This window comes from Tachypleus tridentatus, chromosome 2, assembly GCF_004210375.1.
Source record: "Tachypleus tridentatus isolate NWPU-2018 chromosome 2, ASM421037v1, whole genome shotgun sequence".
Lineage (NCBI taxonomy): Eukaryota > Metazoa > Arthropoda > Merostomata > Xiphosura > Limulidae > Tachypleus > Tachypleus tridentatus.
The window spans coordinates 144,150,355-144,294,533 of NC_134826.1; the positions used below are offsets into that span (position 1 = coordinate 144,150,355).

The 144,179-nt window shown below is 35.2% G+C and overlaps 1 pseudogene across 2 annotated transcripts; it reads left to right on the plus strand.

Moving 5' to 3' along the window:
* Nucleotides 1–14,635: 14,635 nt before the first annotated feature.
* On the plus strand, nt 14,636–120,046 carry LOC143245286 (FMRFamide receptor pseudogene; annotated as a pseudogene). 2 transcript variants are annotated; one of them, XR_013025555.1, is made up of 2 exons: nt 14,636–14,750; nt 118,605–120,046. The product of XR_013025555.1 is annotated as an FMRFamide receptor pseudogene, transcript variant X1 (transcript). The 2 variants fall into 2 exon arrangements; XR_013025556.1 differs by lacking the exon at nt 14,636–14,750 and adding an exon at nt 34,748–34,963.
* Nucleotides 120,047–144,179: the final 24,133 nt, after the last annotated feature.

Below are 144,179 nucleotides of genomic sequence, written 5' to 3' on the forward strand. Positions count from 1 at the left end.
TATATTGGTATAATTTATTAGTACTCTAGAAAGAGTGAAACTTAAACAACTGTATTAGTGTGATTTATTAGTACTCTAGAAAGAGTGAAACTTAAACAACTGTATTCGTGTGATTTATTATTACTCTAGAAAGAGTGAAACTTAAACAACTGTATTAGTGTGATTTATTAGCACTCTAGAAAGAGTGAAACTTAAACAACTGTATTAGTGTGATTTATTAGTACTCTAGAAAGAGTGAAACTTAAACAACTATATTGGTATCTTTTATTAGTACTCTAGAAAGAGTGAAACTTAAACAACTGTATTAGTGTGATTTATTAGTACTCTAGAAAGAGTGAAACTTAAACAACTGTATTAGTGTGATTTATTAGTACTCTAGAAAGAGTGAAACTTAAACAACTATATTAGTATAATTTATTAATAGCCTATACAGAGTAAAATTAAACAATATATTAGAGTGATTTAAAGGCAAATAAAATATTATTGATGCGTTTGGTAATCACCCATTCTTTATTTCTTTAGTTAAAAAGATGATTTCAAAGTCATAACGTCCCCAAGTTACCACACATTAAAAATAACTTTAATTACTTTAATTTACAACGCTTCTAAAATCTTACATCATATGTTTGTATTGAATTCTTAGAATATATGTCTGAAGGTTGTCTGACCACAAAACAGAAACTACATTAACGTGAATGTCAGTGTCTCCTCAAGTCACACTTTCATTCGGTTACCAGTAAAGGTGAACTACATGTTGTATTTCAAAATTTGTAGTGAACACTGGAGGGATTTACACATCTTGGTAAAAGTAAAAAAAAAAAAAACCTTTGAACTCTAGATAAATATAAATATTGTTTTTATTTAAAGCAACGTTTCGCCTTTGCGGCTTCACAATATGTATCACGTATATTGACATATTGACACATATTAACCCTGAAGAAACCGTAAGGGCGGAACGTTAGTTTAAATAAAATTATATTCTTTCATATTTATCTAAAGTACAAAGGTCGTATTTTTTTTCTATACTTCTATGAGAATGAATAAAAGCGAACGTTTCAAACATTCTTGCATCTCAATAGTTTTATAGAACGTCTTCCAAAACAGACCACAAGAGACCAATCAGATAGATTCCAAGAAAGACTCTCCTTGCTGAAATAAAACACTTAGTTTAAACTATTTAAAAAATCTTTAAAAAGAACTGTCAAGAACAGAGATACTTGTACCCGCATGATGACGTCACACTACTGGTTCTGATTCTAATAATAAATAACAGCAGATAACACTATTTGTAATTAATGGGAATTTTGACTGCTTCCAACACACTGAATTTGATGTGCGTATTACACAAATTTGTGAGTTCTGTAGAATTTATTTCTAAATTAAAGGCACAATTACACCCAATAAGGCAACGCAGTAATTACCCTCAAGAAAGTTCAGTGGGATGTATTACAGGCAATTTGTAACGAACAGAGTTATTGCAACTATTGGCGTTCCGTTTAGAGTGATCGTAAATTACTGTGTAACAAACGCAACATTTCGTCATAACGAAAATAACAGTTAAGCAATTATAAACGAAATAACCCATGCTCCAATACACCAGAAGTTGAAATTCAACCAAGGTCCTCTACAGCATGCTATGAATAGGAATATAACATATATATATATAATTACTATATGATCATAAGGTCAGGCCATAAATAGAGTGTAAAATCTTAGCGTAGATGACAAAACAGGTGATATGGAAATCCAATAAAAGCTTCTTGTTGTTATGAGAATAATAGTTTGAAGAGAAAAACAACAACAAACAGACATACTAGAATGCCATATATAGAGAAAAACTTACAAAGGAAACCGTTCACATTTCGCGAGTGTTATTACTTGGACATTGATATATTCCGAACAACGGAACATAATTCTACAGTTCAAAGGTTAATTACGTTAGGGAATAAATTACCTTCAGAACAGTAGAACAATGTTTGTCTGTTTATAGGTAAGCACATAGCAACACAATGGGATATCTGTGCTCCACCTACCACCGGTGTGATTTTTTGTGTGTTTGCTTTGGAATTTCGCGCAAAGCTACACGAGGGCTATCTGCGCTAGCCGTCCCTAATTTAGCAACGTAAGACAAGAAGGAAGGCAGCCAGTCATCATCATCCATCGCCAACTCTTGGGCTACACTTTTACCAACGAATAGTGGGATTGACCGTCACATTATAACTCCCCCACGGCTGAAAGAGCAAGCATGTATGGTATGACGGGGATTCGAACCCGCGACCTTCGGATTACGAATCTAGTGCCTTAACACGCTTGGCCATGCTGGGCCTTATTTCAGAGATTTAACATCAAACTTACTGTGGTTTTAATATATTGTTTTAAAGAAACACACCCACTGTCATTTAGAATCAAAATGTCGGATAATATTTCATATGTTTTTTATTATTATTAATGCTCTAAGTAACACGAGACCATAAGGACGAAAACGAAAGCCGGTTTACTTAAACATCCTTTATAATTCGTTTCATTAAAACTGTGAACACCTTTTCCTAATGTGTAACGAAGTTTTTTTTAATCATTTAGGAAAGCCATTAACTTACATATATATGTATATATAACGTTTGTTGTCTAGCTGAACACATGTGATGGGAAAAATATCACACAACAGAAAATATATTAACGTGTGATAATAACACATGAAGGATAACACTTTACAGTTTCATGATAAAAAACAACAACTCCTAAAACAGAACTGGAAAAGATAAGCGTCGGTTAACCCTTGATTTTTTTACGAAAACAATAAAAATTCAGAATGTTTTGTCACATGAACATGTTGTCAAACATGCTCACCATTATCATTTTATCCTTATTATAGTGTGGTGAAGTTAAATGAACGTTTGAGCAAGATATTTAGTTACAGTAACATAGAGTTAAATATAACATCATTAACTATGCCTGTTTTCTTTGCAGGACTCAAACCCACAATTCTTGTCTAGAGTGTAGGTGTTCTAAATATCCTTAATATTTATATGGTTAAATACTTAATTTAACATAAAAAACAGACCAGTGGGACTCGTACTTATAAAACTCGTTTAACGGTTAGTTGTTTCAGTTTCTCTTAATATCTCCATAGTTAACAGTTAATTCTACGGTTAAAAACTGACTAGCACAGTTTGAGCATGTTACCAAATTCCTTCTTTGTTTGTTTTTGAATTTCGCGCAAAGCTACACGGGGACTATCTGCGTTAGCCGTCCCTAATTTAGCAGTGTAAGACTAAAGGAAAGGCAGCTAGTCATCATCATCCACCGCCAACTCTTGGGCTACTCTTTTGCCAACTAATAGTGTGATTGACCGTAACATTATAACGTCTCCATGGCTGAAAGGGCGACGGGGATTCGAACCAGCTCCCCTCGGATTACGAATCGAGTTCCTCAACCACCTGGCCATGCCGGGCCACTTCATTAGTTAAAGTATCTACTAACCAAGAGAAGTCGTGGTTTTGAAACCCACTCAACATCATGGCTCAAAATCAAATTTTAGTAGATTAATGGAATGAAAACATTTTAACATATTATCTTCTTAACGATATTTTAAAATATTCGAATGTTTGTGTCTCTTACTACTTGTATATTTCACAAAAATATATCGTTACATTTTACTTAAAGAACAGAGAAAATGGGTGAAGAAGGCCATATTTAGGTCATATTTGTTTTGCCTGTTGATGTACCCGGTGCAAAGAACTGAACAAATATGTTTACTGAAGTGCTAATTTCTTATGTAAACTAAATAGGAAACTATGACAGTAATTAAAAGTTTTAACTGCAGCACTGAGAGCATTTTTATTTATTTATTTTTGTCGTTCTTATGTGTTATTCGAGATTTTACTAATAAAGTCAGGGAATCACGAGCTATTTGGTGTATAAATACTCTAAGGTTAGAAGTTTCTTCGTAATATTACCTACAAAGACATTTAAATTATGGACACAAGTCATTACGATACATGTAAGTCAGGGGCTTAAAACTTTTCAGAATTAAAGGTTCAAATTTAATACTAAATAAACCACCAGTACTCTTGAACCCGTATATTATTGACATGGCTCTAATTTTAACATTACATGAAATATTCCTTCTTAGCGCGTATACGTATTGCTGATACAGATAAAATACAAAATAAAAAAATACAGATAAAGACACAAAACAAATGCGAAAAGCTATGTTTAACTCAAAATACAAAGAACTGAATGACTTGCAAAAACAAAATATGGACCTCGACCATCAACTGACCTTCTGTATTCAACCAGACATTTGTGGACCCATACAACGTAACATCAATCAACCCAATAGTAAGAATGACAAGGAACAAGAAACTAGACAAAGTGCCAACAACAAAATAGACGCCAGCATGACGAACCATCAACCAGCCTCATAATTAACAGATCCAACCGACAAATAAGCAGTGAAGTGATACATCTGCTGAACAAAGGTCACAGCTTCACAGTAACACGAAGAAATATCTCATTCATCGAAATGAAAACCTATTTGGAAGACATAGCCAAAAGACTGCTAATCCATTCTACACAAACTAAAAACACCAACAACATAACGGAAACAACCACCAAAAAGAAGACAACTTCGACAGCAATTCCATTAAGGACCAACAACCTATCTTTCCAGGTAAAACTGAAATCATCTCCGAAATATCCCAAAACAGTGTTTTAAATAATTCTCACACAAAACCATCAACAGAAAAGAAAACAAGAAACAAACAAGCAAAAACAACCTTACACAGAAAGATATTAATTCTATAAATAACCTAAAACAAGACAACAACATCAAAATTCTAAAAGCAGATAAAGGCAATGTTATAGTTATAATGAACACAAATGAATAACATCTCATCAGACACAAACAAATTTAAGTCAATACACACAAATAAAAAAACATGAAACCAACTAGATAAAATGTCACTAGAAATAAAAAAAAAGCCAACATATTGTTGGAAAACCTTCATTTCTATCTACGAAAGACTGGCTCACACACGCCACAACTAAACGGCACCCCCAAACCTCACAAACCCGAGTGTCCACTACGATCCGTGATGTCAACCTATGAGTCATTTAACTAAAACCTCGGTTGTGGGAATTGTCTAAATATGTAACATCAGCCGGCTCCTTTTTCAAAGACTATTTTAATTTTAAATATATTCTTAATCATAAAGCCTTAATGGCCAGTTTTGATGTTATATCTCTCTTTACAGAAGTCCCAACAAATGAAGCCTGCAAGATAGCTTTAGAACTTTATATCCAAGACCTTAACCCATTGATACACATCCCAAGCAACCAACCTGTAACCCTTATAGAATTCACTACCACCAAAACTAACTTTATGTTCAATGACCAAACTTACCTACAAATAAATGTCTTAAGTATGAAGAATCGCGTGTTACCAGTTCTAGCCGACATTTTCATGACACAGATTGAATTCTCAAGCAATCATTTCAGTCTCACACTCACCTCTACACTGATACAGATACGTTGACGACACATTTGTTGTATTCACATCTACAGAAGACACACTTAGTTCTTTTTAAACACATTAACTCAATACACTCCAACTTTAAGTTTATATGTGAACAGGAGAAAACTAACCAACTAACATTTCTCAACCTCAAAATCACAAGAACCGATACACAATTCAAAACAGAAATCCACTAGAAAAATCACCCATACTGGATTACACATTCCCTGAGACTCAGCACATGAAACAAAACAAAACTCAACATATTAATAAACCAAATAAACACAGCCACAACACTATGTTCACCTGATAAAATTAACGATGAAATCAACAAAATAAAACAACACTTCATCAACATTAACAAATTTCGTCAAAAAACTGTGGAAAAAATTATACTCACACACTTAGACCAACAACAACACAATCAACAACAAACAACCAATAATATATTCATAAAAATAACAAACTATAAAACTACATTGTTGAATAAGATATATTCCTGATATTAGCGAAAATATAACCAACATTTGGAAAAAAGCTTTAACAAAACGTAACGTTGCAATAAATACTATATTTATTCAAAAACCAGACACAAAACTAAAGTCCACACTATGTAAAAACTACACTGACAAACACCACACCAACGTTATTTATAAAATACAATGTGATAACTGCCACGATTTCTATATTGGAGAAACAAGTAGAAAAATGGAAACCAGATTCAAAGAACATAAAAAGTCACCTTCACACGTTTTTGAACACTGCAAGTCAAATAAACACAACATAACCATAGAAAACACTCAAATACTAAATAAAGAAACAAACATAAACAAACGTAATTTCAAAGAAACCCTACTTATACAGAATTGAAAGCAAAATTAAGCCAATATAAAGGAACACCTTTATACCTATACTGATTAATAACCTGATATCTAATTGCAATGTCCCCTACAATTCATACCCTTCAACACTCTTGTATCTAAAACATATACCCAGCAACGGTTACTTGCAAACTGTCTTTGTTAACTTAAGATGACCTAAGAAGGTTGAAACGTTGCTCTGTACTTTATTTTAATTAAAGTTTTAATACCAATATCAACAGCCTGTAGCATACACTGATACATCTCCGTATCTCCGCACGAGTATTATTGAGACATTTTCAACATTATATCAGAAACCAACATCACATTTCATACAGTTTATTACTAATCCAGCACCAGAACTGACATTAACTGAAAACGTTTCACTTCTTAGCACGTACAATATTCAGACAGCTCCAGTTTTAACATTACACAAAAACAACGTTTCTGAACTCTTGTGTTATTGGTATAGCTCTAGTCTTAACATTACATAAAACAACAATGTTTCTCAGCTCTTATGTTATTGGTATAGCTCCAGTCTTAACATTACATAAAACAACAATGTTTCTCAGCTCTTATGTTATTGGTAGAGCTCCAGTCTTAACATTACATAAAACAACGTTTCTCAGCTCTTATGTTATTGGTAGAGCTCCAGTCTTAACATTACATAAAACAACAATGTTTCTCAGCTCTTATGTTATTGGTATAGCTCCAGTCTTAACATTACATAAAACAACAATGTTTCTCAGCTCTTATGTTATTGGTAGAGCTCCAGTCTTAACATTACATAAAACAACAATGTTTCTCAGCTCTTATGTTATTAGTATAGCTCCAGTCTTAACATTACATAAAACAACAATGTTTATCAGCTCTTATGTTATTGGTACATCTCCAGTCTTAACAATATATAAAACAACGTTTCTCAGCTCTTATGTTATTAGTACAGCTCCAGTCTTAACAATATATAAAACAACAATGTTTCTAAGCTCTTATGTTATTGGTACAGCTCCAGTCTTACCATTACATAAGACAACAATGTTTTTTCAGCTTGTATATTTTGGAAAGAGCTGCAACATATGTCCTACGTTGAGTCCATAACATAATACCTGAAGCTGATGACTGGTGTTTATGGGTTCTGTGTGTAAAGTATACACTATTATACCTATAAGTTTAGTTATAGGAACAGTAGTGTTTTTCGTATTGTTTTTATTATAATAGTTTTATTACCGAGAATATCTTGTATTATCAACTGATTAAATGTATTCAGAACCAATTTATATCTTCTCGGGAGATATTATTGGATTTACTCTAAAAATGTTAACATTTAACACAAATGATGAAACAGTACCTCCTAATAGTTATAGGTAATCGTAAGAAACATATTTAATGAACTATATTCATAACTAGGTTGATTTTAATTTTTACCTTTGACCTACGCAAGTCGTTTTCTCCGATCTGAAGGTAATATTAATTACTAAATAACAATTGTTAACGTATAGTACTGTCAGAAATGTAATGTTTACAGAACAACCGTTATGAATTATAGAGTCAAACTTTATATAACTACCATTATAACGTATTGAGGCCAGTGACAGTATATATTAGTTCTAGCTGTGTTGTTCCAAACGATCATGACATCTGATATAAATTTTTATGTCGCTGTTTATTAGTTACGTCAAGTAGGAGGACATCAGCGATAGCATAGCCTATAATTTATGTTTGTGAAAATACAAAGTAACAGAATGCATGAATAATTGAATCGTGCAGCAATTAGCTACAATACGGATTTTGTAACGGAAATACAACAATGTTAAATGCAGCATGAATAGGGCAATATTTCAAACACGCGAGGAAGTGTGTCTGACCTAACAGTACCCACTTTATTAGCTTTCACTTAACAAAACACAGGAAGCAATAAATAGAAGCTAACATTTCTGTATTCTCAAGACGGCTGGTAAGGGTATTAGAACGCTAATGAAAATAAAGTTCTGTACTTTATTTTAATAAAAGTGTTAATACCCATACCAATCGTCTCGAGAATAGATTTTTACTTCAAGTGGGTTTCTCGTTATCACGAGTTGACCTTTCTGTAACAACCAAAAGTTAAAAGTAATAACATTTGGTAAATATTTATAACAGTAATAAAACTTCGAAAAGTAAGCGAAAAATATCGTTAATATTTGTAATAACTAGTGTAACTTTACTAATGACGTAAATTTACACTTCCCATTGAACTGTTATATAGTTTATCTGGGCTACGACTAATAAGAATATTAAAACTTATGGTGTTAGTTACACCATAGAGGTTCAGTATTGCTGTTAAGACGTTTTATTCTTTGGCTGCCAGTGTAATTCATCTCCTTACATTTGGCGGGCAATTAGCTGTAAGTTTAACGCAGATTTGCCAATAATTGACTAGAAACGCCCTGAACAGTTAATTACTAAATACGTCAATAAAATTATAGGTAACTGTAGTCAAGAAGGATACTTGAAAGGAATCTTTATGGTGGAACTCTCAGAGTTACAGAAAAAATCTATAAACCATAAACTAAAGATATTCTCCAGTTAAAAACTACGAGCGTGTTATGAGTAATAAAGAAGTTGTTGGGTCTTCGGATTTCTTATCATACTGCCCGGAAATCTGAGGGTTACGGGTTCGAATCTCCGTCACATCAAACACACTGGCTCTTTCAACGGTGGAGGTGTTATAACGTAACAGTAAATCCCACTATTCGTTGGTAAAAGAGAAGCTCAAGAGTTGGCGGTGGGTGGTGATAACTAGTTGCCCTCCCTCTAGTCTTACACTGCTAAATTAAGGACGGCTAGCGCAGATAGCCCTCGTGCAGCTTTGTGCGAAATTCAAAGCAAACAAACAAAATCTTACAAAATAGAATGACATCACTACCGCCAGTAAAACAATTATTTGCTTATTTTCATTAATTAAATGAATTACATTATAGCTTTATGAAATGAACTTAGGTTTACTTTTAAAGCACTTAAGCCTTCAAGTGAAAAGGTGAATAAGCACGTTAAAACTGATATGGAAAATATTACACTGAAAGATATTACAATTTTATCAGACCTCCAAGAGCATTGTATTAAATATTACAAACTAATATCTTTAATATCTTGGGTTCCCAAAATTCCATAAAATTACAGGTATGTTTCTGGCCCGAAAATGGTTATGGCTAAATATTTCTTAGTTGTGAAAATGAATTAAACAGGCTCTATGATATTATTGAAGATGTTGATTGAGTAATTATCACCCATAATTCCACTGAACGTAAATAGAAAATTAAACATTTCTTTATTTTAGTAGACCTTGGCCATCTTTTACAAGAAATAAACCTGTTTTTAGTTTCAGTACCCTTTAGGAATTATAATTATCATAAGCTAACCCTTTGTAATGGTAAACAGATACGTTTTATGAGAACGCCACTAAGAACAACAAATATTTATTTATGTTAAGAAAAATCTTAGGAGTTTTTCTTATTTCTTTACTTTTCTATACGTTTTTGTAGTTCGACCAAAAATGTCTTTCACCTCAAACAAGGAATTCCAATGGTTGGCAGCTTTAGCTCACAAATTCCAGAATTATATTCGTATACTTATATATGTAACATATACAAGTTGCAAAATTATATGTGCGTATAAAAGATACAGTACAAATAAAGATATGTTAAAGATTTGCACAATAGTTGCACTTATACTGATGACACTTATCTACTTATTCAGGTTTTTTGTTGATACACCAAATCAAATCTATCCACAAATACTTACCGTCGAAACGGGTTCTTTCACGAAAAATAAAGAACACATCCTGGATCAAGAAATCAAAATCTCCAATCAACCAAGACCAGTTTGTTTCAATAAGACATTCGAATATTTAAGATAAGGTTTGTTTACTACTCACATTTTGTCAAATACAGCAGAATGAATCCCATGTCTTCACACCTTTCACAAACGAAGTTTGTCCTAACGCATTTCCAATTACAAGCTAATTACATTTTGCGGGGAAGTTCAACAGTATTTTTGATATAATTAAAGTTTAAATGTTCTATAAAATATCCTAATAATTTCCAGTCTGCTATTTAGTTTATCAAGGTAATAGTTTTAAGTGTACTACTAATCTGCTTTAGTGTATAATACATACGAAACATTTTCAAGTGTGGCACATAATATTATGTCATTTACTATTGAAGCCTAACTCTATTCTGTTCATTAACAGTACCTGTTAGAATGTTAAACTTATTTCAATATTTCTTCTTATTATATTTATTTACAGAGTTTACTTTGATTTATTATGAATTTACAACTGACCTAAAGTTTCAAAGTTGGCAGAACTTAGATACTATGGGGTTTACGTCCGAAATAATCATTAAATGCGAGAATAACTAACAAAATATTATAATATTTTTATATTAATTATCTACGTTCATTACTGAATTTTCATTAGTTTGTTTTTGAATTTCGCATATAGCTACTCGAGAGCTATATGCCCTAGCCGTCCCTAATTTAGCAGTGTAAGACTGGAGGGAAGGCAGCTAGTCATCACCACCCACCGCCAACTCTTGGGCTACTCTTTTACCAACGAATAGTGGGATTGACCGTCACATTATAACGCCCCCCCGACTGAAAGGGCGAGCATGTTTGGTGTGATGGGGATTCGAACCCACGACCCTCGGAATACGAGTGGTACGCCTTAACACTCTTGGCCATGCCGGGCCAGTTTTCATTAGTATTTCTGATCTAATTACTTAACTCGCTAAGAGGGGAAACTGACATTAATTGCATTTTAGGTTATATATTGATACAATTTCTGTTTTCGCATCGCATGAAACAACATAAATATTCAGCTTATATTATAGTTCATTTTGTTTAATAACTTGTTATTTGTGTGTTAGGAGAAGTTTAATATTTACTTCAAATTAAAAGAACATACCGTATACTTCTACGTTCAAGAAACGTCAGTGGTTAATTTATAGTAACTTCGCAAATTTTCACTTCTTTTTTGCTTTTAAAATCTCGCAAACGATCCAACAGTTCTAACCTTTTCAATTTTCAACTGATGGTAAAGAGAGCCCACACAGTCATCAACTCTGAGGTCACTGTAATGGATTAGATGTTCTTGCACCTCTGGGGTGTCACTGCATAGATTTACTTGTTTCGTTGTTTTGTAATTAAACACAAACGTACACAATGGACTGACTATCTGTGCTCTGTCGAACACGGGTATCGAAACCCGGCTTCTAACAGTGCGTGTCGGCAAACATACTGCTATTCTTTGATACGTTACTTTTCACAGTAGAAATATTAAACAGAATTACATGAACTTATAACAAATTCGTTAAACAGTATCGTTTGTGCCTTTACACAAACTTAATTTCACACAAAAACATTTTCAGAAAAGAAAGGAATTTGTTCCCAAGTCTTCATATTTTCTTTTCAGACTCTTGCAGAAGCCAAGCTTGACCACTTTCCTACGAAGTATTGTTTGTTTCTTTCTTTTTTGAATTTCGCGCAAAGCTACTCCAGAGCTATCTGCGCTAGCCGTCCCCAATTTAGCAGTGTAAGACTAGAGGGAAGGCAGCTAGTCATCATCACCCACCGCTAACTCTTGGGCAACTCTTTTACCAACGAATAGTGGGACTGACCACCACATTATAACGCCCCCCACGGCTGGAAGGGCGAGCATGTTTGGTGCGACCGGGATTCGAACCCGCGACCTTCGGATTACGAGTCGAATGCTTTAGCACGCTTTGTTATCGTTATGCAATCCATTAGTTTTAATAACTGGGCTTCCTACTAAGTAAACTAATGTTTTTAAAAAAATGGTTACCACAATGTTAATCCGTAAATAGACATAATAACACAAACCAGTGTTTTTAATAAGGTAATACCATAATTTTAATACATAAATAGCTATCTTGATGTAAACCAGTGTTTATAATAAGTGCTTACTGTAATGTTAACCACTTATTGTTTTTTATAAGTGGTTACCATATTGTAAACCAGCGTTTTTAATAAATAGTTATCATAACGTTAACCATTGTTTATTTAAGTGGTTACCATATTGTAAACCAGCGTTTTTAATAAATAGTTACCATAATGTTGGTCTGTAAGTGATTGTCGTAATACAAACCAGGTTTTATTTAGTGCTTAACATGAGGTTAACCATAATTTCTATAAAAATTACCATTATGTTTTGTTTTTTTAATTTCACGCAAAGCTTTGCGAGAGCTATCTGCGATAGCCTTTCTTAATTTGGAAATGTAAGACTAGAGGGAAGGCAGCTAGTCATCACCGCCCACCGCCAACTGTTGAGCTGCTCTTTTAGCAAAGAATACTGAGTGTGGATTGACTGTCACACTATGACGCCCCCATGGCTGAAAGGGCGAGCATATATGGTGTGATGGGGATTCGAACCTGCGACCCTCGGATTAGAAATCGAGCGCCCAAACCACTTGGTCATCTCGGGCTTATCATTATACAATCCATTAGTTTTAATAAATACTAAGTTGACATGAGTAAAGCCATTGTTTTTATATGGTTTAGAATGAGAAAGTTACACGAACTTTGCACATCATGTCTTTTCTCATTTCAGTAAAAAATAGAAGTGAAATTATTAGTTCTATTCTACCATAAGTGTGACGCTTAGCAGGCCTTTAGTTCTATTCTAACATAAGTATGACGTTTAACAGGCCTTTAGTTCTATTCTTCCATAAGTATGACGTTTAGCAGGCCTATAGTTCTATTCTACCATAAGTATGACGTTTAACAGGCCTTTAGTTCTATTCTACCATAAGTATGACGTTTAGCAGGCCTTTAGTTCTATTCTACCATAAGTATGACGTTTAGCAGGCCTTTAGTTCTATTCTAACATAAGTATGACGTTTAGCAGGCCTTTAGTTCTATTCTACCATAAGTATGACGTTTAGCAGGCCTTTAGTTCTATTCTAACATAAGTATGACGTTTAGCAGGCCTTTAGTTCTATTCTACCATAAGTATGACGTTTAGCAGGCCTTTAGTTCTATTCTACCATAAGTATGACGTTTAGCAAGCCTTTAGTTCTATTCTAACATAAGTATGACGTTTAGCAGGCCTTTAGTTCTATTCTAACATAAGTATGACGTTTAGCAGGCCTTTAGTTCTATTCTAACATAAGTATGACGTTTAGCAGGCCTTTAGTTCTATTCTACCATAAGTATGACGTTTAGCAGGCCTTTAGTTCTATTCTACCATAAGTATGACGTTTAGCAGGCCTTTAGTTCTATTCTAACATAAGTATGACGTTTAGCAGGCTTTTAGTTCTATTCTACCATAAGTATGACGTTTAGCAGGCCTTTAGTTCTATTCTAACATAAGTATGACGTTTAGCAGGCCTTTAGTTCTATTCTAACATACGTATGACGTTTAGCAGGCCTTTAGTTCTATTCTACCATAAGTATGACGTTTAGCAGGCCTTTAGTTCTATTCTACCATAAGTATGACGTTTAGCAGGCCTTTAGTTCTATTCTAACATAAGTATGACGTTTAGCAGGCTTTTAGTTCTATTCTACCATAAGTATGACGTTTAGCAGGCTTTTAGTTCTATTCTACCATAAGTATGACGTTTAGCAGGCCTTTAGTTCTATTCTACCATAAGTATGACGTTTAGCAGGCCTTTAGTTCTATTCTACCATAAGTATGACGTTTAGCAGGCCTTTAGTTCTATTCTAACATAAGTATGACGTTTAGCAGGCCTTTAGTTCTATTCTAACATAAGTATGACGTTTAGCAGGCCTTTAGTTCTATTCTACCATAAGTATGACGTTTAGCAGGCCTTTAGTTCTATTCTTCCATAAGTATGACGTTTAGCAGGCCTTTAGTTCTATTCTACCATAAGTATGACGTTTAACAGGCCTTTAGTTCTATTCTACCATAAGTATGACGTTTAGCAGGCCTTTAGTTCTATTCTACCATAAGTATGACGTTTAGCAGGCCTTTAGTTCTATTCTACCATAAGTATGACGTTTAGCAGGCCTTTAGTTCTATTCTACCATAAGTATGACGTTTAACAGGCCTTTAATTCTATTTTAACATAAATATGACGTTTAGCAGGCCTTAAACAACAAGCAAATATCGCAATTTAACTTAATAATAGCAGACCTACCAATAACATGTTGGAAACCTAATGACATCATGATGACGTAAAGTGACATGTGCTTGTTGCGCCGAATGAGAGAGGTGAGTACACAACCAGGCACTTTTCTTTCAACCATATTAACAAGCAAGAAGTCAGGCAAGACAACACCCTTGTTACTGTTAACTGATCCGTGTCACAGAACCACCAGATTCGTGTCTGACCCTCGAGATAAGAAATCATTATATACAGGTAAGGGAATAAATATTTTATTTGGAAATATGCAGAAATGTTTACTATGCCCCTCACGAACAGAAGCCATAAATATTAATTAAAACAGCCTCTCACGAGTCTCATGTTGTCGTTGATACAAGACCACAAAGCCTTCCATTATCTGTAACAAATTTATGAAAAACATTCCGTAAAAATTATCCATTTTATGAGCTATTAATGTATTGCTTTCAGAATACTTCAACGGTGACTCTCGTAACAATTCCCAGATCATATGTTTCTCCAAAGTTAAAACACGATCGCTTTTGCCAGTTATATAAAAGTCAGTAATGCTGCGGTAACGTTTGCTTTAATTCTATATTCTGGGTGTGCACGTGTTTTCTTATAGCAAAGCCATAGTGATCTGTTTTCTTTGACCACCGAGGGGAATCAAACCTGTAATTGTAGTGCCGTAAATTCGCAGACAAACAGTTATGCCACTGGAAGCGCGTACTATGGGTTTCTTTATCACGAAAACAATTCTGCGTTTTTTTACCTTTTCTGTCAAGTAAAATTCTCAGTGTTATCATTGTCTTATGATATTCCATAACAATCTATTTCTTAGTGCGTTTCTTCATCTATCCAATAGATGTCGTACAGCCACGTACAAACATTTTAAAATCTTAAATATATTGCCCTGGAAAATAATTTTTTTTTTTTGGTTCGAGACTTAAGTTGACAACAGCATTTGGAGTGTTGTTTCTATTTATTAATAATTATTGCGCAAATAAACCAATCCTACTTTTACACGCACATAAATATTTATGATCATATGTTATTTGCTAACCTCTCTTTGAAAAGGCATGGCATGGCCAAGTAGTTAAGGCACTCGACTCGTAATTCGCGGGTTTGAATCCCCGCCATACCAAACATACCCTCCGGTCAGCCGTAAGGGCGTGATAATGCTACGGTCAATCCCACTATTCGTGGATTATAGCTAGACATATGAAAAACGAGGCTGAAAGGGCGAGCATGTTTGGTTTGGTGCGACCGGATTCGAACCCGTGACTCTCGTATTACGAGTCGAATGCCTTAACACACTTGGCCGTGTCGAGCCACGTTTTACTTATGTCTAGCTATAATGTTTTCGCGTCAATTGCCAGTTTCTTCCTGCGCGTTTCGTTATGACAGATCCTCTGTTTCACATACATCTAATTACAACGTTTCATTATGCTAGATTTTCCGTTAGTTTTCTATAATTCTTTCGATTTTCGTTTTTTAAACCTATTTTATCCCAAAAAATTTCATCTGGTGGCCTGGTGGTTAGGAAGCTCGACTCCCAGTCTGAAGGTCGCGGGTTCATATCCCCGTCCTACCAAAGATGCTCACTCTTTCAGTCGTTGGGTGTTATATAGTGACGATAAATTCTATTATTCGTTGGTAAAAAAGTAACCCAAGAGTTAGCGGTGTCTTCTCTCTTGTCTCACACTGCTAAAGTAGCGACGCCTAGCGAAAATAATCCTCACGAAATTCAGCAAAAAAACTCAATAGGCTGCAAAGCTTGCAGAAATACGACCCCCCAGTGGCACAGTGGTATGTCTGCGGACTTACTCGCTAAAAACCGGGTTTCGATACCCGTGGTGGGCAGAGCATAGATAGCCCTTTGTGAAGCTTTGTGCTTAATTTATAAACAAACAAACAGAAAGACGTTATTTCTGTTTTCCTACTGAACCAGTCAACAGTAAATGGCTCAGAAAACAACAACAACAACAACACACGAAAATCTGTCTCCAAGCTCGAGATAAGTGCAACAACAACAGATAAAATAAGTTTTACTTTTTATCTTACCTAATACTAGGCTTAGTCTGTTGTATGATTTTGTCTATTCTAGGCCTTAGAAAATAGCTGCGTTTTATCTGTACTGTTTCTGTTTGGAGTAAAAAATGAGTAATGTATTTAAAATATCATTTAGTTTTATCACTATGTCTTTGATTTCATTGCTTACAAGTGTGTGTGTTCATTGCACGTGTGTGTGTGTGTGTAAACTTCGCCATAAGTAGGCAGGACAAGCAGGTTACGAAATGTCGTTTCCGGAGTTCAACTCTTGACCATCTTTGATTAACATTAAGCAACGTTATCAGGTCAATATAAAAGGAAAGCTGGAGCAAACGTTCAGAATGTCGACTGAGATACGAATAAAGTTACACCTTCTCAAAGTTAGGAACAAATGAGGTTTTTATATTATCGGGATGTCGATTTTGCTGTGACACCTTTAGTTATCTGTACGTTGTACTAAAATAATAGGACGACAATCTTGCTAAATTAGAAATTAATTGCTCGAAATAAAACAGTTTATTTTGTTGTGTAAAGATGAACTTGACTTTCGTTAAAGATCTAACTTCAGAAGACGTGTTCACTCTACCACCTACGATATTTAGTAGTTAGCAAAAATGTATATATTTAACGTTTATTACAGAAGAAGTGATAGAAAGACAAAGAAACGGCCCGGCATGGCCTAGCGCGTAAGGCGTGCGACTCGTAATCTGAGGGTCGCGGGTTCGCGCCCGCGTCGCGCTAAACATGCTCGCCCTCCCAGCCGTGGGGGCGTTATAATGTGACGGTCAATCCCACTTTTCGTTGGTAAAAGAGTAGCCCAAGAGTTGGCGGTGGGTGGTGATGACTAGCTGCCTTCCCTCTAGTCTTACACTGCTAAATTAGGGACGGTTAGCACAGATAGCCCTCGAGTAGCTTTGTGCGAAATTCCCAAACAAACAAACAAGACAAAGAAACTAGATCAGTACAGTGCTATGGCATTACACGTGTCTTTCTCTTTTTTTTTTTACATATGTTGAACTGTTTTAAGTTGTTTAAATCTGAACCCCTCCACTGTTTCTTCACTGAGACTTCTCACCAACAAATCTGTTAAGTTTCATTGTTTAACCAAACAACTTGAACCTTAGAAAACTATTGAACTCTAGCCTGAAAACATTTCGTCTCTAAACTCTCTTTACTGTAATGTATCAAAGAGAGAATTTCATAACAACATAATTTTAACATTTTAAATATTTGTCTTCATAGGAAAATAATATACGGCTCCTGAGCCAAATATGCCTTTGTATTGCGAAGATTGTTTCATTAAAACTACTTTTTTATAAAAACTTGCTCAAATAAAATTATGTTATGATGTTTATATGAGCAAGAAACTTGTCAATTATTAGGCTTAGTTTCAGTTGTTTAAGCCTAAAAAGACTATAACTGACAACATGTCTTCTCTTACTGACTGGTTAAATTAACATCAGCGGTATAGATCAAAAACTGTTTTACCAGATAACATGTCTACTTACTCTATAAAATAATACATTTGATAACAAAAATTCTCTGGCATTTAACTTGTTTGATGTGGAACATTCTTATCTGATAGCATGTACTCTCTTGTAGAAACTCAAACTTCAAAGAATCAGTTTGAATAATAAATACACTTCTTTAAAAATGCCAACTTCTTCGTGTACGTTTCGTTATTTATTATGGCGAACTTATTGTTTTCCATACATCCGCTTACAAAGTTTCATCACTTTCATGAAGATATTGTATTACAACGCTCGAAGTTGCGTCAGTTTTTCTCTCATTCTTACCTTGTCTTTTAAAACGAAATGTAACCGGTATTTCGGTTGTCTTCCTGAAACATCCGATAGTAAATGTCTCAGGAGAAAAGAAAAGATGTTCACTTCCGGGTTAATATATTTAAGATTTAATCAGAAGGAAAGTTTTGATTTTCTACTGTTACACCAACTCAGACATGGGCTAGTGATTCTCCGAATCAAATACTTTTTTCCAGTTCTTAAAGAGTTTGGTTTCAAACTTTTGTTCCTCACATCTGAACCTACACATATAAGCTTCATTTACTTCAAACGACTTAGAATTACAACCTTATTGAGACCCGGCATGGCCAAGCGTGTTAAGGCGTGCGACTCGTAATCTGAGGGTTGCGGGTTCGCATTCCGGTCGCGCCAAACATGCTCGCCCTCTCAGCCGTGGGGGCGTTATAATGTGATGATCAATCCCACTATTCGTTGGTAAAGGAGTAGCCCAAGAGTTGGCGGTGGGTGATGATGACTAGCTGCATTCCCTCTAGTCTTACACTGCTAAATTAGGGACGGCTAGCACAGATAGCCCTCGAGTAGCTTTGTGCGAAATTCAAACAAACAAAACCTTATTGTTATCTAAATGAGCAGGCGCAGATAGCCCTCGTGTAGCTTTGCGCGAAATTCAAACCAAACTAAATGAGCAGAAGGGTATTTGGTAACGTTAAAAATAAAGATGATTTTATTATAGGTTATGACATTAAAGCTAAATTTTAACAACATAACTTACTTAATAAAAAAACAGCAAAATTGGAGATTTTGTTTTCCTCCTCAGTATAGGTAACATGACTTACAAGTATATAATTAGTGTAAGTTTTTATAAACGTTAATGTTAAGGTCTTCCATTATCAACATCCATGAAGGAGGACGTTCCCTTCTGCCGCACTTAATTGACTTATTGAGTATTTAGGTCGCACGTGGAAGAGTTGCTCATCAACTTATCATTATTTATGTTGTATTCACTTTCTCTAAAACTGCGGCTTTTTGTTGTTGTTGTTTTTTTGCCGGACAAGTAATGAATATGTAATTGTAGGAGTTCCCATGGCTGCTCTTCTTAGCTGTATTTTATCAGATAATAATCGACCCAGCATGGCCAAATGGGTTAAGGCGTGCGACTCGTAATACGAGGGTCGCGTGTTCGCATCCCCATCGCACCAAACATGCTCGCCCTTTCAGCGGTGAGGGCATTAGAATGTGACGGTCATTCCACAATACGTTGGTGAAAGAGTAGCCCAAGAGTTGGCGGTGGGTGATGATGACTAGATGCCTTCCTTCTAGTCTTACACCGCTAAATTAGGGACGGATAGCGCAAATAGTTCTCGAGTAGCTTTGTGCGAAATTAATACAAACCAAACAAACTTACACTGCTAAATTAAGGACGACTAGCGCAGATAGCCCTCGTGCAGCTTTGCGCAAAATTTAAAACAAAACATTTAATCATTATTGTTTTGTCCCCCGCTGGGACAGTGGTAAGTTCGGGATTTACAACACTAAAATCAAGGGTTTGATTCCCCTCGGTGGATACAACGGATACTCTGATGTGGCTTTGCTATATGACAGACAGACATTCTTGTTTTTAATTTTTGTTCAATATATTCGTTTTTTTAATGTGAATAAATTAGTCATACTCTTGCTAAGCAATATTTACTTCAGATTTGTAAATTGTACTATAAGAAGGCCACCATTAAGAAATAACTGTAAAAAAAGGCCAGAAAAATCTGTTTTTGGAATTTCGCACAAAGCTACTTGAGGGCTATCTGTGATAGCTGTCCCTAATTTTGCAGTGTAAGACTAGAGGGAAGGCAGCTAGTCATCACCACCCACCGCCAACTCTTGGGCTACTCTTTTTACCAACAAATAGTGGGATTGATCGTCACATTATAACGCCCCCACGGCTGAGAGGGCGAGCATGTTTGGCGCGACTCGGGCGCGAACCCGCGACCCTCAGATTACGAAGCGCACGTCTTAACGCGCTAGGCCATCCAGAAAAATCACGTTTGTGATTTTGTTCTAGATTGGGAATTATTCCATATTATGATTAAGTGTTGAATTGCATATCCCTTTGTTAACCTGAAGTATTTAGAGACCTTTTATGTTCCTTCTTTGGAGCTGTCTGCAAAAATTGTTTTTTCTTTCATTTGTATCTTCTCATCTGTTGCCTTTTTGTATTCCCTCTTTGCTGAGGTATTTAGTAATTTCTACTCTTGAAATTCGATAAATTTACAATACACTATTGATCTTCTAAGAATTACTTTTGTAATTGTCTTTTGTCCATAAAAGAGTATTTGAGCCCAGATTCTGAACGTGTATTTAGTTATATTTAGTTATTGTCTTGTTTTGTCAAAGCTGCACAAAGAATTTCAACGTCATGATTTTGTTTTGGAATTTCGCACAGAGCAACTTGAGGGCTATCTGTGTTAGCCGTCCCTAATTTAGCGGTGTAAGACTGGAGGAAAGGGAGCTAGTCATTATCACCCACCGCCAAATCTTAGGATACTTTTTTACCAACGATTGATCGTCACATTATAATGCCCTCGCGGCTGAAAGAGCGAGCATGTTTGGTGCGACGGGGATTCGAACCCGCGACCCTAAGATTACGACTCGAACGCCTTAACCCACCGGGCCATGCGGGGCCTACAGCAAATTACTTGTATATAGATATAGATATGAAGAAATCAAGAAACCTAATAAAGATACAGTTATAAAATAGCCATTATCAGCACAATAGCAGTTAAATTAAATTATCACATTGTACTGGCCCAACATGGCGATTCGTATATGCCATTTCGCCGTGGAGACGTTATAATGTAACGGTCAATCCTACTCTTCCTAAGAGTTGGTGGCGAATGGTGATGACTAGCTCTTCTTTCCTCTAGTCTTACACTGCTAAATTAGGGAAGGCTGGCGTAGTTAGCCCTCGTGCAGCTTTGCGCGAAATTCCAAAGCAAACATACAAAAAATCACACTCTGTAACAGCTTCTTAGCATTACCTTGTTTTTCTCTTAAAATAAGTTATATTAAATTTACTAAAATAAAAAGTCAGAGGCATTCTGGGAGATCCGTGATTAAATATATAACACAAAGGAAAATAAGAATAATATTTTATTTACCAACGTTATAGTAATGTATACCAAAAATTATATATGAATACTCCAGACATATTGAGGTTTATCGAACTTTATAAAATCTATGTTACACGTTCTTACCCGCATTTTACCAATGTCTTTCATTGATTTCACTCATTCTGATGGCCATGATATTACATTATTTCTTGACACCACGATTTTTACTTGTATCGAGCTTACACAAAGCATGGCACAGTCAATGTCAGCCTACACAACTTTCCATATACTTTATACTGCACGTGGAAGTCTGTTTTTACGTAGGCTTGGTTTGAATTGATATCAATTTTACGGGGAGCTTCACAAGGGGGCTGTTTGCGCGAGTCGTTCCAACTTTAGCATTGATGGCCTAGTAATAAATCAGCTAGTCAATACTAATCACCGCCAACATATGAGCTACGCTTTTATCATGGAATAGTGGGAGTGACCATCACATTACAACGCCTACACGATTGAAAGGTTAGCAGTATCTGGTTGAAAGAGTAACAGATATTGTTGTTTCTTCAGACACCATTTTTACAAAGACAGTCCTTGATTTCCAGTTGACTTTTAAACCTTTGTTGTCGACGTCAAATTCTTGTTATTATCTTGTTAGCAGTACCGTTTCAGTGGCATTTCGGATCAATATTTCTGTTTCAAAACCTCACTGACGGTGAGGACTTCACTGTGAATAGATTAAGGACGTGGTTTCGGAGACCTTTGATATCCTTAAAGCTTTACTATGAGAGTTTTCCGCTTCCACGGAAGCTGGGTGTGGCCCAGTGTTTACTGTATCGGGCGCTAATTGAAGGATCCAGTGTTCGAAACATGGCATTTCGGATCACACTTTTCACATTCAGTTGTAGATGCGTTATAAATGTGAATGTTAATTCTTCGGTTCAGTTTAAAAAGCTGGACAACACCTTCTTGATCACGTAAAATCCAATTGATGTATAAATACATCTGAGAACGGCTGGTGTGGGTGTTAACACTTTTACTGATATATAGAGAACAAAGTTTTGACCTTCTAAGGTCATCTTCAGGTTAAGATGATTTAGGAAGGTCCAAACGTTGTTCTCTCCTTACCAGTAGGTGTGTTAATATCCATACCAGCCGTTCTCAGATATATGGACACCTTTTTAGCGACTTTGTATCAATGGAGTTTTAGATAAAGTCGTTGCTGTTTTTTGTAGGTGAACATTAGGGATATCCAATTCTTACCTCAGAAGACATTATTGTAACACATGTTCCAATAACGTGTCGTTCAAGCTAAACCTTCCACTTTTGCTTCCAGGGGGCACAATTGAAAACTTTCTAAGCAAAGAGAATTGTCTTTCAGTGTACTTGTTATAGTACATTATAAAGTAAATTAATATCTCGAAATCAATAAAAAATTCAAATATATAAATATGAAACATAACTCATAAAAGTGTGACTTAGAATTATTAATAATGACTTCAAATCAAGGCAAAAAAATTACTTAGATTAAAACTTAAAATCAGCCCTGTGATAAGTAGGTTAATTAATTAAACTAAGTAAGTAAGCTATTCTCATGTTGTTAATGTTTTTGGTTTTTTTGTGGTACAAAGTTCCACAAAATTGCGTATCTGCATTCTTTTCACCGCGGGTAATCTAACCCGAATTTTGGTTCTCAAACATTCTGCTGACTTAGTAAGAGACATATTCTTACTTAAAAAGATTACAATATATTATTTTTTCAGATGGTTAGTTTTGCTATCAAATATTTTTTCTGCCGTAAAAAAGAGAGAATCCTTAATAAAAAAAATACCATTTGATGTGCAGAAAGTTTGGCACTGTGAACTAATAAACCACAATCACAGATCACGTGGTGATATCACTGCATCAGGTTTTGGTTTAACTCAGTGATTTACTGGACTTTGTTGCCAAAAGAAAAATATATTTTCTGAAACACAACATTCCTGTCACGCATGAAGGTCAATATATATGTTTACTATCTTGTGTGTAATGTTTATTTTAGGATTCTTCGGTCCGACATCGGAGTAGAACATTGTGATTGTAGGCGTATATTAAACATATCCAAAGTTTACCAAAGCAAGAGGTTTAGAATATTAGATTGGGAAGTACTTGAGAGTTACAAATGATTGATTTGAAATTATAGTTCGTGTTTCTGAGTTGCTTCGTGGTATAAATAAACATAGTTAAGTCAGGAATAAGAAACTGTTTTGTGTTATGCACACAGAATACCAAACGTATCTACAAATACGTACAGCTTAAATTGAAACTATTTGAAGAATAGACTAAGCAGTGGAGTTCGTTCAATATTATTTATTAACACTTCTGTCGTTTTTTGTTGTTTAAGATTCGTTGAATTTGAAGGATGTGTGTTCGAAATTGCTTCAAGGTATTCGTGTATTTATTCATTATTTATGTATATTACAACAGAATACCCAAACGCTACCAACAAAAGTGAATACTAGAAAAATAATAAAAATTGGCATTCAGCCAACCAATCCTTTGTGATGGATTGTTATAAATCACGTCTACGTAAAATCTCACGTGAGCTACCACTCTAATATTTTTAATACAGTCTCACCTAAGAGTAAAAGTGCATTATTTTTACGGTTTTTACGACATTTTGATTACAGACGATTTATTTCGAGTAGCAAAATTGTAAGGCGAAAACACGTGTAGATACGTAAATATTGGTAAGGCCAAAGAAGGTAGACCAGCAGTTTCTGGTTCAAGTTTCGAAAAGAATTATATTGGTGGACAGTTATTATTACCCATTACCAGCTTTTCATTACAAAGTTACTAAATGCCATTAAATTATCATAATTTAATATCCATTCACGTCACGTGATATCAGCTTAAGCAATACACATAAATAATGATGCTTGACATGGCTGTATCGATTGCACTGAGGTGATGACAAGAAACGGTTAATCCAAATTCCATGTTATTAGTATAAAGGGGATTCTTAAACAATGTTTTAAAGAGGAGAACTGTCATCACATATTCTAAAGAATTGGGTTCGTTCTGTAAAGTATAGATCTCTTCCGAATATTAGGGATGCGATTATAAGGCGAATGTGGATAATACTGTCGAGTATGATTTTCTTGTAGTGGTTGATTAATGTGTATTGATAAACATTCGTGATATCTAATAAAAAATTAAATGTGAAAAATATATGTAGCTACAAAGGAATGGAACGTGCGATTTCAATGAAATAAAAATTGGCGGCTTCACTGACAGCTACATTTATAACATTGGTAAGAACTTTACAGCCAAAATGTATTCATGAGTTAGTCAGGCTGCATTTCGGGGCATGACGGTGGGTGTAGGTACCAGATTAACCACTAATTTTGATTTCAGTCGCTCATTCGATTCTCTTTTAACCTCCCATTTTATTCACATCTAAAGTGTTTTCGTTAAATATAAACACGATTAAACACTGTATAGAGTGCATGAACTACAAAATATATTCCATACTTTTCTTAGTATTAAAAACAAAATTCGAACGAATACACCAGAAACTACAGCCATTTGTTTATTATTTGTTGTTTTCCATTTCCGGTGTTTTCTATTGCACAATGCGAGTACCGTAAATGTTCTGTGTTATTAAGCATAGTGTCCACGGAGTTTCGCAATGCATTCATTTATTGTTTGAGTGAAGTTTCTGTTTTATTTGTTCAATTAAGGTTTCTAAATATGTATTTTACATCACGTACAGAATAAAATTGCATTTGGTACGTTTTTTTCAAAACGATTCGAATTCGTTATTTCCAGGTTTCTCAGTTTGGATCCGATATTATAACTAATGTATAAACCTGTGAGATGGAATACTCTTCCATTAAGCAAGTAAGATTGGCCCGATCTCTCAAATGAATTGTTCGGTGTAGATATCTTAAACAACGCACACTGGGCTATTTGCTGTGTTTAGCGAGAAGAGCACCGTATTTTATAATTATACGTCTGCAGAATTACTGCTGTCTCTTTGTGTAAACTAACCGAAAGTTAAGTAAACGATAGAGAAGGACTGCTTTGTTTTCTTGAATTCATCTTATTGAAGTTATAAAGGCATATCGAATTCTTAGGTAATCTTAATTTTAAAAGTTTGATTTCAATGTATATTTCAAGTTTCATAAAAGAAATCGCAGTTTTTAATGGATTTCTATTTATGAAATATGTTTCACCGATGTTATGCTATAATAAGTGATCTTTTTTATTTTATTTTCACTTCGCTGAAAGCAATAACCCCTAAATTATTACTCAAGTACATGCGTGGTTCGAGAAGGTAGAAAACCATGAGTGGTTTCAATGTATGAGTTACAGGCTATATAAACTCATAAAGTTTTTTCTCTTACCATTTCGTCCCAAGAGTTGCCTGGTGATTCATAAGATACAGCATAGCTAACAAGATATTTTAAAACCTCATATTTTTTTATATATCTGTAAAATCATGGTTAATACAAGATCCTTGCTTGTGTAAGACTACAGAATGGTTTGGAACTACGTTCTTATAAACTAAATAATTTGTTTCATTTACAATGAGTCCAATGCCGGAAGCCTACTATGATCGATTGAAATAGTTCGAGATCCCTCCGCGGCAGAAAATACTCCATCACATTTGCATTCCCTGATTGGAAGACCTGATAGCTTCCATTTCAACCTTAAACCAGCTCTGTTGTGTTGATTTAAGGTTCAGCCGAGCGTAATTAATGTAACGTGCCATGCTACAGATCGGAAAGATTGAGGCTAGAGACGCTTATTAACATTCACCTCACTTTTAGCTGTGGGGCGTTATAACTGTGACAGTCATTTTCTCTATTCACCTGAATATAGCCAGATAATAAACGATGGTTTCTGCCAAGTGGTCAATAGTTAGGATGACTGTGTGTGTGTTTGTGAGCCTTTGATTTGGCAGTTTATCCCAGATATCCCATAATACACCACTCATGTTGTAATCCACTGATTTACCTTTATATTAAATACTCTGACAGACAGAGCAGATAAACTCACCAGGTTTCTTAAATGCTCCTGAAAGAATAAAAAACTAAGAAATAAAACAAAAATACAAAATATTTAAATCAATAGATAACAAAATTATTATCTTGCATTTTTGTTTTTCGAACATTCAGTCGAAAATGCAGTTTCGTGATTTAAAGTTACCATAAATAACAGCATACTTCCTTTATAAAATTTGTAACTAATGACATGTCGTGCAAAACATTTTAAACGTATATTCAAAATCACTTTACAAACGTTGCATTACTTTGTTACAGTTCATATTAAGAGTTTTTTGTCCTTGTGGATCTACTATTAATTTTAAGGCTAAAAATCAGGGTTAGATACCTGCGGTTATAGTCACTAAATAGTTTTGTGGTTAACAAGGAACAAAAAAAGATTGAATTAATACTGGTAGTATGATTAAAAATCATAGGTTATCATTATACTTTATCAGACACACTTGAAACTGACAGAATACCATGTATTGATTATTTCTACTTTATGTTAACAGCAGATAGTTGTACAATGTTTTATCCTTGTATTCGTAAAACAGGTTCCTTTAAGTTTTGTTTCTTAATATCCAGTTGATAATGTGAAATTATAGTTCGTGTGTCTGAGTTGCTTAAAGTCAAGAAAACCGTAAAAATAGTGCACTTTTACTCTGAGATGAGACTGTATTAAAAATATTAGAGCGGTAGCTCACGTGAGATTTTACGTAGACGTGATTTATAACAATCCATCACAAAGGATTGGTTGGCTGAATGCCAATTTTTATTATTTTTCTAGTATTCACTTTTGTTGGTAGCGTTTGGGTATTCTGTTGTAATATACATAAATAATGAATAAATACACGAATACCTTAAAGCAATTTCGAACACACATCCTTCAAATTCAACGAAACTTAAACAAAAAACGACAGAAGTGTTAATAAATAATATTGAACGAACTCCACTACTTAGTCTATTCTTCAAATAGTTTCAATTTAAGCTGTACGTATTTGTAGATACGTTTGGTATTCTGTGTGCATAACACAAAACAGTTTCTTATTCCTGACTTAACTATGTTTATTTATACCACGAAGCAACTCAGAAACACGAACTATAATTTCAGATCAATCACTTGTCACCCACAAGTACTTCCCAGTCTAATATTCTAAACCTCTTGCTTTGGTAAACTTTGGATATCTTTAATATACGCCTACAATCACAATGTTCTACTCCGATGTCGCACCGAAGAATCCTAAAATAAACATTACACACAAGATAGTAAACATATATATTGACCTTCATGCGTGACAGGAATGTTGTGTTTCAGAAAATATATTTTTCTCTTGGCAACAAAGCCCAGTAAATCACTGAGTGAAACCAAAACCTGATGCAGTGATATCACCACGTGATCTGTTATTGTGGTTTATTAAAACAAAGCCCAGAAAATCACTGAGTGAAACCAAAACCTGATGCAGTGATATCACCACGTGATCTGTTATTGTGGTTTATTAAAACAAAGCCCAGAAAATCACTGAGTTAAACCAAAACCTGATGCAGTGATATCACCACGTGATCTGTTATTGTGGTTTATTAGTTCACAGTGCCAATCTTTCTGCACATCAAATGGTATTTTTTTATTAAGGATTCTCTCTTTTTTACGGCAGAAAAAATATTTGATAGCAAAACTAACCAACTGATAAAATAATATATTGTAATCTTTATAAGTAAGAATATGTATCTTACTAAGTCAGCGTAATGTTTGAGAACTAAAATTAGGGTTAGATTACCCGCGGTGATAAGAATGCAGATAGGCAATTTTGTGGAACTTTGTACCACAAAAAAACCAAAAACATTAACAACATGAGAATAGCTTACTTACTTAGTTTAATTAATTAACCTACTTATCACAGGGCTGATTTTAAGTTTTAATCTAAGTAATTTTTTTGCCTTGATTTGAAGTCATTATTAATAATTCTAAGTCACACTTTTATGAGTTATGTTTCATATTTATATATTTGAATTTTTTATTGATTTTGAGATATTATTTTACTTTATAATGTACTATAACAAGTACATTGAAAGACAATTCTCTTTGCTTAGAGAGTTTTCAATTGTGCCCCCTGGAAGCAAAAGTGGAAGGTTTAGCTTGAACGACACGTTATTGGAACATGTGTTACAATAATGTCTTCTAAGTTTAAGAATTGGATATCCCTAATGTTCACCAACAAAAAGCAGCAACGACTTTATCTAAAACTCCATTGATACAAAGTCGCTAAAAAGGTGTTGTCCATATATCTGAGAACGGCTGGTATGGATATTAACACACCTACTGGTAAGGAGAGAACAACGTTTGGACCTTCCTAAATCATCTTAACCTGAAGATGACCTTAGAAGGTCAAAACTTTGTTCTCTATATATCAGTAAAAGTGTTAACACCCACACCAGCCGTTCTCAGATGTATTTATATATCAATTGGATTTTGCGTGATCAAGAATGTGTTGTCCAGCTTTTTAAACTGAACCGAAGAATTAACATTCACATTTATAACGCATCTACAACTGAATGTGAAAAGTGTGATCCGAAATGCCATGTTTCGAACACTGGATCCTTCAATTAGCGCCCGATACAGTAAACACTGGGCCACACCCAGCTTCCGTGGAAGCGGAAAACTCTCAGAGTAAAGCTTTAAGGATATCAAAGGTCTCCGAAACCACGTCCTTAATCTATTCACAGTGAAGTCCTCACCGTCAGTGAGGTTTTGAAACAGAAATATTGATCCGAAATGCCACTGAAACGGAACTATGTGTAGCTGTTTGTACTGCTAACAAGATAATAACAAGAATTTGACGTCGACAACAAAGGTTTAAAAGTCAACTGGAAATCAAGGACTGTCTTTGTAAAAATGGTGTCTGAAGAAACAACAATATCTCTTTCAACCAGATACTGCTAACCTTTCAATCGTGTAGGCGTTGTAATGTGATGGTCACTCCCACTATTCCATGATAAAAGCGTAGCTCATATGTTGGCGGTGATTAGTATTGACTAGCTGATTTATTACTAGGCCATCAATGCTAAAGTAGGAACGACTCGCGCAAACAGCCCCCTTGTGAAGCTCCCCGTAAAATTGATATCAATTCAAACCAAGCCTACGTAAAAACAGACTTCCACGTGCAGTATAAAGTATATGGAAAGTTGTGTAGGCTGACATTGACTGTGCCATGCTTTGTGTAAGCTCGATACAAGTAAAAATCGTGGTGTCAAGAAATAATGTAATATCATGGCCATCAGAATGAGTGAAATCAATGAAAGAGATTGGTAAAATGCGGGTAAGAACGTGTAACATAGATTTTATAAAGTTCGATAAACCTCAATATGTCTGGAGTATTCGAATATAATTTTTGGTATACATTACTATAACGTTGGTAAATAAAATATTATTCTTATTTTCCTTTGTGTTATATATATAATCACGGATCTCCCAGAATGTCTCTGACTTTTTATTTTAGTAAATTTAATATAACTTATTTTAAGAGAAAAACAAGGTAATGTTAAGAAGCTGTTACAGAGTGTGATTTTTTGTATGTTTGCTTTGGAATTTCGCGCAAAGCTGCACGAGGGCTAACTACGCTAGCCTTCCCTAATTTAGCAGTGTAAGACTAGAGGAAAGAAGAGCTAGTCATCACCATTCACCACCAACTCTTAGGAACAGTAGGATTGACCGTTACATTATAACGTCTCCACGGCGGAATGACATATTACGAATCGCCATGTTGGGCCAGTACAATGTGATAATTTAATTTAACTGCTATTGTGCTGATAATGGCTATTTTATAACTGTATCTTTATTAGGTTTCTTGATTTCTTCATATCTGTATCTATATACAAGTAATTTGCTCTAGGCCCCGCATGGCCCGGTGGGTTAAGGCGTTCGAGTCGTAATCTTAGGGTCGCGGGTTCGAATCCCCGTCGCACCAAACATGCTCGCCCTTTCAGCCGCGAGGGCATTATAATGTGACGATCAATCGTTGGTAAAAAAGTATCCTAAGATTTAGCGGTGGGTGATAATGACTAGCTCCCTTCCCTCTAGTCTTACACTGCTAAATTAGGGACGGCTAACACAGATAGCCCTCGAGTAGCTTTGTGCGAAATTCAAAACAAAATCATGACGTTGAAATTCTTTGTGCAGCTTTGACAAAACAAGACAATAACTAAATTTACCTAAATACACGTTCAGAATCTGGTCTCAAATACAAAGCTACTCGAGAACTATTTGCGCTAGCCGTCCCTAATTTAGCGGTGTAAGACTAGAAGGAAGGCAGCTAGTCATCACCACCCACCGCCAGCTCTTGGGCTACTCTTTCACCAACGAATTGTGGAATGACCGCGACATTCTAATGCCCCCACCGCTGAAAGGGCGAGCATGTTTGGTGCGACGGGGATGCTAACACGCGACCCTCAGATTACGAGTCGCACGCCTTAAACCACTTGGCCATGCTGGGTCGATTATTATCTGATAAAATACAGCTAAGAAGAGCAGCCATGGGAACTCCTACAATTACATATTCATTACTTGTCCGGCAAAAAAACAACAACAACAAAAAGCCGCAGTTTTAGAGAAAGTGAATACAACATAAATAATGATAAGTTGATGAGCAACTCTTCCACGTGCGACCTAAATACTCAATAAGTCAATTAAGTGCGGCGGAAGGGAACGTCCTCCTTCATGGATGTTGATAATGGAAGACCTTAACATTAACGTTTATAAAAATTTACACTAATTATATAGGAGGAAAACTGAGGAGGAAAACAAAATCTCCAATTTTGCTGTTTTTTTATTAAGTAAGTTATGTTGTTAAAATTTAGCTTTAATGTCATAACCTATAATAAAATCATCTTTATTTTTAACGTTACCAAATACCCTTCTGTTCATTTAGTTTGGTTTGAATTTCGCGCAAAGCTACACGAGGGCTATCTGCACCTGCTCATTTAGATAACAATAAGGTTTTGTTTGTTTGAATTTCGCACAAAGCTACACGAGGGCTATCTGTGCTAGCCGTCCCTAATTTAGCAGTGTGAGACTAGAGGGAATGCAGCTAGTCATCACCACCCACCGCCAACTCTTGGGCTACTCTTTTACCAACGAATAGTGGGATTGACCGTCACATTATAACGCCCCAACGGCTGGGAGGGCGAGCATGTTTGGCGCGACTTGGGCGCGAACCCGCGACCCTCAGATTACGAAGCGCTTCCATTTTGTACGCAGTATCAACTACGTAGTTCTAGATCAGTTTCATTCCAAATATTTACGACATAAATTTAGATCAGTGTTTGTCCTTAATAGTTGAAAAAATTACCGCCTCACGCTTAAAATACATAAGTTTAGAAACGTTATTCGCAGTTAACGGACTGAACTTAACATAAATTATCAACTTTATTCAACTTTTGTACCAAGATAACGGAAAGATGGTTGATTACATTATACTATCTTTAGCTTAGGGATCGTCTCTGTTACCCTTGTAACTTAGAATTTCGGATCATTTGCGGTGTTTGCAGGTATTACTAACTTTTCACATGTAAACTTTCACAAGAATTGTAAACTTAGGCATTTCCATAACCTTACGCACCCTTATTAAAAGTACTTTATAAAGATTCTAATCCTTACAATAGCAACGGTTCTACCAGTGCTCGATTCATCACCAAGTAGAAATGACTTAAAGCATCTTATTTCCTTAATTGGCCCCGGCATGGCCAGGTGGTTATGGCGTTCGACTCGTAATCTGAATTGGGGGGGGGGTTAGAATTTCCGTGACACCAAACGTGCTTGTCCTTTTAGCCTTGGGGGTGTATATTGTGGAGTTTAATCCCACTTTTCGTTGGTAAAAGCGTAGCCCATGAGTTGGCGGTGGGTGGTGATGACTAGCTGCCTTCCTTCTAATCTCACACTGTTAAATTAGGGACGGCCAGAGCAGATACTCCTCGTGTAGCTTTGCGCGAAATTAAAAAAAAACAACAACGAACAAAGTCGGCATCAATCCTTTCTAACCCATGAGAATCTCATATAATAACTGATCCTGGTTTTAACTCTGAATAACTTCGAATTTAATAACGAACATTAACTCCAGTTTAACGGTGTTTGCAATCGGTACAAAAATGGCTTCCAGTTATGTCAACATTTTGATGGCTCATATTGAAAAGCCAACTTTTACAACTTAGTCCTCATACACGTTACCTAGGCGACATATTTCTCATTTGGACAGCAGGTCACTTAAGGACTTTATCACACATGCAAGTTACTTTCAGAAGACAATGAACTTCATCTTTGTTTATCCAGATTAACTTTCTTTATTTTAAAGACGGAATTTTACTCAGTGACTTGTACAAAAAACCTAACGACAGACACAGTATTATAAAAGCTTTCATCTCTCACACACACAAAATGAAAGAATAAACATATTATCAGATGAAACAGTTTGTTTGTTTGTTTTTCGAAGTACGCACAAAGCTACTCGAGGGCTATCCGTCCCTAATTTAGTAGTGTCAGACCAGAGGGAAGGCAGCTAGTAATCATCACCCACCGCCAACTCTTAGGCTATGCTTTTACCAACAAATAGAGGGATTGACCGTCACATTATAACGGCCCCACGGCTGAAATGGGGAGCATTTTTGGCGCGACGGGGATGCGAACCCGCGACCCTCAGATTACGAGTCGCACGCCTTAACACGCTTGGCCATGCCGGGCCCAGATGAAATAGATTGAAAATATACTACAAGGGTTTAAAACAAATCATGTTACAAAGAGGATATAAAGATAGCGAAATCAACAGACAAACTGAAAAAGCTAACAAGACTCAGTGGAAAAACATCCTGAATCAGGGTGATACTAAACTTTCAAATATAGTTCCCCCTATTATTACCTATCAGTTTAAACTAAGAATTCTGAGAAAAACACTTTCACATTCTAGAGCCCAGCGATCGTCTTAAATAGGTAGTTTTCTCCGTCTCCTTCCGACAAAAGCAGAACTCTAAGAGATATCTTTGTTCACACAAAAATAAATTACATCCCGCCCAACACTGGTTGTTGTCCATACAGTGAAGCCACTTGTTAAACTTGGAAGTTCATAAAAACCAGAGAATCATTTTCTGACAAATACATTTAAAGAAACTTTAAAATACCCAAAGAAATCACTTGTGAAATAAAAAAACACCATTTATCTTGCATCACGTATAGAAATTGAGTCGCCAATATGTAGAACACATATAAACAACTGTTGGAGAGCGTTTGGTTTGAATTTTGTGCATAGGTACACCAGGGCTATCTGCGCTTGCCGTCCCTAATTCTGTAGGTGTAACACTAGAGGGAAGGCAGCTAGTCATCACCATCTACCGCCAACTCTTAGGCTACTCTTTTACCAAAGAATAGTGGGATTGACCGTAACATTATAACGTCCCCACGGCTGAAAGGGCTAACATATTAGGGGTAACAGGGATTAAAACCCGCGACCCTCAGATTACGAGTCGAGTGCCTTAACCACCTCTCCATGTCGAGCCTGGAGAACGTTTCAACCACCATAAATCTTTCATTAACAAGGAAAATATCTCTCTGTTGGTCAACACTAACCAACCAAGTCATTTCGTTGATAATGTTACTGTCATTGTTATTGAAACAGGATTCAAATCTAAAGCAGACAGATAAATAACCGAAGCTTATTGGATTACTAATCCAAACACTGTTCAACATTCCGGAATTAATCTAGATCCAAAAATTGGTGATATCCGTTTATCGGTTTCATATCTGTTAGAAAGATAATTTTGAACATTTGCATGTTTTTTCACATAATATGAAAACTGAATTTCGTAAAACTTGCTATTTGTTTTAAACAATTTTTAATACCTGGTCTTATAAATTGATTTGTATATGATATATTTTAATCAGTCACCAGGTGTCACCTTTATTCTACTTAAACACTTAAGTATAGTTTTACTTTTACCATTTCGAAAGTCATCTATCCCTAAAGTCTTTTCACACAAACTTTCGCCATCGGATACATTGTACCGGAAATGTGTGTGTCTTCTCACAGCAAAGCCACATCGGACTATCTGCTGAACCCACCGATGTGAATCGAACCGCTGATTTTAACGTTGTAAATCCGCAGACTTACCGCTGTACTATTGGTGGGCTGTACCGAAAATAAGAGGCCTACAACAGTGTATAGAAAAAAAGACATTTCCTGGATAACCGGATGACCTTCATGATGTTAATAAGCTCCCTACATATAACACCCATTGAATTACACCATCAATTTCACTTTGCTCCTGAAAAAAGACAGCTCAAATGATGTGAAATTTTGTCCAATTCGGTAATAAAAAACAAGAAATATAGATTTCTTAGGGATACAAAAACAAGTTTTTTTGGTACCAAGAACTAAAGCTGTACCACGTTGAAGCATTTCCATTTTACTCTGAGCTTTGAAGTACTTTACCCTCGTAACCTTCATTGTAGCACTCACTTCATTTAGATAGACAAATACGTCCGAAAGGTAAGCCACTTTCTGTATCCAGCATTTGTCCCTTAGTTTGTATGCAAGTTCAAAATGACATTCAGATAAAAAGAAACCTATCTCCACACGCAGTTTGTAAAACCGAACAAACCATTGGACTTCAGTATAAAGCAGCAAATGTTTATATAAGCTTCCCATATCTTCACCGAGTAAACTGAAGATCCCACATTAAGTGGTCTTGATTTTATAAAATTAACTATTTTTATGACATCACCAATACCTCTTCTGGTATTCGTTTCATTACAAGTGCATGACGATGAAGACAGCAGCGGATACTCTCAATGTCCGGGTTTTTATGCGTGCCACTGCGCCTGAAAATTTTCCAATCATAGATGCAGCCCCATCAGTGCAAATACTTAAGCAAAGCTGCCATTGGGTAACACGTTCCTCCGTAAACAAATCGATCAGTTTAAATATTTCTTTGCCTGTTGTTTGAGTCGTCAAAAGTTTGCATATTATTATGTCTTCTTTAAAACTAGTTTCGTGAATATAACAAACAATCATAAACAGCCTGTGACATCTGTTGATTCATCCATCTGAAGCGAAAAAGTTGGACTCGCTTTATTAACTTCGTTAAGCAATTTTCTGACATATCCTTGATTCTTCGAGGCACAGAATCAATGTTTTTTTAAAAAACACTTTTCATCAATCGTGCTCTCTACCTAATCTTTTGCGCATGATTTTATCAAAACTTCTGCAATTGTATGAGCTTCACGTGGTTTTTCAATACGGTAACTAACACGATATGTAGCAATTAGAGCACCTTTGTTGTCCTCATGGACAAACAAACGAAATGTAGCTTTACTTGTATTTAATTGCAAACACTTTCTTTGGAAATATTTGGAAGTTGGATTTTTAATTGGGAGTGTTTGGTTTCTAGATGTTTTAACTCTGCTGGATTCAAACTGCTGTTACTCAGTACTGTTCCATATTCAACACACAACCCACCAGGTCCATCTTCATTACCTGTCCATGTAAAACCATATTAAATAAAACTTTCATCACACTTTCTTTCATTTTTTGTTTCACTACTTCTTGCGTCATCCTGTGTTGAAGTTCTGCACACGACGATAACGCCTTTGAATTCGTTTTAGGCCTAAGAATATTTTTACTCGTATCAGATTTATTACTGATGTTCAGCCACTTATCCATTATAAGGGTGACAACTAATTATTAATTTGTCTGAAAATGTATTATTATATCTTTAGCACTTCAAGAGTATTTTCACGGATACAAAATAGGTTCTTAATGAAAACTCGTACAGGCACTTTAGTTTTATTATCATACAATGTCATGCTGACCTAAGATCAGTGTTGTGTTAACGAAAACAGAAATAAGGATTTGTGGAAGAAAGGCTAGGGCACTAGAATGATATATGTTTATAAAGGAAGGGTGGTAACCTATTATTTTTACAACTTTTTAAAACAGAAACTTAAACCTAAATGTGTGTCTAAATCTCGAACGAAATGGAAAAAAAAAAAACATGACGTCATACGGGCAGATGATGTCATAGAGCCCATTGGTAACAGGTTTGTCTTATTAAACTCGGCCCGGCATCGCAAGATGGGTTAAGGCGTTCGACTCGTAATCTCAGGGTCGCGGGTTCGAATCCCCGTCACACAAAACATGCTCACCTTTTCAGCCGTGAGAGCGTTATAATGTGACGTTCAATCTCTTTATTCGTTGGTAAAAGAGTAGCTCAAGAGTTGGCGATGGGTGGTGATGACTAGTTGTCTCCCCTCTAGTTTTACTCTGCTAAACTAGGGACGGCTAGCGCAGATAGCCCTCGTGTAGCTTTGCAAGAAATTTAAAACAAACAAAGAAACATAATTAAACTACAACGAATTTAATCCAACCTCACAATTATTAATTATATTTCATATAAATATATTTTGAACTTGAAACAATTGATACGGCATTTAGTTACATCACAATGTTTCAAATTTGGACGAGTTTTAGCTATGACGTCATGTTTCATTTCTTTCGAGATTTAGCCGCTAATCCAGATCTGGCTATTAAAAGACAGTTGGTTGACTGATGTTTCATATGAAAATTACAAAGCTATCTTGCATCTCCAATGACGCATGCGATCTTGAGATGGTGCCATATCTACTTGTGGCCAGTGGTGCCATTGTAGAAGTCAATTGAGATTGTTTGTTTTGAATTTCGCGCAACGCTACTCGAGGGTTATCTGCGCTAGACGTCCCTAATTTAGCGGTGTAAGACTAGAGGGAAGGCAGCTAGTCATCACTACCTACCGCCAACTCTTGGACTACTCTTTCACCAACTAATAGTGGGATTGACCGTCACATTATAACGCCCCCATGGCTGAAAGGGCGAGCATGTTTGGTGCGACGGGGATTCGAACCCGCGACCCTCAGATTATTACTCGATTGCCTTAACCACCTGGCCATGCCGGGCCTAACTGAGACTGTATTAATACTTTTACCACGAGAACTTCCCCTAAGCTAAATAAACTCGTCTGGCGTTAGGCACAATACGTTATGAACGTGTTATATTAAAGATGTATCCTACTTTTTTGTACAGCGTAATCTGATTCAGTTTTATAGCTTTAGGAAAAAATATTAACAATCTAAAATTTCCTCGCTGAGCCCCAGATAACTATGGGGGAACCCAAGGGCTCCGGCGGAGCATGGTTTTTCAAACCATGCATTAGGACATATAATTATTAGATTGTAAGAGGTTCATGTAATTTTTTTAAGGAAATTTGGTTGTACTTTGTAGGAAATTAGTGAAATTCCTTGGGGTTTTTGTTATTATTATATTGAGATTTTCAGGCTTTGTTATTTTATCATTATTTCAATATAAAGTCAAGTAGTCTGTTAATATTCTGTTCATTACTTTAGAAGGAGTTAAGATATTCCGAAACTTTCCTAAATGAATAACAAACTAGTAATTTGTTGTGGAAATACAAGCAATAATTAATTATACATATAAGACATTTTTAAAAATACATAAAACAGGGCATAAAACGAGAATACGTCAATTGATGACTTTGCAAAAACAGTGGATTTTTTGCACTTTGTTATTTGCCCTCGTGAAACATCATATCATTTTATGCTCTTCTGTGGTTCAGCGCTAAATATCTGCGCGTAAAGCTTGGGTTTCGATATCCATGCCGAAAATAGCACAGACAGACAAAACAGAACAAAAAAGCCGATTTAATTTTGTACATTAGGAACCTTCCAAATAGTATTAATCTGAAGCCTTGTTTCACTAAACTGTAAAGGGCTTATAAGCACATGCACATGCACATGCACCAGCTCTGATGGGCAACTCAGGAATTTAATATCCGAAGGGACACGAGCCGAAACGTGGACTAATAAAGTATAAGAGATTGGAAAATTACAGAAGTCGCTTAACTAATAATAATAAATGAGGATACTTGGGAAATGATTGTGTGAATAACCTTGAACGATTAGATATTCAGATATTAGAGTAATGGTAATATGATCACGAAATTTTGTCGGGGAAAATGAAACAGAGAGCAGGGCTTTAAGAGTCTCAGTATGTGTTTTAGAAGACGCTTCAGAAGAAGCCGAAGAGGGAAACTTTGAGTGTCTGATTAAATAAAAACAGTATTTTAATATTATAAGATCGTTTACTTCTAGTATTAACATGTCTTATACATACTAATATGTGTCACAAGAATCAGATAACGAACGCCATAAAAATCACGTGGAATGAACGAACATGATCGAAAGGGTACAAATAAAGGGAAACTGCACATTTGTGGTTTTACATTTTGTGTTTTGCAGTTTTTGTTGGGACTTTTTCTTTTATAACTTCCGTCCACGGGTTTGTTTGTTTTTTGTTTTTCTTTAATTTCGTGCAAATCTACACTAGGGCTATCTGTGCTGGTCGTCTCTAGTTTAGCAGTGATAGAGTGGAGAGAAGGCAGCTAGTCATCACAACTTTCCGCCAACTCTTGGAGTACTCTTTTACCAATAAATAGTGAATCTTTTGCTAACGAGTAGTGAGATTGACCGTTACATTATAACGTCAACACTGCTGAAAGGACGAACATGTTCGATGACGGAGATTCGAACTCGCGACCCTCAGATTGTGGGTCAAGCGATTCGTAACCATCTGGCCTTGCAGAAAAGAAGAGAAAACATTCCGAGTGTTATGTAGTATTGGCATTAGTCCCTTCAACTAAAGTTTTAATACAGTGATTTAATTAAAACTTTCCTTTGTGAAAACAGCAATGGCATGCTGTAATATTAAGAATTTCGTGCCAGAGTTTCGAAACTAGAAAAGCACGACAGGAAACTTCGATGGATAATGTGTTATTTATAAATAACGTTCCAGTTCATTAACCTGTTTGTAATTTCTGTAGAGATGATAAAACGCACGAGTCGAATGTCACGCTGTTTAGCCTAGCAGGTAATATTTTCAGTTCACGAAAACATTGTTATATGATACACCGCCTAAAGAGCCCTTGGTCATAAATAACTTGCAGGTCACGTGAAGGAAATTATTGAGCAGAAAGTTTAATAGCACATCTGTGTTGGAGAATACGACACATGCGTCACAAGCAGTCTTAGCCAGTTGTGTAAACTAAAATATTCCTATTTACCACCAAAACCTTGATCTGAAGAGATCTTTCGAAGCACCTGCTAGTTGGCGATTGAAGTGTCTAACCTGAAACTGAGCTATTAACCATCACTATAACTATTTTACATACAGCTTACTGGAAAGTATATGTTAAACATAAGCACATAATTATATTTCACTGGATAAATAAAAAGTAGTTTTTATTTACACGAATCCGATGAAACGTTCAGTTAGTTGGTAAAATAATGCAATATTACAATGGTTTCTAGATTTACTGCGAACCGGTATAGTTTCTATTGTGTTTTTAATATTTTTGTGAACCTGTTTTCTGTTTACCCTGTGAAACATTGGTTATTCTTTTTCACGAACTTCTTTGTTTGTTTGTTTTGGAATTTCGCGCAAATCTACAGGAGGGTTATCTGCGCTTGCCGTCCCTAATTTAGCAGTGTAAGATTAGAGGGAAGGCAGCTAGTCATCACAACCCACCGCCAACTCTTGGAGTACTCTTTTACCAACGAATAGTGGGATTCACCGTCACATTATAACGCCCCCACGGCTGAAAGGGCAAGCACGTTTGGTGCGACGCGGATTCGAACCCGCCACCCTCAGATTACGAGTCGAACATCTTAACCCACGTGGCCATGCCAGGTCATCACGAACTTAGATGAACGTTAATAGTATTTTAACTCTATCTTTATGAACTTAACGAAAAATTGTATCGTGTTTGATTATTTTACTCTACAATTTTTCTTTCATCATGATAATTACTTTATCGGTTTTGAGAAAGTTATTTATTTAAAACACATTTTTATAAACAGACTTTCCCCAGAAATATGTTGTTTTTAAATTAAGCACAAAACTACTCAATGAGCTATCTATGTTCTGCTCAACACGGGTATTGAACCCAGATTCTAGAGTTGTAAATCTGTAGACATACCGCTGTGCGACTGGGGGCTCGAGAAATATAACAAAAATAAATTAAAAAGCGCACAGAATTGAGAGAAAAAAACACCAATTAAAATTGTGCCATTCGTGTTACTTCATTTATTAACGACCATAGTTTCTCTTATACATATATATACTGTTTAATAAATGATGTTGTTGAGAAACGTACAGTGTCTTTGTTTGTTTGTTTTTTTCTCAATTAAGAATTATGGAGTTTCGCCAGATATCAATTATATAGAAAACAATTTATATAGAAAAGCTACAATGTGACTACAATATCAATGACATTGGAGGTTACTATTTTTGTGTATAGGATGATATTGCGGATACAGCAATCAAAAGAAAAGTCACCAATCTATAAGTATTCAGCTGTATGTTCTAAAAACACTTAGGCCCAGAAAGTTATGATAAAAATGAGATAGAAACCCTATAACCCGAGTGCTTTCGAAAAGTGCACCATTTCACTTCAGGGATAAAGTGGGCGTATAAATAGTTTCGAAAAACGTAACGTAATAATAGGAAGCGTTTATTTGACGTTTCGGAATCATAAAAACTCCGTCATAAATAATGCTTAAAAATTGGAAGGAAGGCAACAAACCCTCCAAGCCCCACTATTTATCAGCTCAATAGAGAAACAAGATATCCGATTTATCTACCTTCAAAATTCTCCCAGCAGTCAAACATGGCACTGAACTTCTTATAAAATAAACATTATACATAAAAACTCGTATTTCGTCCTTAAATAAAACACAGTCTTCTCTACATTTAAATCTAGTTAAATATAAATATTTGAACTGTGTCACGTGTGTTTGTTCTCTCGTCTTATGTTCAAATTGTTGACTTCTTATATTTACCATAATTCTGTTGTAATTACAAATATTGTTTGTTTTGTAACTATATATTACTGGTGATGGAATTTTGAAGATTCCATAACCTTTAATACACGCTTTCTATATAACCTTCGTATTTTGTTTTATCATTTAGAAAAATGTTTCGAAAAGTCAACTTTAGGCTTAACTCACAAAACATTCGACTACCGATTAGAGTCAACTGCTCTACCAAAGATTTCTTCCGGAAAGCTAGCAGTTTCTCAAACTTATAGACTCGAGAGAGAAATAAAGTTGAGAAATCATTAGTTTTGTACCCGGAGGGGATTATTACAATCGACTTTGTGTGTCTTTCCGCGAGCTTACCTCGTAAACTAACAAAACGATGAACTCGAAAATTTTACACAAGATGGAAAGTCGGTATGGAGCTTCCTCTTCACTCTGGATCCAAACAATGATCCAGATTCTAGATTACTTTGAAGCATATTTTATACGAGGAGATCGGACACTTTAAAGGTTTATAGTTAATAACTCTGTAAAGTGTGATTGGATTTGTACCAAATTACAGGGGAACATTAAGACTCCTCATCAGAGTACCAAAAATGATCCGGATCACTGATCATTCTGGATCTTCCAAGGTGAAATTTGACATTATTCAATATAAACGCATGCAACCGCGAAAAGAATCAGCGGGATGAGAGCATGGAATCTTTCTGATTGCTTTTGTTTAGTGTTTTCAAAGCAAGACTTTAAATACCTTAGAATGAAGATATGGCTCTGAAAATAGCCACAACATTGTTGGTGAGTTAGGTGTTCCTTATAAAGTCACAGATTCTTATAAACACATTATAAAGTCACAGATTATTACAAAACACAAATACAGAATGAAGAACAGGAAGATCTCTATATATAATTTTTGTACTTTTACTTATTTTAAGGTGAAGCATTTGGCCCCAATTAACACGAAGTGTTGGATGTCACGATATCACTGGATATATGTTTTATTATTGAAAAGCCTCTTCAGAGACATTTTAGAACCATTCGTTGTGAAATTACTTAAGTTACGTCACTACTAATAGATATCTGATCAAAGCAAATTACTTAGATAGTTGCAAGCTAGAAATCAACTCAGTAAGGAATATATCAAACTTATCAGTCTCACCTCCATTTAAATTCGTACACTTATTGTATATACTACACATGTAACACATTCAGTTAGCGAAACCATTAACTATAAAAATCTCATGTTCTGTTGATGTTTTCACTAGGCCTGGCATGGCCAAGCGTGTAAGGCGTGCGACTCGTAATCTGAGGGTCGCGGGTTCGCGCCCGCGTCGCGCTAAACATGCTCGCCCTCCCAGCCGTGGGGGCGTTATAATGTGACGGTCAATCCCACTTTTCGTTGGTAAAAGAGTAGCCCAAGAGTTGGCGGTGGGTGGCGATGACTAGCTGCCTTCCCTCTAGTCTTACAGTGCTAAATTAGGGACGGCTAGCACAGATAGCCCTCGAGTAGCTTTGTGCGAAATTCCAAACATGTTTTTACTAGTCACAAAACACTGGGCAACACTTCAGGAGAGATGACTAGCTTAAAGAAACAAGTCCTAGTGCAAAATTCAGCAGTTTTTAAAAGTTCTTTCATACGAAATTAACTTACAAATAACTACACGAAAACGTGAGGGTTATATACACTTGTATGTTTCTTCCAGCGTGACGACAAAATTACAATCTTAAGCCTCTCACACATATGTATAATATACATACTGAAAAATTTGACAGACATGTTGTCGAGCGAAGGTGCTGTGATTCTGCTTGCTTTGGTCATTAGCTTTTACGAAAACAACTGTTAATTTCGAAGTGAAGCTAGAAGTTTGTGAGCATGTTTGTTAGCCCCGTATTACTATTTACGTTATTCCCTTTGGTTACCAGGAAATGCGTCCAATTTCATTACAATGTCTCTTTGGGTCGGAGGGTTCTCTTTCGTAAAAAATTATATTGTGTTTAATTTAATACAATCGGTGTATAATAATTCAGTACTCCGCACATCTAGCAAAAAACTAATTAATAAATTAACTGATATTGTTTATTAATTTAAATACTTCAAAAAGATTCAGTGGGAAAACAAAACAGGAATCATCTAACAGAATGTCTAGACGACTCTATAAACGATGTATTCGAAATATGAAACATATTTGTGTTTTATACGATACATTACTTTTTGACCTTTGTAATTCGAGTCATATTACAACAGCTCTGATCAGCCAGATCTGATCGATGATTGGAAACGTTTTTAAAATCACTCATATTTTGTCGATACACCCTCACAGCGACAGTGTTGTTGAGTCGATTTAACTTTACCATCAGACATAGCACTCAGAGATTACTTTAGAAATATGAATCAAACCTGAGTACTAAATACGTATGAACAAAACCCAAGTTTTAGGTATAGATGTAACGTTAGATACCTTCAGACTCTCTTTGAGTTATGAAACACTATAAAAGTGTGTTAAAAATATCAAAATCTTTGTTTGCAAATAAAGGTTTTTCTGTATAAACCCTATAAATAATTATTAAGAAAACCAAATAATTACATATACATCTTAATTAGACAGACATATTATATTATTTCATTTTTTATATCAACTAAATAGTGTTCACTCATTTTTTTTTATATATGTACGCTAGGTAATGTAAAGTGTTGGGTTTGGGTTGTTTTGAATTTCGCGAAAAACTACAAGAGGGCTATCTGCACTAGCCATCCCTAATTTAGCAATATAACACTAGAGCAGTGGTTCCCAAAAAGATTGGGAACCACTGGGCTAGAGGGAAGGCAGCTAGTCATCACCACCCACCGCCAACTCTTTAACTACTCTTTTACCAACGAATAGTGGGATTGAACATAACATTATAATGCCCCTACGGCTGATAGGGCAAGCATGCTTGGTGTGACAGGTATTCGAACCCGTGACTCTCAGTTTACGAGCACCTTAATCACCTGGCCATGCCGGGCCATTTCTGCAAGACAGAAAAAGGAACGAGTTATAAGTGGTTATATTATATTATATTACATCCCTGAGCAGAAAATGTGTTTTATTTTCCATTTAACTAATTGAAAAATTCTTTAAAGTTTACGCCGATTGGGTTCATTTGGCTCTTCTATTGTTAACCAGAGATCCATTCTACATTACAAATGAGATAACAAAGAAAAATAAACTTATATTACCAAGTGTTTTTGCTTTCATATCCTGAGCTCAACACATTAAATATGCATTACAAGTGACCCTATCTATATAGGTTTGTCAAGCTTCCAAGAAAGAAAGGATATATCACATAGATACAACAATATCACTGTATGGACGAAACTATAGATCCTATAATGTTAAATAGATTTTTATGTGACGAAGCAGCTGTCGAAAAGCCGTTCTATAATATCTTAATACGTTTTCGTACGAAAATAAAACACCTATCTCAGATAGATTTCTATCATAGTATGTGCAATCTTGCACGTTTTATTATCAACAAGTTCTTATAATGCTTGATTGACAGAACTGAACCATTTTTTTTAACCAGATAGCTCACTGAAGTGCATTCTTTCATAGGAACCATTTTATCTATAACACGCTGACCTGCACCATGCAGTAATGGCTGCTTATTCTGTAAGGCATGTAATGAAGACCGGTACTATCTAACATAGACTGATTGAAGGTTTTTATTGACAAAACTTACTGCACCTCAGGAGTATAACAAACGCTTCTTTCAGCCTTCGTTTGCAAAATGGTTATCAGCTTTTTAAGGTTATGGTCAATACAGTCTTAGCACATGGAGAATTTACCCTTCATTCATCTTTTAAGGTTATGGTCAATACAGTCTTAGCACATGGAGAATTTACCCTTCATTCATCTGTTCGTATAGTACCTAAAATGTTAATAATAAATGTGTTTCTTTGTTTTTAAATTTCGCGCAAATCTCAACACACGAAAATACAGGTACGAGGCTGGTCAATTTGACGCAGTTTAAATTCGCAGTAATTAAGTTTTTTACATAAAACAGTTTATGAGTCTTGATATAGAATCTCTTTAGATCTGTATTGTTAATTATTGGCTGATAATTCATATTTAACCCGTACTTAAGTCCCTAACTTAGCAGTGTAAGACTAGAGGGAAGGCAGCTAGTCATCACCACCCACCGCCAACTCTTAAGTTACTCTTTTACCAACGAATACTGGGATAGATTGTACATTATAGCGCCCCCACGGCTGAAGAGGCGAACATGTTTGGTATGACGGGGATTCGATTATTATTATTAAACAAGCAGATGTTACTTGCTGGTTACTGTGAATCGCAGTAAGTGTTGTGTAATTATATTCTTTAATATTCTGTTATTTTTCTCAGACATCAACTTATTCATATAAATTATATAAAGTCCCCCGTTGAGACAGTGGTCAGTATTCGGATTTACAATGCTAAAATCAGGGATCCGATTCCCTAGGTGGATACAGCAGATGTCCTGATGTGGCTTTACTATAAGAAAATACAAACAATAAATTATATAAACGGTCCAAAGAATTTCTGCTGAACCACTAGAGAGCAAGTTAATATTAAAAGTGGTAATAGTATTATAAATAATGCACTAGCACAGATGAGAGTCGTAACAACATCAACTAGAAACAGTTATCATGTTTTGTAACTTAAGGCTACGACACGTAAATTATAAACAAGGAAGAAATTGAAGTACTTAAAAGAGAAACAAAAAGAGAATTCTGAATTCACCTAAAACTCAAACTAATTTCAAAATACTCAGATCAGTCAAAAGTACTTAAATCTGAGGTTATTTGTAGTAATAAGTATTGGTAAATATTAATTAGGTTTGAATTAGGTACTCAGAACAGTTTTGAATGTATTATTTCATTATAATTAAAATCAGCATGAGATACAGGTACACAAAGTTTCAGAATGAAAGGATTTAAAACTCATGATGAATAGACCAAGTTATTTTATAGTTAGATAGTCTCGCTTGAAAGACCTTTTCGGCCGTAATCCCAATAATACTCTATATGGTCTGGTTTCTTAAGCCTCAACCAACAAAGTAGGTACAGATAGATTATGCTCTAAGAAGACTGTCGATAATTCAAAGCACTCAGGAAATTTAAATATATTTACACCGACTTAAAGTTAACAACTTAACTAAAATTATAAATTGATAACCACTATCAAGCCCTTTCCTTAACTATGGCAACACTCGAGGAACATGAAAAATTCTAAGTAATCTAGACTTTCAGTCTAACATCGATTTCTCCATCAAGCGTAATCGCTAAAGCGAAGCACGAAGCTCACAATTCGCGAAGATGAATGTACAAAAAAATTTCTATGCATATAAAATGCGATATGAATATTTCCAAGACAAAAAATGGTATGAAATATGATACCTCAAGTCAAAATTATCCAATCCAGCCAATATGAAAGAAAGCCAATTTTGAAAGAAGCAAAATTAAATCAATTTTAAAGAAATAAGAACTACAGAAACGATGTTTAACAGAAGAAACTACGAGGAGAAAGAACCTTTCTGTCAATGAAAGAACCTTTCTGTCAATCAAAGAACCTTTCTCTTAATGAATGAACCTTTCTGTCAATGAAAGAACCTTTCTTTCAATGCCCTTATCGGATCTCCTTACTCTGTGGTTCTAGAAATGATGTCATCAGGATATAGATACAAACTGCAACATGTGTTGTGAGGTGAACATGAGTGATAATTCACTCTCTATTTTAACTTCTTGTTGTTGAAGATGTATAAATCGGAGTTTAATGAAATGGTTGACTTCGTTAAAAGCAATATACATAATAACTTCAGAACTCTTATTCATGGCAGTAACAATCCACGAAAGGCAAAGTGTAAATAAATAAAACTGTTATTCTATCACTTCACAGGCTTCTCCTTTCAGTAGTGGAGGCGTTATAATGTGATGGCCAATCCCACTTTATGATAATTATAGGTAGACGGTGTTGACTAGGTGGCTTCCTTTTAGTATATTACTTCTAGTTAATGACAGGTACTCCAGATGTCTCTAGTAGATTTACCTGAACATGAGAAAACCATACAAACGTTTCCACAAAAAACTGCTTGGAATATTCAAGTGGTTAAGGTGTTCGACTCGTAATCCGAGGGTCGTAATTTCGAACTTCCGTTACACCAAACATGCTCGCCGTGAGGACGTTATAATATGACGGTCAATCCCACTATTCATTGGCAAAAGAGTAGCCCACGAATTTGCGGTGGGTGATGACGAATAGCTGCCTTCCATATAGTTTTACACTGCTAAATTAGAAGATGGCTTGCGCAGATAGCCCCCGTATAGCTTTGCGCGAAATTCAAAATAAACCAAACCAAAACCAAAGCAGTTCAATTTCATTAGAACCAAAGCATTTCAACAAACTCAGACTGCCCGGAATGGCCAGGTAGTTAAGACACTCGACTCATAATGCGAGGGTCGCGGGTTCGAACTCCCGTCACACTAAACATGCTCGCCCTTTCAGTTGTGAGGGCGTTATAATGTGATGGTCAATCCCTCTATTCGATGGTAAAAAAGTACCTTAAGAGTTGGCGGTGGGTGATGATGACTAGCTGTCTTCCCTCTAGTCTTACACTGCAAAATTAGAGATGGCTAGCGTAGATAGTCCTCGTGTAGCTTTGCGCGAAATGCAATCCTCCACAATAATGTCACGAGACTATCTGTCAAAGAAGCAGTCACTATCTGACCTACACACTTGTAACGTTGAGTTTAATTTTGCAGTATAGTGGAGAGACGTAAACATTTCCTTTTCTAATTCTTCATTCTGAAATAGTCAAAATACCTTAGACTTGAAAACAGTCGGGTAATAAACTGGTTCCGGTTTTTATCAGTAGTTTTTTAACCTACTTGTGAAGTTGATCCGTTACATAACCTGTTACTTTTCAAGTGAAAGCAAAATTTTCATGTTACAGAACATGTTTCGAAAACAAAAATTAAATAAGCACATGAAAAATTAAGAAACTTTAACGTGTGTTAAGATATTTGACAAAAATTGCTACTATATCAGTAGCCAACTGGTAGAGGTTTGGAAACCCATTTTAATTTTTTTTTTTGAAAGAGTTAACGAAAACGATTTTATTGGGATAACTTGTCCACAGGCTTATTGACAAATAGTTACATATATCACAATGTCACACGTTTTGAAAACAATCTTTCACCATTTTTAATCCAGTAATAATATAACCTTTAATCCATTATCAGAACAGCCTTTAAACCAATATCCGTATAACCTTTAATTGAGTAACAGTATAACCTTTAATGCAACATCCGTATAGTTGTTAATCCAATATTCATATAACCTTCAACTCATGGCATTCGCATAATTTCGCAAAACAAGAAATTGAAATCATAGAGTTAGAAGTCACAGTAACTAACAGTAGATAGAAAATTATTAAATCACTATCATTCATTAACCTGTAATTAAAATACAATTATAACTTGACCTAATAACAAACGACTACAGTATTATTTATTTATATGCAAAAACGGCTCGTTTAGGTTGAGAAAATATTTTACATAGAAGAGCGAACAAGGTTTCAGGTTCACAAACCTGACGATGACCGAAGAAGGTCGAAACGTTGTTCGCTCTTCTATGTAAAATATTTTCTCAACCCAAACGAGTCGTTTTTGCATTTATATTTCTATACAAGTGGGTTTCTCTACATCACTGAGTGTTATTTATGGCCCGTCTACTCTGTGGGGTGGATACAGGCCGATAAATAAAAACGACTGTTGGGAACGTTTGAAATGTCTAGTTTTTAATGAATTACAACGATTAGATATAGGGGAATACCTACTATTGAAAAGATAGTAGAAGATGTAAATATAACTGCTGGGCATATTAGAACACAGAAGATGTGCTATTTATTTTGCGTATATGATTAGGCCTGAGGAAAGGCAGGCGGAGATTTTGATGGCAAAATCGAAGGAAAAAGAAAAAAAAAACACACTAGAGGAAGACAGAGATTTATTTGGGTCGATCAAATTAGCAAAATAGTTATAAGTATAAAAAAAACTTGAACAAGTGCGGGCGACAAGCAGTAAAAGACAATGGAGAGTCATTATGTTTGACCCTTTAGGGTGAGGAATTCATTGGTTAAAAAGAACAACGATAAATCACACAGAGCCAGAATTACTGTCAAATAGACGTACTTTTGAAAATTAATCAGTATCTCGAGATTGGTCGAAAAGGCGTCTAAATGTATTCTGTTATTTTTAATGTTGCACCAAGACCAACTTGAAAAAACTGAACTATATTCAAATATGGATAGTTTTATATATTTATCAGGTCTAAACAGACTATTTAGCAACGTCCAGGTGTTTAGGGTGCTCGCGTCGTAATATGAAGGTCGAAGGTTCGAATCCCTGTCACACCAAACACGCTCGTCCTTCCAGCCATGGGAGCTTTATATGTTATGGTCAATCCTATTATTTGTTGGTAAAAGAATGACCTAGGAGTTGGCAGTAGGTGTTGACGACTATCTGCTTTCCCTCTGGTCTTACACTGCTAAATTAGTGATGGCTAAGCGCAGATAGCCCTCGTGTAGCTTTGCGCGAAATTCTAAACAAATAAACTATTTACGATGACTCCCAAATTGTGTTATGTAAAAAAACAAACAAACTGTAATTACACAATTCTGCGAATTTAAACTTCCTAAAAAATGTTTTGGTTTGAATAACGGATTTTTCATAATTCAGCCACGTGGAATTCGAAAATAATATTCATTTTTTTTCACCTAAGGATTTTTTACAAATCAAGAAAAAACCATCCTCTTATTTAGATCAAATTATCATCTCGTTTAGACCAATGAACATATTTTATATTGATGATCGACAAGACTCTAGCGTCGCGATTGATCTAGAGAAATCTACAGTCAGGGGTTGTCAACATTTTGAGCACAAAAAATGTGATCCGATTTCAATTAAAATGATTTATTTAAATCAAAGTACCATGACGTTTTATGAAAAAAAATGATACGTGATAGAGAAATATGGATATAATTTTCGGATCCAGTGTACAGTAATTACTGTAGAATATAAAAAAATCAAGACAATAAAAAACACCATTGCAAGCCTATGTTATTTATGCACATATAACACAACGTTTCATCACTTGTGGATATAGTATAATGGACGTACCTACTTAGTATAAGCAAATGTTAGAAAAAAGCTAAGCTATAGCCGTATCCATCTTAGAACTGTTGACCGGAGGTCAAGCGACCAACTACAACCTTCTACTGAGCGTATGAGTATAAACCGAATAATGAGATTGAAAGTCACTTTACAAAACGTTCACACCTGAATAAGCGGAGTATGTTCAGCGGCATCACATCTCGAATTTTGGTTCTTTCGATCCATAGCCCGGCAAGTTAACCAGTACGGAAGAAAGTCCTCTTTTCCGAGCAAATCAAAGTGTGAAAATAAATGATTTATAATAATAATAATAAAACTATAGTTGACCACATGATATGTTTCTCGCAATGGGTTTATCTTACCTGAAGCTTTAAACAGCTTGTACTTTTACCAGTGACAAATGAGTTGAGTTTTATAAAAGAAGTCCTGACCGCCGAGTATGTAATAACCTGAAAGTAAAGTCTTTTTTTACATACCAATATTAGTCGATAGTTTACATTATCGATTATTCAATCACGGCCCGCATTAGCAGATGGTTAGGGCACTCGACTCGTAATCTAAGAGTCGCGAGTTCGAATCCCCTTCACACCAAACATGCTCGCCCTTTCAGCCTTGGGGGCGTTATCATGGTACGATCAATCCCACTATTCGTTGGTAAAAAGAGTAGCCCAAGAGTTGGCGGTGGGTGGTGATGACTAGCTGCCTTCCCTCTCGTCTTACACTGCAAAATTAGGGACAGTTGGTACAGATAGCCCTAGTGTAGCTTTGCGGGAAATGCAACACAAACAAATTCAAGGCAAACCAAACCACTCATGACAACTCACGCGTGCCCTGTTAAACAGCTGTGGTTGAATTATTAATTCTGTGAAGAAACGAGCAAAACGTCTCTCTTCCTTCTATATTTCCCAAAGGTTTATATAGCCAGGGATGCAACTTTTATTTACATTTCTTACTGTTTCCATCAGATTTATGAGCAGACGCTTAACGGTCTTTTGATGCTATATGTGGTTATATTAACTTTCCCGAGGAAGAACGTTCGTTCTCTATTACTCATTCAAAATGGAGAAGAACAAACAAATGCCAGATAATCACGTCTTTCTCCTGGTTGTCCTAAAGCACCACTGGTTTCTGTAAATGAAGAAAGCAAGAGTAATCTTTTAACTAAAAATCAGTGCATTTGCGCAGACGCGCACGTGCACGCAAACATACACGATTGTTTTAAACGATGACAGATTTCTTCTCAAGATATTTGAGGAAGGGTAAAGAAAACTTTCCTGGCAGAAAATTAAAACTTATCAAACAATGTTCATAAGTAATCACACATTAAGAAATATGTGCATATATATACATATACATAATTTAGATCAGAAAATACGGTCTCCCAAAGGGTTACCGATAAATTTAAAGACTTATAAAGGTAAGATCCAAGGTCAGTTTCCAGGCGGTGGTGAACAGGGCACAGATAGCCTATCAAGATACTATACGAATCACTAACTTCATCAATTAACAATCCCGACAAGTGAGAAACGATATGACGTTCAAGGAAAAGTTTAACAATAAGTGTCGTTTCGTTGTGAGTTTTGTCTATTTCTAATAAAAAGAGTTTGAAATTTGCTAGTCACCACACCCAAGATATGGTTAGATTGTTTATTTTTGAATTTCGCGCAAAGCTATACAAGGGCTATCTGCGCTAGCCGTCCCTAATTTAGCAGTGTAAGACTAGAGGGAAGGCAGCTAGTCATCACAATCTACCGTCAACTCTTGGACTACTCTTTTACCAACGAATAGTGGAATTGACCGTCACGTTATAACGCCCTCAAGACCGAAAGGGTGAGCATGTTTGGTGCGACAGGGATTCTAACTCACAACCCTGGATTTTAAGGATGTTAATCTCTCCTCATATGAAAAGAATATTACAAAATTTAAAATGAAATTTAATAACTAAATAAACGTTCATTTAGACCACTTTCAGATGGCAGATCACTTAAAATGAAAATCAGTTTTTAACCCAGAGGTTGGTAATTCCTTAGGTGTAGTTTCCTTTTAATTATCTCTATCCAGTCTTGGCATGGTTAAATGGTAAGGGCAATCGACTTGTAACCTCTGGGTTCGAATTCCATTACCGAACATGCTCGCCCTTTTAGCCTTGAGGGACATTAGTATATGTAGGCCAATCCCACTATTCATTGGTAAATAGTAGCCAAAGAATTGGCGGTGGGTGATATTGACTAGCTGCCTTCTCTAACACGAAATTCAACAAACAAACGAACTCAAGCTACAAGAAAATTCATGTATACTTTTAAGCCCCACCTCTCATGTAAAATAAACACCATTGTGAGGCTTTGTGTAAAATAAGCACCATTGTGAGGCTTTGTGTGAAATAAACACCACTGTGAGGCTTTGCGCTTGATAATAAATAAAACTAAGTTTCAAAGCAGTATATTCGATAATTAATCATTTATGCTGTTATTTCAGTAGTATGTATATACATATTCAAACTTTAAGTAATTCTTCCACACGTGCTTCCTCGCCCTATCTACGCTAATATTCATCACGTTCTCCGTGACACATAGATTGATCTTTCTGTCAGCGCTCCAGCTGATACACCTTTTGTTAGAATGAACAATAAAATAATTATCGGAGCTTTGTTCATTCATATTCATATATAAGTAAATGACTTTCGATACATCCCAAGAATTAGGATTGTATTTGACTAATCCAGTGTAAAAGACAGATTATTCCATCATCTGTTTTAGGACATTTCTCTGTGTGACTCTCTATACTTGGATTACTTTTCTTTCAGAAGTATTTCTTTCTAAAGCTAAACAGCAGACGTTTCCTTACACAGCTTGTTAGAGCCTCGCTGACTCCACTTGTTTGGACTTTATTAAATCAGCTGACGTTAAACGAACTGCGGTCGTCTTGTTATATTACCTAGGTACATTTTTACTTCTTACAATTGGAGTGAGACTTATATTTAGTACAAAAAGTATTGCCGTGCTAATAAACATTACGAATAAATGTTGTATTTTCCGTTTCCCAAATTAAAATTGGATAACACGCTGGACTGTGGATCAGAGAGAATGCCAAATGTACAAATAAAAATCGTCATAAGTTGAAACTTCTTAAAATGGACGGCAACTGCCTTTTGTGGAGACACAAGTGTAGAGGACGACGTTTCGAAAGTCTTCCAATAAGACTTGAAGACTTTCGAAACGTCGTGTATCTCCACAATAGGTAGTTGTCGTCCATTATACGAAGTTTCATCATGAATATTCTGTCTAAACAATCTATCAAAGAATCGTCATAAGTTCTTTGGTCCCATCGATACTTTATAAAATTAGAGGTCTGTCAAGACTAATCGAAGAGTTGGTGGTAGACAGTATTGCCTACCTGCTTTACTTCCATTCTGTCTCTCAAAATTAGAGATGGTCAGCGCATATCCTGCACGTGAAATCTTGCGTAAAATTTAACAGAAGAAACTTCTGTATTTCTGTCTTTTATTTTTAAGTTTTTGTCCTCGAAAATATGAAAACTGTACTTCCATGATTTGGTCATTGTTGGTTCTGACAAATGATTGGATAGATTTGTTTACAAGTTTATATATCGTCAATAACTTTGTACTTATAATTTTTGTTTGTTTGAAGTACGAAACTACACAATGGGTTATCTGTACTCTGCCCCCGAGTTTCGAAACTCGATTTCTAGAGTTGTAAATCCACTGACGTACCGCTGTGTCACTAGGGGAGGATTTGTTAAACGAGTGAAGTAGTTAGGTAAGTGACAAAATATATTACTCGAATACGCTTTAAAATGTTATATGAGTTGTAATAATTACTTATTATTTATTATTTTCGCTGATAAAAATTAAATTAAACGTTTAATTTTACCCTATTGATCCTAATCGTTCGTACTAGACATTTTGGAAAATGTTATCAATTTGTTAAAAAAAATAAAAAATGATTTAACAAGTCAAGTGCCACCGTTGTCACAAGTAACTTTCAGATCATAACAGCAGAATCTCTTTTTTACACATAAACCAGCCCATTAACATGGGCTGTATATTTAATCAGAGTCTGGCATTGGCCAATTGGTTAAAGCACTCGACTTTAACACGAATCGCGGGTTCGAATCCCCGTCACACCAAACAGGCTCGTCCTTTCAGCAGTGGGGGCGTTATAAAGTTACGGTCAATCTCACTATTCATTGGTAAAAGAGTAGCCCAAGAGTTGGAGGTAGGTGGTGATGACTAGCTGCCTTCCATCTAGTCTTACACTGCTAAATTAGGGACGGCTAGCACAGATAGCCCTCGTGTAGCTTTGCGTGAAATTCAAAACAAAACCAAACCATATTTAATCAACGCAGCGCCGCCTGTTAGCATTAACATGAATTATGATTAGTTTCAGCTTCCTGTTAAATTGTTCATTTTTAATTTTCGTCCTTTATATTTTCTACTTTTCATAAAGGAACTGGTTATGTTGTATCATAAAGGAACTAGCTATGTTGTATCATAAAGGAACTGGTTATGTTGTATCATAAAGGAACTGGCTATGTTGTATTATAAAGGAACTAGTTATGTTGTATCATAAAGGAACTGGCTATGTTGTATCATAAAGGAACTGGTTACGTTGTATCATAAAGGAACTGGTTATGTTGTATCATAAAGGAACTGGTTATGTTGTATCATAAAGGAACTGGTTACGTTGTATCATAAAGGAACTGGCTATGTTGTATCATAAAGGAACTAGTTATGTTGTACCATAAAGGAACTGGCTATGTTGTATCATAAAGGAACTGATTACGTTGTATCATAAAGGAACTGGTTATGTTGTATCATAAAGGAACTGGTTATGTTGTATCATAAAGGAACTGGTTACGTTGTATCATAAAGGAACTGGTTATGTTGTATCATAAAGGAACTGGTTACGTTGTATCATAAAGGAACTAGTTATGTTGTATCATAAAGGAACTGGTTACGTTGTATCATAAAAGAACTAGTTATGTTGTATCATAAAGGAACTGGTTACGTTGTATCATAAAGGAACTGGTTATGTTGTAAGTTTGAAAGATTTGAATTCCCATTTAAAAGAAACTTAATTTTAAATTTTGCTTTCTGGTTGAGAAGCACAGAGCTACATAACTGGTTATTTGTGTCTGACCACCATCAGTGGTATCGAAACAGAGTTTACAGCGTCTTATGTTGCTCAGTCACTGGTGGTGGTGGTGGTGGGATTCTAATTCTTGTTAGAGTGACACAGCGGCATGGTTACAATCCCCGAACGGTGGACTCAGCAGATGTTGCTCTGTTGTAAGAAAACACACACAAACACACAACTTCCGAATCCAGGGTTTCGATACCCATGGTGGGCAGAACACATATATCCAATTGTGTAGCTTTGTGCTTAACTTGAAGAAATAAACTTGTTATTAGCATTGATTTTTAGGAGTATTTTTCAAAATATTAATTTTCTTAAAGTTTCAATACTGAAAAATTACCAAATAAAACTTAAGTTTTGTGAACTCTATTCTGGTAATAAATCTTTAATTGAACCAAGTGGAATAACTGTAAACACTGTTCACGTTGTTTACGCAAATATCTTTCCATTTTTAGAAGTGACTTTCATCTGAATTTTTTTTTAAGTTTCAAAGTAAAAATATTCAAGTAACAGAATTCAGCGTTTGTGATAACAAGAAATTCATTTGAAGTAAAGGTGTATTCTCAAGATGACTGGTATGGATATTAAAACTTTAATTAAAATAAAGTACAGAACAACGTTTCGACCTTCTTAGGTCATCTTCAGGTTACTTTAATTAAAGTGTTCATACCAACACCAGCCCTCTTGAGAATACAGAATTCAGCTTTGCTTTATTCTTTCGCTTGAAACCAGAGCAAAATAATATCTTTGTGAAGTAGTGCTCGACGTCTGAATGACTGAATCTCTGAACACTCTCATTCTACAATGAACAACTCGCACGTGTACCACCATGACATAAGAGTCTAGAACGCTGCGTTTCGAACAAGTGATCTCGCTATTCTCCATAGATCAGCGGCTGAGAATGAGATTCAAACAAAAAAAAGGACCTCAAATTTTTTATCAGGAAACCTACAACCAAAAACAAACTTTGGTAATATCGACGTGCGAATTTAGTTTTCATGACCTATTAGGCATAAAGGAAATTCTGCTTTGAGGGTGAATATGACAGACAACAATGTTCAGGCACGCTCTGAATGCTATTTTCCTTCTAACAGTCAAAACTAAATACCTGTCACATAAACGTTCCCCACACTATTATACCACCTACAGAAATATAAACTGATAAAACAATACAAGCTAAGACAAATTCATCGTGCGTTTTTTGTCAAATTTCTAATCTGGCGTTAGAGAACAGAAAGGAATGAAACAAAACCGAACATGCTTCCAATCATTCACTGTTTGTTTGCGGAACAAGCAACTTTAGATTGTACTTCGTTATTTGCATATCACCTACGCAGTTCTATGAATGGCTGTTGACAAAAGTTAATCAGATCGGACATTTGGTGTATAATCTTAGCCGTAGTTTCCTTAAGCTGGTCCTTATCATTATTTGGATTAGGTTTGATAACATACATGATACAGACCAATTTTAATATACATAAAATGATTGTAGACAACCTAAATACAATCAGTCTTAACCTTTTATGAGATATCGCTCGAGATAAACGTCAGCCTCGTATGAACGTGAATATAATTTATTTTTAGGTTTATTAGAGTACATGAATAAAAATACGATATACGGAATACTTTGGAAACCCTAATATTATTACTTAAGCCTAACCGTACGTATGTTTGAGGGCATATATATGACTCTGTATAATTTTCAAATGAATAAAACCAGTGAATTATTTCTAGGCACCACGAGTAATAATGCACAGCATTCTGTTACATTTTTACCAAATTAAAAGATACATTCCTGATTTTCAGTAATAGATTCCTAAGGGTTATTTTTTTAGTTCTATTTCCTCGTTTTTCTTAGATTTTCCTACATAATTAATTCAATGTAATCTTACTCCTTCTAAAGATAATCTTAATTTAATAAAATGAAAGCTAAGTAGCGTGTTTGTTTTAAGGTTTTGTCTTTATTTCATACCAGATCAACAGAATAATTTATAAGCCTACGAATATAAAACTGCACCTCTTTTCCTTATACACGGCTAATAAAACAAAGCAGCGACTTCCACTATCTAAGTTTCGTAAGTATCTTATGTATGTTACAATGCAATCCCACACATTAAGTTATTCTATACGAGAAAACCGTTGTTGTTCTCGTGCAATACTTTCTCAACTGAGTTCGATTCACTTATGGTGCCAGTAGTAATATGCAGGTATCTCGTTCATATACTTGATATTTAATCAATTTTAGTTTAAACCTTTGAATAAATTGAATGGACTACTAGGAGCCACTAGCATGGTGCAAACGCTTCGTGATCTGTCTTGATATTTGCCAGGCGATATTTTAGCCAATTGGTTTCGTGTAACCGACTTAGGCTGGTGGACAAGGATGTATGTTGATAAACAACGTTAGAGTACTTTAAAGGTGGCGTATCAAGTCTTATAAACTGAAAAATAAATAATTTAATCTATATTCAGGTTTAAAATCCATCACAACTGGAAGTGAAGCAATTCCCTTCCGCATTTCTTGGCCAACTTACTGTGATAATAAACAGCTGTTTTGGAAGGTCAAATTTCAATGGCTAAGGGGTGTTCTGTTTGTTACGAAAGTCGAAAATAATATAATTTAAAAAGGTAGCAAGAAGTTACTTCTCTGATTATACTGATAAAAATACATGTGTGTTTCTTAAATTAAGTTATCTTTAAATATTGCAGGCTAAATGGGCTCTTAGCAACATAAATGGTTTGCAATGTTTTTGGAACGTAAAGGTTTAAGACAAAATTGGAAACTCTTAGTTTGGACTAACGTATCAAAAATCATCAATACTTTATTACAGAAAATAAGTAATGTTGACTGTCATGAATCTAAAACATACAGAAAGGATTCTTCACAGAAAGTAAATATTGTAATGTTGACTGTTATGAATCTGAAAAATACAGAAAATATTCTTCACAGAAAGTAAATATTGTAATGTTGACTGTCATGAATCTAAAACATACAGAAAGGATTCTTCAGAGAAAGTAAATATTGTAATGTTGACTGTCATGAATCTAAAACATACAGAAAGGATTCTTCACAGAAAGTAAATATTGTAATTTTGACTGTCATGAATCTAAAACATATCGTAAGGAATCTTCACAGGAAATATATAGTGTAATGTTGACTGTCATAAATCTAATACATATAGTAAGGATTCTTAACAGAAAATAAATAGTGTAACGTTGACTGTCATGAAATCCAAACATATAGTAAGGATTCCTAACAGAAAATAAATAATCTAATGTTGACTGTCATGAATCTCAGACATATCGTAAGGAATCTTCACAGAAAATAAATAGTGTAATGCTGACTGTCATGAAACTAAAGTCTATAGAAATGATTCTTCACAGAAAACAAATAGTATAATTCTGACTGTCATGAATCTAAAACATATAGAAAGGATTCTTCACATAAAATAAATACTTTCATGAAACTACTGTATATAAAAAGGATTCTTCTCTTGCAAGTATTTTAGGGACTATCAAAATTCTTCTTATTTTCAGTTATAATAATCAGCATTTTTGAGACAACGCATTTTTCAATACAACATCCAGAAACCGTGTTTCGATGTCCATGGTTGGCACTTATTGTGGTGTAGCTTTGAGCTTAACTTGAAACAAACAAATATTAAGACACGTGGGAGTGTGTCGTACGATCTGCAGGACACAGTGTATTATTAATAGGAGTGATGGCTTACTAAGTTTATGAATTCTATAGCATGGAGTATGGTAATGCAAGCCATCAGATATTTTCAATTTATGTGCTTTACTGGTTTGTTTTGAATTTCGCGCAAAGCTACACGAGAGCTATCTGTGCTAGCCACCCATAATTTAGCAGTGACAGACTAGATGGAAGGCAGCTAGTCATCACCATCCACCGCCAACTCTTGGGCTACTCTTTTACCAACGAATAGTGGGACTGACCCTCACATTATAACGCCCTCACGACTGAAAGGGTGAGCATGTTTGGTGTAACCCTCGGATCACGAGTCGAGTGCCCTGTCGGCCATGCCGGCGTCCTCTACTGGATTATTACTTCACAAACCAATCTCTCATTATTATATTATTTTTAAATCTTTGCAGCATGAAAACCCCACTTTAATATATTCTTAGAAACATATATTAAATGGGTGGATCATTCCTTTCAGTTTTCTTTGCCTCTTTCAAAATCAACACAAAAAATTAATCCAACATAAATCATATAAAACTTTGAAATACTTTCAGTCCATTCTATATACTATTTTTGATAACATATCGAAGTCCATTTAGACCGAAATTAGTTTTACGCACTCTTAATGCTACAATTAAATGAAATCCACGTGACTCTCGTGCTTTCTAGAATGATGAAATTGATCCAATTTCACAAGGCTTACAAACAAGCCTCGATATATTGAAACTATTGTTTTATATTCTTTCCTCGAAAACAATCATATTCAGTGATAACACCTCAGTCTCATTAAACTGATGTTTGGCAAACATTCACTTGGATACTTTCTCTTATTACAAAACTTGAAACTTTATAAACCATTACGTTTGTGAATAACAATCTAAGTAATGTCAGAACTATCATATTCATACTTTAATACAGTTCAGAAATGTTGGCTTGAGATTTAAGGTCAAGGGTAACTGATCCACATTATTCGAGTCGCGGATCCGAAATCCTGAAATTCCTATCATCGAATATACGAGTTAGGAGCGTTATAGTGTACGGCTAATTCCTTTATTAGTTTGTAAAATAATAATCCAAGAGTTTGAGGTTGTTGGTGATAACTAGCTGCCTTCCCTCTTGTCTTACACCGCTAAATTCGGGATAGTTAGCACAGATAGTCCTTGTGTAGCTTTGCGCGAAATTTAAAAACAAACGTAGTTACGTTATTTACGAAAGCAATCTGTGACAACAGTACATTACCATAAGTAAACGTCCTCCGCTGGGACAGCAGCAAATCTTCGGATTTACAACGCTAAGCCCAGGGGTTCAATTCCTCTCTCGATAGATAGCCTGATGCAGCCTAGTTAAAAGTAATATACATACACACACAAACCATCATTAAATAACCGTTTAATTCAGAAAACTGTGAAAGCTCGACATTCCTTAAAAACTGATAAAAAGTAACTGTCCATGTGTATTCATCGAATATATCACACTACTGGTGTGTCGTATTGGAATCACAGTTAGGACATCTGCAAGAGCATACGCTAAAAACCCTCTGGTTCAAAGAAAAGAAACACTTTAAATTGAATCTCGTGGTATAAGAGAAGTGTTTACATTTGGTGTAACCTAATTAAAGAAAAGTTGCATTGTTATATCTTTAGTTAATAACTAGATGTATTTCAGACACGAAAGGTTAACATTCTAAATGATATTAATAAAGTCCAACGTTGGACTGATAAACATCCGTTGCTAGACTAATAAAGGTCCACTGCTGGACTAATAAATATATAACGATAAACAGGCAAACAACCAATGATGGACTAATAAATATCCACTACTGAACAAATACGGGAGTAATAGAGTTAAAACGATGAAATTGTAAGCAACCAATGATGGACTAATATGCATCGACTGCTGGACTAAAAACATACAATATTGGACTAATAAACATCCAATGCTGGAAGAATAAACATATCACGTTGGTTATTCCAATGTAAACATAACAAATGTCTCGACTTGTGTTTCAACACTTAATCATCTTATCGTTGATGGGACTTAGCTGTTAGCCTGCAAAGATGTTGACCCAGGTTCGAACCTGTGATATGTCGTTGAACACAGTTCCTACTTTTAGCGTGTTGTAAAAATAATAGTAATTTTCTCTATCAGTTTATGAGTAACCGAACACACGGCCAACGATATTGAATGGTATTCGTCCATTTGATTAGTAATTCTGAATTGAAGATATCTTTGTGTGAAACTTGGGATCTCTGACCTGACCGTTTAGTCCAGGGTCACATTACGTATGGTTCATGTTGAAAGTGTTAAGAACCAAACATAATTATACGGCTTGATTTTATTTTTAATAATGCTAACCTAATTGTTTTCCTAATAAATGTAGATTTAGCTAACATGACATTTTTCTACAATATATTTGTTACGTGTCCTATATCAATTCAGTCTGTAGCTTTCTATGTTTGTTATGTTCAACTAACTAACTCTACAGACTTAGAGCTAGAAGAACCAAACTTGGTAAACGGACTGAAGATGGTCCGGAGAGTAGCCCACGTAGGAAACCAGAATTATCCCGAAAAATCACCCAGGGGTGATAAGATACTCTCAGAGTAGGTTTTCAGGATAGCTGAAACCTGTCTGTGAATTTGTATTTTCACTCCCTTCGGTATCTCGTTAATATAAGAACAAAAGGGCCAAATGTTGCTGGTAAATAGTATTCATCATACTAGGAAGTATCCTAGTATCCTTCCTAGTATCTTAGCGGTAAATCGAAGGCTTATAACTCCAAAAACTGGGTTTCGATATCCGTGGTGGGTACATGACAGATAACCCATTTTGTAGGTTTGTGCTTAACTACAAACAAGCACACATTTACACAAATAAGGTGGTGAATGTTTTTTTTTAAATAATTCAATCACGACAACAGAAATAATGTAGTAATTTTTTAAATAATACAATAAATACTAGAGAAATAATGTTGTAAAACGTTTTTTGAAAATAATCCAATCACGATAAGAGAAAGAGGGGTGTGAATAACACACGAGAGGTAAATAGGCCTAAATTTTGTTTCTATGACACGTTAAAACATTTAAGATAATTATGTAGCTTATAACGTCTTTCAAATTTAATATCTAAGGTATTAATAAATTACCATGTCTAATACGAGTTAATAATAATAATGATATATGTTAAGTTTCCAGTTATCTAAAGCTGTAAAAAATTACCCTGAAATTTATTTTCTTATTTCTTAAAGTCTAAATTAAAGCCAATTATTCTTGATTTACAAAAATAACCAATAAATATTTATGTCGAACAATAAGCAAACGATGTGATTTAGAAAGGACTACGTTTGTCTTTCGATCTTATAAAGAAAAAAGCTTCTGAAGTCTCTGTGCTCTGAAACCAGCTCAAGAAGTACTCCATATAGCACATTAAACAGCTCAGTTATTCTGTAAAACTCAGTACAATAATTGCTATGGAATATTCTAATAATACCACACAATAATTATATTACATTTTGAGCGAAAATATTTGCATAATATTATTGCATATTTGAAACAAGCAAGTCAGTGAGAAAAACTCGCTGCACAATGGTCTCTCAGGACGTACGAGATCACGCAATTAAATGTCTTTTGATATAAAGTGGAATAAATAATTGTTGGATTTATTTAAGAAATTTAGAAGCAATCCTAGGATAACGCATATTTCAATTAATGTTTCATTATATTTTTACGTTAAAAATAATTAAAAACATTTATACGTTCATTTAATTTATTCACGCATAAATTAACCCAATACTTTCACATTTTCATTTAAATTAACACAAGAACAATGCTGATTATAAAGTTGGCATTTAGCTAAAATATTTCATTTCAACACGTAACAACAGGATTGTATCATGGCCAAGTGGTTTGTTTGTTTTTGAAATTCGCGCAAAGTTACACGAGAGCTATCTGCGCTAGCCTTTACTAATTCAGCAGTTTAAAACTAGAGGGAAGACAGCTAGTCATCACCACCCACCGCCAACTCTTATGTTACGTCTTTACCAACAAATAGTGGGATTGACCATACTTTATAACGCTCCCACCATTCACCGCCAACCCTTGTGCTAATCTTTTACCAATGAATAGTGGGATTAATCGTCATGTTGGAACGACCCAACGACTGAAAGGGCAAAGATATTTGATGTGACGGGAACTTGAACCAGCGAACCTCAGATTACAAGTCTAGTACCTTAACTACCGGGTGGCCATGTGATTAGAGCGCTCTAATCTGAGAGTCGTAGGTTCGAATCCCCATTATATCAAACATGTTCGCCCTTTCAGTCGTGGGGGCGTCACAACATGACTTTGCGCGAAATTTAAAATCAACAAACAGGATCTGATTTTACTCAAGTTACAGAATAATAATAACAAAATGAAATCTTACTAATAATTTTATATCAATACCTTTGATAATTTCTTTACGTGTCTTACGTTTTAGAATTTATAATATAACGTTACATCGAACTGACAATGTCTCTTGCTTCATTTTAAATTTTTCTAACAAATCATGTGCGCGTATAAAAACAAATCCGTATTGATTTGTAATTAAGAAATTTCTCAAATTTTATCTTTTTCTGGGTTTGGTTTTCATTTAAACAAAACGGCTTCGTTTAAAAAAATAGTTTGTCCAATTGAGCACGTCGTACGGACGCCCTATAATTAACGGATTAGTGCAAGTAAAACACGTTAAACCAAAGTAAATCATACACTTTTAACTCTAATTGAATTGAGCGTAAAAGAAAAATTGTATTACGTGAAGTCATCAGTGGTCAGACTCAGAAAAGAAAGCTAATTGGTTATTCAAGAGTTCTATGGAGTCTCATTAAACATTCTTTAAAGCATTACCTCGTGTTTCAATTAACTTAAAGAAAAAAGTAATAGTTTAAAGTAAATATCTGGATTTTTTCTGTTAATTTTCACTTAACTACATTTCATTGGATTGTTTGGGGTACTCTTTTAATAACAAATCGTGGGATTGACCATAACTTATAACGCCCACACGCCTGAAAGAGCGAGGATGTTTAGTGTTACGGAGATTCGAACCTGCGACCTTTGAATTAGGAGTCGAGTGCCTTCACCACCTGGCCAGGCCAGACCCCGTTTCATGTAATGTAAAAATATTTATCCATGATATTCACGACAGTCTTATCTGTTTCCGATTTCAAATTGTATCATATCGCTATTGATAAATACGTGTGTTAAAGTATCTAGTTAACTCTCATTTAATGGTTAAACATTTGTTGGAAAATTAATTGAACATTAACTAGTCCAAGTGACAATGATGTATGAAACTGTTAAAAAGACACGTATAATACTAGCAATTGTTGAGTTTTCACTCAGCTGAGAAGGAAAACGTCTCACGAGATTATTGTGCTGTGCTGCGTCACAGATATTTGTCAAGAGAGTTATGTTAGTTAAAATCCAGCGAGGAAATAAAACCATTATAAAGTGTGACTTGCTAAAGACTGCTATCTTCTAAATCTGAAAGTTAGGCTGAATTTAAGTTGCGTGAGAAATAGATAGATTAAACACATTTCATAGCTAGTGACAAATGTCATTATCCCACACATTATAGAAAAAAACAAAACAGCTTGCACCTTCCAAGACGAATCACAATATAACCAGTCGTGATAAAAGTAATTAAAACTCCTCGAAACTAAGACTCTTTGCTGATATAGGAAAGCTCGGTTTCTTTGTCTTGCGTTTGCGTCATCAAGTAACGAGTCATTCTCTCACAGCTGAAACATATCAACTTCATTTACTCGGCCAGTGAAAAGATGCTGCAGCATTTTACTAGGCAAAGTGATACATACTTAGAATAAGAGAGAGAAACAAAGAAGGTAACGGAAAGTAACACTATTACTGAGGAATTTCAACGGTTTTATGGACCAGTTGTTTTAAGTCAAAAGATTGGTTTGGTGTGTTTGTTTCGAATTTCGCGCAAAGCTACACGAGGGCTATCTGCGCTAGCCGTCCCTAATTTTTGCAGTGTAAGACAAGAGGGAAGGCAGCTAGTAATTACCATCCACCGCCAAATCTTGGGCTACTCGTTTTCCACGGCTGAAAGGGCATGTTTGATGTGACGGGGACTCGAACCCGGGATCCTCAGATTACGAGTCGAGTGCCTTAACCACCTAGCTATGTCAAAGAAACATAGCTATATAATACACAAAGAATTCGAAATGTTCTGTCACTAAAGATGTTAGAAAAATACGAGATATACAGCACTCTCACACTTAATATAGGTTTTTCATACATATTTTATGCAATTCATTTGGTGTAGGTGTTAGTGTTTTTTCATAGCAAAGCCACATCAGGCTATCTGCCGAGTCCACCGAGCGGAATCGAACCCTGAATTCATTTGGTAGTTCACGCTTTACTTATATTCTATACCTTATTTGTAGAGGCCTGGCATGGCCTAGCGCGTTAAGGCGCGCGCTTCGTAATCTGAGGGTCGCGGGTTCGCGCCCGAGTCGCGCCAAACATGCTCGCTCTCCCAGCCGTGGGGGGCGTTATAATGTGACGGTTAATCCCACTTTTCGTTGGTAAAAGAGTAGCCCAAGAGTTGGCGGTGGGTGGTGATGACTAGCTGCCTTCCCTCTAGTCTTACACTGCTAAATTAGGGACGGCTAGCACAGATAGCCCTCGAGTAGCTTTGTGCGAAATTCCAAAACAAACAAACAAAACCTTATTTGTTATACATATTTGATTTAGTTTTTTTTAAACTTTATTAAATATTTCGTGTATTATTTATATTCCATATTTTATTTTTCTGTCCAAACTTTATCCAATCATTTCTTACTTTATTAGATATAAAGACACAAACATTTGGTTTTCTGTTTATAAAATCTTACACAACTTAAACGTCTCTATTCACGTTCACAAATATGCGTGTATGCGACCAATTTTCAAATGTTTAAGAGTGTCTCCCTGAAATGTTGATGGTAAAACAACATCAACTCTCATGTTTTGTTGTCACACTGAAGACGTGAATTTAGGTAATAACTTCAGTATAAACAAGGTTTTCATCCAAGTCCGTTTGCTTTTGGAAATGCTTAGTGAAGAGATTTAAAATGTATCAGACTTTCGTTTTACTTCCATTTCCGGTACGTTTAGTTGTGTCTGAAGTTCTCGCAAAGATACACAAAGGCTATCTGCGCTAGCCGTCCGTAATTTAGCAATGTAAGACTAGAGGGAAGATAGCTAGTCATTACCATCCACCGCCAAATCTTGGGCAACTCTTTTACCAACGAATAGTGGGATTGACCGTCACTTATAACGGCCCCACGGCTTAAATGGCAAGGATGTATGGTATGGCGTAGATTCGAACTCGCGATCCTGGAATTACGAGTCGAGCGCCACAATGTGGTTGTTGTTGTTGTTTTTAAAAAGGAAAAGGTTGATCTGATAGTTTTCCTGTTATTAAGTTTTTAGGCTTAGCGAGTGATCCTTTTGCTAATTGTAGAAAAACAAAACTTTAGCTTACAAAATCATCTAAATATAATGGCCCGGCCCCTAATCTGGGGGTCGCGGGTTCAAATCCCTGTCGCACCAAACATACTCGCCATTTCAGCCGTGGGGGCGTTATATGGTTACGATCAATCCGCTATTCGTTGGTAAAAGAGTAGCCCAAAAGCTGGCGGGCGTGGTGGTGATTAGCTGCCTTCCCTCTAGTCTTACACTGCTAAATTTATCACTAAACAATCTACCACAATTAATTTCGCACTGTTGAAGTCCATTTCAGACGTTCTTGAGTAGTTTTATTTCTATGGTTGTACTGGCCTTTAGTGAAAAACCACTTCTATTACACGAGTCTCAATATTTTTATTCTTCCACGAAAAGCCTTGTTATTATTCTGGTTACATGATCACAGGTATTAGTGTGAAAACAATATGCTGCGACATACTTTATTATATCGCCCTTTTTATATGATAGGTACTATCCTTATTTCATTGTCTGGCGGGAATTATTTATTGATATCACGGGGGTTGAAAACGACATCATTTTAACTTAAAAATTTGTTGTTAAAAATGCAAATAATTCACGTTAAATGGATAGGTGATTACTAAAACCATTAGAAAACCCTTTGGATTTTTTTTTTTTGGGGGGGGTATGTGTGACACAAAGTGTTAATATTTAACCTAGAGTTAGCAAGAAAATTCCAGGACTTTAATTTAGCGAGACGTTACTGTTACGTTAACGTGCACTTTTTGTCAGTAACCTACTTTTCATCTTGAAATCATGGAATATCGTAAACACAAACAGGAATTTAAATTAAAAGCTTTGAATACCAATGGACAGGATTCTAAATACAGAAGCGTTTCTGGAAGTATCAGTAACTCGTGTTCTGAACTTCTTAATCAATATGGTTGTAGAGTTCATTTGTTTAACCTGCTGAGAAGAATAAAATCTGCTCCTAAAATTAGACGAAATCGACTAAAACTGCTATAATTATGGGAATAAAATTAATGGTAGTTCTTAGAAAAAATGAATTTGATTTTGATTAAAGTATATTTAAAGTGTTTAAATGCATGGTTTGAATTTCTCGCAAAGCTACACGAGGGCTATCTGCGCTAGCCGTCCCTAATTTATCAGTGTAAGACTAGAGGGGCAGCTAACCATCAGCACCTACCGACAACTCTTGGGTTACTCTTTTACCAACGAATAGTGGGATTGACCGTCACATTACAACGTCCGCACGGCTGAAAGGACGAGTATATTTGGTGTGACGAGGATCCGAACCAGCGGATTACGAATCGAGTGCCTTAACCAACTGTTCATAACGGGCCATATTTAAAGTGACAAGGTTCATTGATAACGAAAACTTAATATATCGTCCTGAACCCCCGATTTCTGTTTTTGTCTAAACTTGTGTTCCTACATATCATGGTAGGTATTCATGATGAGCAATGAACTAAGTGCATCTTAGATGTTAATAATGTTACTTCAGTTCGCCTTTCTAAGGTGGTCATAAAGTTAGGTGTAAGGAAAAGAGTTGTGGTTGATACAGGAGAGAAACTGACCGGATTTTGGCCAGTATCTGACAAAGTATGAAATTCGGAACGTTAAGCCTTTAGAAAATGGTTGGATTTGAGTGCCAGTCTTTCTAAGTTCAGGACCACAGAGACAACAAGAACCCCAACAGTTGTAACAGTTATCATCAGTTATACAAGAAAGAAGAGCAAGATAAAGAAGAAAAGGATTATAAATAGAATTAAACGAAAATAATAATAAAAAAAAGATCAGATGTGTGAGAGAGAATAAATGATTCGAAAGAGGCGAAGAAAGTAATATTCTCCCAGTAAAAAATAACCCTAGATCTAAATTTAAATGTTTGTGACTACAGAAATAAATTGTTATGATTGTATAACTATGAGTGTTGGCCTGGCATGGCCGGGCTATTAAGGCACTCAACTCGATATCTGAGGGTCACGGGTTCGAATCACCATCACATCAAACATGCTCGCCCATTCAACGTTATAAGTTTCGGTCAATCCCAATATTAGTTGGTAAAAGAGTAGCCCAAGAATTGTCGGTGGGTGGTGATGACTAGCTGCCTTTCCTCTACTCTTACACTGCTGAATTAGGGATGGCTAGTGCAGATAGTCCTCGTGTAGCTTTGCGCGAAATTCACAAACAAACGAACAAACTATAAGTGATTGTCATGTACAGTATTACTACTTAGAAACCAAACATCAGTGTGTAACAACTACTTATACATCAAGTACATACGATGAGAAATATGAAACTTTCATTTATCGTGCAAAGTGCAATTCTATGAATGTATTTCATAGTCATAGAGTTGATTTTCCAACTACAGGTACAGAGAAAGGAAGGATTTAATAAGACAAAAAGTAAATGTGAGATAGTGGTCTACAAAAATGGACACTGGTTCTTAGGATACACACGTATTGATAATTAATAAAGGCAGCTAATCCTTAAGATACACACGTATAGGTAATTAGAAAAGGATGCTAATTCTTAGGATACACACGTATTGGTAATTAGTAAAGAACACTGGTTCTTAAGATACGCACGTATTGGTGATTAGTAAAGAACATTGGTTCTTAGGATACACACGTACAGCTAATTAGTAAAGGCAGATAGTTCTTAAGATACACTCGTACTGGTATTTAGTAAAGAATGCTAATTCTTAGGATACTCACGTACAGCTAATTAGTAAAGGATGCTAGTTCTTCGGATACTCACGTACAGCTAATTAGTAAAGGATGCTAGTTCTCCGGATACTCACGTACAGCTAATTAGTAAAGGCAGCTAGTTCCTAGGATACTCACATACAGCTAATTAGTAAAGGCAGCTAGTTCTTACGATACACACGTAGTGGTAATTATTAAAGGATGATAATTCTCAGGATACACACGTATTGATAATTAGTAAAGGATGCTAATTCTTAGGATACACACGTATTGATAATTAGTAAAGGATGCTAATTCTTAGGATACACACGTATTGATAATTAGTAAAGGATGCTAGTTCTTAGGATACACACGTATTGATAATTAGTAAAGGATGCTAATTCTTAGGATACATACGTATTGATAATTAGTAAAGGATGCTAATTCTTAAGATACATACGTATTAATAATTAGTAAAAGATGCTTGTTCTTAGAATACACACGTATTGTGGAGACTTTAGACTAATGACGTGAAACAAATAACTTCTATAAAAATTGCTTGCTTTGTGTCACAAAAACATGACACTTGACATCAAAATGTTTTTCGAATTTTAGTTTGGCTGGTTCATGTTAAGCAGAAATCTGCTATTAATCACTGAAGTGTAAAATGAAGAAGATATTTTACTTTACTTATAAACTAGCCTTCAAGTGTAAGCTAACAATATCTATATTTTATGGAGTTTTTGTTCAAATTGAAACGTCTAATGTAATAAAAAAACGTAAAATAATGTCGTCACTCACACTTTCTTCGTGCTAACGAGTGTCGTCAGACGCTTTATCTTAAAACAATACTTCATACATCACCGGCATGAACCAAACTTGAAACTTTATAAAAGAAATCTGTACTCGAAAATAAATTAACTACATTATTTTAAATCGAGAAAAAAGCAAAAAAAAAAATGTAGAACCAGTATAGATTATCAAAGTGTGTGTGTAATACTTAAAAAGTGAACGTGGATTATCGTCTGCGAGTACAGCTTACGTTATTAGCAGGAGGCAGTATATTCTGAACCGCCCCTAGTGGCACAACGGTATGTCTTCGGGAATGACACCGTTAGAAACTGGGTTTCGATACCCGTGGTGGGCAGAATACAGGTAGCCCACTGTATAACTTTATACTTAATTATAAACAAACAATATTCTGAACCCTAAAGAATAATCATTAGCGAATTGTAACAGCTCTGGAACTTGTGTTATACTATAATAATTTTATTATAGCTATACATTTTTTGTGCTTTATAAATATTCCTGAAAACGTTTTACTTCTTAAAAACCTAATACTGTGAATCTCATTACATCATTTCAAATATTACATAGATTATCGTGTATTATACGAACACAGTCAGCGAACATCAATTACTAGTTAGGGCTACACTTCAGACAGTGCGCGCTGATTCGCTGGTGCCATAAAGCGGTACCAAAAAGCATGTGGCTAGTATACATATTTCTATGAAGTGGCACCAGAGAGCACTGGTGCGTTAGAAGAAGGATGACATTATAGTTCCCTGACGAAGCACCAGGAGACGCATTGATATGATAAGCGTGAAGATAGTTCATGATTGAATCACCAGATGGCAATGTAGATTAATGTGTATTAATTTTATAGTAACAAAGAAAGTCTTGTTGATAATTTAATCTAACTTGCATCACTTAGTATTTTCAATTATTAATACAGAAAGTTTTTCATCTCAATTACAGTTTTACTTTATAAGTAAAACACTAATTAAATCTGCTATTTAAATATTTTCAACTTTATAGTTTTTGCTCATATAATGCATTTGTTTCACCAAGACAGATGGCGTTACAAAGCAGATAGTTCATTAGGATTATGAGCTTATCATAAGGTGTGTCAAAATGACATCGATGCCTATATTTTATAAGTAAAACTTATTTTTTATTGTTTATATATATCTATTCTATATTGGTACGTGAGTTCTTGATAAAATATTACATATGACAGTGTTACTATGATGGTACTAAAGACAATGGAGAATGGTTTTGGTTTTCACAAATATCTGTCCTCAAAAATAAGGATGTTTTAAGATCAAATCTTTAAAACATGCAACAATTTAACACACAATCTTACTGTTTCATTTGATACACGTTTCACTAGTTAGATTTTATGGATTATAAATATTCTTAAGATATTTCTGTACCCATATAAATACACTTTTTATTGTAAAACGTTTCATTTTACACAAGTTCACAGTTACTTTATAGATTTCATTTACACATATTTTGTGGACAGTACTTCAATGGGTGGACATTGTTATTATGACAAGGTATTAATACGATTCTATAGGCAGATGGTCTTATTAGGCTTAGTGTGTGTGTGTGTTTTACAAAGGCAGATAGTGTTACTATGCTACAGTAAGAACTCACCTTATGTTTACTATTTTAATTTATACATTTGATTACATTCACGTGCTTTACAAAAGTGGATGGTGTTTCTATAGGCGGATAGTGTTATTGTACTTCCATAGGATTACATACAGCTTTAATATAATCTCAACTTACGTTTATAGTTTCCATTTCCAACTTTCACAAAGATGAGAAGTATTACTGTGTGGATTGTGTCTACTGATGTCATTTACTGTGTGGATTGTGTCTACTGATGTCATTAGGGAATGAGTAAAGTTAACACTGATATGACAGTTCAACATAGAGTGGCTCAACATGTCAAAACTGTAGCCTAATTTAATTATATATCCTAAAAAGCTTCAAGTAAAACCATTATTTAAATATGACAACTGTTATAACACTGTTACTCATGTTAGTTTTATGACACATTTTACATTATTATGTGAACGAGGCAAAAGTTGTAGTTAACAGTTGACTTTACTTATTTTTACAATTGTCTGCCTTGTAATAAGGACTTTATTGTATGTGTTGTTTTGCTAAATGTTGAATGAGACGGTAAATACAACCAGTTTAGTACACATTTAACGTAGTTAATATATATTTAAATTCCATGGAATACTTTTTTGCATATCCTTATGTTTCATATATAAAAAATATTGCTATTGCTTTCTCTAATGAATATATTTTATACCATCTATTTAGCCTTAAAGGATGCTTATTTAAATCTCAAATTGACATACATTAATTTCATGTTTAGCTTTATAAGTTGATTTGTTCTACTAGAGTTTAGGCCTGGCATCGCCAGGTGGGTAAGGCACTCGATTCGTAATCTGAGGGTCGCAGGCTCGAATCCCCGTCACACCAAACATGCTCGCTCTTTCAGCGGTTGGGGCGCTATAATGTGCGATCAATCCCACTATTCTTTGGTGAAAGAGCAGCCCAAGATTTGACGGTGGGTCATGATGACTAGCTGCCTTCTCTCTAGTCTTACACTGCTAAATTAAGGACGGCTAGCACAGATAGCCCTCGAGTAGCTTTGTGCGAAATTCAAAAACAAACAAAACTTACGTTAGGTTAGTATTCCTAAGATGTTTCTTTGTGTTATAAGAATGATATTTGTGTTTCCAAGGTATGTAAACTTACTGTCATGGTTAATAGACTATATGACCACTTTAGTCTACTTAGCAATTAGTATATAACATTTTTATTATCATGGTGTGAACATCTTTTGCGAGCTAGCGATGCTTGGTTATAACTAATTATGTTAGCCATAAGACGTATGTATTAGGCATATTATACGTTTTAATACTGCATTATTTATACGTTACAGGCTTTCTCAAAGTGTAAGTCGCAAAATTAAGCATTTTAATATATTTTTATTAATAAAAATAATAAATAATTACCGAAACACATACAGTACTTTAACGTTCACTATATCTTCTCACTTAACTCACTTCTCCAGTCAGCAAAAATACGAAAAAAAACAACAACACATACGTTCGTAATTATTAGGGGTAAGATGACAAGTGTGAGAAACGCTGGTCTGGTTCATTACAGATTTCCAATAATTAAACAGTGTACCATAATAATAATATTGTAACCGCTCTGTTGAAATAAATGACTTATATAAATACTGTTCTGACCACAACCGTGTTATCATTGTGTTGAAGCGAGTCCGAAGAACTCTGATTGAACGAAACGTGTCATCCACAATGACAACACTCGTGCAAAGTGCAAATAATTTCAGATTGTGAAAAAGAAACATCACCCGGTTGTTACCTGTGCTTAACAGGACCAATAAGTTATTGTGTATTTAACTGTTAACTTCTAAAGTAATGGCTACCTGAGGTCCTATAATGAAATCAGAAGCGGCAAAGATCTCAGATGTTATTTTTCAAACCGATCAATACAATCAATAACAACATGCTTTAGTAGCTTGGGGAAAATCACCGATCTCAATATATCTGAAAACATTCTAAAAGACCAGCAAAGGAAACCGTTCTGTGTTCTCTGTGTGTACTGAAACAGTTGTTAATATCTGTAATCATATTGATTGGTGCATTTTAAAATTTAAAATACAACTTGTTCTGTTACATGAAAACAAACTGTTCACACAAAACTTGTTCTGTTACATGAAAACAAACTGTCCACACACAACTTGTTCTGTTACATTAAAACAAACTGTTCACACACAACTTGTTTTGTTACATTAAAACAAACGGTTCACACACAACTTGTTCTGTTACATGAAAACAAACTGTTCACACACAACTTTTTCTGTTACATGAAAACAAACTGTTCACACACAACTTGTTCTATTACATTAAAACAAACTGTTCACACACAACTTGTTCCACAACATTAAAACAAACTGTTCACACACAACTTGTTCTGTTACATGAAAACAAACTGTTCACACACAACTTGTTGTGTTACATGAAAACAAACCGTTCACACACAACTTGTTCTGTTACATTAAAACAAACTGTTGACACACAACTTGTTCTGCTACATGAAAACAAACCGTTCACACACAACTTGTTCTGTTACATTAAAACAAACTGTTGACACACAACTTGTTCTGTTACATGAAAACAAACCGTTCACACACAACTTGTTCTGTTACATTAAAACAAACTGTTCACACACAACTTGTTCTGTTACATGAAAACAAACTGTTCACACACAACTTGTTCCACTACATTAAAACAAACTGTTCACACACAACTTGTTCTGTTACATGAAAACAAACTGTTCACACACAACTTGTTCTCTTACATTAAAACAAACGGTTCACACACAACTTGTTCTATTACATGAAAACAAACTGTTCACACACAGCTTGTTCTGTTACCTTAAAACAAACTGTTCACACACAACTTGTTCTGTTACATGAAAACAAACTGTTCACACACAACTTGTTCTGTTACATTAAAACAAACGGTTCACACACAACTTGTTCTGTTACATGAAAACAAACTGTTCACACACAACTTGTTCTGTTACATTAAAACAAACTGTTCACACACAACTTGTTCTGTTACATTAAAACAAACGGTTCACACACAACTTGTTCTGTTACATTAAAACAAACTGTTCACACACAACTTGTTCTGTCACATTAAAACAAACGGTTCACACACAACTTGTTCTGTTACATGAAAACAAACTGTTCACACACAACTTGTTCTGTTACATGAAAACAAACGGTTCACACACAACTTGTTCTGTTACATGAAAACAAACTGTTTACACACAACTTGTTCTGTTACATGAAAACAAACTGTTCACACACAGCTTGTTCTGTTACATGAAAAAAAACTGTTCACACACAACTTGTTCTGTTACATTAAAACAAACGGTTCACACACAACTTGTTCTGTTACATGAAAACAAACTGTTCACACACAGCTTGTTCTGTTACATGAAAACAAACTGTTCACACACAACTTGTTCTGTTACATGAAAACAAACTGTTCACACACAACTTGTTCTGTTACATTAAAACAAACTATTCACACACAACTTGTTCTGTTACATGAAAACAAACTGTTCACACACAGCTTGTTCTGTTACATGAAAACAAACTGTTCACACACAACTTGTTCTGTTACATTAAAACAAACTGTTCACACACAACTTGTTCTGTTACATTAAAACAAACTGTTCACACACAACTTGTTCTGTTACATTAAAACAAACGGTTCACACACAACTTGTTCTGTTACATGAAAACAAACTGTTCACACACAACTTGTTCTATTACATTAAAACAAACTGTCCACACACAACTTGTTCTGTTACATTAAAACAAACTGTTCACACACAACTTGTTTTGTTACATTAAAACAAACTGTTCACACACAACTTGTTCTGTTACATGAAAACAAACTGTTCACACACAACTTGTTCTGTTACATGAAAACAAACTGTTCACACGCAACTTGTTCTGTTACATGAAAACAAACTGTTCACACACAACTTGTTCTATTACATTAAAACAAACTGTTGACACACAACTTGTTCTGTTACATGAAAACAAACTGTTTACACACAACTTGTTCTGTTACATGAAAACAAACTGTTCACACACAGCTTGTTCTGTTACATGAAAACAAACTGTTCACACACAACTTGTTCTGTTACATTAAAACAAACGGTTCACACACAACTTGTTCTGTTACATGAAAACAAACTGTTCACACACAACTTGTTCTGTTACATGAAAACAAACTGTTCACACACAACTTGTTCTGTTACATTAAAACAAACTGTTCACACACAACTTGTTCTGTTACATTAAAACAAACTGTTGACACACAACTTGTTCTGTTACATGAAAACAAACTGTTCACACACAACTTGTTCTGTTACATTAAAACAAACTGTTCACACACAACTTGTTCTGTTACATTAAAACAAACTGTTCACACACAGCTTGTTCTGTTACATGAAAACAAACTGTTCACACACAGCTTGTTCTGTTACATGAAAACAAACTGTTCACACACAACTTGTTCTGTTACATTAAAACAAACTGTTCACACACAACTTGTTCTGTTACATTAAAACAAACTGTTCACACACAACTTGTTCTGTTACATTAAAACAAACGGTTCACACACAACTTGTTCTGTTACATGAAAACAAACTGTTCACACACAACTTGTTCCACTACATTAAAACAAACTGTTCACACACAACTTGTTCTGTTACATGAAAACAAACTGTTCACACACAACTTGTTTTGTTACATTAAAACAAACTGTTCACACACAACTTGTTCTGTTACATGAAAACAAACTGTTCACACACAACTTGTTCTGTTACATGAAAACAAACTGTTCACACGCAACTTGTTCTGTTACATGAAAACAAACTGTTCACACACAACTTGTTCTATTACATTAAAACAAACTGTTGACACACAACTTGTTCTGTTACATGAAAACAAACTGTTCACACACAACTTGTTCCACTACATTAAAACAAACTGTTCACACACAACTTGTTCTGTTACATGAAAACAAACTGTTCACACACAACTTGTTCTGTTACATGAAAACAAACCGTTCACACACAACTTGTTCTGTTACATTAAAACAAACTGTTGACACACAACTTGTTCTGTTACATGAAAACAAACTGTTCACACACAACTTGTTCTGTTACATTAAAACAAACGGTTCACACACAACTTGTTCTATTACATGAAAACAAACTGTTCACACACAACTTGTTCTGTTACATGAAAACAAACTGTTCACACACAACTTGTTCTGTTACATTAAAACAAACTGTTGACACACAACTTGTTCTGTTACATGAAAACAAACTGTTCACACACAACTTGTTCTGTTACATTAAAACAAACGGTTCACACACAACTTGTTCTATTACATGAAAACAAACTGTTCACACACAACTTGTTCTGTTACCTTAAAACAAACTGTTCACACACAACTTGTTCTCTTACCTTAAAACAAACTGTTCACACACAACTTGTTCTGTTACATGAAAACAAACTGTTCACACACAACTTGTTCTGTTACATGAAAACAAACTGTTCACACACAACTTGTTCTGTTACATTAAAACAAACGGTTCACACACAACTTGTTCTATTACATGAAAACAAACTGTTCACAGACAGCTTGTTCTGTTACCTTAAAACAAACTGTTCACACACAACTTGTTCTGTTACATGAAAACAAACTGTTCACACACAACTTGTTCTGTTACATTAAAACAAACGGTTCACACACAACTTGTTCTGTTACATGAAAACAAACTGTTCACACACAACTTGTTCTGTTACATTAAAACAAACTGTTCACACACAACTTGTTCTGTTACATTAAAACAAACGGTTCACACACAACTTGTTCTGTTACATTAAAACAAACTGTTCACACACAACTTGTTCTGTTACATTAAAACAAACGGTTCACACACAACTTGTTCTGTTACATTAAAACAAACTGTTCACACACAACTTGTTCTGTCACATTAAAACAAACTGTTCACACACAACTTGTTCTGTCACATTAAAACAAACGGTTCACACACAACTTGTTCTGTTACATGAAAACAAACTGTTCACACACAACTTGTTCTGTTACATGAAAACAAACGGTTCACACACAACTTGTTCTGTTACATGAAAACAAACTGTTCACACACAACTTGCTCTGTTACATTAAAACAAACTGTTCACACACAACTTGTTCTGTTACATTAAAACAAACTGTTTACACACAACTTGTTCTGTTACATTAAAACAAACTGTTCACACACAACTTGTTCTGTTACATTAAAACAAACTGTTCACACACAACTTGTTCTGTTACATGAAAACAAACTGTTCACACACAACTTGTTCTGTTACATTAAAACAAACGGTTCACACAAAACTTGTTCTGTTACATGAAAACAAACTGTTCACACACAGCTTGTTCTGTTACATTTAAACAAACTGTTCACACACAACTTGTTCTTTTACATTAAAACAAACTGTTTACACACAACTTGTTCTATTACCCTAAAACAAATTGTTCACACACAACTTGTTCTGTTAGATTAAAACAAACTGTTCACACACAACTTGTTTTGTTACATGAAAACAAACTGTTCACACACAACTTGTTTTGTTACATTAAAACAAACTGTTCACACATAACTTGTTCTTTTACATTAAAACAAACTGTTTACACACAAATAATATAAATATGTATTTACACTAAGTTAAGCTAGTGAATTTTTATGGTGCCTAACCGAAATGTTTATTTGTTTTAAAATTTTTATGCACTGGTACATGAGGACTATCTGCGCTAGCCATCCCTAATTTAGTAATGTAAGACTAGAGGAAAGGCATCTACCGCCAATTCATAGGCTTCTCTTTTATCAACGAATAGTGGGATTGACCTAATGAATAATAATAACGCCACCACGGTTGAAAGGGCGAGTACCTTTGTTGTGACGGAGATTCGAGCCTGCCACCCTCAGATTGCGAATTGAGCACCCTAACCACCTGGCCATACGGGACCGAGCCAAATGTTAGCAAATAGTACAAATTAAAGCGATGTGTGTGACGTTTCATTTTATTTTGTTTGTTTGTTTGTTTGAAAACAACGCCACATTGGGCTATGTTCCCTGTCGACCGCGGAAAATCAATCCCTGGATTTTAGCCTTGACGAAAAGCAGTTACTAAAGGTTTACAACATTTGCTTCACCGCTAAATAATCTACAACAATGAAGACTTTTGAAAGATGAGTAATTATTTTAGTGTTTGTTTTTGAATTTTGCACAAAGCTACTCGAGGGATATCTGTGCTAGCCGTCCCTAATTTAGCAGTGTAAGACTAGAGGGAAGGTAGCTAGTCATCACCACCAACCGCCAACTCTTGGGCTACTCTTTTACCAACGAATAGTGGTGTTGATCGTCACATTATAACGCCCCCACGGCTGAAATGACGAGCATGTTTGGCGCGACAGAGATGCGAACCCGCGACCCTCAGAGTACGAGTCGCACGCCTTAACACGAGCCATGCTGGGTCTAATTTTAGTGTTACTTAGAGCAAAATATACTGTTTCACACTTTAAAGAAATTAATTTTGATATAAAAATTAATATAGATATTAAGCTAGAACCATAAAGGGTGATATTGTTTTTATGAGCCAGAAATTCGTATAAAGTTATTGTTGTTTAGTTTTAGTACTAGTATGTAAACAGAACAAATTCATATTTATGTCATATGTTTCTTAAGTATGTAAACAGTCAGTGCTTTCCTTTTGTACATAAGTAATGGCAAACATTTACGTTGAAAAAACTAGAGTTCCATAAATCGTTTTGTTACCTAACTTACCTATCTGAGACATAAACCTGACAGGTTATAGCGTTAAAAATTAGGTTTCGATACTTCCGGTAAATACAAGACTTGGTCATTTCACAGCTTTGTGTTTGTTAATAAATACTGATATAAACGTTTAAAGTATATAGAAAATAACTACAAAATATTGAGTGTTTGATCGTAAGCTTTGTGTGTTGTTTGAGTATTATCCACATGTATTGAGTGTTTGATCGTAAGCCTTATGTGTTGTTTGAGTATTATCCACATATATTGAGTGTTTGATCGTAAGCCTTGTGTGTTGTTTGAGTATTATCCACATATATTTCTGAGAAAATTCATGCAATTTAACTAATAAAAAATATCCAAGAGTTGGCGGTGGGTGATAATGAATAGTTGCCTTCCTTCTAACCTTACTGCTAAATTGGGAACAACTAGAGCAGATAGCCCTCGTGTATCTTTGTGCGAAATTGAAAAATAAACAAATCTTTCCACAGTGGTCTTTACAATGTTTTTTTTTAGAGTCCAGAAGCTCAGTTCTCTTGGTTAAACCAAGTGTGTGGTCAGAAGAGGTTCTTATTACAACGTTCATTACCTCTGTTTGGTTGACAAACTTCTTCGTTGGTTTTTATGTGCTTTCTAGGAATTTCGGAAATTTTTTACACAAACTGTATCGGTCTTTCTTTTTTTTATTGATTTACTAAATTTTGCATCCATACATGAAGCTTGAGAACACGATGGTTCTGAAAATGTTGAAGCTTTTGTTATAATCAGATAGTTTAAAATTACTCAATATAACGTTTTTAATGTTTTTCTTGATAATTAATATTAACTCCTGATCAGAGCAAACAAGACACTCAGATCACAAATTAACATAAAAATCCACGTCCAACCAATAATCATTATATGTAAGCTATGTACTTATATAAATATATGTTTTTATTTATAAAGTATTTCTTCAGTTTAGGAAGTTTAGGTGTTACAGATTAGCAAGTGGTATAAGAAACAAAACTGAGAACGCAACTTTAACAGATCCAGTCAGATTAGAGCAGAATTCGAAGAGTTATTAAGAACACAATCATGTCTGAGAACTCGCACATCTCGATTTTATGGTCACGTAGTAAACAACGAAAAGTGGCTTCTAAAGAAAATCCAATAAGGGTAAAACTACAACCATTGCTAAATAACGCGCGTAAGTTGTATCCTTCTAAGCAGATATTTAGTATATCTTATTGACTACGCTGTTGTATTCCTAGAGATAAACTACCAGAAAGACCAGAACATATAAATCTGATTAAATAATAAAAAAATAATTGGGTAATAAGAAAAAAGCAGAATTATTTATTATCGTTTTTCGTTAGTGCATCGACTGGGGGTTAGGCGCTCGACTCGTAATCTCAGGGTCGCAGGTTCGAACCCTCGTCACACCAAATATGGGGCGTTATAATGTGACGGTAAATCCCACTATTCATCGATAAAAGAGTAGCCCAAGAGATGGTGGTGGGTGGTGAAGACTAGCTGCCTTTCCTCTGGTCTTACACTGCTAAATAGGAACAGCTAGCGCAGACAGCCCTCGTGTAGCTTGCGCGAAATTTAAAACAGGCAAACAGTTGTGCCACAATTCGTACTTTTGCAGTGTATTTTTGTACCCCTTCCCCCGAGTAGTTCAGAAGAGGTGAGTCAGAAGACTTATAGCGCTCAAAATCTGGTTACAATACTCATGCTGGGCTCGACACAGATAGCCCATTTTGTAACTTAACAACAAACAATCAATCTGTTTCAGCAAAACTCTATTAATTAAAGGTCAGTGTGGTTTATTAATATAAGAATTATCATGCACTAGTTTATTTTTTATACCTTTAGGAGTAGAGCTTATCCTATTTATGTTATGTGAATCTCTTAGGACGCAGTTTCATCTACCGACACGGTCTCTATTTTTCACCATTTGTCGGCAACTACCCAAAAACCATTAACTCTATAGTGAAAGACCGAATATCTTAAAATACGGACTTCGTGTTTAACTGAAGTTGTTACTGTACTGGAAATTTCTGATGAAGCAGAAACTTCCTAGAGAAAATGAAATAAATGAGACATCTAATACCACTATATTCACCAAATGGAAATTCTAGACAAATCAAAATACCCTTTCCTCGATACTGCGTTAGAAAATACACGTATATTAGTTTATATACTGGTATCCAATTCGCGATATAGTCGCATATTTGTTGTTTTGGAATTTCACGCAAAGATACACCAGGGCTATCTGCGCTAGCTGTCCCTAATTTAGCAGTGTAAGACTAGAAGGAAGGCAGATAGTCATCACCACCCACTGCCAACTCTTGGGTTACTGTTTTACCAACGAATAGTGGGATTGACCGTCACGTTATAACATGTTTGGTTCGACGGGAATTCGATCCCGCGACCCTGAGATAACGAGTCAAGCCGAGTCATGCCGAGCTGTGCCATAGATGGCACCCAAGGTGGGTTCAACAAAATCAATGTCCATAGTAGAGCAGAATGTAAACCGTTGACATTAGTGTCTTCACATATGTCTTAGATGGAGAATCTAACACTGAAACGTTCCACTAGGAGCCTCCAAATCTTTAGTTTGGTGTACTGGATTACATCTTGGTAGGCCCGGCATGGCCAAGCGTGTTAAGGCGTGCGACTCGTAATCTGAGGGTCGCAGGTTCGCATCCTGGTCGCGCCAAAACATCCTCGCCCTTTCACCCGTGGGGGCGTTATAATGTGACGGTCAATCCCACTATTCGTTGGTTAAAGAGTAGCCCAAGAGTAGTCATCAGACTAGCTGCCTTCCCTCTGGTCTTACACTGCTAAATTAGGGACGGCTAACACAGATAGCCCTCGAGTAGCTTTGAGCGAAATCCCAAAACAAACAAACTGGATTACATGTGACGTACACATTGGTGACTTGTGCGGCTATGGGTAACTTTGAATGATCTTTCTAGATGTTTTGTAGGTCCTAATGGTAAAATTTATAGGTTGCACTGGTAAGGTTTGTAGTTCTCAATGGTAATCACTCCCGTGAGAAATATTACAATAGTCACAACGATTATTACTCTATTCTTAAACTACAATATTCATCCAAACTATGTAGACTCCATGTGGTATGAAGGGAAAGCCAGTGAAACTGATCTCCTCAGAGTCTCAGAGTTTAGTATATCGAATAAGCTCGATATCATAAGACTTAGAGAACAGTGTCTGCTTCTCCTACTGCTCCTGACATAGTATGTAATAACCATTCACAATGTGTGACTTATGGATTCTGGACATTTACCAGCTTATTATTTGGGTCTCACTTTGTCCTTTCTTTTTATTATCCTGCTGGTCAGTAGAAGTTCTCCAAGAAGATCATGACTTCTGTTCCTTGCATTTGTGTCTATATGGGTATTAAATCTCAATTCATCGTTGTTTGTTAGCTCGCCCCTTACTGCTAAGAACTGGTCAGGAGTCTATAATAAAAGAACCGTCAATATTGAGGCTGGCGCGTACTGACCATTACGCTGTCCACCATCGAGAAGCCTCCCAGGATTTTATAGTAATTCTGTCAACTCTATTTTATTCGCTCCTTCTAGTAACACATCTCAGTTGTAGTAATTCTTACATCCATGTTCCAGAGATACATGCGTCCCAATGTCACACACAACTAGGCTACAGGTAGTGAATTTAAGACACAAACTTAATTTTATCAGTAAGTTAGCCCACTCACCCCTCTCTGAAAAATCTGCCAGCAAACATACATTCGTAATATGAAGCATCTCACTTATTTGAAGGTCACTACGATTTACATTCATATTCTAGGAAATCATAGGCCTAGTTAGATCTTGAAGTAGGCCTAACAAATATTAGCCCTCGCAGACCGTTGTAGAAAAATTACAGTTCACTATATTTCATAAGGACCTGTAAACCACTGTGAAGGAATTGCAGTCACGTTTTCCCTTTTTAGATTCTTAATGAAAAGAAGAGAAAGTTATATCACGAATCTAAACAAATGGAAATTAAGGACTGTCATTCACTACTCTACATTAAAGGTAACTGCAAAACTACAGTTACGGTACAAACAGTTTCTAGGCCTAGCCCAGTAATAGTAATTTATTATAAAATCACATAATATAAGCAAGTTAACTCAGGTTATAACACTACAGATAGACGGAAATATTCGAAAAGATATGAAATATTTACGAGAAAGTAATGAAGATACTAACCTAAGCCTAAAATGCATATAAAAACACTAATATCTTAACTTTTACACGACTTCTCTTTCTCTCCTGTTTCTCTTCATAGTAATGTGAAGGTTAGGCTAATCCATTTACATTACTAACCAAGTCAATCAGCTAACTTTAAGTTCTAGGTACCCGTGTTGAAAACAAGAGGAAGTCTTATGCTCTAAGTCTTGGTTCTTTAATCCTGGTTATAATTTTGATTCTTCAGTATAAAAAACTCGTAACTTGCAAGGACTTCCGCTTCGTATCGTCAAACACGCCATCTCGCTGCTTTTATGGGCCATGAAACACGCTTACAAAAACATTCTCTGGGGCTAATTTATAGATATAATTCGGCGAAGTGGAAGCAGAAAATATACAAGGAAATATTTTAAATTGAAACGTCAAAAATGCTTCGTATTAAAAATCTAACTCCTGCATCAGTATTATAACTCTTGGAAGTCGAAACATTTTCACAAAGTAACTCATTCAGTTTAAAATGGATGAAGTTTAACTTTCGCGTGCTTGATGTGGTGAAGGCCTGGGATACTTATACAATTTTGGTATTTCGCTTCTTTCGATTGATTACGACACGTGTCACACGAATGTCACAGTAGCATCTTACGAGCTAGCTTACCCGTTTGTCCGAAGGCCAGAGAAGAAATGACACAGGAAGCTCTGCTCAAAATGAAGTCACCTTATACCACTCGACGGTGGTTTTAATGGTATGAGTTACGTATGATTATAATCAGTTCAGCGGTCTTCCAGTTATAAGAAGAAATGCACACACACATAGATTTAATCAAATAGTTAAACAGACATTCATTTTATTAATTTTTGTCATTTTCTAGTGATCTCTGATATCATGAAATTTTATTACCAATATTTGTTTGTTTGTTTTAAGTTAAACACAAAGCTACCCAATACCCGATTTATAGCGTTATAAGCCCGCAGACATGCTACTGTGCCATTAAAGGGCTACTATCAAGATCATCCTTAGTATTTTTAATTTCTCGTAATATCTAACTTACGGCATTTTCCAAGTATCAATGTCACAATAGTGTATTTTATAAATTAAATGTTCTAATTCTATCGTTTAAAAACTTGATTTGAGCTTACCTGAGTGTTTATTCTGTTGTTAAATACAAAGCTACACAATTGGTTATCTGTGCTTTGTCAACCAAATATACCGAAACCAGTTAACTTATCGCTTAGCCACTGAAGTGCAGTGACATAGCCTTTTGGTTTCAAACAGTGTACCGAAACCTTAATATTACACTTTCTATATCCCAGGTCTCTTTTTACACGCCAATGGTTTCAATAAGAAGTTAATGATCTGTGTTGGGACAGCGGTAAACTTATTTTTATATTACACAGTTGGTTAGTAGGAGAAGTGTGCGTCTCAGAAGTGTAATCTTGTGGATGTAATGAGTTTGTTCTATTATTATTTATTTTTCATATAATTACATATGTTATTATGTACATGTCCCTCTCTACGACGTAGGGTTAATGTTTGTATTTGGAATTTCGCACAAAGCTACTCGAGGGCTATTTGTGCTAGCCGTCCCTAATTTAGCAGTGTGAGACTAGAGGGAAGGCAGCTAGTCATCACCACCCACAGCCAATTCTTGGGCTACTCTTTTACCAACGAATAGTGGGATTGACCGACACATTATAACGCCCCCACGGCTGGTAGGACGAGCGTGTTTGGCGCGATGCGGATGCGAACCCGCGACCCTCAGATTACGAGTCGCACGCCTTAACGCGCTTGGCCATGCCGGGCCCGTAGAATCAATAAATAAAAGTGCGCTCCCCGCTAGTACAGCGGCAAGTCATCGGATTTGCAACGCTAAAATCAGGGGGTTTGATTCTCCTCGATGGTCTCAGCAGATAGCCTGATGTGGCTTTGCTACAACAAAAACACACACACACAAGAAAGTAATAATGAATCAACAGTTTTTAACCAAAATTAGGAAATATAACAACTGTTTTCAAATGACTTTATTTAGGGCTACAAAAATTAATGAACAAGGTTACATGATCACATTCAACGTACAAGACAAAGTCCACCATAGTACTGGTTTATTAAACCTCTTCCCATTGAATCACACAAATTTGTACAAATCTATTTCATGGTAAAAGTTACCAGAAGAGCCTAGACAAAGAAAAGAGAATATTTCAGAAATTGAAATAAACTTAGTTACAGTTTTGCAACAAATGTTACACTCAGACAATTCCTACATCAAAAAATTCAAATCAGCTATAGAAAACATACATCAGAAGATTCGAAAACTGTTTTTAATACTGATAGAAACTTCGGTTTCATGCTCCAGTTTCTGATGAAGTGAGACCCCCGCTAGTGCAGCGGTATGTCTACGGATTTACAACATTAAAATCAGGGTTCAATTCCCTCAGTGGGCTCAGCAGAGTGCTCGATGTGGCTTTGGTATAAGTTATTGTTTTGTTGTTTTGAATTAAGCGCAAAGCTACACAATGGGCTATCTGTACTCTGCCCACCACAGGTATCGAAACCCGGTTTTTAACGTTGTAAATCCGCAGACATACTGCTGAATCACTGGGGGCTTTGCTATAAGAAAACACACACACACACGCTGATTAAGCGACAACATTGATGGTTTGAAAGGAGTATTCAAGGAGAGATATTGGACTTTGGCAAAGAAATAACAGATTAAAAAAAGTAGTGAATATTAATAAGACATACCATTTATTACAACATCTATTATTTTGAAAGGGGAAAAACAATAATAATTTCACAGTTAAGTCAAGAAATCCTCACATTAGAAATTTTACGGTGAACACAAAGTTATTGCGTACAGTTTAATGTTTAGGGAAAGTGAGTTTAACACTATTTTGAAGGCAATGGATCATTTGCTGTTGCTATGTGTGCATAAATTAAGCTAGAGAGGATAATCTTTGAAAAACTAACCAAAAGAACTTGAGAAAAGTAATTTGGACACCTGCGCTGGGAATAATTAAATCAGTTAGTGTTCTATAATCTTCTGATACGTTATTTTGTCTTAGATCTCGTATCGTCACAGACAAGTATTAAAACCACATTTTGTACAGACTTCGGTGACTCGAGCACAAGTTCCTAAAACACTGCCGACTAAACATTCTAAGTCTAGAGTTTTAAGAAAAGAAACATTGTCATTTTTGTATTTTTCTCTCATTCTTATAACAAATAAATATTTTAGGAAGCTTTTGTCTTACTTTTTAAGTGAAATATGCCTTTGTCATTATCAGATCCGTGCTATTTTATACAGAATTAATAAACGATCGAAGATAATGTAGTTTATTGATTTTATTTAGCAAAACGTTCTCTTGTCTGTAAGGCAAAGACAAGTCTTTGGAAATTCCTCATTTATTCCCTCATGACTGTGAACATAAATCATTTATTTTTACTATTCTGCAAACATCGATTTTTATGAAAAATCACACATGTTACTTCACGTTATTTAACGGTTTATTTTACTGGTTTTTCATTGTAAACATATTTTCCGAAAAGGGACAAGTAGTTATTGTTATTTGAAGTATAAGATTAAAGTCAAAATCATGGCTTAAACTTCAACTTTCCGTAAGAAATTCTGATAAACGAGTTCGTGCAAAGAAAACGTTGTATTCATTTAGTGGTTTCGTGTGTTTTCTCTCCTGCCTTCACTCGAACCACAGTCTCTAATCTTAGTTACTGTTATTACTTATTATTCCTGTACCATTTTGTATTATTCATATTTGTTTCATGTGACAACAATTAGAAGGCAAGTGCCTAACTCTTTCACTGCCATGGACACGTATCCATCACCTTTAGATCACTGACATGGACAGGTATACATCACCTTCAGATCACTAACATGGACACATGTACGTCACCCCCAGATCACTGCCATGGACACGTATCCATCATCTTTAGGTCACTGACATGGACACATGTTTGTCACCACCTTAGATCACTGCCATGGACACGTATACATCACCTTTAGATCACTGACATGGACAGGTATACATCACCTTTAGATCACTGACATGGACACATGCATCTCACCCCCAGATCACTGCCATGGACATGTATCCATCATCTTTAGATCACTGACATGAACATATGTATGTAAACCTCAGATCACTGACATGGACACGTATCCATCATCTTTAGATCACTGACATGGACACATGTATGTCACCTCCAGATCACTGACATGGACATGTATCCATCATCTTTAGATCACTGACATGAACATATGTATGTTACCCTCAGATCACTGACATGGACATGTATCCATCATCTTTAGATCACTGACATGGACACATGTATCTCACCCCCAGATCACTGCCATGGACACGTATCCATCATCTTTAGATCACTGACATGAACATATGTATGTCACCCCCAGGTCACTGACATGGACACGTATCCATCATCTTTAGATCACTGACATGAACATATGTATGTCACCCCCAGGTCACTGACATGGACACGTATCCATCATCTTTAGATCACTGACATGGACACATGTATCTCACCCCCAGATCACTGCCATGGACATGTATCCATCATCTTTAGATCACTGACATGGACACATGTATGTCACCTCCAGATCACTGACATGACATGTATACATCATCTTTAGATCACTGACATGGACACTTATATGTCACCTCTAGCCAGTTACTGGCCAGTGTTGTTTAATGATTTGTTACTGGTCAGTGTTGTTTAATGATTTGTTACTGGCCAGTGTTGTTTAATGATTTGTTACTGGTCAGTGTTGTTTAATGATTTGTTACTGGCCAGTGTTGTTTAATGATTTGTTACTGGCCTGTGTTGTTTAATGATTTGTTACTGGTCAGTGTTGTTTAATGCTTTGTTACTGGTCAGTGTTGTTTAATGATTTGTTAAGGACCAGTACTGTTGAGTAATTTGTTATTGGTATGTATTGCTTAATAATTTGTTAATGAACACTAATATTAATCCGTGATGACGAGAAAACCCATTTGTAGAGGAAAATATATATGTAAAAATGGCTGGGATGGGTAGAGAAAGCACTACGTAGAGGAGTGAACGTGACGGTCACCGAATAAGGTCAAAACGTTGGTCGCTCCTCTGCATAGAGCTTTCTCTACCCATACCAGCCGTTTTTACAAATAGACCACTAATATTATTCAATTATTTGTTAATGACCAGTATTGTTTACTTATGTGCCACTGGTCAATATTGTTTAAAGATTTATCACTGGTCGGTGTTGTTTGTTCAATTACACTGCACAACAATTTTTTTGAGAAGTTTTGCTTCCTGAAAAGTTTTTGCTGATTGTGACAGGTACCTGGTGGGTATGCACAAACATAGTTTTGGTTTTGCTTCATCACGTAGGAACTCTGAGAAATAGACAGTTAACTCTTTACCGGCAATAACGTATTTAATTGCGTTTATGTTTCTAATACGCTATTAAGTTCAACATAATTAAAAGTGTTTTTGCTCCTGATTTTCGTTTGTATTCAATGTCCGGTGCATCACGTTGCAGTGTCCAACAGAAGTCAGCCAGCATTGACGGATTACAGTTGTCCTGATATCGTTTTTCCATTGCAGCAAAACTGAAGATTTCGAAGAAACGGTACATGATGGGCAAATTTGGATGTGATTTTCGTGATCAGCAGCCAAAATTTATAAGGATCACCCAACAGTATTCACGAAGCAAAATCTTTGTTGTGCAGTGTTATTTGTTACTTTATTTGCTTTTAGTAAGTGTTTATACAGAACTGATTGAATTATTTTACGGGTTCCATATTCCTTTCATCTTTACAGTTAACTTTTTTGTAATCAGAAGTTATTCATATTGAATTGAATATCATTTTATAAAATAATTATCACTGAAGAATTGTACCACGAATATAAATATTTAACCAGTTTATATTTAACCACTTCAGATAAAAGATATTTAGATTTTTAGACGCGGCTGAACAGTTCATATAATGGCTCTTAGCGTGTTTGTGTTTTCATGTACAACCTTTTAACTTATAGCACTGTAATATCTTAACTGATTTGGATTTAATTACAGTTTTGAACCCAGTGCGTCAAATACATTCGCTTGATGTATTTGACTGCGTCCAAGGTATCATAGATTAATCTATTCTATTCCCGTTTAAAGTAATTTCAATTTGAGGGTAGGCAGGTATAAATTGTGATGAGTAATGAAATATAACCTAATATATGTGCGCACCACGCTTGGTATTGGTGGCGCATAAAAGTATATCTAATAAAAAGAATAGAAAAAAAGATCTCGTAGGTTAATTTACTCTAATCCTTCCTAAAATATTTTCAAGTGCCGTAACTGTTGAGGATTCCCTCTTGTCTACATAACCTTTCCATGTAGTCATCTTTTACCGGAGTGTTTGAAAACACAAATGCTTGAAACACAGTTCTTCTTTATGGAAGACAAAATATCACTAAATTTTGAGTGCTTTGTAATTTATCAAAGGCTTAACAAATATAGCATAACAGGTTTCAAAGACAAAAGTAGTTAAAGTTAATATCTGGACCAAGAAATTCGACTTCAACGCTTCACAATAGGTGACCAAATTGGACAAAGAATCGTTTGCCTCTTTAGATAAAACTGAATCAATCCAATGTGTGAAAGACATCATATGAGCGAGAATATTCTAAAGTTTCATGAAAACTGCAGTAGTGAAGAAGTGTCTGCCTATTATGGAAACATACGTTTGTACATTGAAAAAATATATAATAAGTCAAATATATATAAATATAATTGTCAAGAAACGAAAGAGTTGTTTATTTTAGTTTCGTATTCATTAAGTTATTTTTTTATATTATTTCCATGAAATGGATAACTTTCGTATTCAACAAAAGTTTATTTTCTGTATTGTTTCCAGGAAATGCATAGTTGTTAATTTTAGTTTCGTATTAACTAAAAGTTTATTTTTATACTGTTTCCAGGAAATGTACCGTTGTTGGTTTTAGTTTCGTATTCACTAGTCCCCCGCTGGTACAGCAGCAAGTCTATGGATTTACAAGGATAAAATCAGGGTTCGATTCCCTCGGTGGACTCAACAGATAGCCCCATATAGCTTTGCTATAAGAAAACACACACACACATTGACAAAAATTATGAATAATCAAAAATATTTATTCATTCTCTATAAATTCTCATTGAATTCATTCTAACTTTAGAAAAAACAGAAGTGAAACAGGTGTCGTGTAGCTAATCCAAAACATGGTGAATAATGGTAAAATGACAATTGATTGGCAGTTATTTTATCATATAAACTTCTAATAAAAATAACAGTCGATTGATAACAAAATTCTAGAATTTCAACCTCAGTGTTATTTTTTCATAAAAGGTAAAACCATTACTTTCAGTATATCTTTATCATTAGAAAACATGGTTGTAATTCTAAATAAATGTGGATTTGATATTTGAAAAAAAAACACTTTTTTCCAGCGTTTTGTACTACGAATCTAATTCATTACACAGTTTGTGCCCAGTCTTGGCGTAATGCACTCATTGTAATCCGATAATTTGACCCAAATAAATATTAAATTTAGGGTGTTTTTACTTTGTAATTTGTATATGTATCTATGTATATAAAATAATACTATATTTACATCTATACTTCCAGACAATTAGGGCGCGGCATGGCCAGGAGGTTGAGGTACTCAACTCGTAGTCCGAGGGTCGCGGGTTCAAATCCCCGTCACACTAAACATGCTCGCCCTTTCCTCCGTGGGGGCGTTATAATGTGATGGTCAATCACACTATTCGTTGGTAAAAAGTAGCCCAACAATTGGCAGTGGGTGGCGATTACTAGCTGCCTTCCCTCTAGTCTTACACTGCTAAATTAGGGACGGCTTGCGCAGATAGCACTCGTGTAGCTTTGCGCGAAATTCGAAAACAAACAAACAAACAAAATAATTACCTTAATAATCAAATCTTTTCATCTGAGCAATTAACAGAAACTCACCTTCTAATATGAACTACTCACAAAGCAGTCGTTGTTTGCACAAGTGCGAAAGAATTTATTATGTTTTAAGATTTATTGAGTTAGTCTACACTGAGCTTCTATTTAAGCTCAAGTTTGAACTACTAAAAAAAATGAAAACTGTTTATTGGACATTGAAGAAAGAAGTGAATAAAAAATTACATTTCAACCAAAAGGAAGAAAATGCAGTTTAGAAGCTTTTCCGAAACAAAAATTTAAGAGTTGGTAAAAATCGGACAATAAGGTTAAGAAGTAAGTAAGTTGCACGTGAAGTAGTGTTTTAGATGTTTTATGAACTTTCTAATCGTCTTGTAAGCATTGACTTTAATAGGGCAGAACACCACAGTTCTTTGGTATATGCAACTTTGGTACAAGCATTCCTCGTAAGTAAGAGAACCTAGTTTCTAAACGGAAATAGATTAAGGAATGTAGAAATTGTTTTTCCAAGAAGACGAAGAAATAAACCTAACAAACTTAACTGACAGCCTTTGGTCACCTCTATGTTCGACCATCTTAATCATAAAATATGAGATTAAATTATCGCCATAAAGACAACGTTCAGTTTTATTCTAAATTAGACTCGAAGCCTAAAACATGGAAAACCGGCAGTTGAAATCTGGTAAAACAGCGTCTGTTTTTGAATTTCGCACAAAGCTCCACGAGGAATATCTGCGCTAGCCATCCCTAATTCAGCAGTGTAACACTAGAAGGAAGGCAACTAGTCAAAACCGCCTGCCATAAACGCTTTGGACTAGCATTTTACCAATGAATAGTGGGATTGTGCGTAATTTATAACGCCCATACGACTGAAAGAGAAAGCATGTTCGGAGACGGGGTTGTAGAACTAAAGAAAAAGTTAGTTTTCTGTGAGTTCATTTGCATTCATCAGGATTAATATAGGCTAAATAAGGTTGATTCATGTAGTCCAGTATTTTGAAAATATTCCTTACTATAACTAAAGCATATTAGTGCGCTAATCTAACTGTCAAAAAATATAAACAAAGTGATATTTCACGATTGGTAAATAATTGAATTATACTGTCCTTTTAGTTAAATGTATAAATATTTTCAGAAACCAGCATTAAAAATGCTAAAAACATATCCTTTACCCCCGCCTTCATATTCGGCGACTATCAAACACGAAATTGCAAAATTAGCGGTGCTCTACAACAATAGAAGTGGAAAGAAGAGTATATATCTTTATGGAATAATTAGAAAATCCAGCTAGACATTAGCGGTGCTCTACAACAATAGAAGTGGAAAGAAGAGTTTATATCTTTATGGAATAATTAGAAAATCCAGCTAGACATTAGCGGTGCTCTACAACAATAGAAGTGGAAAGAAGAGTATATATCTTTATGGAATAATTAGAAAATCCAGCTAGACATTAGCGGTGCTCTACAACAATAGAAGTGGAAAGAAGAGTATATATCTTTATGGAATAATTAGAAAATCCAGCTAGACATTAGCGGTGCTCTACAACAATAGAAGTGGAAAGAAGAGTATATATCTTTATGGAATAATTAGAAAATCCAGCAGGACAGAATTAATGCATTTATTGTCAAGACAAGTTAGGAATCCTTACTAGAAACTTGAGATAAGACTTAGTTACCATGTGCTTTTCATCATTTATTGTCAAGACAAGATGTATTAATACACCATATTTTATATTGTAGCTATTATAAGTTTTGTTTTACTTTATTTACATTATGTAACTATTGAAATTACTTTGTTTTTGCTGGAGTTAATATACATGATTAGATTTTATTTTTTTGACGCTAGTGTCGTGTTATCATTGTTTGTTCGTTTTGAATTTCGCGCAAAGCTACTCGAGGGCTATCTGCGTTAGCCGTCCCTAATTTAGCAGTGTAAAACTAGGGGAAGGCAGCTAGTCATCACCACCCACCGCCAACATGTTTGACGTGACGGGGATCCGAACCTACGACCCTCGGATTAGGAGGCGAACGTCTTAACACATTTGGCCATGCCGAGCCCGTGTTTTCATATACAAAAGTTTTGTATCGCAGTAAATTTTCGTCTTATATTACGAATCCAGTAACGATTTTTTCTGCAACCATTAAATTTACTTAGTAAGTATTGTTTTACAACTGCTCGTGACATGTTTATTTGAATGTCTTCATAAGTATTGTTTTACAACTGCTCGTGACATGTTTATTTGAATGTCTTCATAAGTATTGTTTTACAACTGCTCGTGACATGTTTATTTGAATATCTCCGATACATAACTATACACTGCCAACGAGATTTTGCGCAGTCTTATATCTCAACAAAATAATTAACTACGCATTCAAATGGAAAGGGCAACAAAATAATTAACTACGCATTCAAATGGAAAGGGCAACAAAATAATTAACTACACATTCAAATGGAAAGGGCAACAAAATAGTTAACTACACATTCAAATGGAAAGGGCAACAAAATAATTAACTACGCATTCAAATGGAAAGGGCAACAAAATAATTAACTACGCATTCAAATGGAAAGGGCAACAAAATAATTAACTACGCATTCAAATGGAAAGGGCAACAAAATAATTAACTACGCATTCAAATGGAAAGGGCAACAAAATAATTAACTACGCATTCAAATGGAAAGGGCAACAAAATAATTAACTACGCAATCAAATGGAAAGGGCAACAAAATAATTAACTACGCTTTCGAAAATTAAAAGACCCTAATGTAAATAACACATATGGAGACTTTTAGGTGTACTCGTAGGAAGGTTCTTTGGACTCATAGTGCGTATTTTTAATAACGCACTGAGCGGAACTCATAAAATTCTAAAGTGTAATATTACTATGCCCCTCAGGCATTACATAAACTTGCGAAATTTCATACGCCATCTTTTTATTATTTTGGTTACAGAATTCTTCCAAAATCAACAACCAAACGTAAACTTAATTATCCGTGACAAAAAATAACTTACATGTTCGTCACTAACCTTTACGACTATACACACAAGTAAAACACACCCTCCACTCTATTGAGAGTTTTTTAATCAGATGTCTACTTCATTATCATATAATACAATACACGTTTGGACTATTTTTTTTTACTAAATTAGAAATATGACTCCAAGTTAGCACTTTTCCAGAAAGTGTAGATCTGATGGGTCTATGTGTGCGCGTCTTGTTCAAAATAAATGGCCATCCGTAGTCCTCAAATCTTCATCACCCCAAGCATGCTCGCACTTTCAGCTGTGGTGAAGTTATGATGTGACGGTTAATCCTAGTATTCGTTAACATAACAGTAGCCCAAGAGTTGGTGGTGATGGTTAGCTGCCTTCCCTCTAATCTTACACTACTAAATTAGGGACGGCTAGCACAGATAGCCCTCGAGTAGCTTTGTGCGAAATTTACAAAACAAACAAACAAACCACCGAGGGGAATCAAACACCTGATTTTAGCGCTGTAAATTCGTAGACTTACCACTGCACCAGCAGGGGACTGGTAGCGTACGAAACTATGAACGAATATTTTAGTATAAAGACACATAAAAATAATTTTACCGTCGACCTACTTATGGGTTAAAACTCTTGACTGTTCGTATAAACAGTAAAAATAGTACACACTTTCGTCATGTACTTACGCATATATATTTTCAATTAACTATTTACGATTTTGTAATTCTTCTGAGTATTATAAATTATATTCAGACAATAGTTTTATTACCATCATTGCTAGGACATTGCGTAATCAGTGTGATTACGAACACATCTGACGATACCATGGGATAATGTAAGATAAATAAATAAAATAAGTTGATTATTAACACTGAACAAAATCTTAAAATTATGTAACTGTATACTCATACCAGATTCTTGTGATCATTTGATAAAGTAGGATAACAAGTGGCAAAAGGTCAACATGAAGTGAATTCATATCGCATCTTATAAAGTCACATTTCCATTTCATGATATCAAACTAACACAATGCTTTACAATATTGACGTAAGTCAATATCAGAAGTCCATGATCCTTCAAGAGTAGCATGTATAGCCCATTTTTTCATGTCCCCCGATGTGACCACGGTAAGCCTTCGGAATCAAACGTTCGATTCTCCTCGGTGGACATAACAGACAGCCCGATGTGGCTTTGCTGTAAGAAAATCCCACCGTGATTATTTGAAAACTAAAGCTCAAATTCCTCATTTATTATTCTATACACATCGTGTAGCCTGGGTCTGCATACCCTGCGATTAATTTTAATGTTCCTGGCGATGCCATCTTACAGAAACGGGTCACGGCGTGAAGAAATAAACAACAAAGAAACGTTTTAGTGCTTTTAGGCTTTTGTTTCTAAGTATTTCGTATTTATAACTTGTTTTTTAACAACATAAAGAAACGTTTTAGTGCTTTTAGGCTTTTGTTTCTAAGTATTTCGTATTTATAACTTGTTTTTAACAACATAAAAAAACGTTTTAGTGCTTTTAGGCTTTTGTTTCTCAGTATTTCGTATTTATAACTTGTTTTTTAACAACATAAAAAAACGTTTTAGTGCTATTAGGCTTTTGTTTCTCAGTATTCCGTATTTATAACTTGTTTTTAATGTGCTTTTTTAAAACATTATAAATGCAGTTCTATGTTTCTGCTTCCAACCAAATGGATTTTCATAACTTTAATGTTTTCAGTATGGAATTTTTCGTTTGATTTGGTTTGTTTTGAATTTCGCGCAAAGCTACACGAGATCTATCTGCGTTATATAGGTTTTGTAGCATGATATTGTTTGTTTGTTTTTGAATTTCGCACAAAACTACTAGAGGGCTATCTGTGCAAGCCGTCCCTAATTTAGCAGTGTAAGACTAGAGGGAAGGCAGCTAATCATCACCACCCACCACCAACTCTTGGGCTACTCTTTTACCAACAAATAGTTGGATTTACCGTCGCATTATAACGTCCCCACGCCTCAGAGGGCGAGCGTGTTTGGTGCGACCGGGATTCGAATTCGCGATCTTTGGAGTACGAGTCGAACGCCTTAACACGCTTGGCCATGCCTGGCCCTAGAGTCTACTTACAATTTTATCTGTTAAGGTATTAAAAGTGATTCCTATTATTCAGGCTATGATGTTAAACACAATTATATATCTTTCTGATCACGTAAATTACGTGAGGCTGTTACAATTGTTGTTCAATAATTATAAAATCATTTTCAAACTTAAATTTTTCTATGGATGATAAGTCATTTTACAGCACTCTATGTGTCGTGATATAATCATACTAAATAATTAACATCTTAATGCTGTCACATAAACTTCTCAGTAAAGATTAACTGTGTATTTTAACATACAAGTCAAAGTATAACAGCCCTCGGAAAGGCTCGCACACTTCGCTTATTTCTTAGTGTTATTCACTCTAGATAAACTGATCCAATCTCTATGTAAATCTGTTAAAATCTGAGACGCTTGCTGAAATTAAACAGTGCATGACAATGTAACCAACCTCATAGCATGTAATCGATATTCACTTTGTATTATCGTAGACCTTTGTTTGTTTTAGTGAATTTCGAGCGCAGCTGCTTTAGGGCATCTGCGCCACCTACCTAATTTTTGAGGTGATAAACTTGAGGAAAGGTACGTAATCAACACCATCACCGCCGACTCGTGGGGTACTCTGTAGAAACTATTAATGAGACTGATTTCACATTATAACAACCTACACAACTGAAAATGCGAGTATGTTGGGTTATGGTGTTAGTTTTACACTTCTGTTTTAATAATTAATCAAATCAGAACCAATTTCTTTGTTACTATAGGAAAATGTTAATTACTATACGCTTGTTAGACCACTAAATTACAAAAGTTTATTACCGATGAAATATTGTGAATGTTATATACGCTAATACGTGGGTAAGTAAACTTTCTGATTGCTTTCTGTGAATTTTACTCTGTCATGAAAAACATCTGGTTTGTAAAATGTTATAGCTTTAATGAAAGAAGGTAAAACGAACACTTCAAGTCGGTAAAATCTATTATAAAAATTGTTTAACTTTCAAATGAGCAATACCACAACATGAAGTATTGTTTAAATTTCAAGTGAGCAATACCACAACAAGAAGTATTGTTTGACTTTCAAATGAGCAATACCACAACAATAAGTATTGTTTTACTTTCAAATGACCATTACCAAAACAAGAAATATTGTGTAACTTTCAAATGAGCAATACCACAACAAAAAGTATTGTTTAACTTTCAAGTGAGCAATACCACAACAAAAAGTATTGTTTAACTCTCAAATGACCATTACCAAAACAAGAAGTATTGTGTAACTTTCAAATGAGCAATACCACATCAAGAAGCATTGTTTAACTTTCAAATGAGCAATACCACAACAAGAAGTATTGTTTAAATTTCAAATAAGCAATACCACAACAAGAAGTATTGTTTAACTTTCAAATGACCATTACCAAAACAAGAAGTATTGTGTAACTCTCAAATGAGCAATACCACAACAAAAAGTATTGTTTAACTTTCAAATGAGCAATACCACAACAAGAAGTATTGTGTAACTCTCAAATGAGCAATACCACAACAAGAAGTATTGTGTAACTCTCAAATGAGCAATACCACAACAAAAAGTATTGTTTAACTTTCAAATGAGCAATACCACAACAAGAAGTATTGTTTAACTTTCAAATGAGCAATACCACAACAAGAAGTATTGTTTAACTTTCAAATGACCATTACCACATCAAGAAGTATTGTTTAACTTTCAAATGAGCAATACCACAACAAGAAGTATTGTTTAACTTTCAAATGAGCAATACCACAACAAAAAGTATTGTGTAACTCTCAAATGACCATTACCAAAACAAGTAGTATTGTGTAACTTTCAAATGAGCAATACCACAACAAGAAGTATTGTTTAACTTTCAAATGACCATTACCAAAACAAGTAGTATTGTGTAACTTTCAAATGAGCAATACCACAACAAGAAGTATTGTTTAACTTTCAAATGAGCAATACCACAACAAGAAGTATTGTTTAACTTTCAAATGAGCAATACCAAAACAAGAAGTATTGTGTAACTTTCAAATGACCATTACCAAAACAAGAAATATTGTGTAACTTTCAAATGAGCAATACCACAACAAAAAGTATTGTTTAAATTTCAAGTGAGCAATACCACAACAAGAAGTATTGTTTGACTTTCAAATGAGCAATACCACAACAATAAGTATTGTTTTACTTTCAAATGACCATTACCAAAACAAGAAATATTGTGTAACTTTCAAATGAGCAATACCACAACAAAAAGTATTGTTTAACTTTCAAGTGAGCAATACCACAACAAAAAGTATTGTTTAACTCTCAAATGACCATTACCAAAACAAGAAGTATTGTGTAACTTTCAAATGAGCAATACCACATCAAGAAGCATTGTTTAACTTTCAAATGAGCAATACCACAACAAGAAGTATTGTTTAAATTTCAAATAAGCAATACCACAACAAGAAGTATTGTGTAACTTTCAAATGAGCAATACCACAACAAGAAGTATTGTGTAACTTTCAAATGAGCAATACCACAACAAAAAGTATTGTTTAACTTTCAAATGAGCAATACCACAACAAGAAGTATTGTTTAACTTTCAAATGAGCAATACCACAACAAGAAGTATTGTTTAACTTTCAAATGAGCAATACCACAACAAGAAGTATTGTTTAACTTTCAAATGAGCAATACCACAACAAGAAGTATTGTTTAACTTTCAAATGAGCAATACCACAACAAAAAGTATTGTGTAACTCTCAAATGATCATTACCACAACAAGAAGTATTGTGTAACTTTCAAATGAGCAATACCACAACAAGAAGTATTGTTTAACTTTCAAATGAGCAATACCACAACAAGAAGTATTGTGTAACTTTCAAATGACCATTACCAAAACAAGAAGTATTGTGTAACTTTCAAATGAGCAATACCACATCAAGAAGCATTGTTTAACTCTCAAATGACCATTACCAAAACAAGAAGTATTGTGTAACTTTCAAATGAGCAATACCACAACAAGAAGTATTGTGTAACTTTCAAATGAGCAATACCACATCAAGAAGCATTGTTTAACTCTCAAATGACCATTACCAAAACAAGAAGTATTGTGTAACTTTCAAATGACCATTACCAAAACAAGTAGTATTGTGTAACTTTCAAATGAGCAATACCACAACAAGAAGTATTGTTTAACTTTCAAATGAGCAATACCACAACAAGAAGTATTGTTTAACTTTCAAATGAGCAATACCACAACAAGAAGTATTGTTTAACTTTCAAATGAGCAATACCACAACAAGAAGTATTGTTTAACTTTCAAATGAGCAATACCACAACAAGTAGTATTGTTTAACTTTCAAATGAGCAATATTACAACAAGTATTACTACACTTCAAAATATGAATATTATAACATTAAAAACTGTTTTACCACATTTCCAAGTTCCAATATTACAACAATTATGTATTGTGAACTGAGTTTTCTAAACCTTCTGCCGTTTTTCTTGGTTTCTAGACAATGGTTCAGATTCTTTGCCGAGTTCTTCATCAGACCACTATTTTGTGGAAAAATAGGAAAATTGTAAAGAAGTAAGACGGCCTTCTTAGGAAGCTATTCAGGTGTTAATAATTTTGATTGGTCAATAGGAACACATTTGAATCATGTTTGTTAAGTCTCTTCAGAAAGAGGTTCCAGATATTGGAAATTTCGTTGGAGGTCTTCGTTTGTCGTGACGTTCACGTGCGCAAATGTTTATTCTGAGTGCTCTAATTCATATAAAATTGCTATATAGATCCACAGTAAACCGAATTGACGCGCTGAACACGTTGCCTACTTAACTTTAAAAGAAAATAATGCTATCGAAAAATGTATGCATTTTAGTTAGTTTTTATACATGAGTTATAAAAAAAACGAATAACAACCCATCTAATATTCGAATCCAAACGTTCAGTTGATATGGAAGAAAGTAAACGTTAGTGTACTATTAGCAAACATATACTCGTTGTGAACTTCCAGTCTATTCGCAAAATTCAGAGATTATTTTGTATTTATTTTGTGAAATAACCAGCTTTCATATTGAAACTAAAACCAGAATCTATTAAGAATGTCTGGTTTATATCGAAATAGACTTAATAAAATTGAAAAGGACAGTATGATAGTGTATTTCTGTCAATTAAAACGACTGGGTTCGACTCTACCAATATTACAATATAAAGTAATTAGATCATTAGATCGTAATTCATAGATACATATATACGTAAACTTTCTATCGTGTAATTCACGAGCCAGAAGGTTTGTAAACGTTTGCGTGATTTCAAACAGGGCCGGTATGGCCAAGCGTGTTAAGGCGTGCGATTCTAATCTGAGGGTCGCTGGTTCGCAGCCGCGTCGCGCCAAACATGCTCGCCCTCCCAGCCGTGGGTGCGTTATAATGTGACGGTCAATCCCACTATTCGTTGGTAAAAGAGTAGCCCAAGAGTTGGCGGTGGGTGGTGATGACTAGCTGCCTTCCCTCTAGTCTTACACTGCTAAATTAGGGACGGCTAACACAGATAGCCCTCGAGTAGCTTTGTGGGAAATTCCAAAACAAACAAACGATTTCAAACAATAATATATAATTATTAATATTTGATAAATTTATAGCTTGAATTATTTTAATGGAATAAGGGTGGATTTTTATTTGTTCCTTGTTCATCACCCACAAATATTAACATTTATATGTTATTGATGGGTATGATGGATATTGTAGAAAGGTTTATTTGATGTTACGTCTTTTTAGTCCAAAATTAACAGTTTATATTAACCTTTTGTCATATTGTTTTAACTATTATTAATTTGCAAGTTGAGCCTTGCAAGGTAAAAGGCTAAAATCCGGGGCTGTGGTTGAGCTATACCATTGTAACCTAATCATTTAGAGTAGCCCAAAATTTGGCTGTGTAAGCACTGTTGACTTGTGTCCTTTCTTCAGGCAGCATAGATAGATTACTTTACAGGTATTTAGGTAAAAGGTAAGTCTAATCATTTTATACCGTAGATATTGACTATTTTATATTCAGCAAGTCTGTATTCATGGCTTTAGAATTACTGTGAACATTCTAGAACACATATATCATTCCAGACAAGCATATCTAATTGTTTCTTGGAATTCTTTATAGCACAGGCTTAACTCCAATTGTTGCTTCAATATAAAATGTTTACCCATAAGCCTGTTATTTAACTTTTAGGAATGAGGTTTACGCGTGGAATGTCATTGTCAATAGCTAGTGTGTCAAATCGTAAATCATGATTCGTGTCCCGTTTACGGCAAAATAAAACTTGGACTACTTAGAGTTATGAGTGCGTTAAAAGAACAGTCGTCAGTTTCCGATATTCGATTAAAGAAACCCAAGTACGTAATAAGATATAATATAACTTGTAATATTTGTCCGAAGATAGCTTGTTTAACGTGTACACCATCAATTTCTTCTACTTTTCCCAGGCCCGTCACGGCCAGGTAGTTAGACTTGTAAACTGAGGGTTGCGGATTCGAATTCCCGTCACACCAAACATGCTCGTCCTTTCATCCGTGAGGGCATTATAAAGTGAAGATCAATCCCACTATTCGTTGGTAAAAGAGTAGCCTAAGAGTTGGCGGTGGGTGATAATAACTAGCTGCCTTCCTTCTAGTCTTACAGTGCTAACTTAGGGATGACTAGCGCAGATAGCCCTCGAGTAGCTTTGCGCGAAATTCAAAAACAAAAACAACAAACAAACCTAATTAGTCCACCGCTGATACAACGCTGAAACCAAGGGTTCGATTCCCCTCGGTGGACTCAGCAAATAGCCCAATGCGGATTTGCTCTAAGAAAACACGCACTCACACACACGTTAATTATAGTTTTTCTCACCTTACCCACCGCGGATTCAAAACCAGAAAACTTATTTGCGCATCGCGTGATTTTCATCACATATTTTACACTTAGTGGTTTCTCATGCTTCACCACTTTTAGGCGCATGAGCAGTAACTTTTAAAATACAATTATTCCAGGGAATGATAAAACACGCTTCAAATTGTATATCTTCCATTTACCCATAAACCTCTCGCACGTGCGATATAAAAACTATTTAGTGTAGTCGTAAAACCTGAATTTACCACAAGTCTTCCTGACAGATTTCTATCTGCATCAAATCCCAAAAATAAAGATCTACTTAAATGAGGTTATAAACGTGAGATCGAGCAGGAAAAACTTTCTCTCAAGGGTTACTTTGGATCGTAAACATTCTAAAAAAATATATATATATATATATATATATACAAGATGCACTCAAGAACATTTACATTACTTATAAGTCGATGTCTAGTAGAGATTTGTATTTTCCTGGGAATTAGTTTGGCGCGTGAGATATTCATTACAGATTACATCCTCCGATTTCATGTTAGAAGCTGTGGTAATGTTACAATATCTTTCTCGACGTAACCGAATTTTGTTGTATTAATTCATTCGCTGAGCTACTCAAGATATGTGACGTAAATAGAGTCGTGAAACGCGGCAAATAATCAGTATTAGTAACCCGAATCTTTAACAAATTTTACTCATTTGATTCAAACTATTAGAGCGTGACACCACGACAAGTGCAAACCTAGCAGAAAATTCATGACGCCGTGACAAGTGTGACTATTTGTGTCGTCAGGACAAGAGGAAGCCATATAGAACATTCTATAGGGAATCAAACCGGCAATGTCACTTGGCAGTTACTTGAATTTGAAATAACTGCCCACGAGAGTTACATAAATGTATTGTTAACCATGCTATTCACTGGAATAAAACCTGTTGTCAGTTGTTGCTGGCTTGTTGACAGGCTCGATATAAAGTTTCTGAATTAATACAAACTTCGCTACTTGTGCCGCTGATGTCAATACGTCTTAGGACTAATTGCTTACAGAGATATTATTAGATTACCCTATGACAGTAACATGGAATAGGCAAACAGATATACTTGTGTCTTGTGGTCTCAAACTTGAAACTAGAAACCAATTTTTTAAAACAAACAGTCTTGAATATTTTACTGCATTTCACAGAATTTATGGTATAAACCTTTGAAAATATTAAAATATACTAACTATACTACATCTACCACTTAAAGTGCCTACGAGGTTTATCACCTAATACAACTGCTCATTAGGTTAGCTGTAAATGCCAGACATACCAGAGATGTAGGTGCTACTTATATCAATAGTTGCTATGCATAACTACTGTTATGAAGTAAACTAGGCTACTTAAGTGAATGTAATTGTCATTAATTTTATATTATTTATTAACCACTTTTACGAAATGATTAATCATTGAATTTATTTTTTACTTTATTTCTAACCTAGGTTGTTTATGTTTTACTGTTTTATTTGAAATGATTTTACTATCAATCAGAATAAACTGGCAAAGCAGGAAGCTAATGTTCTACTCTAAGCAGAAAAACTTTGCGTTGGTATTTTAAGAAATTATTGGTGAATGTGAAAAAGGCTATATTACTACATGTGAAATATACGTAGTTCATCAGAGTATCTGGGTTACTACACAGTAGATGTCTACCTGCATTATAACCATCAGGAATACCTAACTGTACGACATAGTAATTATGAAAAATGCTTTACTATATAGCATATTAACTACTAGGAATACTTTATTGCATGGCATAGTAATCATAAAAAATACTTTACTGCATAGCATAGTGACTAGCAAAGGTTAACTACAGAAAACAGCATTTTACTTTATGGTTTAATAACCACCAGGAAAACTTCACTGCATCTCATAGTAATCACCGGGAAAGTTTTACTAAGTGTTCTAGTAAATACCAAGAAGTATTCGTTGATGTCTGTTTTGTTTACAATTACAAAACGTTGATGGTTTATCTCACTTTTTCTAATAAACGATCGTGATTTACTGAGGACTAACATTTTTTACGTATTATACTACCTGTAATCATAGGAAGGCCCTGGCATGGCCTGGTGGTTATGAGCATTCGACTTGCAATCTGCGGGTATCGAGTTCATCAAACATGCTCGTATTTACAACCGAATTGGTGGTGTTGACGAGCTGCCTTTCATTCAGACTGTAGCGTCAAAATTAAGGACGGCTAACGCAGATCGTCCTCGAGTAGCTTCACGCGAAATAAAATAAAACACACACAAAGAAAAGCAGTAGTAACAGAAAACAACTCACACATTCCGGTCCGACTCATTCTTGCGAACGGTTAAGAAATCCGGTGTCAGCGTGTATGGACGTAGATAACTTATCATTCTTTTGTTATTGATAATAAAAAAATAAAGATCATACAAGATAATAACCTGTCCACGTGAACCAATACATGTCCACTGTATTACAAGATGTTTTTATATTTTCGATTTATTCGATATTCAGGTCAACCTTTCTCCAGTCTAAACGATTAAACCCTAACAGAAATATATATTACTCCATGTTCTAGGCACAATCTGTTTTTCCGAAGAATAAAAATTACATTATTTTTAGGTACCAATAAGAATACGGTTTTCTGACTTCACTGATAATACACAACTGATTTTAAGTTCTTATTAACACCCCAGTTCTTAATATTAGTACGTATACGTCTCGTTAACAAACAAAGATTTTTATTCCAAATATAAACAACGAGATGCTGTTGTTGGAAGATTAGTCACCAAGGCAATGCTGCACGGTATTTCTCTCGTGTTTCCGATTGCATTTCTCAATGGTAAAAATTTGCTCCGAAGGAAAACTTTAGAATTGTATCGAATGGCAGCTTTATTCTCAACAGCCATTCTTATTTCGTGCTTTATAAGACAGGTTGCTCCTCTTAACGACCTGCCAGGAATTTTTGTACTTGCAGCTTAGATGGAACATTTAGCTTATTAAAGCGCGTGGTAGTTGTTAACATGTTTGAGAGGTACAATGATCCATCTCTTCTATCAATCGCTAATTCGAGGTCGCTAAATAACACCTATTACTCCAGAAAAACACTTATTTTTGAAGAAATAAATTTTCCAACTATCATTCTATGGATGATAGAAAAATGTTTTTCCTCAAACAATGTTTTGTTTACTGTACTAAAATGCAATTTTTCATCATAAGGTCATGTAACCACGTCTTCAACGTGAAGTTAATGCCCAAAAGGAGAAATGTAACTAAATAAAATGTATTTTAACAGTTTTAACTTTAACAATTTGTGAAAATGGCTTTGTTTTAGCTATGGTTATTATAATTACTCAAGTAATACATATTCATTCTTTGTTTCAACCTCCAGAATTGTTAAAAATTATACCACTTAAAAAAAAACATTTTATAATTCTATATATTTAGCCTGTATCACTTCTCCGCGTTAATAATTTTACTTTTACATGTTGATATTCCTAGGCTGAAAAATAGTCATACAAAACCGATTTTCAAAACAGTATCGAATCTCAGACAATTATAAAAGTTAAAAACAAGGATAGAAAGCCTTGCATGATAAAACATTACAGGTTAAGCCTACAACTATATATACACACAAACACACATATATAATAACAAATACGAAACTAAGTACGCCCATAAGACTTTACTGTTTTAACTCTATAATTCAAGTATTGTTTTGATACGAACTATAATATGTGAGAAAACTAACTGCATTTTATTGTCTTTATGAGTTTTAAATCAGTTGTCTATTATTAACTCCACTGCATACACTCGCTTATGTTTCGATTTATAAAAAAAATGTAGTTTTCAAAACATTTGCCAAACTTGTGGACTAACAACCTAATATTTGAACCCATGACGAGTCTTAAGGGAGGGCATGTCTGGACTATGAAGTATTTTATAATAACAGTTTTTAACATTAGAATAATAAGTTATGACCCAACTGGCACTTCGATCAACTTAACTTGAAATGAAATCCTTAAACATAACGTAATCGAAAAACCTTAACTTTCTTTCAGGCGGAAACTTCTGATTGTTTTAAAATATCATGTCTGAAAATCTGTTGGAACCAATTGTTCATGAAGATCTTGGAAGACATTACAACACAAAATGTAATTATTCTGACATACAGCTACATTTCTTGTTATGTACAACACAAAATGTAATTATTCTAACGTACAGCTACATTCCTTGTTATGTACAACACAAAATGTAATTATACTAACATACAGCTACATTCCTTGTTATGTACAACACAAAATGTAATTATACTAACGTACAGCTACATTCCTTGTTATGTACAACACAAAATGTAATTATACTAACATACAGCTACATTCCTTGTTATGTACAACACAAAGTGTAATTATACTAACATACAGCTACATTCCTTGTTATGTACAACACTGTAATTATACTAACATACAGCTACATTCCTTGTTATGTACAACACAAAGTGTAATTATACTAACATACAGCTACATTCCTTGTTATGTACAACACAAAGTGTAATTATTCTGACATACAGCTACATTCCTTGTTATGTACAACACAAAATGTAATTATTCTAACGTACAGCTACATTCCTTGTTATGTACAACACAAAATGTAATTATAATAACATACAGCTACATTCCTTGTTATGTACAACACAAAGTGTAATTATACTAACATACAGCTACATTCCTTGTTATGTACAACACAAAGTGTAATTATTCTGACATACAGCTACATTCCTTGTTATGTACAACACAAAATGTAATTATTCTAACGTACAGCTACATTCCTTGTTATGTACAACACAAAATGTAATTATAATAACATACAGCTACATTCCTTGTTATGTACAACACAAAGTGTAATTATACTAACATACAGCTACATTCCTTGTTATGTACAACACAAAGTGTAATTATACTAACGTACAGCTACATTCCTTGTTATGTACAACACAAAGTGTAATTATACTAACGTACAGCTACATTCCTTGTTATGTACAACACAAAATGTAGTTATACTAACATACAGCTACATTCCTTGTTATGTTCAACACAAAATGTAATTATTCTGACATACAGCTACATTCCTTGTTATGTACAACACAAAATGTAATTATTCTAACGTACAGCTACATTCCTTGTTATGTACAACACAAAGTGTAATTATACTAACATACAGCTACATTCCTTGTTATGTACAGCACAAAGTGTAATTATACTAACGTACAGCTACATTCCTTGTTATGTACAACACAAAGTGTAATTATACTAACATACAGCTACATTCCTTGTTATGTACAACACAAAATGTAATTATACTAACATACAGCTACATTCCTTGTTATGTACAACACAAAGTGTAATTATACTAACATACAGCTACATTCCTTGTTATGTACAACACAAAGTGTAATTATACTAACGTACAGCTACATTCTTTGTTATGTACAACACAAAATGTAATTATACTAACATACAGCTACATTCCTTGTTATGTACAACACAAAGTGTAATTATACTAACGTACAGCTACATTCTTTGTTATGTACAACACACGAAAAGTAACTCTCGTAACGTACAGCTACATTCCTTGTTATGTACAACACACGAAAAGTAACTCTCGTAACGTACAGCTACATTCCTTGTTATGTACAACACACGAAAAGTAACTCTCGTAACGTACAGCTACATTCCTTGTTATGTACAACACACGAAAAGTAACTGTTGTACGGTAGATCTGCATTCCTTGTTATGTACAACACAAAGTGTAATTATTCTAACGTACAGCTACATTCCTTGTTATATACGACACTTTAAAAGTAACTGTTGTGACATACAGCTACATTCCTTGTTATATACGACACTTTAAAAGTAACTCTTGTAACGTACAGCTACATTCCTTGTTATATACGACACTTTAAAAGTAACTGTTGTGACATACAGCTACATTCCTTGTTATATACGACACTTTAAAAGTAACTCTTGTAACGTACAGCTACATTCCTTGCTATATACGACACTTTAAAAGTAACTCTTGTGACATACAGCTACATTCCTTGCTATATACGACACTTTAAAAGTAACTCTTGTAACGTACAGCTACATTCCTTGCTATATAAAACACATGAAAAGTATCTACTCTAGCTTATGGCTACCTTCCTTGTTATATACAAAATGTAAAAGGTAACTGTTCTAACTTACTGGCCCGGCATGTCCAGGTGGGTTAAGGGGTGCGACTCGTAATCAGAGGGTCGCGGGTTCGCATTCCCGTCGCACCAAACAAGTTCTAGGCGTGGGAGCGTTATAATGTTCGGTCAATCCCACTTTTCGTTGGTAAAAGAGTAGCCCAAGAGTCGGCGGTGGGTGGTGATGACTAGCTGCCTTCCCTCTAGTCTTACACTGCTAAATTTGAGACGGCTAACGTAGATAGTGCTCGAGTAGCTTTGCGTGAAATGCAAAAAACAAACAAAAGCAATCTAACGTAGTATTATCTGCTTTATGTATATATATATCATCTGAAGTGTCAAATGGTCCACCAGTAATAACTTGCTAGAAAACTTGATGGTTGGTTATAAACGTAACTGTCTTATTTTTCTTGTGTTTTTTTTTTATTAACCAGTAATTTATCTTCCTACATTTTGTTCTACTGGTGATAATATTCAATGCTTTCAAACAGTAAAAGAAATCGAATAACTTAATATTAACAATTGCGTAGTTTTATGTGCTTTGATTTTTTTCTCCAAAACTTAATAAGCTGGTGTTGCAATCTAACTCCTAAAAGGGACCGTTCCTAAAAACCGAAATAATTATATTATGAATCATTAAAAATAAAAACTTCATCAAACGTTCAATGAAATGTAATAGTTGTCTACCTTATTTCTCTTACCGAATTAAACGTCCTCTGAGAATAATATTCATAAGAGAAGCTAGCTATATCACCAAATACTTTGTTCAAACGAATAATTTCCATTAGATTATGTTGTTTTTTCATCGTCCAACGTATGATTTTATGTTGCGGGTTATTTGAAAAAGGTTTCTACTGCTAAGCTTGAATCCATAAACTCGCCTGCTTTCTTTCATTTTCTGTATTTCGAGAATCGTCTGTTTATTTGTCAAAGTCCATTGAGGCTAGTTCAATTATTTTAGAACTCTCTTTGACGAAGCATACCATTATTTTATCTTTTTTTTTTTACACCTACTGTTACTTTTACTCTTTAACATATTTACCGTTAAGCCTATATTAATCGTTAGGCATATATTCACCGTTAGGCCTATATTAATCGTTAGGCCTATATTCATCGTTAGGCTTATATTAATCGTTAGGATTTTCTTTCTTATGGTAGTTGATTTTACTTTGACCAAGCTCGTTTTGTAACTTTACTTTCTTATCTACTCTCGTCTTTTTGCTGTTTCCTGCTCGTCTCATGCTCTTTATGTATTTATTACCAATCCTCGACCTCAGTGACTTACAAAACAGCTTCCAATCTAACTTATATAATAAAAAAATAAAACTAAACAGCTAGACAATCATGAAATATTCGTTCACAAAATAAACAAAATTAATAATATTCAGTCTCTTATACTATGCCAATAGCATTTCCTCATTGTTTATTTTCACATAAACATTTTATTATGGGACAACTTTCCATTACAAGTATTTGTCATTTTAAGGCAAAATATTTTTGTAATTATTTAGAATAACCCCAGAAACTTATGAGAGATAAAACTACACAAAACACTTATATAGGTTTGTTTGCTTGTTTGTTTTTTGAATTTCGCGCAAAGCTACTTCAGGGCTATCTACGCTAGCGGTCCCCAATTTAACAGTGTAAGACTAGAGGGAAGGCAGCTAGTCATCACCACCCACCGCCAACTCTTGGGCTACTTTTTACCAACGAATAGTGGGAGTGACTGTAACTTTATAACGTCCTCATAACTGAAAGGGCAAACATGTTCGGTGTGACAGGGATTCGAATCCGCGACCCTCGGATTACGTGTCCAACGCCTTAACCCACTTGGCCATGCCGGGCCAAAACATGAAGTTGAATTACGTCGTGTAAAATTCGGAAAACGTTAAGTTGAAGTAAGCCTTGTAAGGAATACGAAATTAATATGTACCGGGTCTATTTTGTGGTTTAATTATATTATTAAATAATGTTTCAGATTTTCTTAACTGCTGGTAAAATCATTGTTCTTATATTTCTGTAACTGCTTATAGAAGATTAAAATATATTAAATATTCATTAAACTCATATCATGGTTAAATCTAAAGAAATTATTAATTGTTAAAAAATTACGCGCAATTTTTAATTTAAATTCTTGTACTCAGAGTTTCGGTTTCAACAACCAAGTTTCGATTGCTATTATGTACACAACATAGATGTTCCATTCTACAGCTTTGTGTTTAAAAACAAACAAAAAAGACAATTGACTCCTTTGTTCGGCCTTACGTGTGTGGCGGTTTTTACAACAGTTGAAAATGTTAGACAGCAACGATTTAAATATACGAAATGTCCCTTGTATCAACACTAATTGTTGTTTTCAACAATAACATAGATATATACATTTGAAAACAATGTTTCAGTGGAATACAATGGTATTTAATAATGTAACTATCAGGTCTTTCCATAAGTAATGTCCGAAAATTTAATACAGAAAGTGAATCATCATTTCTGTTTTTGTAGAAGGCTTTAATGACTAAAATATGTAGTAGGACGTGTATAAAAATGTTCAGACAAATAAAAGAAACTAACCCAACACCACTTATTCAGATCATTAATCAAATAAACCCTTATGAAGATGGATGTGTCTGAGGAGCACATTAGTCATATAATGATTTATGAGTTTACAAAAGGTAACAGTGCAGCAGAAACTTCACGGAACATTCAAGGTGTTTATGGTGTGAAGTGTCTCAACGAAAGAAAATGTTGAAGGTGGTTTTAGAAGCTCAGATCAGGTGACTACAGCTTAAGTGATGCGCCACGTTCAGGTCGTCCTGTTGAGTTTAATGATGACTTGCTGCTGGTTGCACTTGATGAAGATTGTGCTATAACAGTTGAAGAACTAACACAGAAGCTTAATTCAACCCATTCAACAGTTCACTGTCATCTGCAACAGCTTAGAGAAGTGTCAAAACTTGGAAAATGGTTCCCCACGATTTGACAGAAGCCAACCTTAGAGCAAGAGTGGATATTTACACTTTTCTGCAATCTTGTGAACATAACTCACCTTTGTTGGATAGTTAAGTGATTGGGGATGAAAAATTGATATATTATAAAAGTATTAAGCGCCGCATACAATGCCTCAGTGCAGGTAAACTGGCTAAATCACAGCCCAAAATGGACCTCTACCCTAGGAAACTCTTGTTAAGTGTTTGATGGGATATTGTTAGTGTGATCCACTTTGAGTTGCTGTCACTCAATGTAACGATTACCTCCGACCTCTATTATCAACAGTTAGAACGCTTTAATGTTGCACTGAAAGAAAAGAGGCCTGCTTTGACCAACCATAAAGGTGTTGTGTTACACCAGGATAATGCATGGCCCCATACAGCAAGGATCACATCTGTAAAGACTGAAGAGATAGACTGGGATAAACTTCCACATCCTCTTTATTCTACAGACCTTGTCCCATCTGATTATCATCTGTTTTAGAATTTGCAGAATTATCTTGATAGAAAAGAGCTTGGAACACATGAATATGTCAAAACTACCCTCTCTACATTGTTTTCCTCCAAACCTCACGAATTTTACAGAAGTGACATTCAGAAGATTGTGAATCATTAACAGGAAGTAATAATAATAATGAAACATACATTATTGAATAAATACCATTAAAAGCGTTTGAAATCCTTTCTCTTTTTGTAAACCTAAAATCGGACATTACTTAAGGTATGACGTGATATATAAGGTATAACCCGATAGTTATTTTTAGAAACATTTTGTTTTGTTACTGGTAACTTAACAAATATTTGACCATCACCAACTTTAGTAACATTCTCAGTATTGTTAAAGAGAATGTTGTTGCCTTTGTCTGTAGAGTGGAACGCTATGACTGAAGTGGTCGCTTTGCAGAGTTTACAATTTTTATTGTTTCACTCATTTTTTATGTTCCTCATCCATATTGTGTTTTCAAAACCACATTTTATGTTTCTGGCTATTGTTGGGTTTTTTTGCGTCTTTTGTTTTTGAATACTGCTTCAATAATATCTGTTTAAAACTATATTCATTTTATCTTCTGTTTATCTGATATATTTATACTAATATATTTTACTATATAAAACTGGAATAGTTCAATTCACTAATGGTGTGTTTTAATAACTGTAGACGTTTATTTTTATGAAGGTGTCCGCTGGTTCATAAAGTCGTGGCCTTGCATGGCCAAGCGTGTTAAGGCGTGCGACTCGTAATCTGAGGGTCGCGGGTTCGCATTTCCGTCACACCAAACATGCCCGTCCTTTCAGCCGTGGGGGCGTTATAATGTCACGGTCAATCCCACTATTCCTTGATAAAAGAGTAGCCCAAGAGTTGGCGGTGGGTAGTGATTACTAGCTGCCTTCCTTCTAGTATTACACTAATAAATTAGGAACGGCTAGCGCAGATAGCCCTCGTATAGCTTTGCGCGAAGTTCAAATAAACCAAACCAAAACTATGTAGTATTGTGAAATATATTTGTTCATTCTAGACCTGTGTGCCGCGGTGTTTTTGAAACACATTCAACTTTCTTGAGATTTTACAAGCAAGTCGAACACATCAGTTAGTAAAAGCTTCTATAGAGACACTCTGATACCTTACAAAACATTCGATGGTTTTCATTGAACTCGAGCACTGAGAAGTTCATACTTAAATATCATTCTCGACTGCAACGGTTCGACTGTTAGTTTAATTGTGGCGCAACAAGCGCTTCGTACGTCATAAATGATGCATCAAACAATCAAACTGCTTTCTGGAACATGTTATCATTCTGCAGTAAGCTACAGCTACTACTCTGAAGGTAGGAATTTTATATCAACTGCAGAACTTCGTGCTTACCGTGTATGAATTAGCTTTATCATTTATCCATGGAAAAATATTTAAGTAAGTCTGGTGCTGCAAAGGAGAAAGTGTTGAATCAAAAGCAAGGATTTGTTTGTTTGTTTTTAAATTTCACACAAAGCTACTCGAGGGCTATCTGTGCTAGTCGTCCGTAATTTAGCACTGTAAGACAAGAGGGAAGGCACTGTATGTGTTAGATTGATTAAGGTACTCAAAATATATACAACTTTTAATTATCAAATTAATTATAAACGAAGTACTGTCAAGCATCCCTTTTAGACGATTTAATTAATTACGATGAGACACATTGTATGAATCGTGGTTACCTGACATAGCGGCCTGAAAACACGTTCTCTACTTTGGGACCTAATATTCCATCAGGACCGCCTGTCATGGTGCCTTAGCAACGCGTCCCTAACGATGCGTCCTCTCGTGACAGCATTTATAACTAATAACATCATTGCTCTCTTCCTCCCCTTGAGACAAACAATCAGCGTGAGGCGGCATCCTTTGGATGCTGAAGTGGGACCCTTACTACTGATGCACTTACGAAACGAACAACAAGACAAGCAGGTTGTGCGAGTCAAGTTTGTAGATTGTCGGTAATTTTTGTATTTCAAGAGTATTAGTGCAATGATAAGATAATTGGTTATAGTACTTAGAGAGGCCCGGCATAGCCAGGTGGGTAAAGGCGTTTGACTCGTAATCTGAGGGTCGCGGGTTCGAATCCCGGACGCACAAAACATGCTCGCCCTTTCAGCCGTGGGGGCATTATAATGTAGCAGTCAATTCTGCTATTTGTTGGTAAAAGAGTAGCCCAAGAGTTGGCGGTGATGACTAGCTGCCTTTTCTCTGGTCTTACACCGCTATATTAGAGACGGCTAGCGCAGATAGCCCTCGTGTCGCTTTACGCGATATTCAAAACAAACAAGTAGTTAGGGGTGTTGGGTCCTGTTTTTTTTATTATATTTTAAGAGTTTTGTTTTCGTTCAGTGTATGTTGGTTGAGATAAGAGATGCTTTTCTTCATAATATTTATCCTAAAGTTACCAATATTTACGAAAAAAAAGTTTCACCATCGAAAACGCGATGTAGCTTTTGTGGCTATTTTTACAAAGAAAACAGCAACATCTTTGTACACGTAATGTTTCATAAAAATTGAGAGAGAGAGAGAGAAGAGCCGTGAAATAAAAGTAATCATCATATTACACACACACACATATAGTTATGATCAAACAAAATTTTCAAATATTTCATATAAAAAGCAAGTAATGCCTTCATGAACATGTGTTCTCAAAACGACAGGTATGGGTATTAAAACTTTAATTAAAATAAAGTAAAGAAAACAACATTTTGACCTTCTCAGGTCATCTTCAGGTTAATAAAGAGAGTTTGCAACTGAATGTTGCAGGGCACGAGTCCTAGGGACGAGAGTATAAAAGGTTACGTCATTATAGGGGCGTTGATGTTAGATGTTAGGTTATTAATTAGAAAAGGTTTAAAGGTATTCTTTCATGCTGGTTCAGTTTTGCTTTGAGTTGTTGTATAAGTCAGGATTCCTTGAAGATGATCTAAGAAGCTCGAAACGTTGCTCTGTACTTTATTTTAGTTAGAGATGTAATACCGATACCAGTCGTTTTAAGAATCCATTTTTACTTCAAGTGGGTCTCTCGTCAAGAACAGTAAATTATCCTATTTCTAGGCTTTGTGTCTTTTTTTCTATTTTTATCTATAACTTATTTCTCCAAGTTGAGACATTTAATTGTTCCTTCATACACAACTGTTCTTAGTTCTTTGTAAAAGTAAGACACAGTGTATTTCTATCTTATAAGCTTGCTACACTTATAATGTGTTTCTATGTTATGAGATTGTTACACTTGTAACGTGTTTCTATGTTATGAGCTTGTTACACTTGTAACGTGTTTCTATGTTATGAGCTAGTTACACTTGTAATGTGTTTCTATGTTATGAGCTTGTTACACTTGTAATGTGTTTCTATGCTATGAGCTTGTTACACTTGTAATGTGTTTCTATGTTATGAGCTTGTTACACTTGTAATGTGTTTCTATGTTATGAGCTTGTTACACTTGTAATGTGTTTCTGTGTTATGAGCTTGTTACACTTGTAATGTGTTTCTATGTTATGAGCTTGTTACACTTGTAATGTGTTTCTATGCTATGAGTTTGTTACACTTGTAATGTGTTTCTATACTATGAGTTTGTTACACTTGTAACGTGTTTCTATGCTATGAGCTTGTTACAATTGTAATGTGTTTCTATGTTATGAGCTTGTTACACTTGTAACGTGTTTCTATGCTATGAGCTTGTTACACTTGTAATGTGTTTCTATGTTATGAGCTTGTTACACTTGTAATGTGTTTCTATGCTATGAGCTTGTTACAATTGTAATGTGTTTCTATGTTATGAGCTTGTTACACTTGTAATGTGTTTCTATGTTATGAGCTTGTTACACTTGTAATGTGTTTCTATGCTATGAGCTTGTTACACTTGTAATGTGTTTCTATGTTATGAGCTTGTTACACTTGTAATGTGTTTCTATGCTATGAGCTTGTTACACTTGTAATGTGTTTCTATGTTATGAGCTTGTTACACTTGTAATGTGTTTCTATGTTATGAGCTTGTTACACTTGTAATGTGTTTTCTATGCTATGAGCTTGTTACACTTGTAATGTGTTTCTATGTTATGAGCTTGTTACACTTGTAATGTGTTTCTATGCTATGAGCTTGTTACAATTGTAATGTGTTTCTATGCTATGAGCTTGTTACACTTGTAACGTGTTTCTATGTTATGAGCTTGTTACACTTGTAATGTGTTTCTATGTTATGAGCTTGTTACACTTGTAACGTGTTTCTATGTTATGAGCTTGTTACACTTGTAATGTGTTTCTATGCTATGAGCTTGTTACAATTGTAATGTGTTTCTATGTTATGAGCTTGTTACACTTGTAACGTGTTTCTATGCTATGAGCTTGTTACACTTGTAATGTGTTTCTATGCTATGAGCTTGTTACACTTGTAATGTGTTTCTATGTTATGAGCTTGTTACACTTGTAATGTGTTTCTATGCTATGAGCTTGTTACAATTGTAATGTGTTTCTATGCTATGAGCTTGTTACACTTGTAACGTGTTTCTATGTTATGAGCTTGTTACACTTGTAATGTGTTTCTATGTTATGAGCTAGTACACTTGTAACGTGTTTCTATGTTATGAGCTTGTTACACTTGTAATGTGTTTCTATGCTATGAGCTTGTTACAATTGTAATGTGTTTTTATGCTATGAGCTTGTTACACTTGTAATGTGTTTCTATGCTATGAGCTTGTTACAATTGTAATGTGTTTCCATGTTATGAGCTTGTTACACTTGTAATGTGTTTCTATGCTATGAGCTTGTTACACTTGTAATGTGTTTCTATGCTATGAGCTTGTTACAATTGTAATGTGTTTCTATGTTATGAGCTTGTTACACTTGTAACGTGTTTCTATGTTATGAGCTTGTTACACTTGTAACGTGTTTCTATGTTATGAGCTTGTTACACTTGTAACGTGTTTCTATGTTATGAGCTTGTTACAACTGTAATGTATTTCTATGTTATGAGCTTGTTACACTTGTAATGTGTTTCTATGTTATGAGCTTGTTACACTTGTAATGTGTTTCTATGTTATGAGCTTGTTACACTTGTAATGTGTTTCTATGTTATGAGCTTGTTACACTTGTAATGTGTTTCTATGTTATGAGGTTGTTACACTTGCAATGTGTTTCTATGCAATGAGCTTGTTACACTTGTAACGTGTTTCTATGTTATGAGCTTGTTACAATTGTAATGTGCTTCTATGTTATGAGCTTGCTACAATTGTAATGTACTTCTATGTTATGAGCTTGCTACATTGCAAATTTATTTTGAGTGAAATTTCATTTCTTATGTTTCCTTGTACATAAATCAAGTATATTAAAGTAACTGATCGCTTGTTTTCGTACAAAGCACATGTGACTATCTGTGCTGGTCCGGCATGGCCAAGCGTGTTAAGGCGTTCGACTCGTAATCCGAGGGTCGCGGGTTTGAATCTCCCTCACACCAAACATGCACGCCCTTTCAGCCGTGGGGGCGTTATAAATGTGACGGTCAATCCCACTATTCGTTGGTAAAAGAGTAGCCCAAGAGTTGGCGGTGGGTGGTGATGACTAGTTGCCTTCCCTCTAGTCTTACACTGCTAAATTAGGGACGGCTAGCACAGATAGCCCTCGAGTAGCTTTGTGCGAAATTCAAAACAAACAAACTATCTGTGCTTTGTTCACAGTGGGAAACCGAAACCTTTGTTAATCTAGCTCGCACGTGGGGGAAGATAAACTAGTCGAATGTTTATATACGTATATAATGTGACAGTAAAATAAACATATTACTTAATGTCACAAAATAATACATATTTTATGTTTTAGCAGCTATCGGAACTGTTATTATAAGTTTAAATAAATTAAACTGTTATAGTTGAACTCGTTTTAAAATGTACTTTGTACATCTAGATTTGTTTCTCCTCACTAATATGTCACTTGTTTCCTATCTTCCAGGTTTTTGTGATAAATCTCTGATATCACCTACAAACAAGGATGAGACAGGTTTCGAGTGTGTTTCGTTATTCTGGAAGAAAACATTGATAAGACCTGTTTAAAAAGGGAGGATATTTCCTTTTATTTCTAATGGGCGAACTGAACAAATTCAACTTCACGATTAATTTGAGCAACTGGATGGAAAGCGGAGACATCAACACCAAAGAGAACAGTTTCGAGTTTTTGTTTGATATTATAGTGATCGGTGTACTGAGTACAACTGTTAGTCTTTCTGGTATCGTAGGAAATGTAATTTCATTGGTTATCTTGTCTCACGGACAAATGAGAACGTCGATTAATTGTTGTCTTCAGGGATTGGCAACCTTCGACACGGCTGTCTTAGTAACAGCTATTTTGATGTTATGCTTGCCAACCATTGGCTCTGTAGTTTCTATGTTCTCTAGTTATAAAAATATAATATTTCCCGTCATCGTACCAGTTGTCTACCCTTTAGGCCTCATGGCACAGACCGGGTCAGTCTGGGTTACTGTAATCGTGACCGTGGAGCGATACATCGCTGTTTGTCACCCACTGAAAGCACGTGCCTTCTGTACCAAACGTCGAGCTTTTCTCTACATCATCTGTGTCACCATTTTTGCTTTTTGTTACAACATTCCCAGATTTTATGAGCTTGAATGTGTCAGCAGCATTGACGCTGCCACCAATTCCACAGTATACAGTGTCGCCCCTTCCCAGTTTCGTCAGAATGCTTTTTACTTTAAAGTTTATCACGTCTGGTTATACTTGTTCATCATGTACTTCCTTCCTTTTCTGACCCTGGCGTTGTTAAATAGCGCCATCTGGCAAACAGTTCAAAGATCCAACAAGAATCGACGACGTCTCACACGACAACAAGAAAACGAAATCAATTTAGCCATGATGCTGTTTTGTATCGTGGGCATATTCTTCGTTTGTAACATCCTAGCACTTATTGTGAACATCATGGAGTACTTCGGTGAAGTGATCCATTCAATGGTCGCTGTTTCAAACCTGTTGGTGACCGCCAACTCTTCTGTCAATTTTATCATCTACTGCATCTACGGCCAGAAATTCAAAACAATGTTTCTGCGCATATTCTGTAAGTGTAACATCATGGAGCACTTTACTGAAGAAGAAAGTACGAACATTGCGCCAAAAGTGCGCATTAATGGTCTTCAGAAATCGGTAAAGTGCACACCATCTCGATTACACGTGCGATCAACAAGTGTTTCTGTAACTAACGTGTAGGTCACGGCCTGCAGAAAGGGCTACATTCGACCTAACAAAGTTTTAACTGTTGACGAACATCAAGATACGAGGTGTTTTGTTTTTCTGTCCGTTTTTAAAGTTTTCAGCACAGTTACATCCGCGTGACGTTGTGCGAATCTCAATTCATTTTGTAGTTGAATAAAAACTGTAACTAATGCGTGTGTTTGTGTTTTTTTTTCTTATAAGCAAAGTCACATTGGGGCTACCTGCTATGTCCACCGATGAGAATCAAACCCCTAATTTTAGTGTTGTAAATCTGCAGACTTACCTCTGTCTTAGTGGGGGACATAACTACTAATACAAAGCTTATGTTTACTAAAGTAATGGCCCGGCATGGCCAGGTGGTTAAGGCACTCGACTCGTAACCTGATGGTCGCGTGTTCGAATCCCCGTCACACCAAACATGCTCGCCCTTTCAGCCGTGGGGGCGTTATAATTTAACGTTCAATCCCACTATTCGTTGGTAAAAGAGTAGCTCAAGAATTGGCGGTGAACGGTGATTACTAGCTGCCTTCCCTCTAGTCTTACACTGCTAAAGTAGGGACGGCTAACGCAGATAGCCCTCGTGTAGCTTTGCGCGAAATTCAAAACAACCAAAACAAAGTTTATTAACGTCTAGACATTTAAAGTAACACTACTACAGATACAAATAGGGCAGGCCAAGTAGGCTCTTCACATACAAAAAGTACATATGGTTCTGAGTAAGTCACCGAGACATGCAAATTTCTATGTCTGGTCAATAACAAAGTAACAGATGAATTTTGAATACCTATATTAGTGCACAAGCTCAGGAATAAAGAACTGTCGATCTCACGGATGACATTTAAGGCTAACTCTTGTGTTTCAAATTAGAAATTATATAACACGTTTTCAGAATTCATTACGTTTTTATATTTGTACTTAAAAATGCGTTGATTGTGTATGATCTGAAATTAATGAAAGATATGCAAGATTAAAAATGTAATACCAGCTTTGGACACGAAACATTAATTAGGCATTGGCACAACTTTGCCATTTTAAATTTCAAAATACGAAACGAGATTCGTTACTTAATAATTATCAAATCATATAAAAGATAAAAATTTAACAATAAAAACAGAAACAGGGGTATGATTGTGTATGATCTGAAATTAATGAAAGATATGCAAGATTAAAATGTAATACCAGCTTTGGACACGAAACATTAATTAGGCATTGGCACAACTTTGCCATTTTAAATTTCAAAATACGAAACGAGATTCGTTACTTAATAATTATCAAATCATATAAAAGATAAAAATTTAACAATAAAAACAGAAACAGGGGTAGGCAATTAGACCAAAGGTAACGAACTGTCCAAAAATAAACATGTTCCAGATGTGTGGTACTATTCTGGTTATTTATGAACCGAACTTTCAAGAATTATTGCATTTGTTTTCATAGTTTTTAAGAATAATGTAAAATGTAACCTTTTTGTTGTTATGTAAAAAGATTACAGAACATTCAACCTGTATGGTACCACATTTCAGATATGATTTAAACAATGTTATTGGTAAATTCAACCTGTATGGTACCACATTCCAGATATGATTTAAACAATGTTATTGGTAAATTCAACCTGTATGGTACCACATTACAGATATGATTTAAACAATGTTATTGGTAAATTCAACCTGTATGGAACCACATTTCAGATATGATTTAAACAATGTTATTGGTAAATTCAACCTGTATGGTACCACATTTCAGATATGATTTAAACAATGTTATTGGTAAATTCAACCTGTATGGTACCACATTACAGATATGATTTAAACAATGTTATTGGTAAATTCAACCTGTATGGTACCACATTTCAGATATGATTTAAACAATGTTATTGGTAAATTCAACCTGTATGGTACCACATTACAGATATGATTTAAACAATGTTATTGGTAAATTCAACCTGTATGGTACCACATTCCAGATATGATTTAAACAATGTTATTGGTAAATTCAAACTGTATGGAACCACATTTCAGATATGATTTAAACAATGTTATTGGTAAATTCAACCTGTATGGTACCACATTTCAGATATGATTTAAACAATGTTATTGGTAAATTCAACCTGTATGGTACCACATTACAGATATGATTTAAACAATGTTATTGGTAAATTAAACCTGTATGGTATCACATTACAGATATGATTTAAACAGTTAACTCACATATTCTACCTGGTTCGAACGTACTTTATAGCTGCTTACTAAAGATCAACAGTGCCCCTGGTTTACTAAGCTACTCCTAAGCAAACAGCAAAATCAACTCTTACACTTATAACGCCTCCTACAACGAAAAGCATGGAGATTCGTTAACAGCATATCGGTGCTGGAATCGTGTACCTTCTAACCCTTATCACTACAAGTTAACTCACTTGTTCAGGATATCCAGAAGAAGCAAGATAGATAACACCGTTTAAATCTACTTTGAGATAAAGTTTAAGTATGGACTGACATGGCCTGATGGTATTACAATGTGACGCTTAATTTTACTATCCTTTATTAGAAAAATAGCGTAGGAGTAACTGTGTTTTGGAAAATTTTCACTTTTCAAACTACCAAATCTTGACAAAATGTAGTTAAATTTGTTAGTCTGGTTTGAATTTCGGGTAAAGCTACTTGAAAGATATTTGCACTAGTCGTCTCTAATTTAGACGTGATAGACTACAGGGAAAACAGAAAATTATTAAGTCAGAACTTCATGTACTTAGTAACCTCAAGAAAAAAATAAAAGTATTTAACCTCTGAACTTAAGTGTTACAATTTCAAATATGTCCGAAAAAAAAAAAGCCAATAAGTGAAAATTCACACTAAGGTATGAAAAAAACAAACAAAGGGTTGAATATCTTATGTTAAAAATATTCATAATATGAAAATCAGCAAATCACGTGACAACCACTACTACAGATATAAAATTACTGTTGAACGGAATGTCCAACTATTTCTCGATATTGTTTGGTATAGTACCATCGAAAACATCTTCTATAGGGAAAGGAATCTAACACCACTTTTCAACCTAAAATATTAATGTACTTAAGTCATAAGAATGTGTTCTAATCGAAAATGTAAAAATGGTACCGGAAAGTAAAGAAACATGTATTAATATGGGCCTCCAGAACCATTCAAAAAGTAACTTACCACAGGTCATACCCCAACCATAGAAGGCAAAGTGCAGAGTTTTGTAGCAGATACGATTATACAACCACAAAGACCAGTGACGAAAATTGCCCACGTGCCCAGAGAACAGTACGACACAGTATTTCAGGGGGATCTCAATTTTAAAAAGCAATACAAGTCAAGTGTTACAAAATCTGTCACGACGTCCTCTACAGTCCACCGGCGAAACAGCGGTAAGTCTTCGAATTTAGAGCACTAAAATCAGAGGTGGACATAACAGATAGCCCGATGTGGCTTTGATACGAGAAAACACACTCACACACATTTTGTTTTTGTGTTGTGTTGTAAGTCAAATAAAAAGTTTTAAGCTTAACCCTGAGAATTGGCGGCATCAGTTGACCATAAAAATAAATCCAAAAAACACACCTTTTGTGGCAAATTACGTACTTTAGTTTGTTATTATTAGCTTAAAATAAATTCTGCCAATATTTAATTTATCTAGCATATAACAGAAACATACTAACAAATGTAACGTTTGCGCTGACCTGTGAACGAATCGTACTGTGGATCTGAGGTTCCGCGGTCCGCGATTTGTTGTGGTCAGAAATAGTCTGCGCTTCACACTTTGTGGCCTTGGATGTATTATAAGAGTAATGGACAGATCTAGTCGGCCTGACAAAAGTGATTCAAGATTTAGCGGTGGGTACTGCCGACTGTCTTTCTATTCGTTTAAACTTAGGGACAGCTATGCGTACACAGATAACTCTTGCGTAGATTTTTTTGCTGAATTCAACAACTAAAACAATACGTGTAGCACTTATTAAAGCACCTATAGTGAAGAAAGTCTTTCACCTACTCCGTGTGTCACGTGCACTATTATGAAAACAACAACAGCTTTATGATGACGAGAAACCCACGTGAAGAAAAAATGTATTTTAAGGACGGTTGGCATGGTTACAAAGACTCTTTATCAACCTGGAGATGACCCAAGAAGACCGAAACGTTGTTCTTAAAGTTTTAATACCCGTATCATCCGTCTTTAGAATACATTAACAAGTTTAAGTCTGTAAAAAATATTAATTTTCCAGTTTTAATGTACAAGTTCGTAACCGGGTTTTTTTGAGAATTCTTCAGTTTCTCTGTAGCAAAAGGGATCCAAATCTACTACTACTAGTGACGTCATACAGCTAAACATTTTGATTGGAGGGTAGTAATAAACAATATAATTTAGTTATCAGTTGTGAGTTAATAATACCAACTCTAGAAACAATACTTCCCGTTGTTGCTGGTTTCGAGGAACGAACGAAACCAGTCTGAGGGCAAAAATTAAAATCTACCGATGACCGACTAGGGCACAATAGTCCTAGCTAGTCAGTTCGACATTTATCTTGGTCACTGTAGCAATTACTTACAAATAAAGTTACAATTTCTAAAAAAGAAAAAAGTTCGCTTATTCGTAATTTATCACTCAAAACACACATCAGAGTGCCTTCGAGTTTGGGCTGCACATTTTCGAGTAGTTTCTGGGACAGGCAGTTAATCTTAGGATCCATGGTTTGCATCTGTGTGCTGCTAAGTGGTGCTCTTGCATTTAGGACCATGGGTACGTTATGAAAGTTACGCGAAATTCCACTTTTCTCTCAGTAAGCCAAGAGCTGGCTATGGGTAAGATTGGCCAGTTGACTTCCCTCTCTTGTCTATCACTACAAAATTAATGACGGCTTGTGCAGTTAACTCTCGTGTGACTTAGCAAGAAAATATGCAAAACAAGCAAATAAATTGCAGAAAGCAATACAAAAAACAAAGTTATAAATGTTCATTAATAATCCATGTTAGGCTTAAGACTATTTATACTGTCATTCATTTCAAACCGCTTATAAGTGGGTCGTATTAGTAACAAAGTGAATTATGGACGTAAAAGGAAGTAGAATGAAACAACACGTGCATGCAACATTATAAGGAAAAATGACACGAGGTTCGACATTTCGTATTTGTAGTGGCCTGCGTATGAATACAAAGTAAAGACGTGACAAAACTTTTTATTAAACCTGATTTCTAATATCAATTTCAAATACAAGTTCATGCTAAGCGTGATGATAGTAATTTATAATCTCCATTAAAAATACGGTCTGTAATTGAACGTATCACAATCAAATGAACACGGAGTATTTTGCCATTAGCTATTATAGGCTTTAATCAAGTTTACGTAGCCCCTCGACATGCTCGGTGAACTTAATATTACCGTGTTTACATCGGTTAGTAAATCACTGTTAGCCTCGATATAAAACCGTAAAAAATGGAATTTTTACAACCAACGAAAGAGGAAATTGAACACACTAAGTTAAAAAAGAAAATAGAGAATATTATATATTATATACTAAGCGACGTAACATTGCATGTTTGTTTGTTTTTGAATTTCGCACAAAGCTACTCGAGGGCTATCTGTGCTAGCCATCCATAATTTAGGATTGTAAGACCAGTGGGAAGGCAGCTAGTCATCACCACCAACCGCCAAATCTTGGGCTACTCTTTTACCAACGAATAGTGGGATTGACCGTAACATTACAACGCCCCCACGGCTGAAAGGGCGAGCATGTCTAGTGCGATCAGGACTCGAACTCGTGACCCTCGGATTACGTGTCGGGCCTAACTGAAAATAGAAGAAAATGAAAAAGCACTGTGACAAAGCGACTGACCAAGGAACTTCACTTACTAACTGAGGTGTAAATGGTCAACTAATAAGTAAAAGAAACAACAAAACACGAAGCTGCTAGGAATATTTTAAAAAAAAAATAACTGTAAGAAAAGGTGAAAATTACACGTCCAAAACGTTCAGAATTTAATTAGTTTTATATTGGTAGCAGAAACTTTTCTTTGTTCACTTATCACTGAGTATCAGTAAGGTTACAAATTCCCTACGTTCAGTGAACTCCTAGTTATTGAAATTCCATTGGGGTGCTCTTTGGATTTAATATGAAGTAGATGAGAATTTTTTTTTTCTATGTGAAAATGAACTAGATACGATTATCCAGAGCACTTACATTACGATGGACTGTAATCCATGTAGGCCTACTTATAACAGTGTGCTTTCCAGGGACATTTGAATTCCAATAGAATTCAACACGTAAAGGTCTACCTAAGAGAAAATGATTCAACAACGTAAGCCTAATTATGATAGTGCTAGGCCTAAATGAGAAAATGATTTGTAGAGGAAATTATGAATGCATGGTAGGCCTAATTATGATAGTGGTAGGCCTAATTATGATAGTGGTAGTGATTCTCAAAAAAAGGTTTATTTCGCGTATCTAGGTTATTATTTACATGTCAAAGTATCATGTCAGCTGTTAGTTCGAGAAACTTCCTTATTAGACGTAGTCTTTCTGATCATATACATCTCAACATAAAACTTTCGTCAAACGTATGCTCCTAAATATGTAAACAACAACAACAAACGTATTAAATCAGTATGCTCAAAATGATTAAAAATTCTGGTGCACCTTGGTTTGTTTTATTTTCAATTTCGCGCAAAGCTACACGAGGGCTATCTGCGTTAGCCATCCCTAATTTAGCAGTGTAAGACTAGAGAGAAGGCAGCTTGTCATCACTACCCACCGCCAACTCTTGGACTACTCTTTTACCAACGAATAGTGGGACTGACCATTACGTTATTACGCTACCCGTTTCTAATTTAGCAGTTTAACACTAAAGAGAAGGCAGCTAGTCATCACCACCCACCGCCAACTCTTGGAGTACTTTCTTACCAACGAATAGTGGGATTGACCGTCATATTATTCACCCTCACGGGTGTGACCGCGATTCGAACCGATTCGAGACTCTCGGATTACGACTCTAGTGCCTTATCCACCTGGCCTTGCCGGGCCTTGCTGTAGCATACAAATGGGCACATTTATAAAATGCATCATATTTTAGTTCGCAGATTTCTCGGGTTTAAAACGAAATGAATCCTTCACCAAGAGACGATATCACGGTTTTTACATGTTCAACTGTGAAAATGTAAAAAATAACGGAATAGAATGCAAACTTTTATCGTTCATATAGTAAATTTTAACCAAAAGTATATACGAAAATGTGGCCAACTCAGTAAGCTAGAGTGACGAGAAACAATCACTCAAAACGCATTTTCATTACAGTAAATAACTGTAATTTTTCTGAATCAGAATATATCTTACACACAGTAATGTTAAACATCTCATAACGTTAGTTTGTTTATTTAGAATGTTCTAGTAAATTTCCAGAATGGACTTCAGCACACAACCGTGTGCATCCATGGGTTACTCTGTTTAGTCGTTTTAGAGCAAAGCCACATTGGGCTACCTACTGAGTCTACTGCAGGGAATCGAACCACTAATTTTAGTCTTTTTATTCATATTTCTCTATCACTAATAGTATGAGTTAACCCTTACTTTTATAAAGAATTCACAACCCAAACGTGCGAAGCCGTTTCTTTCGTTGTTTTTTATTAGGGGACGCTTTGCGCCACACTCGGTCCATCCCCTCGTATCAAAAACTTCAGACCTGTGGGTTTATCTATTAATATTAAAGAATGCCCATTATTTCTCACTAAAATAAATTAATATATTTAGCCTTTATACGTTCAAAAACGCAAATTTATAAATAAGACAGATGTTCGAGAAACTAGCCTAAAACATATTCAAAACTACCATCGTTTTACACCTCTGGTTTAAATAGACTATAATCTCCTTAAATTTGTAATGAAACGAAATTTTAAGGTTTGAAAAACCTAAACAGATACAAAGAAATGAATTCCCAGTAAAATGGGCACCAGAGTCAACTAGAGTTCACTAGAGTTGACTAGAGTCAACATGAGATGGAACTGTAGTGATCACCGAACTTTTGTTTTGATTATTATATCAATTTAACTAAGCAATATAAAACAACAACAACTGAAAATGTTCTGTCTACACTAGCCTGGATTTGGTTCTGCTTTCCTTTAATAACCATAAGAATAAACATACACACATACAATATTCCATTAATAACAAGAACAAATACATAGAGGGTGAACCACAGCGAACTTCAATTAAGATTTCTTTTATTTTTAAACTCAAAGTCACATTATAGTCCATCTGAGGTTTGCCCACCTTATGGACCGAACAGGAATTATAGGGTTACGAGCTATGAATTTTACAACTGAGCCGCCAGGTGGAGGTTCAGTAAAGATACAAGAAATATTAATTCCATTATAGTTTATAGAAGTGTTCATACAGACAGTTCATGCTACGTGTGTCTTGATAAGGATGGTGGGACGTCAGCAGTTATGAACTTATGTAGTGACCACGCTGTTACAAGTTAACGATGGAGAAAGATTTCTTGTGTTATGTTTAGCTTCATTTACCTTCAAAGTTTTTATTTTTGTTATGACCCATAAAGCTTTATAGTGGTTAATTTTATCTGTTAACCTGTGTGGTTTATCTTCGATTAAATCTTTTAACTGTGACACTACGCAGGTGGAAAGAGAGCGTTGAATATCTAATCCACAGCCATTGACTGTCTGTCCACTTACTGCACTGGAGTTTGCAGAAGATTAAAACTTAAGATGGGCACACTGAAGAAAATCTGCTTCAGAGACCCGTATGAGTCTGCTTCAGAGACATGTATGAGTCTGCTTAAAGACCCCATGTGTCTGCTTAGAGATCCGCATGTGTCTGCTTCAGAGACATGTATGAGTCTGCTTACAGACCCTATGTGTCTGCTTCAGAGAACCGTATGAGTCTGCTTAGAGACCCTGTGTGTCTGCTCCAGAGACCCGTATGAGTCAAAATGTGTTATATAAAACGTAAACTTCACATTCGAAGCTATTAGCGTAAAGAAATGGAACGCAAAACTCGTAAAAGTAGCTACGATTGCCACAAATGTTATCAAATCGTTACAGAATCGTACAACTGTATTCGTTTTCAAAATAAAAATGATTTGTTTTAATTTCGCGCAAAGCATCTTTCAAGACAAGAAAATATAAATCTTTTATTTCACATTTTATATATCCAACATGTCCAATGTAATAATAATAATAACTGTTCTAGTTTGTTATTGGTTAATAGACTATCATACATCAAACATAAGAATACGTTTTTTTCAAAGCAAACACAGTTTCTTTCTGCGTTTATTTTAGTGTTTTTGGTAGCATGAATTATACAGTACAATTCATGTCTATCATAGCCTAACGTACTTTCACACATAGCCTAATGTACTTCCACTTCCACACATACTCAAAGTACCATAACTGTCACTGAAATGTTTGTTTGTTTTTTGAATTTCACGCAAAGCTACACGAGGGCTATCTTCGCTAGCCGTCCCTAATTTAGCAGTGTAAGACTAGAGGAAAAGCAGCTAGTCATCACCATCCACCGTCAACTCTTGGACTACTCTTTTACCAACGAATAGTGCGATTGATCTTCACTTTATAACACCTCCACGGCTGAAAGGGCAAGCATGTTTGGTGCGACCGGGATTCGAACTCGCGACCCTCGTATTACGAGTCGCACGCCTTAACCCACCTGGCCATGCTGGGTCGATTATTATCTGATAAAATACAGCTAAGAAGAGCAGCCATGGGAACTCCTACAATTACATATTCATTACTTGTCCGGCAAAAAAACAACAACAACAAAAACCCGCAGTTTTAGAGAAAGTGAATACAACATAAATAATGATATGTTGATGAAGCAACTCTTCCACGTGCGACCTAAATAATCAATAAGTCAATTAAGTACGGCCTTAACGCCTCAACACGCTTGGCCATGCCAGGCCATCGTTTCTAGATTTCAAACATTAAAAACAATTTAACATGAATGAATTAACTCCGAATGTTAGTATTTTTTACGAGGACATTAGATATTTTCGTGTGACAAAATCAGTGTGAAGAAGCTAGCTAGCTTCCTGTCAAGAGAAGTGTTCCTGCTCATCACCAGAATATCAATACGCTCATCGTGAACCGTCGATAAAATATTCAGTTCCAGACCGGACAGAAAACTCTGCATTGTTTGTAAATTTGTAAAAATTTTGTACATTGTTTGTAATAGCTGGTATTAAAAATTGCATTGTTGTTTTTATGTTAAAATATATTTGTGTTTATATTTAAATATAAATTTGTTTTTGAATTTCGCGCAAGCTACACTAGGGCGATATTATCTTAGCCGTCCCTAATTTAGCAGTGTAAGACTAGAGGGAAAGCAGCTAGTCACCACCACCCACCACAAACACTTCAGCTAGACTTTTACCAACGAATAGTAAAAGAGACCATCACTTGTTAACGACCCCACGTCAGAAAGAGCGAGCATGTTTGGCGTGACGGTTGACCCTCAAATAACGAGTCTAGTGGCATAATCACAATGCCATGATTTCATTAACCAATATATTAGTGTTAAGCAACCTTTAAGGAACAGTTTAATTATACATGATTTTATTAACTAATGAATAATTATTAAGCGTCCTTTCTAGCACGATTTAACAGCAAAAGGTTAACTAATTAAATATAGTCATGTTGAAACACATATAATAATTGTTTACGACATCATGATCATCTCTCGTGTTGGTCACAGTTTTTCGTAGAGCTATTACATCATAGCCGGCTGTCTGGTATCGAACTATAATTTTAACCCTCTCAGACGTTAAGGCGACCTCGTATCGCGTCCTCTGGTGACTATTTGCGCAAATATGGCGTCGTCATCTCTCATGGCACTCCCCTTCCCATCTGCATAATGTACATGTGTGGCGCCATCTAACGGCATGTCTCGCAACATCTACTTTAACTACTGACAGCGATTCGAACGTCCTAATCACCAGGCCCAAACAAATACAAACTAAAGTAGTTCATTCTTTTAACCTTAGAATATCCTCCCTCTATCTTATGTTGTGTATTTAATTTATCAATAGACAGAAGATAAGGTTAAAAATTTGCATTAGTAATCCCAATATTCTTATCCAGTGATATCCAAAGCTTTTGAGAGATATTTAAACTTTGGGGACGTGTTACACTGATGACGGTCTTAGTCTTAAATTTACCTTCACGTATTTGTCATTGATTAAATTATATTAGAAAAAGTTGGTGTTTACTCTTGTTTGTTGTAGTACAGTTATTTATAACTTGTTCTGTTATAATAAACATTTTATTATATATATATATATATCTCCCTGTCGTACCAAACATGCTCGCCCTTTCAGCCGTGAGAGCGTTATAATGTGACGCTCAATCCCACTATTCGTTGGTAAAATAGTAGCCCAAGAGTTGGCGGTGGGTGGTGATGACTAGCTGCCTTCCCTCTAGTCTTACACTACTAAATTAGGGACGTCTAGCACAGATAGCCCTCGAGTAGCTTTGTGCGAAATTCCAAAACAAACAAACAAATTATATATATCTAACGTCTCTCTCATTTATTTTTTCTAAATGAGAGAATACATCCAGACAGGAAATAGAAAGAACCAACTTTATCAAAACATCTCATAGAATCAAACATTTTATTACCTTACTCACTTTGTTAGGTTTCAGCTTATTGTTTTATAAGTCGATCTCCTCAAGCACAGCTGAAATGCATCAGGATTACCTTGGATTCAATAGCGCACTGTTATTGGATTCTATCGACAACCAGGAATAACTTATCTCGAACTTAAAGACTTCGTTAATCGCATTTGCATTAAATTGTTTTATCTGGTACTTTCTTTGACAAAGAATTACTTTTTCTGTCCCAGATAATTCAATATATAACTGTTGTCATGGTAACAAAAAAGAGCCATTTTAAAATGGCGTGTGTCCTCTTGATCCAGTTACTATAAAAAGCGAGGTCGAGTTTTCCCCAATTTTGTTCGTGTTTAACTGGCCTACTATTATCATCACAAGATTTGCTTCTCATGTATAAAGTTTGTCAAATGACGCGTTTATGTTGACTCTCACGTGGCCGTTTTGTTTTTTTTAAATGTTGTTACCAGTACTAAGTTGATATCAGTAGTAAGATACAGATTTTGTTATCAACTGTTTCTAACAAACTTTCATAACTACTCCCTTTCGCAGTTTAGAGTTTAACTGATCAACTTACTGATGTGTGTTAAGAAATTACACTAAAAATGAATTATTTTGGAAGTTACTGTAGTTTTATTTTGTAGTTCTATATCTTCAAGTTGTACGAGTTAATTACGTGAAAGATCAACAACATGAAACAATTGAAAACGAAAGACAACAAATCTAAATGGCGTATTAGATTTTATTTTAGTATTTTATATCATGGAAACAAAATAGTAGTGATTAAACAGCATATAATGCGTACAGTTAATAATTTATACTCGTGCCATCTAGTGAGCACTTGAAGTACTGTAGTAATATTATTATTGAGCAATACACTGCACGTGTGGTAATTTACTTTTAACAACTGTTGCAATGATTCAAAACAAATTAGACCATTGTCTTAAAATGTAAACACAATTTCATGGCTCTCTTTAATAACATCAACAGTAATATAACAATATGCACATATGTAGATACGTACGTGTGTCTGTAGAAGGGTTTGTCTATGTGTGGGTGTTTTGTTTTTAATTTCGCGCAAAGCTACTCGAGGGCTATCTGCGCCAGCCGTCCCTAATTTAGCAGTGTAAGACTAGAGGGACGGCAACTAGTCATCACCACCCACCGCAAACTCTTGGGCTACTCTTTTACCAACGAATAGTGGGATTGACCGTCACATTACGACACCGCCGCGACTGAAAGAGCGAGCATGTTTGGTGTGACCAGGATTCGAACACCTTAACCCACCTGGCCGTGCCGGGCCGTGTGAGTTTGTAGAAGTGTTTGTCAATTAACTTCAAGATAATTTATTAAATCACTACTCACTCAGAAATGTGTTCTTTGAATATTTGTCTCTCATTTTACTCACAATCATTTCTTTAGGAAAAAAGCAAGTGGCAGATCAGCTTTGTTCTAAACAACTTAAACAAACACACCCAACTCTTAAGGTTTACTGTTTACTGATCTTGCTTTTCCAGATGAGTTTCGTAGTTTTAATAAATTTCATTATTATTACTTTTACTTTGAAACAAACAATTTCTAACTACTTAGTTTATTCAGTTTTATTGTTGAATAATTCTTTCCACCGAGTTTTATTGTCGTTCTTATAATTAAAATAGTCATTCTAGAAATCCACTTAAAATAGATATTAGATATATGATAATTCAACTCTTTAATCTCACTACTGATAATAGTCAGTTCATCATTATCCAATAAGGACATTGGATTAACTTTAAAAAACTGAAAGCGTAGTTTAACTTGTTTTCAAACACAGGCCACGTCTCTTAGAACTATTGATATAATAAACTAACTAAATACATTTCTGAGTACCTTAAGACTAACCGTATACTTAATTGCAACCATAAAACTATTCCTGCACTCGTCTTTATTTTTATAAAGCAGTTCTTGTTTTCTCAACTAAAGACATGAGCTACATATAAATTAAAGCCTTCAAAGCTAAACGAGTTTTGAATATCGATTTTAAGACGTAAGTCAACGTAACTCAAGTAGTATCTTACTTAACTTTCGTTCCATTTTATCAGCAGGACTTTGTAAAAAAAAATCGCTGTTTCAGGGACTAAAGATAATGTTGTTGTTTAGGAACTTGAAAACAACAGAAACAATACCCTGGTGGCCAAAATCTTAAGTTCAATGAAATTTACAACAGCAGTTTTACTACACCCAATCTCACCAGCGATGACACGTTGAAAGAGACCTTGCTATTGCAGCTCGACAATTCTGCCGCGTTCAAACACTGTCAACTTTTCAGCCTTTGGCATGTTTTTACCCAATGTAACACAGGAGATGTTAATGGGAGATGTTGACAACGTTAATGATTGAACACAAATGACTAAATCTCGTTACATGTTTACCGATTAACGTTTGTTTCAGTATGCTCTTAAAATTTTGACCAGCTAGTATTTAGGCTAATTTCATAGTGTTCACATTTTCCCTATTAAATACTAAAATAGTTTTTTATTTTTATTTTTCCTTTTCTTGTTTTCATCTTTCGAAGCTCTACCCAAATAAGTGGTTGAGTCTAACAACGCAAAATGCATATTTTTTCTTTATGTTCATTGGCTTTAACATTTTGGCCAGCAGTGTATGTATCTTTAGATATACAAAAACGTTAAGAACATCTCTACTATTAGAACTCAGGGCCCGGCATGGCCAAGCGTGTTAAGGCGTGCGACTCATAATCATTCCAGTTTCTCAGTAACTGCCTTGGACAGATCACGAGAAACAAAAACAATTACCCCAAACAGACGTTTTTTATTAAGACAAATTCTTATGAGTCTTGTGTCAAATGTTTAAAGAATTAATACAAACAATTCGTATATTATAGAAGATATTTGTAAAATTCTCTGTTGTTGGTTGATTAACGATGAAAAACAACAACATAAAGATAAAAATTATCATATTTTATGTTTGTGAACAAGTTATAATTGAAGTGACTTATCACTACTTGACCAGACCCGTCATGGCCAGGTGGTTATGGTGCTCGATCTGTAATCTGAGGGTCGCGGGTTCGTATCCTCATCACACCAAATAAGTTCGCCCTTTCAGCCGTGGGAGCGTTATAACGTGACGGTCAATCCCACTATTCGTTGCTAAAAGAATAGCCCAAGAGTTGGCGGTGGGTGGTGATGACTAGCTGCCTTCCCTCTAGTCTTACACTACTGAATTAGGGACGGCTATCACAGATAGCACCCGTGTAGCTTTGTGCGAAATTCAAAACAAACAAACAATTAGTTCTCAGTGTTCCATGGTAAATACGTAAGATTTTGGCCAGCAGTGTATTGTTGCTTTGGAATTGAAAAGGAGGTTATGGGATAATATTGTTACATTGGAGTCTGAAAGAGAGGTTAAAATTTTGATTTGCGTGAGACAAGTTAAACCAATAGAACAATAAAATCACTTAACCTCAGTTGTTAAAATAAATAGTTGTCACTTTTGAAAGAATTCAATAAGTAACAATTTAAGAATGAATTAACTTTCACCTCAACCATTTTATTTCAATATTAATATAAGAACAAGACAGGTAGAACATATGTCTTAAAACTATGAAATAATTAGATCCTTAAGGGACTGGTAAAACAGCAGTGGCAACATGTAAGACACTCTAGATCATGCGAGGCCAAATGGTTAGTTTAATCGAACAGTTAATTCGAAAGTTCATGGCTCGCGTCCCGTTGCCCTAAGAAAAAGCCTTTCATACTTCGAGGACTGAGGGCGATATGGAAGAAACCGTCATATTCTTTTATTCGGCCAGTCAGAGGTAACGCTAGAGTTGGCGTTGGGTGCTGTTAGAAACTACCTCTCTTTTCGTCCTCAAGTTCAAAAGTAAGAAAGGCCATAGGCAAGGTATGAAAGGTCTAGTTGTTAGGGTGTTACACTCGCGATGCTCGCACGTGCAGCCGCCACAGGGTATTACAAAAAGTGACGGTTAATCTGACTACGCGTTGGCAAAGAGTCTTCACAGAGTTGGCGTTTGGTACTGTTATCCGGTTGCCTCCCGTTCGATAGCCAATTAAAATCTTTGGAATGCGGCAAATAGTCTTCATAATTTTGATTTAAAAACAAGCGAACAAAGTGATATGAGATAGCCGTTGCGTAGCGATGTGCAAAACCAACACTAAAACAAAGAAATTCCTGCTTGCCAACGTTTGTTATGTTCACTGGATTAAACATAAATCATTGTTTAGTGTGTTTTTGTAAATTAACATTTGGTGTAATCCGATCTGTACGTGACGTCACCAATGCCCTTCTCATGGTTTATTTGTTTGTTTTTGAATTTCGCACAAAGCTACTCGAGGGCTATCTGCGCTAGCCGTCACTAATTTAGCAGTGTAAGACTAGAGGGAAGGCAACTAGTCATCACCACCCACCGCCAACTCTTGGGCTACTCTTTTATCAACGAATATTGAGATTGAACGTCACATTATAACGACCCCACGGCTGAAAGGGGGAACATGTTTGGCGCGACCGGGATGCGAACCCGCGACCCTCAGATTACGAGTCGCACGCCTTAACACGCTTGGCCATGCCGAGCCCCCTTCTCATGGGAACCAGTTACTGGGTATTAATGTTAGAGTAATTTCAAATAAAACTGATGTTTCAGCTAACTGAAAACAGTAATAACTGGAAAGTTCAGGATAAATAAAAAAACAGCAGTACACTTTCAAGTGATTTGACAACAGCCAAAGTTGTGTATGAAATCATTATGCATTAAGTTCCAGAATTAAATCTGTAAAGAAAGTGTTTATACACATTAATACTTTGATAATCTATTGATAGGTAGCCTGTAACGTGCTAGAATATAAAATTATGTTTCAGAAATTAATTCTTTTTAATGTTAGTAGTAAATTTGGCTCATTTTATTTATTTGCTTATTTGTCAAACGTAATTTATCAGTTTATTTTTTTATTTTATTTTGTCCAGCTGTGAAACGTGTTATTTACTTTTGTATTTTTATATATAAGTATAGGCTTATTTTACCAATATTTCAATAGATGGCACTAGTTATTCTTGGTTGGATGGTTGTTTCAGAGCAAAGCCACAATGGCTATTTATTGTATCCACTGTGAGGAATTCAACTACGTACTTTAGCGTTTTAAATCCGAAAATTTGCTGCTAACCTACCGGGTGACCGTACTTTTTGCTATTTTAATTTGGGCAGAGTATGCCAAGTTTTTAGCTGCCCGAAGGACTGTGGTTCGCTTCCTGTTGCCTCAACATCGCGCTCCGCACCTTGTGACCTTAAATGCGTAATAAGAGTGAGAGTCGAATCTCACTATTCGATGAAAGCAAAAGATATTCAAAGTTAGAGAATGAGTGTTTCTTACTAGTTAGCTGTTTTCTTTCTGGTTCGAAATTCGGGATTTCTAGAAAAGATCGCTCTTTTCCAGCTTTGAGAATATCTGACACGAAACAAGAAAGCAACAAATAATTTAGTGTAAAACATAAGAAATAAATTTTACAATTTGGTACCCGTCTCATAAATAGCAGTGTATGCATAATTTGATGAAAGAAAATATTTGATTTTATACATATAAATTTGGAGTGTACACGTGATTTCTGGGCATAATATTCTATCTAGAATAAAACTGACTGTAAAACAACCTGGTTATACTTGCACGTGACTTCACCTCGTGTACGTGTTTCAAAATGTCTAAAGAGTCGTATTTCTAAGAACTATTATAATGAAATCACATTAACACATGATTTCACAAAAGTAATTGAGTTAAAGTTAATACATTGCAACGGTCAAGCTTAGGTTGTCTCAGTTGAAATATCAAACAAATGTTATTCGTTTTCTATTATGAAACGATGCAGAAAAAATTATAATTCCCCTAGTATCTCATTTCTTTTAATATCGACGTAAACAATATGTAACGTCAGTAACCGATTCTGGTGTATATTAACTGGACCGAGCGTGCTTTTTTAATAACTTTGTTCTAAAACCTATGTTTGTATGTTGTGTTAGCTGCAGACTTCGTTAACCGAATGATGGCTTTTGTTTGTTTATATAATAGGCTTAAAATATGCATGTAACGTAAGCCAGTTAGCGACTTCTTCTGAGTTATTTGCATTCTGTCCACGCCAGGGAATCAAACTTTATCTTTGTTCGTCGGTAAATTTATTGTGACGCCACCTAATAGACTGAACAGTTACTATGTTATTGTTTTTTTAAATAATTTAAATATCGAATAGTTAGTTCATATTTTAACAGCTAGAATAAAATATAATAAATTATTTTAGTGTTTATTTGTACGTCGAACACCAGTTATTAATCATGGCATATTACCATCCATAAACCGTTGTTTATGTCGTAAGCCTTAAGACTCTAGCTGTTTCACTGTTTCTTGTGTTTATATCTTATATATTTAAATATTATATTTTTTTTGCGAGTGAAGGCTAGAGAGCTGCTATAGCCATCCATGATTTCCAACTGTTGACCACAGAAAATTCGAATAACCACCGAGTGAAGGTAAATGAAAATGTATTATGAAATGCCCACAACACTACACCTGCCGACTGTAACTCCACCTACCGACCGTAACTCCACCTGCCATGTCTGCACGGGAAACAACAGACATAAGACATAGTTTATGTCAACAAGTTTCCATAGTACCAGTCAGTTTATCCATGTTAACTGATATTATTATCAATTTCATTCAGGGAAGGACTTGAACCGAAACTTATTGACTCTTATCTCAAGGTAGTTTTTCTGCATGACTGTCCTATTTAGAAAACAGATTTCCAACGTATTTGTTAAAAAACCGATATGTATTGACCTGGAAACAAGATAAGTAAAATACTTGTTATTTGTTTAAACTGCATTCTGATTTTAAAGTGAGCGTAATTACAATTTTGAATATATGTTTGTAAATAAGCACAAATCTACACAACCGGTGTCGAAACGCAGTTTCTGGCATTTTAAATCAGTAAACATATCACTGTACCACTAGGAGAATCTACTAACGTTTGTTTGTTTTGAATTTTGCGCAAAGCTATTCAAGGGCTATCTACGCTAGCCGTCCCTAACTTAGCAGTGTAAGACTGGAGGGAAGGCAGCTAGTCATTACCACCCACCGCCAATTCTTGGGCTACTCTTTTACCAACGAATAGTGGTATTGACCGTAACTTTATAACGTCCTCACGGCCGAAAGGACAAGCATATTTTGTGCAATGTGGATTCGAACCTGCGACCCTCAGATTATGAGTCGAACGCCTCGAAATGCTTGAAATGCTCTAACCAAATTACTCGTAATGTGTAATTTATTATCAGGAAACGATAAACTATTTAAACAAGAACTGATGTGTGGTATATAATATACAGAACATTTTCTTTCAAAACTTAAACTGCATTATAAACAAAACAAACAAGTATACTTACGTAGCTTACACAAGACAGGAAATATTTCTAAACAAACATCACAAACTTAACCAACTAATATTCAACATTAACGAATAAGCAGTTGTGTTTGTTTGTTTTACTAAAACCAGGAGAAACAGGGTTAATAAAATAGATGATAATTATTCTTATGAATATTATTCAGTTTTTTTTCAAGTAACTTTAAAGTATTGGAGGAAGAATGCTCTATATGCATTGTTCTAAAACATAACGGACCAACACTAAAACCAGTGATTCTTTAACAATGCTTAACGTAAAGTATATGGAGACTTTATATTTCCACAGAAGTGTACAGCTTACAGTCTCCATAAGCCCGGCATGGCCAGGTGATTAAGGCACTCGACTCGTAATCCGAGGGGTACGGGTTCGAATCTCCGTCACACCAAACATGCTCGCTCTTTCAGCCGTGACGGTCAATCCCACTATTCGTTGGTAAAATAGTAGCCCAAGAGTTGGCGGTTGGTGGTAATGACGAGCTGCCTTCACTCTAGCCTTACACTGCAAAATTAGGGACGACTAGCGCAGATAGTCCGCGTGTAGTTTTGCGCGAAATTCAAAACAAACTTAAGAGTGTCTATAGAATATAGAACCCCAAACTGTTGTCACAAATTTTATGTTCCAAACACTTTTTCCAGTTAAGTTAGAAACCATACAAATGTTGTTGTTGTTTTTCAGTTGTAGTTTCAAAACGAATACTTTTATAACTAAAGACTCTTTTATGTTTTGTATTAGGCTTTTATTGCTTCTGGTTATGGTGTCTGTAGTTTGTAACAATGGCTCTATAACGAATAATCTGACGTAGACTGCTGTGCGTTGGTAGGCACATGTGGGCCTTCAGGTGCAGTACGTTTGATAACAATTAAGATTGGTATAATTCTTTATAGTGGTGTTCAAAGAACAAATGTTCCTGGTATCTAAGATTAAATTGCTACAGACTTAAAACAAACGTGCTTGGAGGTCTGTGCTTTCTTATAGCAAAGTCGCATTAGGCTATCTGCTGTTTCCACCGAGGGGAATCGATCCCCTGATTTTAGCGTTGCATATCCGTAGACATCCCCAGTGTAGGGGGTGTTTTCATTTTCTTTCAAAATTACTCAATTAAAGTCAGCCTGTTCATCCGAAAAAATATATATGTAGAATAATATTTAGTGATATCTAGAACTGAAATCATGATGAGTTAAAGTGGATCGTTTTCTCTTATTCTGACTATATACTCACTCACACACACATGTATGTAGATATACAGGTTCAAAGTGAGAATTGTACTGCGTTTTTCCTTTAGATTTCAGAACCAGATTTCGGTTCGAGTAAGAACTTTGTTACGTTATTTCCTTTAGATTTAAGGACCAGATGTCGGTTCGAGTAAGATCTTTGTTACGTTTTTCTGTTTTAGATTTCAGAACCAGATTTCGGTTCGAGTAAGAACTTTGTTACGTTTTTCTGTTTTAGATTTAAGGACCAGATTTCGGTTCGAGTAAGGACTTTGTTACGTTTTTCTGTTTTAGATTTCAGAACCAGATTTCGGTTCGAGTAAGAACTTTGTTACGTTTTTTCTCCATATTTAAGGATCAGATTCTGGTTTTATAATTCTCATTTACAGTTTGTAAATTACTTGTCCTTAGACTGCATTAGTTCTAGTAAAAAAAAACTTTTATGGACTACATTAGTTCTAGTAAAAAACCTTTATGGACTACATTAGTTCTAGTAAAAAAAAACTTTTATGGACCACATTAGTTCCAGTAAAAGAAAACTTTATGGACTACATTAGTTCTAGTAAAAAACAAACTTTTATGGACCACATTAGTTCTAGTAAAAGAAAACTTTTATGGACTACATTAGTTCTAGTAAAAGAAAACTCTTATGGACTACATTAGTTCTAGTAAAATAAAACTTTTATGGACTACATTAGTTCTAGTAAAATAAAACTTTTATGGACTACATTAGTTCTAGTAAAAGAAAACTTTTATGGACCACATTAGTTCTAGTAAAAGAAAACTTTTATGGACCACATTAGTTCTAGTAAAAGAAAACTTTTATGGACTACATTAGTTCTAGTGAAAGAAAACTTTTGTAAACTACATTAGTTCTAGTAAAATAAAATTTTGTGGACTACATTAGTTCTAGTAAAATAAAACTTTATGGACTACATTAGTTCGAGTAAGAACTTTGTTAAAAAAAACTTTTATGGACCACATTAGTTCTAGTAAAAGAAAACTTTTATGGACCACATTAGTTCTAGTAAAAGAAAACTTTTATGGACTACATTAGTTCTAATGAAAGAAAACTTTTGTAAACTACATTAGTTCTAGTAAAATAAAATTTTGTGGACTACATTAGTTCTAGTAAAATAAAACTTTATGGACTACATTAGTTCTCGTAAAAAAAAACCTTTATGGACCACATTAGTTCTAGTAAAAGAAAACTTTGATGGACTACATTAGTTCTAGTAAAAGAAAACTTTTGTGAACTACATTAGTTCTAGTAAAAGAAAACTTTTATGGACTACATTAGTTCTAGTAAAAGAAAACTTTTGTGGACTACATTAGTTCTAGTAAAAGAAAACTTTTATGGACCACATTAGTTCTAGTAAAAGAAAACTTTTATGGACTACATTAGTTCTAGTGAAAGAAAACTTTTGTAAACTACATTAGTTCTAGTAAAATAAAATTTTGTGGACTACATTAGTTCTAGTAAAATAAAACTTTATGGACTACATTAGTTCTCGTAAAAAAAAACTTTTATGGACCACATTAGTTCTAGTAAAAGAAAACTTTGATGGACTACATTAGTTCTAGTAAAAGAAAACTTTTGTGAACTACATTAGTTCTAGTAAAAGAAAACTTTTATGGACTACATTAGTTCTAGTAAAAGAAAACTTTTGTGGACTACATTAGTTCTAGTAAAAGAAAACTTTGATGGACTACATTAGTTCTAGTAAAAGAAAACTTTTATGAACTACATTAGTTCTAGTAAAAGAAAACTTTTGTGAACTACATTAGTTCTAGTAAAAGAAAACTTTTATGGACTACATTAGTTCTAGTAAAATAAAAGTTTTATGGGAATAAAGTCAGGTTAATTTACGATTTTCCCTTTAGTCAAGTGTACTTGAGCATGCTCAAAGACAGTTTCGTGCTATTGTTCATTCTAATTGGATTAAGATCTCAGCAAGGGCCTTTGATGGAGAGAGCTTCCGATTAAAAGATAGCTTATACATTCATTAACTGAGGACTGAAGTAAGCACCGTTGAAACAGTTCCCAAGTTATATTTATTACTATAAAATGTATTAATCTTATAAGAGTCTTACTCTCAACGCGAACTGATAAAACATAAAGACTGTCTGTATTTATGACACCATAAAGACGATTAACTTTTTCATGATATTCCAAATCGGAAATGAAGCAGCCTGTACGGATATGGAGAGCAGTTGATACAGCCACTCAGATATATTTAAAAAACAGTTTGTTTGTTTGTTTGTTTCGAATTTCGTGCAAAGCTAACACGAGGATTATCTGCGCTAGCCGTCCCTAATTTTGCAGCGTAAGAACAGAAATAAAGCAGCTAGTCGTCATCACCCACCGCCAATTCTTGGACTACTTTTTTACCAACGATTAATGGGATTAAACGACACATTATAACTCTCCACGGCTAAAATGGGGAGCATGTTTGGTGTTACAGGGATTCGAACCCGAGATCCTCAGGTTTAGAGTCAAGCGCCCTAACTACCTGGCAATTGCCGGGCCACTTTAAAGACAGAAATTCTCACATGTCTTATGTCACAGATGCGAGTCATCTCCAAAGTTATGGTGTGAGTCTTATGTCACAGATGCGAGTCATCTCCGAAGTTATGGTGTGAGTCTTATGTCACAGATGCGAGTCATCTCCAAAGTTATGGTGTGATAAAAACAATTAACAACATAATCCCTACATATGAAACAATAGTAACAACTATGAAAGTAGTTCCTAGAGATGAAACAATACCAAGAACTAAGAAAGTAGTTTCTACAGATGAAATAACACCAACAACTATGAAAGTAGTTCCCAGAGATGAAATAACATCAACAACTATGAAAGTAGTTTCACAGATAAAATAACACCAACACCTAAGAAAGTAGTTCCAAGAGATGAAATAACACCAACAACTAAGAAAGTAGTTCCTAGAGATGAAATAACACCAACAACTATGAAAGTAGTTCCTAGAGATGAAATAACACCAACAACTATGAAAGTAGTTCCCAGAGATGAAATAACACCAACACCTAAGAAAGTAGTTCCAAGAGATGAAATAACACCAACAACTAAGAAAGTAGTTCCCAAGAGATGAAATAACACCAACAACTATGAAAGTAGTTCCCAGAGATGAAATAACATCAACAACTATGAAAGTAGTTTCACAGATGAAATAACACCAACACCTAAGAAAGTAGTTCCAAGAGATGAAATAACACCAACAACTAAGAAAGTAGTTCCAAGAGATGAAATAACACCAACAACTAAGAAAGTAGTTCCTAGAGATGAAATAACGCCAAAAACTATGAAAAGCTCCTACATATGAAACAATACTAATACCAAGGTGTTTTAGAGATGAAGTAATACCAACAACTACCAACGGAGGTCCTACTAATAATTTAATAATAAAACAAAAGCGATGTAGTGTCACAATGTTACAATAACTGGCGTGGCATGATATAGTGGTCACAAGTGTGGCTAATGAAAACAACGTTGGCCACAGTATTGAAACAAACAAACAAGAAAGATGTTAGTTTAATGAAAAAATTGCATTTCAACTAATGTTCAATGGGAAAACTGATAAGGGTTTTCATCAACACGTTTCGTGAAATTCAACTCGATGAGCATCTAAACTCTGCCTCGAAAATATGCCAGTAAGCCCAGATCTGTATCCAGACTTGAGAAAATCTAGCGTAGAAAATGTTGACTCACACACCCATGTGGATCCAAACGTGTAGGCCCGGCATGGCCAAGTGTGTTAAGGCGTTCGACTCATAATCCGAAAGTCGCGGGTTCAAATCGCGGTCGCACCAAACATGCTCGCCCTTTCAGTCATGGGGGCGTTATAATGTTACAATCAATCCCACTATTCGTTGGTAAAATAGTAGCCCAAGAGTTGGCGGTGGGTGGTGATGACTAGCTGCCTTCCCTCCTGTCTTACACTGCTAAATTAAGGACGGCTAGCGCAGAT